The 124,113-nt window shown below is 40.6% G+C and overlaps 3 protein-coding genes and 1 long non-coding RNA gene across 8 annotated transcripts; 3 read left to right on the top strand and 1 right to left on the bottom strand.

The window, feature by feature from the left end:
* Positions 1–16,543: 16,543 nt before the first annotated feature.
* On the bottom strand, positions 16,544–18,624 carry LOC117540529. The gene is made up of 2 exons (XR_004568180.1): positions 18,135–18,624; positions 16,544–16,954 (listed from the first exon to the last, which is right to left on the bottom strand). It is a non-coding gene; the product is annotated as an uncharacterized LOC117540529 (long non-coding RNA).
* Positions 18,625–25,702: 7,078 nt separating this feature from the next.
* On the top strand, positions 25,703–56,213 carry sgpp1 (sphingosine-1-phosphate phosphatase 1). The gene is made up of 3 exons (XM_034207259.1): positions 25,703–26,548; positions 40,861–40,950; positions 51,479–56,213. The coding sequence occupies exons 1-3, from the start codon at positions 25,703–25,705 to the stop codon at positions 52,028–52,030; spliced, it is 1,488 nt and encodes a 495-aa protein (XP_034063150.1). The 3' UTR covers positions 52,031–56,213.
* Positions 56,214–58,400: 2,187 nt separating this feature from the next.
* wdr89 (WD repeat domain 89) lies at positions 58,401–62,100 on the top strand. Its single transcript, XM_034207254.1, is given in 4 exon segments — positions 58,401–58,586; positions 59,492–60,004; positions 60,344–60,835; positions 60,837–62,100. Coding segments are annotated over 3 exon segments (1,137 nt in total). The 5' UTR covers positions 58,401–58,586; positions 59,492–59,512; the 3' UTR covers positions 60,990–62,100.
* A 1,446-nt stretch (positions 62,101–63,546) lies between these two features.
* LOC117540535 (serine/threonine-protein phosphatase 2A 56 kDa regulatory subunit epsilon isoform) lies at positions 63,547–113,541 on the top strand. 5 transcript variants are annotated; one of them, XM_034207273.1, is made up of 14 exons: positions 63,547–63,956; positions 73,834–73,997; positions 97,540–97,736; positions 99,870–99,971; positions 101,018–101,110; positions 101,273–101,403; positions 102,052–102,111; positions 103,070–103,178; positions 108,025–108,078; positions 108,350–108,400; positions 108,491–108,610; positions 109,055–109,182; positions 109,958–110,059; positions 110,642–113,324. In XM_034207273.1, the coding sequence occupies exons 2-14, from the start codon at positions 73,838–73,840 to the stop codon at positions 110,739–110,741; spliced, it is 1,407 nt and encodes a 468-aa protein (XP_034063164.1). In that variant the 5' UTR covers positions 63,547–63,956; positions 73,834–73,837; the 3' UTR covers positions 110,742–113,324. The 5 variants fall into 5 exon arrangements, with proteins under 5 accessions (XP_034063164.1, XP_034063163.1, XP_034063162.1 ...); XM_034207272.1 differs by having other exon boundaries at positions 73,831–73,997; XM_034207271.1 differs by having other exon boundaries at positions 63,547–64,119.
* The last annotated feature ends 10,572 nt before the right edge of the window (positions 113,542–124,113 follow it).

Here is a 124,113-nt window from a genome sequence, read left to right as displayed (position 1 = left end):
AATCTCTAACATTTTCGAATATATTTTATTGCCAAAGGAATGCAATGAAAATGTTGAAGGAAAACAAACTTGTGTTTATCAGACAAACAATAATTACTGAGGATAATTATAATACTCGTCATTGTGTGCTGTTTGCTCGGGGTTGTAAGATTCTTTGTCTCTGTAAAACATGATTGGGTAATATTGGTAACATCATATTTATTTACTTTCCTCCATCCTACTCCAATAGTATTGTAGCTCTAGAAAGGCATACTCCAGCCTTCAGTGAAGTTATGTTTTAGGTTCTCAAAGCCAAGTAGAAATTGAGCTTGTTAAAGAGATGAGTCGACCAGGAGAGATTATATTATTTTGGGAGAAAATGTATCTTGAAAATAAATGCCAACTGCCAAATCAAAAGCTCCACGATTTATTTAAAAATGGACAATGGTGAGAAATAACGGAAACATTCATTAAAAGGTGTGATTCACAGCTATTTACATCTTAACTATGAAGTGCTTGAGAGAAATATGATACAGTAACTAGGTAAAACTGTCACAGCTTTCTAGCTTCTATTTCAAGAAAATAATTTAAACTTGTAGATACATATGGCAAATCAATCAAACAGTGTTGTCTGCATCTCAGTTCACAAACCTTTAAAATACATTAATTAATATTAATGTATTAAATAAATACATTATAAAACAGTCACTCTAATGGTTAAACTACAGATTGTTTGTATTGCATTGCTTCCACTCAAATTTGAGTATAATTGAAATGTTTTCTTAAATATAGTTTTCCTTTTTCATGTTCAAAACATACCATTTAAAACACACTTTTCGAGAATATTTGAAAAAGAAAAAAAATGTGCACAAATAAAAATCAAACAAAGTCTTTCGTACAGTTAATGAACCTGGATAAAATGCCAGAATAATACGATAATGCACATGTTTTTTATGATATTTTCCAGCAGTGTGTACTATTGCGGGAAATAATCTGGAGCATGATATAAGCATGTTATATTATGAATATACATCATTAATACTTTTTGAGTAAAAGAAAAATCAGAAACAAACAAAATCATGTTTGCTAAATGTTTATTTATTTATTCAAGATGTCATTCAAAGTAATATTCCCTTCTTGTTTCCTGAGCACAGATGTGGAGCTTTGAGGAGCTTCCCGATCCCACCAGCACGGAAGAAGAAGAAGAAGATGTAACAACTTCATCTGTGCTGGACGGGCTGGGGAGCTCCTCTTCCTCTTGGCTGGTGGGTGGAGCGGGGGTTGTTGGGGGCTGGGGTGAAGGGCATGGAGGTCCTTACTGTACTCACAGGGTCTGGCACTAAGCTGAGAGCGGGCTGCTGTGGTGCTGGGTCTTTCCGGGATCATCGGTTGGTGACCCACTCTCAGCAGCCAAAAACACAAACAGGAGTCCTGCCCTGTGAGACAGAAACACAAATAATAATTACTCAAATATGCAAGCTGTTAAATGTAACCTCCAATGATGGAAAAATGTGATAAAGCTCCTATAATAAATACAATCCTTGTGAGGAGATCACTTACTAAGCCCCAAAACACGACCCCCGCTCTTCATCAGTTGTCATCCTTTCTTTTGGTCGGGTCTGCAGTACTCATCCTCTTCCTCTGAACATCCTGGACGTTGAGTTTCAGTCTTCCACGGAGTTGCTTCTTGTAGGGAGGTTGATGCAGCGTGTGTAATGCTGGAGACCTGTTCGAAATCCTGAAAGAGACTTGGAGACTTTTCGTGACGTTAGTAGTCACTGCTTTAGCACTATATGTTGCACCTAGAAAAAACTGAGCATTACTTGAGTAAATGTGCTTGAATTAGTTTAACCACTGTCTTAAACTATGTACTTACCTGTCTTGTAAAGCCATCTATACTTTAAAAAGAAAGAACACACAACCATACCATGTTATCTTACCTCTGGTATCAGCATCGACCATCATCACATTTGATCCAAAAGTAAAAACGATATATAAAATTGAGTAATGTATGTATAAAAGCCCTGGTGATTTGACCTATCATCCAAGCAATACGTGTTTGAAGCTGTCTGGGGCTTCATCAGTCCTGCTAGAGCCTCGAGGCAAAGGATTTCAGATCCTGTAGCAGGAGGTCCAGAGGGATAGGTAGGAGAACATTTCTGGCACCACGCCTTCCAAATACTTGCAGGTGGGAGCTGCTGGACGAGAGTGGAGAGACGTCCGATGTCTGCATCACCATCGTTTACAACGTCCTCTTCCTCTTACCTCTGGTATTAGTATTGACCATTATCAAATAATATAAAAAAGACAGTAATATATAATATAAAACCCAATGCAAGTTTTGACCTATCACAAAACCAGCAAGACGTGTCAGCTGAGGGAGGGGGGGGGGGGGGGGGGGGGGGGGTAGCTGGTATGAACATCGGCCATCAACAATTATTATCCAAAAGAAAATAAAGTCAAAATGAAAATGTACATATTAATAAAATAAAGCCTATCGCCAACCCAGAAAGATGTATTTGAAGCTGCCTGGGGCTTCATCTGTCTTGCCAGACGCAAAGGTTTTCAAATCCTTCAGGGAGCCTGTGGTCCTCTGGACGGTATCTCTTGTCCATGGGGGGCCAGGGGCCTGAGGAGGAGGGTGTCAAGTCCCTAAAGTCCTCTTCCCTGATCCTCTTGGTGGAGAGGCCGACGCCTGAGGTGGGGGTTGGCGATTCCTCTTGCCTATTCCTCTTGGTGGAGAGGCCGAGGCCTGAGGTGGTGGTTGGCGAGTCCCTAAAGTCCTCTTGCCTGTTCCTCTTGGTAGAGAGGCCAAGGCCTGAGGTGGTGGTTGGCGAGTCCCTAAAGTCCTCTTGCCTGTTCCTCTTGGTAGAGAGGCCGAGGCCTGAGGTGGTGGTTGGCGAGTACCTAAAGTCCTCTTGCCTGTTCCTCTTGGTAGAGAGGCCGAGGCCTGAGGTGGTGGTTGACGAGTCCCTAAAGTCCTCTTGCCTGTTCCTCTTGGTAGAGAGGCCGACGCCTGAGGTGGGGGTTGGTGAGTCCTCTTGCCTGTTCCTCTTGGTAGAGAGGCCGACGCCTGAGGTGGTGGTTGGCGAGTCCCTAAAGTCCTCTTCCCAGCAAGCCTCTTCCCAGGTCCTCTTGGTGGAGAGGCCTGATGTCGATGGAGGGGCTGAGGATGGAGCTGCTTCAGGACGTTCCACTTGCGGCTCAGGATCCTCCGGAGGGGCAACGCCAAAAGGGCGAAATGTCTGCCAAAAAGTCACGGGTGGGCGCTGCTGGACAGAAAGGGGCACCATGGGGCAGCATAGGCATAAGGTGGAGGGTGCCGAGTCCCTTGAGTCATCTTCCCTGATCCTCTTGGTAGAGAAGCCAGGGCCCGATGTGGAGAGTGCAGAGTCGCTGGAGTCATCTTCCCTGATCCTCTTCGTGGAGGAGACGAGGCCTGGTGTTGTTGAAGAGAAAGCTCCTGACCTTGGAGGGGCTGAGGGTGGAGCTTCTTCAGGATGTAAGGACGCAGAAACCTCCAGAGGGGAAACACCCAAAGGGAATGAGCAGGGATGTCCAGGGGGGTAACTTGGAGTGAAGTTCTGACGCAATGCCTCCCAAAAATGTACCGGTTGGAATTGCTGGGTGAGTGAGGAGAGACGTCTGATATCCACATTACCGTCCTCACCGTCCTCACCGTCCTCACCGTCCTCACCGTCCTCACCGTCATCACCGTCATCACCGTCATCACCGTCATCACCGTCATCACCGTCATCACCGTCATCACCGTCATCACCGTCATCACAGTCATCACCGTCATCACCGTCATCACTGTCATCACTGTCGTCACCGTCGTCACCGACGACGACGACGGTGACGATGACGACGGTGACGATGACGACGGTGACGACGACGGTGACGACGACGGTGACGACGACGGTGACGACGATGACGACGACGTTGATGATGTCGTCACCGTCCTCACTGTAATCACTGTCCTCACTGTAATCACTGTCATCACTGTCATCACTGTCATCACTGTAATCACTGTCCTCACTGTCCTCACTGTCCTCACTGTCATCACTGTCATCACTGTAATCACTGTCTTCACTGTCCTCACTGTCTTCACTGTCCTCACTGTCCTCACTGTCATTACCGTCTTCACTGTCCTCACTGTCATCACTGTAATCACTGTCCTCACTGTCCTCACTGTCATTACCGTCTTCACTGTCCTCACTGTAATCACTGTCCTCACCGTCCTCACTGTCCTCACTGTCATCACTGTCCTCACTGTCATCACTGTAATCACTGTCCTCACTGTCCTCACTGTCATCACTGTCCTCACTGTCATCACTGTAATCACTGTCCTCACTGTCATCACTGTCATCAGAATATTCTTCAGTGTCCGCTTCCTCCTCTTCGTCTTCTTCCTCGGAGGATCCGTATCCAGAATCTTCGGATGTCCAGTCTTCCTCCTCATCCTCTTCATCCTCCTCTTCCTCATCAGGAGCGTTGTAGACAGGGACATTACCTTCATCGCCTGCAGGACGCTCCATGACGGAGTTCTCAGAGCTTGGTGGGGGGCGGGAATTCAGAGTGTAAGTGTAGTCCTCAGCCCTGCATGCCTCTTCCCAGGTCCTCTTGGTGGAGAAGCCGAGGCCTGATGTCGATGGAGGGGCTGAGGATGGAGCTGCTTCTGGACGTTCCACTTGTGGCGCAGAATCATCCGGAGGGGCAACACCAAAAGGGCGAAATGTCTGCCAAAAACCCACAGGTGGGCGCTGCGTGACAAGAAGGGGCACCATGGGGTAGCAGAGGCCTAAGGTGAAGGGTGCCGAGTCGCTGGAGTCATCTTCCCTGATCCTCTTCGTGGAGAAGACGAGGCCTGCTGTTGTTGGAGTGAACACTCCTGACCTTGGAGGGGCTGAGGGTGGAGCTTCTTCAGGACGTTCCAGTTGCGGTGAAGAAACCTCCAGAGGGGCAACACCCAAAAGGAAGGAACAGGGATGTCCAGGAGGGAAGCTTGGAATGAAGTTCTGACGCAATGCCTCCCAAACATTTACCGGCGGGAATTGCTGGCTGAGAGGCGAGCGACATGCGATATCGGCATAACCGTCATCACTGTCATTACAATAATCTTCAGTGTCCTCTTTCTCCTCTTCATCTTCTTCCTCGGAGGACAAGGACTCACTGTCATTACAATAATCTTCAGTGTCCTCTTTCTCCTCTTCATCTTCTTCCTCGGAGGACAAGGACTCACTGTCATTACAATAATCTTCAGTGTCTTCCCCCTCATGCTCTTCCTCCTCCTCTTCCAAATCCTCTTCCTCCTCTTCTTCCAACAGTCCATGACATCCACCTAAAAAAACAAACTCACCTTCATCCTCGACAGCGTTCCTGACCTCACCTACCTCTTTCTCATCAGGAATGTTGTAGACAGGGAGATTACCTTCATCGCCTGCAGGACGATCCATGATGAAGTTCTCAGAGCCTGGGGGGGAATTCAGAGTGTAAGGATTTCTAGTCAAAGGTAATATTTTGAATAGTTTAATCACTTATTGGAAAGAAATGGCACATGCATAACCTAGCCTATAACTTTAATTTAAAAGACATGACAGGAGAACCTGCGGTGAGAATAACACTGGGGATCATAAATTATATTATTTTTCTGATAAACAGTGATGACAATTAAAATACTAATTTGGATTTTTGTTATTGGCAATATTATTTTCGTTATTTTTACATCTCTAAACTGTTTTTTTTTTGTAAAAATGAATGAAGTGCATGTAAACAGCGCTCTATATGTGTCGGACAAGTATAAAGGAGAAGCTTGCTCTCCGCATTTTACGCACAGATTCTTCGCAGCAGCAAAGCCTTCTTTAAACCAAAATGCAACATTACAAAAAATTTGCAAACAAATAAATGCTGACCGTGGGGAATGCAAGACCCGGATCCCGAGAAAAAACTGAGTAGGCGTGTGGACAAACTATAATTGTTTCCAAAAAACAGCGTGCATTCATTTATAATATAGGCTATGCATTCATATCCATTGCGCAGAGTAACTGCTATAATCTAAAATGACCAGAGTAGTTTTCAGACTTTTCTTTAGTTTATAAATCATTATTTTCCTATAGCCTAGGCCTAGTTTATAGTTAGTCAGCTTGGACGCAGAACGCGCACACATCTTCCTCCCCTCAAAAACTAAACAAGAAAAGCAATTTCAATATTTAATGTTAAAAGGAAAGTTGAATTAATATGATAGGCTACATTAGAAGGAGTAGCCATTTACAATAAATAAAGCTTCAACAACAATCAGAACGACACTCAGGGAGGCAGCCGCACAGAAGAACGTGCCCTGCAGGGAATTGTGCATCGTTGCCATGGTGCATAACTTGGCCCTAATTTTTTGCATTCTATGAAATTAGGCCCAGTCGCCATTTTGTTTTTGTAATGTTTTGGTCGTTTTTCGACGATATCTTGCAATTAAATAACAAATAACTGTGTTTTAAAATCACTACACTCTTTATAAATACATTAAACACCTCTAGTGCTAAAAAAAAAGCAGGTCTTATCCACAAATATGAATTTTAAACTGAAAAGACGTGAGTGAGTTTCTGCTTTCTCCAAATTGCATTTTGAGCAAAATAAATCCCAACATTCTATGAACTTTTCACCTTTAAACTAAACCAATCGCATTAATTTCCACACATAAACAGCTTTGTATGATTTTAAGGGGATATATGAACAATTAAAAGGCTTAAAATATGTTTTGTAAACGTCTCTTTTTTTTTTTTTACTTTGAGTGTAGTTTCCCAACACGGCCTATTGCCAGCGGCAGGTGCTGCTCCTCCTCTGGGGGCCGAGGGTCTTGTTCAGCGTCTCCGGGTTTCCACAGCAGATTTGATAGTATTGTTTTTCAGAAGTTTTGTTTTCCAGCAGGTTGAATCTCAAAGAGTTTTCTCTCCACAGGTGAGTTTTGCAAAAGGTGTGCTCTGGTCAGAGTCCAAGTGCAAAGTGAGATCAGAGCGGTCAGCAGCTGCAGCCCCAACGTTCGGTTTCCATGACTATGACGCACGTACGTGAGCTAGAGAGGCCTTTTACCAAATCTCATAGTTGTTAAATATTGATTGTTAAATTAAAAGCTACTAGGATTTATTTTGTCCATGTAGCAGTAACTTTCAGTGCAGTACTTTATTTTCCTTGTAATAGTAGCCGACAGTAGCTTCATCCCGTGTTTTATTTTTCTCTCGTTATGTTGCTCCTTTTTGTTTGTTTCTACCGCTTTCGTTAATTTTGGAAACGAATCAAATCTCTAATAATCTCAGTTTGTGTGGGATTGCCTTTTTTTTTTTCTGAATATTTCACTTTACCAACCCGTTTCTGCAGTACAACACATCTGAAGTTGAATTGAACAGATGATGTAGGCCTAAATACAATAGGCTATGTTTCGTATGATGTGCAATATATATATATTATTCTTTTATTAATCTCTAGCTTCATTATACATTTCTTAAAATGACTAGTCATGCTGGTTTAACTAAACTAACGGGTTACTCTCAGTAAATCCATGGGAGGTAAAACACAAAGGAAACTATTGCAGGAATAACCTACCTGTAATTTGAGACATACAACGTAACTAAGTACTTTTACTCTACCTACAGATTAAAAGTACTTGTATTTTACTTAGGTGCATAATATTTCGTACAAAAAACATAATATTGTATTCTGCACACTTGTCCCCCTGCATTATGTTATTTGATGCCATAGCCCATGGATTCACCTCAGCCATCAAAAAATGATGTATTACTGCCATCTATTGAGCATTTACTGACATTTCAAGCCAACATGAGAAGTTCTTAAAACGACCCTGCTGAACGTGCTAAAGTGAGATTTTTCTTTATAATTTGCTGGTCATGCTAATTCGCTGTTTAATTCAACAAAAGATAATCTCTAACATTTTCGAATATATTTTATTGCCAAAGGAATGCAATGAAAATGTTGAAGGAAAACAAACTTGTGTTTATCAGACAAACAATAATTACTGAGGATAATTATAATACTCGTCATTGTGTGCTGTTTGCTCGGGGTTGTAAGATTATTTGTCTCTGTAAGACTAAGACATGATTGGGTAATATTGGTAACATTATATGTATTTACTTTCCTTCATCCGCTACCCAAATAGTATTGTAGCTCTAGAAAGGCATACTCCAGCCTTCAGTGAAGTTATGTTTTAGGTTCTCAAAGCCAAGTAGAAATTGAGCTTGTTAAAGAGATGAGTCGACCAGGAGAGATTATATTATTTTGGGAGAAAATGTATCTTGAAAATAAATGCCAACTGCCAAATCAAAAGCTCCACGATTTATTTAAAAATGGACAATGGTGAGAAATAACGGAAACATTCATTAAAAGGTGTGATTCACAACTGTTTACATCTTAACTATGAAGTGCTTGAGAGAAATATGATACAGTAACTAGGTAAAACTGTCACAGCTTTCTAGCTTCTATTTCAAGAAAATAATTTAAACTTGAAGATACATATGGCAAATCAATCAAACAGTATTGTCTGCATCTCAGTTCACAAACCTTTAAAATACATTAATTAATATTAATGTATTAAATAAATACATTATAAAACAGTCACTCTAATGGTTAAACTACAGATTGTTTGTATTGCATTGCTTCCACTCAAATTTGAGTATAATTGAAATGTTTTCTTAAATATAGTTTTCCTTTTTCATGTTCAAAACATACCATTTAAAACACACTTTTCCAGAATATTTGAAAAAGAAAAAAATGTGCACAAATAAAAATCAAACAAAGTCTTTTGTACAGTTAATGAACCTGGATAAAATGCCAGAATAATACGATAATGCACATGTTTTTTATGATATTTTCCAGCAGTGTGTACTATTGCGGGAAATAATCTGGAGCATGATATAAGCATGTTATATTATGAATATACATCATTAATACTTTTTGAGTAAAAGAAAAATCAGAAACAAACAAAATCATGTTTGCTAAATGTTTATTTATTTATTCAAGATGTCATTCAAAGTCATATTCCCTTCTTGTTTCCTGAGCACAGATGTGGAGCTTTGAGGAGCTTCCCGATCCCACCAGCACGGAAGAAGAAGAAGAAGATGTAACAACTTCATCTGTGCTGGACGGGCTGGGGAGCTCCTCTTCCTCTTGGCTGGTGGGTGGAGCGGGGGTTGTTGGGGGCTGGGGTGAAGGGCATGGAGGTCCTTACTGTACTCACAGGGTCTGGCACTAAGCTGAGAGCGGGCTGCTGTGGTGCTGGGTCTTTCCGGGATCATCGGTTGGTGACCCACTCTCAGCAGCCAAAAACACAAACAGGAGTCCTGCCCTGTGAGACAGAAACACAAATAATAATTACTCAAATATGCAAGCTGTTAAATGTAACCTCCAATGATGGAAAAATGTGATAAAGCTCCTATAATAAATACAATCCTTGTGAGGAGATCACTTACTAAGCCCCAAAACACGACCCCCGCTCTTCATCAGTTGTCATCCTTTCTTTTGGTCGGGTCTGCAGTACTCATCCTCTTCCTCTGAACATCCTGGACGTTGAGTTTCAGTCTTCCACGGAGTTGTTTCTTGTAGGGAGGTTGATGCAGCGTGTGTAATGCTGGAGACCTGTTCGAAATCCTGAAAGAGACTTGGAGACTTTTCGTGACGTTAGTAGTCACTGCTTTAGCACTATATGTTGCACCTAGAAAAAACTGAGCATGACTTGAGTAAATGTGCTTGAATTAGTTTAACCACTGTCTTAAACTATGTACTTACCTGTCTTGTAAAGCCATCTATACTTTAAAAAGAAAGAACACACAACCATACCATGTTATCTTACCTCTGGTATCAGCATCGACCATCATCACATTTGATCCAAAAGTAAAAACGATATATAAAATTGAGTAATGTATGTATAAAAGCCCTGGTGATTTGACCTATCATCCAAGCAATACGTGTTTGAAGCTGTCTGGGGCTTCATCAGTCCTGCTAGAGCCTTGAGGCAAAGGATTTCAGATCCTGTAGCAGGAGGTCCAGAAGGATAGGTAGGAGAACATTTCTGGCACCACGCCTTCCAAATACTTGCAGGTGGGAGCTGCTGGACGAGAGGGGAGAGACGTCCGATGTCGGCATCACCATCATTTACAACGTCCTCTTCCTCTTACCTCTGGTATTAGTATTGACCATTATCAAATAATATAAAAAAGACAGTAATATAGAATATAAAACCCAATGCAAGTTTTGACCTATCACAAAACCAGCAAGACGTGTCAGCTGAGGGAGGGGGGGGGGGGGGGGGGGTAGCTGGTATGAACATCGGCCATCAACAATTATTATCCAAAAGAAAATAAAGTCAAAATGAAAATGTACATATTAATAAAATAAAGCCTATCGCCAACCCAGAAAGATGTATTTGAAGCTGCCTGGGGCTTCATCTGTCTTGCCAGACGCAAAGGTTTTCAAATCCTTCAGGGAGCCTGTGGTCCTCTGGACGGTATCTCTTGTCCATGGGGGGCCAGGGGCCTGAGGAGGAGGGTGTCAAGTCCCTAAAGTCCTCTTCCCTGATCCTCTTGGTGGAGAGGCCGACGCCTGAGGTGGGGGTTGGCGATTCCTCTTGCCTATTCCTCTTGGTGGAGAGGACGAGGCCTGAGGTGGTGGTTGGCGAGTCCCTAAAGTCCTCTTGCCTGTTCCTCTTGGTAGAGAGGCCAAGGCCTGAGGTGGTGGTTGGCGAGTCCCTAAAGTCCTCTTGCCTGTTCCTCTTGGTAGAGAGGCCGAGGCCTGAGGTGGTGGTTGGCGAGTCCCTAAAGTCCTCTTGCCTGTTCCTCTTGGTAGAGAGGCCGAGGCCTGAGGTGGTGGTTGGCGAGTACCTAAAGTCCTCTTGCCTGTTCCTCTTGGTAGAGAGGCCGAGGCCTGAGGTGGTGGTTGGCGAGTCCCTAAAGTCCTCTTGCCTGTTCCTCTTGGTAGAGAGGCCGACGCCTGAGGTGGGGGTTGGCGAGTCCTCTTGCCTGTTCCTCTTGGTAGAGAGGCCGACGCCTGAGGTGGTGGTTGGCGAGTCCCTAAAGTCCTCTTCCCAGCAAGCCTCTTCCCAGGTCCTCTTGGTGGAGAGGCCTGATGTCGATGGAGGGGCTGAGGATGGAGCTGCTTCAGGACGTTCCACTTGCGGCTCAGGATCCTCCGGAGGGGCAACGCCAAAAGGGTGAAATGTCTGCCAAAAAGTCACGGGTGGGCGCTGCTGGACAGAAAGGGGCACCATGGGGCAGCATAGGCATAAGGTGGAGGGTACCGAGTCCCTTGAGTCATCTTCCCTGATCCTCTTGGTAGAGAAGCCAGGGCCCGATGTGGAGAGTGCAGAGTCGCTGGAGTCATCTTCCCTGATCCTCTTCGTGGAGGAGACGAGGCCTGGTGTTGTTGAAGAGAAAGCTCCTGACCTTGGAGGGGCTGAGGGTGGAGCTTCTTCAGGATGTAAGGACGCAGAAACCTCCAGAGGGGCAACACCCAAAGGGAATGAGCAGGGATGTCCAGGGGGGTAACTTGGAGTGAAGTTCTGACGCAATGCCTCCCAAAAATGTACCGGTTGGAATTGCTGGGTGAGTGAGGAGAGACGTCTGATATCCACATTACCGTCATCACTGTAATCACCGTCCTCACCGTCCTCACTGTCATCACTGTAATCACCGTCATCACCGTCATCACCGTCATCACCGTCATCACCGTCATCACCGTCATCACCGTCATCACTGTCGTCACCGTCGTCACCGACGACGACGGTGACGACGACGACGGTGACGATGACGGTGACGACGACGGTGATGGTGTCGACGATGACGACGACGACGATGACGACGACGACGGTGACGACGTCGATGATGTCGTCACCGTCCTCACTGTCATCACTGTAATCACTGTCATCACTGTCCTCACTGTAATCACTGTCTTCACTGTCCTCACTGTCCTCACTGTCATCACTGTAATCACTGTCATCACTGTCCTCACCGTCCTCACTGTCATCACTGTCCTCACTGTCATCACTGTAATCACTGTCATCACTGTCATCACTGTCCTCACTGTCTTCACTGTCCTCACTGTCCTCACTGTCATTACCGTCTTCACTGTCTTCACTGTAATCACTGTCTTCACTGTCCTCACCGTCCTCACTGTCATCACTGTAATCACTGTCATCACTGTCCTCACTGTAATCACTGTCTTCACTGTCCTCACTGTCCTCACCGTCCTCACTGTCATCACTGTAATCACTGTCATCACTGTCCTCACCATCCTCACTGTCATCACTGTCCTCACTGTCCTCACTGTCATCACTGTAATCACTGTCTTCACTGTAATCACTGTCTTCACTGTCCTCACTGTCCTCACTGTCATTACCGTCTTCACTGTCTTCACTGTAATCACTGTCTTCACTGTCCTCACTGTCCTCACTGTCATTACCGTCTTCACTGTCTTCACTGTCCTCACTGTCATCACTGTCATCACTGTCATCACTGTAATCACTGTCCTCACTGTCATCACTGTAATCACTGTCCTCACTGTCATCAGAATATTCTTCAGTGTCCGCTTCCTCCTCTTCGTCTTCTTCCTCGGAGGACAAGGGCCCGTATCCAGAATCTTCGGATGTCCAGTCTTCCTCTTCATCCTCTTCATCCTCCTCTTCCTCATCAGGAGCGTTGTTGACAGGGAGATTACCTTCATCGCCTGCAGGACGCTCCATGACGGAGTTCTCAGAGCTTGGTGGGGGGCGGGAATTCAGAGTGTAAGTGTAGTCCTCAGCCCTGCACGCCTCTTCCCAGGTCCTCTTGGTGGAGAAGCCGAGGCCTGATGTCGATGGAGGGGCTGAGGATGGAGCTGCTTCTGGACGTTCCACTTGTGGCGCAGAATCATCCGGAGGGGCAACACCAAAAGGGCGAAATGTCTGCCAAAAACCCACAGGTGGGCGCTGCGTGACAAGAAGGGGCACCATGGGGTAGCAGAGGCCTAAGGTGGAGGGTGCCGAGTCGCTGGAGTCATCTTCCCTGATCCTCTTCGTGGAGAAGACGAGGCCTGCTGTTGTTGGAGTGAACACTCCTGACCTTGGAGGGGCTGAGGGTGGAGCTTCTTCAGGACGTTCCTGTTGCGGTGAAGAAACCTCCAGAGGGGCAACACCCAAAAGGAAGGAACAGGGATGTCCAGGAGGGAAGCTTGGAATGAAGTTCTGACGCAATGCCTCCCAAACATTTAGCGGCGGGAATTGCTGGCTGAGAGGCGAGAGACATGCGATATCGGCATAACCGTCATCACTGTCATTACAATAATCTTCAGTGTCCTCTTTCTCCTCTTCATCTTCTTCCTCAGAGGACAAGGACTCACTGTCATTACAATAATCTTCAGTGTCCTCTTTCTCCTCTTCATCTTCTTCCTCGGAGGACAAGGACTCACTGTCATTACAATAATCTTCAGTGTCTTCCCCCTCATCCTCTTCCTCCTCCTCTTCCAAATCCTCTTCCTCCTCTTCTTCCAACAGTCCATGACATCCACCTAAAAAAACAAACTCACCTTCATCCTCGACAGTGTTCCTGACCTCACCTACCTCTTCCTCATCAGGAATGTTGTAGACAGGGAGATTACCTTCATCGCCTGCAGGACAATCCATGATGAAGTTCTCAGAGCCTGGGGGGGAATTCAGAGTGTAAGGATTTCTAGTCAAAGGTAATATTTGGAATAGTTTAATCACTTATTGGAAAGAAATGGCACATGCATAACCTAGCCTATAACTTTAATTTAAAAGACATGACAGGAGAACCTGCGGTGAGAATAACACTGGGGATCATAAATTATATTATTTTTCTGATAAACAGTGATGACAATTAAAATACTAATTTGGATTTTTGTTATTGGCAATATTATTTTCGTTATTTTTACATCTCTAAACTGTTTTTTTTTTTTGTAAAACTGAATGAAGTGCATGTAAACAGCGCTCTATATGTGTCGGACAAGTATAAAGGAGAAGCTTGCTCTCCGCATTTTACGCACAGATTCTTCCGCAGCAGCAAAGCCTTCTTTAAACCAAAATGCAACATTACAAAAAATGTGCAAACAAATAAATGCTGACCGTGGGGAATGCAAGACCCGGATCCCGAGAAAAAACTGAGTAGGCGTGTGGACAAACTATAATTGGTTCCAAAAAACAGCGTGCATTCATTTATAATATAGGCTATGCATTCATATCCATTGCGCAGAGTAACTGCTATAATCTAAAATGACCAGAGTAGTTTTCAGACTTTTCTTTAGTTTATAAATCATTATTTTCCTATAGCCTAGGCCTAGTTTATAGTTAGTCAGCTTGGACGCAGAACGCGCACACATCTTCCTCCCCTCAAAAACTAAACAAGAAAAGCAATTTCAATATTTAATGTTAAAAGGAAAGTTGAATTAATATGATAGGCTACATTAGAAGGAGTAGCCATTTACAATAAATAAAGCTTCAACAATCAGAACGACACTCAGGGAGGCAGCCGCACAGAAGAACGTGCCCTGCAGGGAATTGTGCATCGTTGCCATGGTGCATAACTTGGCCCTAATTTTTTGCATTCTATGAAATTAGGCCCAGTCGCCATTTTGTTTTTGTAATGTTTTGGTCGTTTTTCGACGATATCTTGCAATTAAATAAAAAATAACTGTGTTTTAAAATCACTACACTCTTTATAAATACATTAAACACCTCTAGTGTTAAAAAAAAGCAGGTCTTATCCACAAATATGAATTTTAAACTGAAAAGACGTGAGTGAGTTTCTGCTTTCTCCAAATTGCATTTTGAGCAAAATAAATCCCAACATTCTATGAACTTTTCACCTTTAAACTAAACCAATCGCATTAATTTCCACACATAAACAGCTTTGTATGGTTTTAAGGGGATATATGAACAATTAAAAGGCTTAAAATATGTTTTGTAAACGTCTCTTTTTTTTTTTTTACTTTGAGTGTAGTTTCCCAACACGGCCTATTGCCAGCGGCAGGTGCTGCTCCTCCTCTGGGGGCCGGGGGTCTTGTTCAGCGTCTCCGGGTTTCCACAGCAGATTTGATAGTATTGTTTTTCAGAAGTTTTGTTTTCCAGCAGGTTGAATCTCAAAGAGTTTTCTCTCCACAGGTGAGTTTTGCAAAAGGTGTGCTCTGGTCAGAGTCCAAGTGCAAAGTGAGATCAGAGCGGTCAGCAGCTGCAGCCCCAACGTTCGGTTTCCATGACTATGACGCACGTACGTGAGCTAGAGAGGCCTTTTACCAAATCTCATAGTTGTTAAATATTGATTGTTAAATTAAAAGCTACTAGGATTTATTTTGTCCATGTAGCAGTAACTTTCAGTGCAGTACTTTATTTTCCTTGTAATAGTAGCCTAGCCGACAGCAGCTTCATCCCGTGTTTTATTTTTCTCTCTATGTTGCTCCTTTTTGTTTGTTTCTACCGCTTTCGTTAATTTTGGAAACGAATCAAATCTCTAATAATCTCAGTTTGTGTGGGATTGCCTTTTTTTTCTTCTGAATATTTCACTTAGGCTACTTACCAACCCGTTTCTGCAGTACAACACATCTGAAGTTGAATTGAACAGATGATTTAGGCCTAAATACAATAGGCTATGTTTCGTATGATGTGCAATATATATATTATTCTTTTATTAATCTCTAGCTTCATTATACATTTCTTAAAATGACTAGTCATGCTGGTTTAACCAAGCTGCTTAACGGGTTACTCTCAGTAAATCAATGGGAGGTAAAACACAAAGGAAACTATTGCAGGAATAACCTACCTGTAATTTGAGACATAGCCTACAACGTAACTAAGTACTTTTACTCTACCTACAGATTAAAAGTACTTGTATTTTACTTAGGTGCATAATATTTCGTACAAAAAACATTATATTGTATTCTGCACACTTGTCCCCCTGCATTATGTTCTTTGATGCCATAGCCCATGGATTCACCTCAGCCATCAAAAAATGATGTATTACTGCCATCTATTGAGCATTTACTGACATTTCAAGCCAACATGAGAAGTTCTTAAAACGACCCTGCTGAACGTGCTAAAGTGAGATTTTTCTTTATAATTTGCTGGTCATGCTAATTCGCTGTTTAATTCAACAAAAGATAATCTCTAACATTTTCGAATATATTTTATTGCCAAAGGAATGCAATGAAAATGTTGAAGGAAAACAAACTTGTGTTTATCAGACAAACAATAATTACTGAGGATAATTATAATACTCGTCATTGTGTGCTGTTTGCTCGGGGTTGTAAGATTATTTGTCTCTGTAAGACATGATTGGGTAATATTGGTAACATTATATGTATTTACTTTCCTTCATCCGCTACCCAAATAGTATTGTAGCTCTAAAAAGGCATACTCCAGCCTTCAGTGAAGTTATGTTTTAGGTTCTCAAAGCCAAGTAGAAATTGAGCTTGTTAAAGAGATGAGTCGACCAGGAGAGATTATATTATTTTGGGAGAAAATGTATCTTGAAAATGTGCAGCATCTCAACAAGCCTAAAAATAAATGCCAACTGCCAAATCAAAAGCTCCACGATTTATTTAAAAATGGATAATGGTGAGAATGTAAAAAGTAATGCACATAGCAAAAATCACACATCACCCATAGTGTAAAATTAATGAATTCCTGGAGTAATAATAGCAGCCATTGCAGAATGATTGGCCACATGTGGATGACTTCATTGATTAAACATAATGCCAGTCAGCCTGGACCCCAAGGTAAAGTTGGAGAAGCTGCTCCAGTCCGGCTTCCAGATTTCCGTTGCCAATCCAGATAACTTGTTGTGATATGGAGTGAAGGCAAGGAGCTTTGGTGAGGCTTCAAACTCAAACTGGAGATTAGGGGTGTGAGGTCTCTAGCTGTTCATAGGACGTGTTACTTCAACATCTTAGTAGCAATTATTTGTTCTTCCCCCAAACCTTTCAACACAATGACCTGAAAAGGGTGGAGAAAATGAAATCAGGGGACTTACATAACTTGCAAATCTAAATACTCTTTAGCTAAACAAAATAAAAAGTGAAACCTTGTTAATATGAAGCGAATGTACTAACTATTATTTGAAAAAGTAATAAATGAGATAAAAAAAATTAAAACAAAAAGACATTTCGGCCACCTCGGTTTTATGTCAAATTAACATGTAGTTTTGGTGAAAATGACTTTGTTAATTGACACAATAACGGAAACATGAATTAAAAGGTGTGATTCTCAACTTTTTACATCTTAACTATGAAGTGGCTGAGAGAAAAATGATACAGTAACTAAGTAAAACTGTTACAGCTTTCTAGCTTATTTCAAGAAAATAATTTAAACTTGAAGATACATGGCAAATCAATCAAACAGTGTTGTCTCTGCATCTCAGTTCACAAACCTTTAAAATACCATGAAAAAAGTCATTATCAGACTAATGAAAAGCTACACCACAAAGCTGAGAATTGACAGGGACAGCTCTGAGATACTGCTAAAGTTTAATTTAATATAATTGAAAATAGCACATTTCTGGACATTTACTAAATATATATATATATAAATCAATAATGTATTGTTTTTGTTATGGAAATAATTATCATAAGACGCCAATTTGTAACATACAGGACAAACCTCGATGTCTGTTTACCTTCTTTAAGGACACAGGCGGCTTAGCCAATAATGTTATTGTTCCCATTCTGTGACCGGTCAATACTGGGATACAGATGGTCTGTGTTGTGGGTACACTGGGACACTTCCTTCTCTGTATTTGTGGACTCCAAGGTAAAATCTTCGAGGTCATAAGTGTCCGAAGCAAGTAGCTCTGTGTTCCCACACTGTTTAGGCTATCTCCTCAAATATGTTGTTTACTCTCTGCGAAACCAGTTAGATGGGCTGGCAAGAGAGAGGCTCTCCAGAATTGACGTGGCAACTCTACCGTGGAGTCAGAACCTCTGACTCTTGGATTTGTGATGTGAATACTCTGGTACCAACTCCAAATAAATCACAGTGGTTTGACATCAAAGCTCCGACTCTTCCCGTGTCTCCTTCCTGAGTCGGTGACTCCACTGCATGCTACACAGAAGTTTCCTCTACAGTTTTTCACAGAGTTCAGCCACTACTAGTATAAATAATGCCAAGAAAAACGTACATAGAATTTATCGTCATTATCAAACTTCGCTTTGATTTCTTTGCCCAAATCATTGTCCGGTAGTTTGAGGTTATCTTTTGCTGCTCCGCCATCATCCATAAATCCCACAAAACCAGATTGGTCATCAATTTGAAGCAGCTAAATGGGCCATCAGGAAAAGAGTAAAAACAGTCTACTGTTAAAAAATTACGATTTTAGATGATGTAATTTTTTTTCCTGAGATATCATATATAACCAGTTAGGAGGGTGGCAAAGGCAACACATAAACAGAATGATAAGTTGAGGACACATAACACTTAGCGGATGTGACTGGGCCTTGTTAGTTGTCCAAACAGAGCAAAAACTTGTGTTCTAATCTGGAGTAAAATACTCTTGACGGAGGTTCATCAGGACGCAAAAGTTAGTGTGAACAATCAATTGGGAGTCTGACCAAACGCTGTGTGTGAGATAACTTATATCACAATAGACCCATTTTGATAAGACATTTGGGAGAATAGACAGACAGACAGACAGACAGACAGACAGACAGACAGACAGACAGACAGACAGACAGACAGACAGACAGACAGATAGACAGACAGATAGATAGACAGATAGATAGATAGATAGATAGATAGATAGATAGATTGATGTGCATCTGGACCCGGTAACGACATTACCTATTGACGCAGCAACCACTGTAAGTTATATTCTTGTTTAATTAGACTTCTCTGTTTCATTTATTCGACTCTGTATAAATTGTTATTGTAGCTTTAACGGCTAAATCGCGTTTGAGAGATTTTAAATCTCAGATCTGCTCAGGCGAAACCTGCTTTACAGGTCTCAGCACTCAAGCCTGCATTAATATAGGCACGGCCAGTCTACTGTCGCCCATCAGCTGTAGATAGTTAACTAATTAGAGGGCCGTGGCCCTACAGCTGTGTGAACTGAGCAATCGCGTCCATTTTTGGGTAGCTCTTTCCTGGAGCGTCAGCTTCAGCGTCAGACAGCCGAAGACTGACAAAGATATTGGAGTCCTGCGGGAATAAGACTGACAAAGACATTGGAGTCCTGCGGGAGTCACGAGGGAGGCAAAGAGGAGGCAAATCCTACTCTGATTGTGCTGGTGTCTTATTTATCTTTTCTTTAGTTTTCTAGCCCCGCATGCTATAATCATATGTATTTTCTCCATTCCTGTTCATGTGTCTTCTCGCAATTATCACTGGCCCCGTGTATCTCCTAATCGATATAACCGGCCTGCTCTCGTCTATCCCACGTGCTCCACTGAGATCCAACATCTAGTTTCAGGTGGCCTGTGGAACTGCCAGTCAGCTGTTCCTAAGGCTGACTTCATCTCTGGCTACGCCTCCCTGCAGTCTCTGGATTTCCTTGCTCTCACTGAGACCTGGATTACTCCATCCAACACATCCACCCCAGCAGCTCTCTCCACTGCATATTCCTTCTCCCATACACCCAGACCCACTGGCAGAGGAGGTGGCACTGGTCTCCTGCTATCTCCCAAATGGAGCTTTTCCCTCTTCAAGCTACCTAACTTCACTCCTTCCACCTTTGAATTCCATGCCGTCACAGTAACCCATCCTATACAGTTAACCATTGTTGTTCTCTACCGTCCACCAGGCGCCTTGGGGGACTTCTTGGAGGAATTAGATAATCTCCTCTCACTCATCCCTGAAACTGGCCCTCCCGCTGTACTTCTCGGAGACTTCAACCTCCAGACGGGGAAGATAGACGAACTAACATCCCTGTTAACCGCCTTTGCTTTCTCACTGTCTCCGTCCCCACCGACTCATAAAGCTGGCAATGTCCTTGATCTCATATTCTCAAGGAACTGCTCTACTTCTAACCTCTCTGTAAACCCGCTCCACACATCCGATCACTTCTTCATTTCATTCTCTCTATCCCTTTCCGAACATAACAAACTAATCTCTTCCCATCCTGCACTTGTCCGCCGTAACCTTCGCTCCCTCTCCCCCCCTACCTTTGCCTCGTCGGTGCTCTCAGCCCTCCCTTCCTCTGATTCGTTCCATCTCCTGCCTCCAAACTCTGCTGCAGAAACTCTCCTCTCTACTCTCTCATCCACTCTGGACTCGCTCTGTCCTCTCACATCTCGGCAGGCTCGTCAGTCCCCTCCTGCTCCCTGGCTAAATGATGCACTGTGTGCTAATAGAACCGTCCTTAGGGCAGCAGAGCGGAAACGGTGGAAATCCAAACACCGTGACGACCTCCTAACCTATCAAGCTCTCCTCTCCTCTTTCTCTGCTTCGATCTCTCAGGCAAAAAGCACTTTCTTTCAAGATAAGATCCAATCTTCCTATTCCAATCCTAAAAAACTATTTTCCATCTTCTCCACCCTCTTGGACCCTCCAAAAGCTCCTCCCCCCTCCTCACTTCTGTCAAGCGACTTTGTTACCCACTTTGAAAAAAAGGTTGATGATATTCGCTCTTCTTTTTCTGACTCACCTTTATTCACCGCTGGGTCACCAGACCCTCCTTCCACCAACACACTTACCTCCTTTTCCCCTCTCTCTCCAAGTGAGGTTCTTACCCTCATTACTTCTGCCCGCCCTACCACCTGTCCTCTGGACCCTATCCCTTCAAACCTCCTTCAGACTATCGCTCCTGATATTCTACCGTTTCTCACCCATTTCATCAACACTTCTCTAACTTCTGGTCACTTTCCAAACAGTCTCAAGGAGGCAAGAGTAAACCCTCTCCTAAAGAAACCCACTCTCAACCCGTCTGATGTTATAAACTACAGGCCTGTCTCTCTCCTCCCGTTCCTGTCTAAAACACTTGAACGCGCTGTCTTTAAACAACTCTCCTGTTATCTCAATCAGAACAACCTTCTGGATCCGCACCAGTCTGGTTTCAAGGCAGGTCACTCCACAGAAACTGCTCTCATTGCTGTCACGGAGGAACTGCACACTGCCAAAACTGCATCCCTCTCCTCTGTCATCATCCTATTGGACCTGTCTGCCGCATTCGACACGGTGAATCATCAGATCCTCCTTCGCACTCTCCAAAAACTTGGAGTTTCAGGCTCTGCACTTTCCCTCCTCACCTCATACCTGAAAGACCGTACCTACAGGGTGACTTGGAGAGGGTCTGAGTCCGACCCTTGTCAATTAACTACGGTTGTCCCTCAGGGCTCTGTTCTTGGTCCCCTCCTCTTCTCCGTGTACATAAACTCGCTCGGATCAGTCATTAGCCCGCATGGTTTTTCTTACCACTGCTACGCTGATGACACCCAATTAATTCTGTCCTTTCCCCGCTCAGAGACCCAGGTCGTTGCACGCATCTCTGCTTGTCTAGCTGACATCTCTCAGTGGATGTCTGCTCACCACCTCAAGCTCAACCTTGACAAGACTGAGCTGCTCTTCCTCCCGGGAAAAGATTGTCCCACTCTTGACCTAACAATCAACATCGGCACCTCAGTTGTTTCCCCGACTCAGACTGCAAGGAATCTGGGTGTGACCCTAGATAACAACCTGTCCTTCACTGCAAACATCGCTGCTACAACCCGTTGCTGCAGATACACGCTTTACAACATCAGGAAGATACGTCCCCAGCTGACTCAGAAAGCGACTCAGGTTCTGGTCCAGGCTCTCGTCATCTCACGCCTAGACTACTGCAACTCCCTCCTGGCTGGTCTACCTGCATGTGCCATCCGACCTCTGCAGCTCATCCAGAATGCAGCGGCTCGTCTGGTCTTCAACCTTCCTAAATTCTCCCACACCACTCCGCTCCTCCGCTCGCTTCACTGGCTTCCGGTAACTGCTAGAATCCACTTCAAGACACTGGTACTTGCTTACCATGCAGCGAATGGATCTGGCCCTTCCTACATCCAGGACATGGTTAAACCGTACACCCCAGCGCGTGCACTACGCTCTGCATCAGCCAAACGACTCGTTGCGCCCTCGCTGCGAGGGGGACCCAAGTTCCCATCGGCGAAAACACGTGGGTTTGCTGTCCTGGCTCCAAGATGGTGGAATGAGCTCCCCATTGACATCAGGACGGCAGATAGCTTGCACATCTTCTGGCGCAAACTGAAAACTCATCTCTTTCGACTCCACTTCGAGCGTTAGAACTACTAACGAAGCACTTTTATACTAATAAAGGACTGGCTTATCTAAAGCCAGTTGAGTAGCACTTGAAATGTTTGGCTATATGAAACCTGATGTACTTATATGATTCTGTTTTCTTCAAGGTTGTGTCTTCCTGGTCGAATGTACTTATTGTAAGTCGCTTTGGATAAAAGCGTCAGCTAAATGCAATGTAATGTAATGTAATGGATGGATGGATGGATCTGAATCTGGTGTATGCCAAGAACGTTTACATGGTACATACATGACCATTGTCCTGTACATATTTCACAAAATGTGCCAGTGTCTGCACATTATGGGATATGGCATTGAGGGATTGAACACAAAGAAAAGATTAATCAAATCTATTCTAAAATTTACAAGCACCAAATGAAGGGACTTCAGACCAGATGAAATGTGCTTGTGTCGTTTTAGTCAGACAGGAACTGCTGCATTCTGCACAATCTCTAGCTTAATTATACCTTTCTTAAGATGACCCGTCAGGCTGCCTAAACTAAGCTGCTTAAGTACTTTTACTCTAGTACTGCTACGTACAGATTAAAAGTACTTGTATTTTACTTAGGTGCATAGATATGTTGTACACAAAACATTGTATTGTATTCTGCACACTTGTCCCCCTGCATTATGTTCTTTGATGCCATAGCCCATATGATGCATTACTGACATCTATTGAGCATCTACATTTCAAGCCAGCATAGATGAGAAGTTCTTAAAATGACCCTGCTGAACGTGCAAAAGTGAGAGACTTGAAACAGGCTGTTGATGTTGTCTAATGGATTTGTATTGTTATTGTTGCTCATGTGAACCGTGATTGTATTCAGGGATTTGCAGACTGCAGGCCACTATTTTTTGACACACCTTGGCTAAGTTGCGGGAACATAAGTGCTGAATGCTCATGTCAGCTTTGTATGCTACCATGTGATTTATGAATTCTTGTTTGTAACATTCCCTGCTGGACTGTGTGAATTGTTTCAAGATCTTTTCTGAGTGCTGTTCCCACTGCCCGTGGGAAGACTGTTTCTCTGTCCTGTGTTTTGCATCACTCTGCTTCCCTCTGCTGGTGAAATAATTCAGTTTATGGCTCTTTCTAGTTAGTTAAAAGTTATTATGGTACTTTAAAATCAACATGTAGGATTTAGAAGCATTATACAAAGATTAAATGAAGTTTAATGGAGGCTTGTGTACAACAAATATAAATTAAATACAGATAGAATAGCCTACAGAGTAGTATAATATGTCTAGTATAAAAGTATTTGTTAGGAGAAGTTGTAATTGCCACCAGATACTGAGCTACAGCATTGTAATGTGTAACTTTTTGTATTAAAGGTTTATATAGTGCTTATAGAGCTACATTGTTTTTTTTAATTAAGTTTTCAGAATAAAAGGGGAACAAGTCCTTTCCTTTCTTTTAGTTAAGAAGTGAAAGAAGTTGTGTGGTTTAATAAAATAAAAATGGCTTCTTGGTTCTTTTCAGCTTAGTGCCTAATTTACTGCACCCAAATAATTGTTCATATTGATTTTCAGCACTATTGTCGTTTAAAGCTGAATTTCAGAGTGCAGAATGCCTTTACTTTGATATTACATTTAACTTTTTCTAACTGTTAGTCCTGGTTGTAACAGCAGCTGCTGTTGATATTGATACAGAAACTGAGTTTGTCTAAATTGTCATGTTATTTGGCACAAATTCCTTTGTTAAGCTGACTACTCTCCTGTATGACAAAGATGATTATTGATTCATCCTTCTTTAATTTCTCTGTCTGTGTTCTGAGTTTTCAGTCCTGGAGTCTCACTTGGTTTAAAAATGTACAACATGATAACAATCACTGGCCTACTATAGAAAAACAACAAGAGCAACAAACATACAACTATTTAAGAGAAGCATGCTATTTTAAAACAATAATTTATATTTTGATAAAAATGCATATTCCATATTTGAGATAAACTATTTAGAAAAAGGGCCAGCAAACAGTTTTTTCAGGTGATTGATTAGCAAATAAAGTGTGTAAGCTGAGAATGTCTTTATGGTTGTAATGTATCTTTACGTAGCAAAACATACCCAATACATGCATTTACACACTATCTTTCTATCTAAAGCTCAAACTAATATTGTTTTTATTTAGTGTTTAATTGTTAATGTTTGATTTTTTTGCATTCATTTCTAAGGTAAAGTGTAAATTGTGCCACAAATTAATAGGCTACACAGAAAGCGCGGTCACGTTACGTGGTGAGGTTTCGAGCACGTACATTTTGCGTGCGCGCCAAAACCAATGTTGCCTTCAGGTGCTCCTACAAAGCTCAAACTTTAGAGGCCAAGATGCCAAATGAAGTATCTAGATTAAAAACAATTCCCCAAGGAATGACATAATAATTTGAATGTATAAATCATTCTTAATAGTAAGATATTTTTGACATTACTTTAATGTTTACATTGTGTTGTTCTTCTCATTCATGCAGATGAAGTGGTCTGCAATTCATTTTGAATATATATTTTTTCATTTGAATACAGTTGTTATTCAGGGTTAACATACTAAGAGCAGGAGTCCAATCTCTCCAATGCACCCCACCTCTAAAATATGTTTCTGTTAATCTATTCAGTTAATTGTCAGATTATATTTGTTGTAAATTAAATGTTACAACATTGAGGTCTAAATATAAAATAGTCGAGTATAAAGACTTGGGTTTTAGGCTTATATTCTTATTATTCAATGAAATATTTCGAGATAATGAGATATGAGATAATTTAGTTTAGGATTGTTTTAATTGATTAATGTATGTAATAGTATATGGGTGTATTATAATTTGTTAAACAAAGAAAGGTTCGAAATATCAAGGTAAGGTAAATATCCAAAAGAAGAAGAAAATATTCAATAGCAGGCTTCTTATTCAATATAAAAAAACAAAATTAGGCATGTAAAAGAAGAATACTAAGATATTAAAAAGTACACAATAAGTTAGAATGAGGTATAAAATATAACAATCATTTACAAAAAAACAACAACAAAAAGAGGTAATTGTGGTAGACAGAGGTACAGTACTTTATTGATGCAATTAAAAGGTTAACCTATAAACCTCTCAAATTCCCAGGAAGAAAATTGAAATTGGACATTTCCGACAGCACCAGAAGGCACCAGTAAAACGCGCGTTCCCGTATAACTGTCAGGCTGCAGGTCAGGAACCACTCAGATAGCGGGTCATTGGACGCATCCGGACGCTGTTGAATAAGAACCGACCCGTTCGGTGTGTCCGTTATCGTATCAACGAATCAATTAATTACTTTTTCTTTCATTTAAACTACTAGTTGTGGTTTACAAACGGTCCGGGGTTCTCCTTCCATGATGCACGGGTAAGCTAGCTAACGTTAGCCACGGAGCTAACGTCCATGGTCCAGTGTCTGTGCGGGGAGAAAGTAGCGGAGTCTGCGTTCCTTTTTTTAGGGTGGCTGGGGGCGAGTAATTGGGAGTAAACATGGAGAAAAGTAATCGTTTTGTAGAGCTGTACTATTATCTCCAAGACCCCCATCTTGTCGCTCGATTTCAGCGCTTTTGTGGGGTACACGGGACGTTTTCGAAGACCGTCTCTAGCAAGGAAGCAGACCGGACTCAGTCGCACAACAACGGGGCTTGCCATCGTCCCATCACTGGGGGAAATGAGAGTGAAAACATGGCCGGTTTCGGAGGAGCTGGGGAAGGAGAAACAGCAGGACTGGGTGTTCGGAAGAGGGTGAAAAACAGAGGGGAGGAAAGTGAAAATCCTGCCCAGAATGGAGCATCTGTGTCTGCAACAGACTCCGGGGGAGAAACGGTTGCTGTCTGCAATAACGGTCGTAGTCTCCAATGCGCTACAACCATAAGTCACAGCGCTGCACAGCATGTATTTTCAGCGGCAAACGAAGAGAGGGAGACGGGGAAAGATAGTGACGACCCCCTATCTAGCAGCACGGTAAAACCCCTCCGTAAAAACTCTCTAACAGGCGACGTGGGTCAGGAGTTCCTCATCGGGAACCGGTTCCTGTACTACATGTTCACCTTCGCAACCGAGATGGGTAACGAGCTGTTCTACATCATCTTCTTCCCCTTCGTTATGTGGAACATGGACGCCTTAGTGAGCAGGAGGCTGATCATGGTGTGGGTCTGGGTCATGTACCTGGGTCAGTGCACCAAGGATGTGATCGGCTGGTCCCGACCCGCCTCACCACCTGTGGTCAAGGTGGAGATGTTTTACAACTCTGAGTACAGCATGCCGTCCACACACGCCATGTCGGGCACTGCCATCCCCTTCTCCCTGTTCTTCATGACCTACTGCCGGTGGGAGGTACAGTAAATCAATTTTTGATGTGTGTAAAGAGTTATATAATGTGTCAAATGTGAAGGGCGTCTGCAGCAGAGAAGGGGAAGTGTATAGGAACTGATTCTTCCAAAGAAGAAATTTGGCGAAAGTTCCTCATGTGATGTTTCACCATTTCTCTTTATTTGCATATACAGAAACACGAGCGACATAAATACTGCAATCATCTCTACACAGTCACACTTCGTCAGTAAGTGTAGTTCAATGATAGAGCAGCAGAAGAGGCTAGTACCTTAATCATACTTGCATAAAAACACAATAACTAAATTGTCCCATTGGCACTGTTCTAGAAATACACAACAGACAAAACGTTTTTTAGAAATATCCCTCTAAATATATAGTTAGGTCACAGATTAAAGAGTTTAGTCAAGACAAAAGAGGATATAATGAAAAGTACAAACACCACTTGGCACATATTTATTTCAAAAGCATCTAACTACAGTCTCCAAAAGTAAATACAATTGAAACAACATCTCTAAAACAGTTTTACCAGTAACTGGCAATCTGGAAAACAAAAATATTTTGTAAACATAACCCACATTTAAATTGTTGTATTAACCACATTTAAACGAAATACAACACAAAAATTCAGCATATTAGTCTCTTAGTCATTTAAATCCGGAAGTGAGTTAGCATTTTACCACTACCGGTTCCCTCGTCTCAGAGTCAATGGGACTTCTCCATAGGATGTTGGAAAATAGCTCGAAATAAAGTCTGTGGTTGACACACATTTTAAGAGACGGATCACGTTTTGTTCTACAACATTAAATACATCAGCAGTGACCCCACTGGTGATTTTTGAAGAGTTTACGTGTCTGAAAAACGATGGTTGTTGTGTGGCTGAATAGGACGACAGAAGTTGTCGAGGACGTTGTACGTCATTACACCGAACACGTAAACACTCCCGCTAAGTTTGTTTGCCCTGTTCTGCTTGAAAGCAAATACCTGCCTCCTGCAAACTGTTAAAACAAACGCTTCAACTTGTACAATTTTGAATCTGTATGTTTGAATATCGATCTTAAGTTGGCGTGACGTTGAAATTGTGCAACCCTGCTGCACTCGGCTGTAGTTCGGTTATAGCATAAAGTTAGCATTTTGCTTCTGGCGATTAGATTTATGATTATAAAAGTAGGGTAGACATGTGGATATTATCCGGCTGAACAAAACGTGCTGCTCAAACAGGTTCGTTTTCCACAGAGCTTATTTCGAGCTATTTTCCAAAATCTTATAGAGAAATCCCATTGCTTTGTTGTCGAGGGAACCCATGCGCAGCTTATTTCTGGGTAAATACATCATCCCTGCACCACTCTATACTCCCCACATTGCTAGAAGGAAATTGCGTTTCCTCACTGCCTTGCTTAAGGACACAGTAATTTAATTTGGTAATTTGAGCTCAAAACTCGTGTTCAACTTGTACAAATGGACCCCCTGCAATGCTACAACAACACAAGAACACATCTGGTGGCAACTCGTGATACAGGATCACTGAGAGCTTGCCCTCTGAATCACATCATTAAGAATTAATGTGTGGTCGGCCGAGCGGATACAGTGACAGGAGGTAATGGCCTTGGCGGCTGCTCAGATGTGAACATATTTGTTGACTCTTATTGAGTCTTAAATAGTGGTGCACGATAATTATCGGCCCGATAATTATCGGTCCGATATTAGGAATTATGACGTCATCCCGATAAACCCGATAACAGTATTAATAACCCCGATAATATACAATATATTTTTTGGGTAAAAAAAAAGAAAAAATACTGCGGTGTGGGTGGATTGGGATGAGGGGCGCTTGTTTTTCACTCGGCTCCTCCCGTTTTGCCAGTACTGTGGTATTAGTGGTTTAGGAAGAGGGGAGTTCTTCACAAATCCAGCGCTCCCTAACTCATGCCTGGCTGTGACGTAAATGGTGTGCGGCCGTGAAGCCAGGACAGTAAACAAACATGTCGCCGGTAGTATGGGACTATTTCAAAGTTTCAGAGTTAGATAGTTCGCTTGCTATTTGTATTAACAAATGCAATGCAGAAGTTCCACGAGGAGGGAAAAAGGCAACGAGCTATAATACTTCCAACCTGATTTGTCACCTGAAACATCGCCATCGCTACGATGGTGTGTTAAAAGCGTACGAAGACGCCTGCGCTGCTAAACTAGCGGCGAATCCAAAGCCAGCTGCAAAGGCACCGGGGCTTTTACCTATCGACGAGGCTTTTGAAAAAGGCAAGAAGTTTGCCAGAGACGACCCCAGGGCTAAAACGATCTCTAACTTCATTATAGAAATGATGGCGCTTGACGAGAGTCAAAACTGTTCTTGGCTTTGTTTTGTTCATAGTAGTAATGCTCATGTCATTTGCTCACTACTAGTCTTTTTTTTACCACCAGGTGTGCAAAAACTACAGGTACATTTAATATATATTATATTATTATCGGTATCGGTCTTGAGAAGCAGGAAGTTATCGGTATCGGTTTCAAAAAACCAATATCGTGCATCCCTAGTCTTAAATGCTTGTAGAACAGCGACATCAAGCTCATTGTTGGTACAACGAGACTAAAAGCCAAACTATGACGCCAAAATGCTAATTACAAAGAAGGAAAGCATGTTTTTATGTAAACAAATGTAGAGACCGGATAAACAGAGATTTTAACAATTTTAATTATAAAGTAAATTAATCAAGTCATATTTTAGATTTTTTGTTTTAACGTTAATTGGTCCTAGCTTCTCAAATGTAAATACTTAGTGTTTTTATTATAGAATAAGATCATAAATAGACATAAAGGTAAAAACAAAGACAACAACATTGAACTATTATGTACAGATATAATGTGCCTGTTGCATTATGGATATGAGTATACATACACATTGTACTTGGATTGATATTTAAAAAGCACACTAATTATATTTTGTAGTTTTTGTCAGTCAATCAAGCCATTTGGGTTGTCGTGGTGGATATTGTTTACTACTTTCTGACATTTTATAGGAGAACAAATATTATTTAGCCAAATGTTGATGCCATTTTGCCTGAATGTTGTGGTGGCATTAAGCATGTTAACAGCTCAGAAAGTAATGCTTATCCTTCTAACATGTGTGGCTACAAATTAAAACAAACGTTCACCTCTTCCTCAACTTTGGCCAGGTTCATAAAACCTTATTGAAATTTCCCAAAGCATTGAAACAACACACAGTCAGGAGTTTTTTGTTTTAACAGGCCCTTCTCTGTTGTTCTTTTCTTAATCTCCTCCTATTCACTCAGGAGGGACAACACTCCATTGTCTGTACAAGCCAACAGAAAGTCTGTTTAGTTCACCTCCATTGTCTCACTGTGCATCCACTGTGAGGACACGTTCAACAAACTGCAGGAAGCCCATTTGACTTTCATAGAACTGAAGGACGAGGAAAACTATTCGTGGATGCTTATCACGCACCTCAAACTTTATGTCAGATTTATGGAACATTAAGTTGATTTATCGTTATGGCAGGAAATGAATCATTAAATATAGTTTGAGTCATTTTTGAGAAAAACACACCATATATTTGCTAGTTTCACCCACTTAAATATCATCTTTTTTTCTATTTATCATTATAAATACAACATTGAGTTTATTAGACAAATGAAATACTTGAATCCGTCATCTTGTGCTCTGGGAAATGTTAATGAACACTTATACAGACAAACAAATTGATTAGAATTAGTATATTTGTCACAACAGCATACAAAACAGTAATTCTAAACATGTATTCCTATAATGCTCTGTCATACTCTCTCAAATGCATGGCTTTCAGCAGTAATTATTCTATTGTGTTGGGGGGGGAAAGCCCACAGTTTTAAAAGGAAAACTGTGGGTGATCCATGTATTGTATAGTTTGAATCACACCAGGCGAGAGTAAGGGTGAGATTGATTTACGACCCTCTGCCTCCCCATGTGTCTGCCATAGCAGGAGATAAGAGAGTCAAACTCTGACCTCCAAGTGTGGGGATTCAAGATAAGACTGAAATAGTGTCTGTATATCTCTCCTTTCTGCCAACAGCTCTTTCTCTACTCGTCAGACACCGTGTATGACATTTGAGCTAAACTCCAAATAATCTGTTCATGTCATTGTTGAACACCAAACAATCTATATTCAAAGTCTGACCATTCAAACTGCTGACCTTATTGTGTGGAACATCAGTAACAGCCTGACGCATTTACTCTCACATGTTTAGCTTTACCCTCACTAGAATTAAGAAAATATGACCTACAATATGACGATTACCTCAACGAACACTGACAGAACTGAACGTCTGGGTTTTTCTCATGATTTGTGTACTTGGTCTTCTTTGCGAATAATTTCACAGATTGTTCCTTTAAAGTGCCAACACTGATTACATATTGGTTGATAGTCCAATACGTATAGTTTTGGACCACACATCAGTTCATAGTTTTTAACAAAAATAAAAGCCTACTAAACAAATTCTAGCTTTGTGTTTTTCTTACATTGACGAGACTTAAACATTATAATTTCAATGGTTCAAATGTACTGTGAAGAACATTGACATTCATTTTTTTCCCCATAATCTTCCTTCTTTATAGAGTGCCACAGTGACGCATCCTAAAACCCGGAAGTAAGTTAGCATTTTACCACTTCCGGTTCCTTCGACAAAAACCAATGCAATTTCTCCATAGGATTTTGGAAAATAGCTCGAAATATATATATATATATATATATTTTTTTTATAATTTTCTAATCATAAATCGAATCGATAGATTTATGATTCAAAATTATAAAAGTAGGGTAGACATGTGGATATTATCCGGCTGAACAAAACGTGATCTGTCTCTTCAATGTGTGTCAACCACAGACCTTATTTCGAGCTATTTTCCAAAATCCTATGGAGAAATTGCGTTGCTTTTTTGTCGAAGGAACCGGAAGGAGTTTACTTCCGGGTTTTAGGACGCGTCACTGTGGCCCTTTATTAGGGATGGGTACCGAGCCCCGGTATTAAACGGGCCCCGGGGCTGAATTATTAAAGACCGTGGTACCGTTAAGCTCTGACGTTAGCGGTCTTTTTATCGGTACTGGAGGCATGTACAAAATATATGTCATGTGTATTATTGCTACACAAACATTATATTGCAGTTTTAGTGTCGCCAACTCCGTTTCTAATACGCAAAAAGACTGCAAAATGCGTCTGATTATTTTTAGTATTTTTGATCTCTCTCCCCCGCCTGCTTGCGAGGGGGCGGGGCAGTTTACACACACGCTCTGCTAGATGCAGCAACACACACACACACACGGAGGAGATGGCGGAGAGAACGCGCTCCGAGGTGTGGTTAAACTTTACCCGTCTCAATACTCGTTGCCTAAAGTGCAATAAGAGTTTAGCATGTAAGGGCGGTAACACGAGCAATTTGTCTAAACATCTTGCAAAAGTGCACCACATTCAGACGGAGAAATGCACCGGGTTCGACCGTCTTTCTAGCAGCTCTGCAGCCCCATCCACGAGTAACGTTTCCACGTCAGGTGTTATGTATGCTAGCAGCAACACAAAGAGTTAACTAAATTATACTAACATGGGTTAATGATTAGAGGTAACTGAGTTATTTATTTTGTTAAAGTTTCAGCTATTCTGTTTACAGTTCTGTCATCAGGTTATTTAATACGATTTGTTAAAACGTTGTTTCTTTTGATGTGAAATATTATGTATTTAATTTAAATAAAAAGCAATGTTAATTTTGTTCACAATTTGTTTAGTTAGTTTATCTTATTTTTTTCCTCCAAAAGAACCGATAAAAGTACCGTTAAAAGACCGGACCGATAAGCGGTATCGATAAAAGTAGTAGTACCGTTAAAACCTTAACGATCCCTACACTCTATAAGGTGTTGTTGTCCAATTTGTTTGTCGTCGTTGACGTCACTTTCCCACTGTCTTACTTAGCTGAAGAACCTGAGAAGACGTTTGTGTTTGGCAGTGCACACCAGCAGACAGACTTGACTAAGCTTGTTCATGAATCATTATGAAGCTTATATAGGAATTATTGTCGGATTCATCAATGGCTTCTTATTTATCCAGAAATCACCCAAAGTTCTAGCGTGGTTCCCATGGAAAGAAATCGCCAAGTGATTTAGTCAATGTTAGACAATGCCACTTGGTGAACATTAGGTATTAGAAGTATTTTCTACTGCTCTTACTAGCTGTTGCATACTATCAATCTCCACCTTGTCTTGAGCACATTTGAACTCCATGCCAACACATGGCGTTTGGTACTAACATGTCAGAGGATGGAGGTGATGTTTCCCTGTATTTCTGGGGTTTAGTTTACCAAGGAATATAATAGATTATCTGTGCTTTGGATAAAAGCGTCAGCTAAATGTAATGTAATGTGCAAAGTATTTCGGGCATCCATATCACAAAATTGCTAACTTGAACCAAGAGTAATTGATTGCAGATTGCTGGGTTTGTCCTTAACTCCCCTCCTGCTTGCCGTAGCTGTTCTGTAAGCTGCTGTATCGCCGCTCAGCTGACTTGTCTCAGCAGAGCAGGAATGTTTGGATTTGGATTTGGTCCTCCTCCCATCGCACCACCCTCCTCCAGCTCATACAGTAACAAGAGCCAGATGTCCCTCTCTATGGAATAAACTAGTAAGATGGAAATTAAAGGCAGCAACGAGGGACACAACAGAAAAGAGCAGTTCAAGGAGAAGACAGTAGAGATTAGAAGAAATGAGACAATAGTCAGAATCAGAATATCTTTATTCGTCCCACACAGCGCAAATTACAAGAGATGGAGAGAAGAGGGGATTAAGACAGAAAAGTGAGGAAGAAAGAAAAACTACATTAAAGGACAAAGAGATGGAGATAAGAGGAGAGGATGGAGAGCAGATTAGATCAGCATAAAAATGGGACAAATATGAAAAAGAGATACGAGATTATAAGAGTTACTGGACGGAAAAGGATTATAAATCCTCGTGATGTCCTCCAGTAGATCCAGAGCAGTTAACATTATGGTAAACAGGCTTTGTGTGAGACTTCCTCCCTTGAGCGGGAACATTAGGTGGGAACATTACATATTTTTCCTGAACGCAATGACCATAACAGTATAGCGTTTCCTAACTCCAAACACGAGGTTTACAATGTGTTTTTCAATGGGGAGTATCAAACTCAAATCTCTTCTGTTGCATTCAAAAGGAGTTGCGTTACCGAAGAGTGAGGCACTTTTGCTTGACAGTTTAGAAGAGGCCTTCTGCATAATTATTACTTATACTTTTGACTATTCAATTACATTTATGCTAGTAATATTTCTCTACATTTACATGAAAAGGGTACTTTTCCTTATAACGTAGTAGGACTGTCACATTTCTATTCTAAATCAATATGTATCACTCAAATTAAACATATCTTATAAATAAATAAAGTTATTAGGGACTTTCAACACAAGACGTATACTCACAACTTAAGGTTTGTGCGTAACCCCAACAAATTGACATCTTGCCAGTGTTGAACGCCAAACACAGCGCACCCCGGGAGTCAATACAGTCAATAAGCATAGTGCAGCAAACCACAACCACACGAAAAACAACAACAACAACAACCAGCTGGCTGCGTCCAACATAGCTTTACAGCTATTTCACAGACTTAAAGACGGCTGTTTCTCTGCCAATACCTTCCTCTGACATGACCTCATTTTGGAAACAGGCCTCAGTTTATAATTGACGCTTTGAATGGACGCCTGGTGTTTAGAGAGACAGCTGTAGAGAGGGTCTCAGAGGAATCTTCTTACTGTAACTAGACAATAACACATTGGAGGCACTGTGAGTTTATCATCTTACTTGCAGAGTTTTGATATAAAATAGGTGAAATGTAACTGCTACATTATTTGAGAGAATATGATAATTAAGCTCTTGTTATTTATTTGTCACAAAGTAAAATCTATCTAATATTATAGGATTTCAATTATTTGACACAATGTAGGTTTAAAAGGAATATGATTTGTAATTTTCAGTAAACCATTTAATACTGAGTTAATGCTTTCTTGATCAATGCATTATTACATTTCACCAATTATTTTGTCTTATGTGTTTATGGAACATATGAAGTCTTAAATATTATCCGTATTTGCAGCTACTAGCTGTTAGTACTCTTGAGTTCCTTATCCTATTCAATAAGCACCCAGCTCCATTCATCTGATGAGTCATTTCCCCTGAAGGCTGGAGGTGTGGGAGTCCCAGTGTTGCTTTGGGATTTGTCATTCTGGTGTGTGAGGAAATCTGAGCTCTCTCAGCAACAATGAGGAGAACAAAAGGCTTTTAACAAGTTTGCAAACCTCAGCAGCTTTCATCTGTCGTCTCGTTCTCCCTCAACTGTCACTCGTTTTCTTTTTTTCTTTCTGGCTGCATTTATACGGCAAACCTGCATGCTGGTGCTCATATCCAGCTTTATTTTAGTCCGTGACCATAAATTAATAAACCGATTAGTCCATGGATAGATCATTTTTATTATCAGGAAACTATTTTGATTTTGTGAATAATATTTGTATAATTATTCAGGCCTTAATTCCAATTGTAAGTGTTTTGAGAGCCTGAAAGATGATATCTTCTGGTTTTGGACTGTCGAACAGAGAAAGCATGAAAGTCACCCAAAGCTGCGAGACGTTATCACAAGCCGACTACTGACAAAATAATACATTGAGGCAGAAATGTAAAAATGTTTCTGTTATGAACATAATCTAGTTAGAGCCTTGGTGTGAATCCTTGAGGTCTAACCATAGACTGTATATATAAATGGACGTAGTGTCCGTGACGTCACCCATAGGATTCTGCAGAGTTGCCGTGAAGCCCTTAGTAGGCGGAGTCGGCCACTAACGGCTCGACTGTGACGTCAGAGTCTAATCCCGCCTTTTCCAAATAAGGGCAAAGAGGCGGAGCCGAGGCGGGACCTGCTGCCTCCGAACTGGAAGTAAACAGAGCTAGCTCAGGCTAAGAAGCTAAGCTAACATGAAATACATGCATACCAAGTTACTGCTAACAGTGTAATTCCCCTATATAAACGTTACATTCATAATCAAATGAGACAATCTGCAAGAGAATTAGCTATATTTTGTTATTCTTAATGCTGGGATGGGAACGATTAATCGAATATTCGAAATGATTCAGGTGTTCGAATAATTATTCATGTATGAGTCATGAATATTTTTATTTTTTTTATTTTTTAATAAAAAAATTTTTGGGAGTGATGCCTAAGTTGATTACATATTATCAAATTGAATAATTCAATGTATATATATATATACACGACTGTGCCATAGCTAAATGTGTTAGGTGACGTCTAAAGGTGTGTTTTGCTCCGCTCACCGGTCCCTCACAGCGGGCAGAGCTGCAGGTGCTGATCTCTCTCTCTCTCTCGTGTCCGGTTATACTTCACCATAGCCGCGGGAAGTCATTTTGCTCAGGGGGTGCTGCCAAAAGTGGGGAGGGAGCCGCTTAAAAAAAAAAAAAAAAGGCGGTGCCGGGCCGGGCCCAGTTGTCAGCGATACGAGCCGCATACATTGTTTGTTAAAGGCGAGACACGGCAGGCAAAAACATAGTTTTTCATGCACTGGTCAATTTTGAGATGTTGTGCTATTTTGATTCCATAACATGTTTTCTTTCAGGCTTTTGGAAAGAAAACGTACAAAATACACATTTAAGTGTTCATTTTACTATAGTTGGTCTATTTGCGTCTGTATATTTCTCCTAAATTCACCAAAAGTTAGCATTATAAAGTACTGCGACCGCTGTTTGCACAATGTCATCGTTGGAAAGCTCCGTCTCTCCTGCACAATCTCATCGGATCCAAATATGGTCATTTCCTTTGTATCAGCAACCAATCGTGAAAGTACAAAAGGCTCTTAAACCAAGAAACAAAATCTCATTGGCTGGTGTCAACTTCTGACAACGTGATTCGTTCAGATGCGTCACGTGATGTGCTAAAACACTTCCTGGTTAGCTTTCCGCTAGAAATTTAAATCTCAAAATGGCAAAAGAACGGCGAAAAAAACGTTCACAGAGAAGACGACAACAATTGTCACTTGCACGAAGCAAGGTTATACAAAAAACAAATGACCCCGAACATGAAATACCTTCACGGAGTGCGTCGATGCGCAAGCTGTCATCCAAAGAACAGGAGGGTTTAGCTAGCGCCTCACTGCAATCTTTAAAGGTCGTTTTCTCAAAATGAGTTTTTTCTCCTACTCTGAGTTCGAAATGTCCACTTCAGTTGCACTTACATACACCAAACCTTCCAGTTATATTCTTATCAATATTATGAAGGCTTTTACAGAAGGGTTTGTTCATATATCATTCATAGCCTGAATTATATAAGATGTTATACCTAGAAACATGGCGAAAATTGATATTTTAGGGCTGTTGACAGTATTTTCTGATTTATGGAGTGATAAAAAGAGATATCCAAAATCCCTTCAGTAAAAGCCTTAGATGCTAATATGACTACAAAATGAAACGAGAATTTTGAACCTGGCTTTATCCAAAGTTCAGATTTCGGTTCCTGAAATGTGTTAAACTATGCGCAAATTTAATGAGATAATGGCACATTTGCATATTCAGAAAACTTGTAATATAAGAAACAATTGCCTTATTGTAGGTAATTAACTGGAGAAATTACCCTATTCACCTGGGGTGTCTCGCCTTAACTTTAATAAACCATTATAGACCTTAGCAACAGCTGCACATGCCCACATGCTAACTATGGGTCTTACAAACCTACATAACATTACAAATAGTCAGAAAATATTATTTACAATATTAATAAAACTATGAATTCAATTTTAACTGATTGACAAGGCAAAACACTGCACAGCGGCAGCAGCATTAAAGGAAAAATATCGTCTTACCTTGTGTTGGGGCTTCACAAAACTCCAAATGTAGCCTGGGGTGGCACTAATGAAGACCCTCATTAGAGCAGATACATCCACATTGTCCAAAATGTTACTATGGACATGCATTAAAGTCAGATGTCAGTCTCTTCTGTGTCATATTACTCTAGTTGTAGAGGTGGTGGGCTGAGGAGTAGCTGGTGGTCCACTCTTTTTATTGGGTTGTTTGTTGGAGAAAAAAATCCAAAATCCTTTTTTGCGCCATTCTAGAAAGTTGTCACTCTGCAGTGTGTGTGTCGCGTCAATTACGTCACTCTCCCACGACCTACGACCTAGATGACTCGGATTTTATTTATTTGGAAAATAAATTCAAGCCACCTGATATATACAAATATATACTATGACTATTATATGCTACTGTATACAGCTAATTTTATTTTAAGTAAAATCATAACTATTTTATGTAGTTTAATCATTTTTATTTAGGTGGTCACTCAGTTTTTCAAATGTACACCACCCGCCAACAGGGGGTGCTGCAGCACCCCCAGCACCCCTACTTCCCGCGGCTATGTACTTCACTCGCGTTTATGTCCAAATCCATCAGATCTAGCTAGATCTAGCTAATGGTATGGCTGCTGCCCCTCCCTACACGCAGATCACGCAGACTCAAACCTCATTTTAGGCCCAAATGTGGCGCAAATGAGCTCCGCAGCCGTTGCGAGGTTCCGGCGCTAACAGTTCATGAGCGTGCTCCCCCGCCCCCTGTCAACACTCGCGACACATGAGTGGCCAGCCTAAACAACAATAAGCGCTGCTTGGCAACTGTGTGTGGCGGCAAAGTGCATAGACATTTTGACAGGAGGATTTAGGTTTGCCGCTATTCAACATATTTTACCAGTCATAGTCCGGTAATTATTTACACTCTAAGAAGAGTCCTACACAACAGACATGGCGTCAAAAAGGAGTAATGTGTGGAAATATTTCGACCAGGTTAGTGAGTGCGGTGTAGAGGTCAAACTATGCAAAATTAAACTTATATATACATGCTATACCTTGCTATACCCGCAACCTCCGTTCCAGCTGAGAGGGTCTTCTCTACAGCTGGCCTGATTGTGAATCGCCTCCACACATGAAAGCTGAGTGTAGGCTTATAGCTGTCAAATTGTGATCACCAGTTCAATACATTTGACAAATTCGACATGGTTTCTATACTTATTTGAACATGTATTTCTAAAAAATTATTGAAAAAAAATTGGGTAAAAAAAAGATTCTGAAAAAAAATGTTTTACCCAATTTTTTTTGTATAGGATATGTACATTTCGGTTAACCGGTTAATCGTTTTTTGGGGGGTCGAATATTCGAATATACATTTGCTTTCAAATTCCCATCCCTACTTGTCATTCACACGTTGAGAAAAGACGGACTCCACCGCCCGGACCTAACGTAGCCGCAGTGGGCTAGCTCCGGGACGCCGGCTGGAGCTAGCCCCCTGCGGCTCCGTTAGCTCCGGTGGCCACCACTGGGATAATTGGGTCCCCTATTAACATTTGCTCCCGTTTAGCATTATGGGCGTCATAGCCATAGACTATAAAAGTCTTACCCAAGGCTGAATGTTTATGTATGCATAAAGGGTTACGTCCTTAGCTGGCTAATAAGTAACAAGCTAAGCTACCAAGCACACAAACACCTGCGAACGGGGTTAACATGTATAATATTATCATTTTAGACTTCTTGGAAGTTCTGTTAGTATATTCAAGCGCACAGCACGACATTTTAATTGTCTGGTATTTGTAACAATATTCCCTAAAAGGCACAATCACCACGAACACGGCTAAAGCTAAAGGGTCAAGTACAGTACTATGACTAACTAACGTTGTAGCCTCTATGGTTGTAGCCTAGCAGAGTGGACAAGTTGCTGTTAGCTGACAGTGAGGCATGTACGTGTCCATCAACGTGACCACGGCCTAATTTATGCAAAAACGTTAAGACCTAATATAAATAAAAGGGTCGTGTTAGAAAACAATTCACTCACAGATTCATAATCATGAAGGTGGAATCTAACTATATCGATAATAATATTTATTGCATCCATGGGTAGAAACTAGGGATGCACGATAACTATCGGTCCGATATTAGGAATTATGACGTCATCCCGATAAACCCGATACCAGTATTAATAGCCCCGATAATATACAATATATTTTTTGGGTAAAAAAAAAGAAAAAAATACTGCGGTGTGGGTGGATTGGGATGAGGGGCGCTTGTTTTTCACTCGGCTCCTCCCGTTTTGCCAGTACTGTGGTATTAGTGGTTTAGGAAGAGGGGAGTTCTTCACAAATCCAGCGCTCCCTAACTCGTGAAGCCAGGACAGTAAACAAACATGTCGTCGGTGGTATGGGCGTTGGAGCTATGTGCAACTCAAGGCATATGCTCGAACCGGAGCTGCCTGGACGCTGCAATCATGTTGCGCACTATCCGTGCTGAGTGTGCTGACTTTTCGTACAATGTCCCACTGTCTGGCTTCCTGCATAAAGTCAAGTGCTCGGCGCAGTTGTGGCGAAATGTTGCTCCTCTGTTTTCATTTAAACAGCTCCGTATATCCGTTAGCGCAGCTAGCTAGCGCCAGATGCTAACAACAACAATGCACGTAAGGTCTCTCTCGCTCGCTCGAGCCACACATACACACACCCTCCCGGTCCTCCAGATGGCCAGTCGGTGTCTGCCGGTGAGCGTGGAAGTGTGGTCTGCCACAAGCGGGCGACAGGAGCGGGGCTGTCAGCATCAGCTTGTAGATGGTATTTTAAACTCGATGCGCTCTGAAACTACGGGGCGGCCGAGGAAAAAAAATACACATGCGTTAATCGCGTTAAAATAATTAGTGGCGTAATTTTTTTTTTTGTTATCGGTCTTGAGAAGCAGGAAGTTATCGGTTTCGGTATCGGTTTCAAAAAACCAATATCGTGCATCCCTAGTAGATAGTAACATGTTTTTTTCTGCTGTAAAGTTGGGCATTTTAACATGGGGGTCTATGGAAATTGCTCCTTTCTGCAGCCAGTCCCTAGCGGCCCATGTATGAACTGCAGTGTGTGGCACTTCCGTATTGGCTTCCCGGCTGTTCCCCAGAGTTTGCCGCTTGGGTCTAACACATTTGTTGAACAGAGTTTTTCTTAAAAGTTGGAAACCTGAATTGGGTCATCGATGCTTGAAAGTAACTTTGAAATACATTTTTTTACTGATGGTAAATCAAAAGCAATTTAAAAAAAAAAAAAAAATACACCACTTACTGTTTTCCTATGGTATTTAACTAACATGTTATGGACTATTAATCATGTAAAAATTGTTTTTCATTTTGTTTGTTATAAACCTGCCTAAGCAGTTTGATCTCCAAGGTGGGTTTTTATTGTGTTTAAAAAGTGTCTCCTTTCACCTCCACAGTACCCGTTCTCACTGGGCTTCATCCTGGCTCTCTGCTGGTGTCTGCTGGTCTGTGTCAGCCGAATCTACATGGGAATGCACTCGGTCCTGGTATGTCCACGCGCACACACACACACATACATACATACATACATACATACATACATACACACACACACACATAGTGTTGGCCGTGCCGCCTGCAGTGCCAGATTGTCGTCATTCTGTCCGTCCAAACACGATAGCTGACACGTGGGAAACAGTATCCGCGCTCCAGAGCAGAGCTGGCGGCTCTGATGTCAGCAACACAATCACCTGTGTAACCGTAGAAGCACAACACGCATAACAAGCACACACAATAACAACACAAGTCTGAAATAACTGTATGCAACTGTTTTCCATGCTAGTTAAACAGGTTTATAAAAAGGTTGGAGAGAGACCTTTCATTGGCCATGATGCCACCCTAACCCAGACCACGCCCATCTTCAAACTTAACCTTTATTTTTGTCTCAACCTCAAGTGTGTAGTTTCGTAACTGCATATTTGCTTTAACTCTGACATCATGTATCCACAGACAGGTATTTTAACACCTGGCAAAAAGTCAGAACTGGTTGTTATTCTAGTTATTGGTTAGAGTAGTTACTGATCAGTTTATATTGCATGCAACACTTAAACTGATAGTGTATTCACTCTCTGTTCCTGTCTTTGAACATAGTGGGACAATTTAGAATCCACTTTTGGGATGTGGATCAGTTCATGTGTCAATTTCCCAACCCAAAGTCAATTCAGTTGATATTTTATTTTTAGCTATTGAACCTCATCACTTGAAGAAGACAATAAGAATCCGATTATTGTGTCATCAAAATGTATTTGAATTTTTCTATTAGTTTATTGTATACACCAAGGCACATTTCTAGTTATGAACCTACTTGGCATTAAACGTTATTCTGATTATGAACAATAATCCTTAGAGCATTATGGTTTATTAGATGATGAATAAGGTAAATAGCACTAGTCACAGCGTTTTCAAAATATTTTAAAGAGACTAAGGTAGGTGACCTCAAACCCTCTGGGGGGGTCCTTGGGCAAAGGAAACAAGGAAATGTTGTACAGTGTTATATTTAATACATAAACCTGGTGTACGCTAAGAGAAAAGTTAGATCTATGAAGAACTTTGTATTCCTGTAAAGAATTAATCATAAACACGTTGGCTTTTACACACACACACACACGATAGCTGACACACACACGATAGTTCCCACGCAACCCTCTCTCTAAGCCGCGATGAACGGGAGATTTTTAAAAAAAATATTTTTAAAAATAAATGTATTGGATCTCAGGCCAGAATCGAACCTGGGTCCTCGCGGGCGGTAGTGGATTATTACAGCCGGAGACTCGCAACGGCGGTGGACTTTCACAGCACCGCTGCACCGGATCTGCCAGAGCCTCGCAACGGTGGGTGTTTGCGGATGCGGTACCGGCGCAGCGGCGCTGTGAAAGTCCACGGCCCACCTATTCAAGAGACAGCGGCCCACCAACGGCAGCGGCCCAACGGGAAAAGTCCCGAATCTCCCGATGGCGAATCCAAGCCTGCTCACACACACACAACTGAAACCAAAGTCAGGAACAGGTGGGGCTTGAAAAGGCCCACCTGTTCAAAGTGGGGAATGCCAGAAAAAGTTTGAGAACCACTGCTCTAAGCCAAGAGCCTCAGCTAATGTAATACAGTCTGTAACAAGGTGTTAAACAGAAAAACTGTTCCTCTTCACCTGATGAATGAAAAAAACATGTACATCATCAACATCTAAGAGTTGTAACAAGATGTAAAACACATTTTCCAGTAGAGTGGCTCTTTAAAATGTCCTATTTAAAAAAAAAAAAAATAAATAAATAAATAAAAAAATATCAGTCCTAACTCCTGTGTTATTTGTGTGTTGCAACAAGCTGGCAGGGTGTGAAGCAGGAAATCATTCCACCCATTGATTACAAGCTTCAGACAGAATCTGAACCAACATGCTCGGGCCCGTATGCGTCTCCGTTCAGTGCAGATGTAAGTGATTAAGACAATAAACGGTAGCATCTCTCACTTATTACTGGTGAAACATTGACAAATATTCATGCTTGCAAAAACTTGCTCCTACGTCTTTAATCTGCTGCTCTCACCATTATGTTACACCACTGTGGGTGTGTTAACTCTAAGTGCCCTCAAGTATTACAATATCTTTCAAGTCTGGGTTGCACACCACTCATGGGGTGTGAGACACTGAATGGGTTGCCAAGAGACCCCCCCCCCCCAAAAAAAAGGCAATAAATAGATACAAATGTCTGCAGGGAATCTGAGTGTGCTCGCTTCAGTCCATAGTACAGAGCCGAGAGCCTACTTAAAAAAGGGCTTTCTTCTCTATTTACAAGCTGGCTCTGGTGAGAGTTTACCCTCTGGACATCTGCCAAACACAACCAGTGTAAAATATTATATATTATAATTAAACTAGAAATTGCTTTGCTGAAACTAGTATTTTATCAAACAAACTCTTGTGAATTAAAGGCAAACCAACATGGGGATATAAAAGTACAAATACACAACTGGGTTTCGGTCAAAAGAAGTCAGTATATTTGTGAAATGTGTGGCATTAGTTAGAGCTAGGGTTGCTAATGTATTTTTAGAAAATATATTTGAGGAAATACTCTTGCATCACGACTGAAATAAAACAATCAAATTCTCTGATATGTGTATTTATTATTATTATACTTTAAGTATCTGGTATATGTAGACTTGGCACGACTGTAATAACTCTGTCCATCCAATTCATTTGTACAACTTGACTTTCTAGAAAGATTTTTAGACTTTTGAAACTAGTGCGGCTTGAGTTGAGTTGGAACATTTGTGCTGGGTATTTCTGTTGGATAATAAAAGCAAATCTGGATTATCTTGGTTAACTCGGTTATTATTAATTATGTTTAAGTACTTAAAGTGGATAAATAGTCTGTTTGGTGTAAATAATTATCTGGGACATGATGTAATTCCCGGTGCGCTGTTGGGCTATGGCTGTCTGTTGCTTTGGTAACGGTCTCCGTGGTGTCTGCTGTGTCAGAGGGATTGATGGCTGGCGGTGTGGGAAAAGCAGACGTTACAGTGTGCTGGCCGTCCTCCCAGACAAACTTTAGAAGGTAGAAGGGCTTTTTGTGGCCGCCCCGGTTGGTGTCGCGGCTCAGACCTCCACCTCAGGAACCACGAGCACATCTGCCGCCTCTCACTGCTTCACACACTCAACATAACATCTGTAACTAAGTCAGCAGCAAACATATTCCTGTTGTCCTCTTGGTTAAACAAGACCTAGAAAATATATTTAGGACGATTCATTAATTCAGCAGTATTTAGATTTACAGTGAGCAAATTATAGGACACAATCCTGAGTCCTGCTTTTACGCCTCATTGATCCAGGGTTTAACCAAAGAGCAGTTCATCCCAGCACTAACAGTAGCACAACTGTCTGTGACATCAGAGAGTCCCAGGGAGTTCATTAATGTGATGACCAGCGTCTTCATAATCTTAATAAATTGCATTTAAGAGCAATATTACTTTTGCATGTCAGGTGTTTGTAGTAGTTGTCTAAACCCTAACCCTAACCCACAGTAAATGTGTTCCATATTCATAGAAAAACAGGAAAATATGGCTTCCTTGGATTCAAAGATTCTCTGTTTTGCACTATTTTTCAGAGGAAGTTCCTGTAACCTGACTGTTAATGTTGTAAATACCGTTCTAGTTTTTACAAATATTGATTAAAACATTTGAAGTAGGTTTTGTCGCTTAATTTGACTTCCTAATCAACTACTACTTTTTTCACCTCTGGTGGTCAATCTGCAGAAGTCTTTTTGTGAACAAACTGCATCAGAGGATGTAACACTGTCTAATCACAACAAATCTACCACACCACAGGGCATTGTTGTTCTGTTTACTAACAGCAGGGAACCGTTTAACCATCAGTTTCCTTTTACTATTTCTTCCTGTTACAGTTTGTATTCCACATGTCCCCGGTTTCTTACTTTCCCTCCCTTTCCTTCTCCCCCTGTTCCCGCATGAAAACAAAATAATGAATGTGAGCACTTGTGGTACAGTCAGGATCAAATCCTCCGTCTGTACCCCACCAACTCCTGCTGCTCTTCTTCATGTTCATTTCTCCTTCATGCTCAATCTCATAAGGATGGGAATAATGTCTGTAACCATAAAAGCCTTTGTAATTCAGCCCAGACTTGCATTTTAAACGGACTTTCCACCAGTAACAAGCTGTCGGGTAATCTAAATAATCCCTTAATGTCTAATCTCCCTTTTAAGCAAGCTCTAAGAAACCATATTTTCTGAGATATTCAAACCACAGCTGATATTTATTATCCCAGCATGACATCATGAGGAAACAAATCTCTGTAATTCAGACATATTTGGGTTGTCTGCTAGACTTGGAAGTATTTACATATATCTCTATAATGGTGTCATGGATATATGGAGTTGTGTGGTAGGCTACAACATTAGCCAAACATTTATTTTTACATTTGTGTCTCCCTTAAAAGCATGCTAAATTGTCTGTTGGCAGTTCCTGTTTGCTGTGTTCTATTGACGTATAGACGGCAATTACTTTGATACTAAAGTGATTTAGAAACATTATGATTCACAGGCAGGGTTAGGGTTAGACAGTCTTTCCTGTTATGTCTATGCTGATTTGTTGTTTATTTGCAATGGACGCCTGTGTCGTAAGAGAGTTAAAATCCACCAAAAAAGAGGTGTATAATTCAACTGCAAGGGGTTAAGATCACAAGTCACCAGACAGCAGCTTTATGTTTTCATTACCCCGCCACATGAACTGGATTGGTTTCAACAATGATCTCAGAAACCCAACATTTGGGTCCAGACCTCCGAACTGAAGTAACATGAGAAGGTTTTAAATGTGCAGGTCACCATGCACAGAGCCCATAACACAGCCTGATGTCTGTTCTGGAGGCTCATGGGAACTGTTTTGTTTCAGGGAGTGGAGCTCCGCATGGTGAGCCATTAGCGGTCTGCTCTGCCAGGTCTGCATGGCTCTTAATGTGTTCTGGAAATCATCACACCCAATGCAACTACATCCTACTGCTTTGTTCTGCTACTGATGATGTTTTTGTGACATTTACAGTACAAACCTTTCACCAGACGGCTCAACTATCACTCAAATGCTAGGTGTTTAAACACGTTTTAAAGGCATCATTTTTAACCCTTAGTTCTGTGTTTGTTTGGTGAACACGGCATCAACCGGACACTAGATCATCTTTTCACAGTTCTCCTCATGTCGTGTTAAATAGTTTGGATAGGTTTCAGAAAACAACATTGTGCATTTATTCCAAAGTTTAGACTTTACAGATGTTAGCCGTAAGCTAGCTAGCGACCAATGCACATTCTGTTTCTGTTTCTTGTTTCGAGTTCAGCCTCTTTCTGATTATTTTCTCTTGACTCACTCTTTTTCCCTCTGGTTTCTGTACATTTACTGAAGCAGATTCATTAAGCCCTCAGGTATGGTATCCTAACAGCTTTTGTGATTCCTCCCGCGTTAGGATAGAGGACAGAAAGGATAGAGCAGTGCTTCTCAAAGTGTGGTCCGTGAGTATATTGGTAAAATTTCACATTTGAAATAAATACATTTATTTAAGTTTTTCGCACTCTCGCGGGAATATCTCCGCAATGGAACGAGCTTAAGTTTCACTTTCAATTGCATGATATAGCCCAGATAAGCACCTTCATCACACATGTTGCCAATTGTTTGTACAATTTTCAGGCGATTTGTAAAAAATGATGTGTTTTTGGATATTTGTGGAGTTAGGTGGTCCGCGAGTGTTTTTTTATTGGTTAAGTGATCCTTGGTATGAAAAAGTTTGAGAAACACTGGGATAGAGGATGTTTTAAGGTCCACAGATTAAGCCTGCTCTGAGGCAAATGTGTTTTTTGAGATTTTGTGCTGTATAACATACAAGTTTACAAATACAATACGATGAAAGTATTAGTCAATTAATAAGTCACCTGATGTTGATAATACTTTGTTTTAATGATAAGCAGAAGATTATGTAAGTTATCCAAAACAGGTGCCCTTATTGAACTTTTACAATCTTTATGAATTTTGGATCCATTAAGCCATTATAGGGTTCAGGTGGACAGCAGACAGGAGTCTAATTTAGGGTTATCACTAGCTCTAGTTCCACCCATGCTGACATAATACACTCATATTTTCATTCATTATGTAAAGCACTTAAGATAAAAGCATCTATCAAATAGCATGAACCTTGTGGACATTTTTACTTCAGTCAGCTCATATATATATATATATATATATATATATATATATATATATATATATATATATATATATATATATATATATATATATATATATATATTAGGGGTGTAACGGTTCACAAACATTTCGGTTCGGTACGTACCTCGGTTTTTTGGTCACGGTTCGGTTCGGTACGTTTTCGGTACAGCAGAATTTTTTTTCACAGAACAAAACATATATATATATATTTTTTTGTATTATTATTAAACTGTGAATAATGTATTCACTCAAATAAATACAAAATATAATAAAATAAACATTAAGGTGCAGCATTTCGATGAACTGAAATAATCTGTATTTGAACTTTACTGTAGGCTACTAGTACTCACAAAACATAAACTATTAGTTTTGGGTTTTTAATTATTATTAAACTGAATATTCACTCAAATAAATACAAAATATAATAAAATGAACATTAAGGTGCAGCTTTTCGATGAACTGAAATAATCTGTATTTGAACTGTACTGTACTAGCACCTAAGCAGCCAGTTTGACATTAGGACTTGCTTGTCATTGTATTTTCATGTTTTTTTAAAGAAAGATGAACCTGTCCACATTGCTTGCCGAAAGGGCAGATCTGCTGGCACTAACAATGTCTCCTGCTGTGGAGAACACCTGTCGCTAGGGACAGAGGTAGCAGATACAGCCAGGTAGCGCTTTGCTAACATGGCAACATAAGGATATTTGGCGTTTGTAATAGCTTTGGCTCGGTCTGAACTTTCTGCGAGTGGTGGAGGCTTAAATGCTAGTGGGAGTTGGGTTTGGCACTTCATTCCTTTTTTCTTTTGGTACCGGTGATATTGACGTTCGGGTGATGCCTTTTCAAGAGTGTGCAAGTTTGATGTATTGCCAGCCGCGTAACCAATTTTAGTTGAACAATGCCGACAAACAAGCTTTGGTTCGGTCCACCTGTCTTTGTCCTTCACCTTGTACGTAACATGCGAAACCAAAATGTACCCAAAAACCGGAGACTTCAATTGATGCTGGATGATTTCGAGCTCAACTTTTATCTGCGTTCGCATTTCATTTTCGACGTTCCTCAAATTACTGACTAAATTTTGAACGCATCCTCTGACCAGCTCTTCATAGTATGCCTCTCAATCCCCCCCAATGAAACCTGACTTGCTCGCTCTACTCACTATCATAAAGGAGGAGGAAGCAGACAGATAAACGTTTACAGCGGCAGCGGTAGGGTTGCAAAGGGGCGGAAACTTTCCATGGGAAGTTAAGTTGGGGAATTTTGGAAATATGCGATGCAAAATTAAACAAAAAACATGACATTTCAACAGATTATTATTTATTTTTTTATTTAAGTAGAACAGAAGAAGTTTTAATTATTTTATTGAACAATTATTTGTTTAATTGAAGAACGAAAACAGGAATGTTGAGTTAAATATTACTCATCCCCCCCAACCCCACTCATTAAAAAAATTAACAAAAATGCACCCCCATCCAAAAATCCCCACAAAGTCCCATTCTAAATGTAAAGATGTGGCTTCATTTGTCTTGTCCTTTGGGCTCAAAAGTGTGATCCAGTCTTCTCGAAATCATCTGTGCATGTGATGGAGGAATGCACAGTGCTTGTAAGGGGGTGTGGTCTCAATAGCCATGCAGTAAGCAGTGTGCTATGGCATGGATATTCAAGTGTACTTGAATGGCATCTGTTTGTTTTAGTCAAGATTATGCTAAAATATACTTTCCCCAACTATATTTAAGTTCCCTATGAAGAGCCAACCTTCAATTTTGAAAATTCCCAGTTTATTCCCTTTAATTCCCTTTAATTCCCATGGAAAGTTTCCATCTGTGAAAATTCCTGGAATTTTACAACCCTAGGCAGCGGTAAGGGGGATAAATCACATCCAAGCTTTCGATTGTCGGACAGTAAAACGTGTCCTTGTACAGTCAGGCTGCCGGGACGTGGGTTCCTGCTGAGCTCTGAGGCCCTCGTAGTTCAGAGCTGGTTAATGACTGACTGAGATCAGGGCTTATCTGTAACACAACGTGTAGTTAAGCAGCCAAATAGATATTTAAACTGTAGCAGGACCTTGGTCTCCGTCCAGTGCTGCCGTTAAAGTGCGCTAACATGCCAGGCAGCACTGGAAATGTTCCAGCGTTTGGCCAGTGGATTGAGGCTGGTGTACATTTACAGCAACACTCATTGATTTCTTACCCTGGGAAAGGTAGACACTGCTGTCCGCCTGCTAAGCGACTTTTAAATTGACACTCTGCACTTTCTGTGCACAATAAAACTGGAGAGTATTTGCATTGGCATGTTATTATATCTACACTCCAAAATATTACATTTTTCTACAATAAAATAGAGAAATTCAGAAATACTCATACTGATTACAACAAGGTACTAAGACATTCTGCAACAATTACTTCTACCATTTCTAACCTGTTAAGATCTGTTAGTTCTGAATTATTAACAATATAACAATCTTGGTAGCAGACTTTTATACTCGGTTTGTTTTCAGATTTTTGTAGGAAACTGTATGTATGTACAAATAACAGCACCTCATTGTCTCGTTGACAACATTTGAATTTTCTGAATCACCAGTGAGGGTTTTTTAGTTCAGCAGGAAGTCTGTTGTATGTCTGAGCGGTTAAATCCTCAGTTAGCGGTTAAATGCTCAACATTGGAGCAGGAAGCCAACTGTCAGTTTGCTGCTCAATAAAAAAACGACCGTAATGAACTTTGTGTTTGAGTCCGCAGTTCATGGACACGTAAAGCTCGCTGACTTCTGCTTCCTCTTTTCAACTTCTTTTATCCATCAACAGAAAATATAGTATAATTAATGTGTACATTCTTTTGCTCTCTCGAGTCATAATCTCTTTAGGAGGACCAAAATGTTCAAATGTCTTTTCCTATAAAATGTATTCCCAATCAAACAATTCTTGTCAATAGACTTGTGCGTAAGAACACTATTTTAAAAATAAATATTTTGCGAGCCTATGTTTGTTGGGGCAACGTAAACACTGAATTTCCTTCAGCCTTATGCCTAACGATTGTCAGATTTAAATAAAAACATATTGCAAACAAGCCAAAAAATTCAACATGTAGTCCAATATGAAAAACATACACAACACGCACGAAAAAAAACAAAAAATAAACCTTGTTATCCCCAATGTCCAACTTGAACCAACCATACCGTCATCATGAAAAGCAATAACCTTTTTTTATATTACTTTTTAATTTAACACCTTCGTATACTACGAAGCAGGATTTTCGCTTAGCCGGCTAACTTCTGGGAAAACTCGGGGTTTCCGGTCCTACGACGCTGGTTATCTTTTTAGCAGGCTAGATCTCCATGGTAACTTATGCTGTGCGGCTAACGGTTAGGTTGCAGGCTAAGAGCTCAACTCAGTGAAAGCACTGCCTGCTGACCAATCAGAGCTCAGTGTGCGGAGTTTAAAGCGATCAAGTCATATTACAGGAGAAAGGAAATACAGAAAAGCTGCCGTCGCAGGAAAGACGGCCGGCAAAAATCACCGACTGTGTGAACGTGAACATTAATAGAATATCACCTCCATTTTCAGAGCAATCTGACTATTATAACATTAGCGTTAAGAAAGCTTACTTAAATATCTGCCACAACATAAGTAACCGGATCAGAGTAACATTAAGTACAGTCCGCGGCATATCACATCATAATGTATCATATATTTCCTTATCTGAGTCAGCTGAGCCGTATCTGGCCGTGCAACACTCACAGTATCACATACTGTATGCAGAAGTATTATTTTAAGCAACACATTAAGTTGACGAAACACTCGAGACAAATGTAATTAAAGTCAGATCCACTCGTGTTTTAGACGGGGCAGTGATATCATAAACCTGTTAATGTACGCATTCAAACACTTTTTCTTTTGCCAGCTGTATTCACCTTGCAGGTGCAGACTATGTGGCTTTTATCCTGGATAAAGTGTTTAAGTCATGGATGTTTAAAGTTTAATGTCTTCATATTTGTCTAATTATATAGTTGACTTTTCATTCAGGAAGTATGACGCTGCGCTGTCAGTACGCTTCTCCATGTTTGTGATTGGTCGAATGCTCCAAATACCACCCCTTTCATGTGAACGCGCACCTAACTAGATAGGACATGGCTGGCTTGAGCGATCCACTTGATAACCCGCGTCGTAGGACCGTTTAGCGAGAGCGCGTATGTTTTGGATTAGGCCAACCGGCTAACTCAAACATATCCAGGTTAGGTTGAACCAGCTTCGTAGTACAGGCCTCTGCATTAGACTAAATACCTATTTTTCTGTTTATTTTTCCTCCAGGACGTCATAGTGGGCGTCCTGTACAGCATCCTGATCCTGCTCTTCTTCCTGCCGCTGCTGGACCTGATCGATGGCTTCAACCTGTCGCACCGCTACGCCCCGCTCATCATCGTCTGCTTCCACCTGGGCCTCGCCCTCTTCTCCTTCACCCTGGACACCTGGAGCACCTCGCGGGGCGACACCGCTCAGATCCTGGGCACGGGGGCCGGCGTGGCCCTGGCCTCGCACGTCAACTACCACCTGGGTCTGCTGCCCGACCCCACCCCGGAGCAGCTCCCCTACACCATGCCCCCCCTCAGCGCTGGCCTGGTGGGCCTGTCCGTGCTGCGGCTCGTCCTGGGCGTGCTGGTGCTGATGGCCATGCGGGCGCTGATGAAGGCCCTCACCCTCCCGCTGGTGTGCCGGCTGTTCGGGGTGCCCAGCACGGACATGAGGAAGGCCCGGCAGCACATGGAGGTGGAGCTGCCGTACCGCTACATCGTGTACGGGACGGTGGGCTTCGGCGTGGGCTTCCTGGTCCCGCTGCTCTTCAGCTACCTCCATCTCTCCTGATTGGATGCGCTGGTTGGAAAACAGTGAAGTTACAGTCATCTAATGCTGTTCACATCCAGAACCCCTCTTTAAGTTCTCTGGGTTGGATCTAAGGGGAATTAAAGCCTAAAATCTGATCTGGGTGTTTTCAGTTTTCCTAATGTTGGGATCAGCAAGCATGAGCCGGGAAAACTGGTACATTTTAACGATTCTGAGACCAGTGATATCTTTCAGATCTGTTCTTTTAGATTTATTTAAAATGAATATAAATGGCGCCTCCAGATCCCGGGTCAAACCGGGTCGGAGCCAAACAACCACTCCTCCTCCTCCAGCAGATGAATTCATATTAGATCAGATTCTAAAGACTACAGACACCACTGATGGCTACTGATAAATAACCTGTGTCTTACTATTTACAATTTTTATGAATGCATTTATTTTTATTGAGATTTCCGACAAAGAACCACACAAGTACATTTTTGGAAGACTGACATTTGTACTGCATTTAGCTGCAACGTGTCAGTGCCTTCAGGTGTACTGGAAGGCAGAGTTTAACGACTTCACACTGAAATATACCAAATGCTGTCTGAAAAGGGTTTAGAAACTCACCTCAAGCCTCTTCAACAAGTACCCAACACAGCTAATGGTACAAGGCTGCAGTTTCATCGTTTTATCTGTAAAATGAAAGAAGAAATGATGATAAATGGTATTGTTAAAACTCACCAAAAGAGCAACACCCAAAATATTCAGTTGAAATCCTAAAAAACAAACGCAGCAAATCCTCACATTTAGAGGATCTGCATCAGTGAATATTTTGAGTTCTTGAGGGAAAAGATTGATTGATTATTTAAATGTTTTTCATTCAGTGTTTAAACTTTGTGTGGTTCTTTGTCACAAAGCTTATCAATCATTCATACACTTTCTTTTTTTACATCTCAAAGCAATATGATTTTATACTTCCATATTCCTGTATCAGAGTTTATCCTGATCCCCCCCCCCCCCCCCCCCCCCCACCTGTGGAGTTGACACCTGTGTTTTAAATGTGTTAAACTTTTAGTGTTAGACTAAAACAAATCGACGTGTGTCAGGAATCCAAATTGGATCATTTTGTAGGTGTTTAATTGCATGTGTATAGTTGTTCTAAAGGGCTCTCCCCACTTTCTCTCGTTGTCTCTTTGTTCAGGGGAATTATCGTCTGTTCTGAGGTTGATATTTTGTTCCTTGCTGGAGAAAAGCATTTTATGATCCAGAAGGAAGTGACACTTTGTTTGGGAAATGTACAGAGAAGTTTAAAATAGTTTTTTATACGGGATGACAGGAACTGGACTCTGCTTATTTTTCTTTCCTCTAACACTGTAAACTGATGGCCCTCCACTTCCTGTGCAGAGAGAGTCTGTCGGCAGGAGGAGAGATAGCGCTGATCTCAGGAGGGAAGACGCGTGGATCGCTGACAGCGAGGTCAGGCAACAAATGCATATCCTGCACAATACAGATGTATAGCTTTTCTCAGCTAAACCATTCAGATTTTAGAAGAGAGAGAGAATTAGAAAATATACACAAAATAATATTTCAATTGTGGATCTCATTAGAAATCTCTCAAAATGATCATAGTAGCTGAGAGAATGCATACAATCTTAAAATAACCTGCCTTTTTTTCCTCATTTATTTCTGACTGTTGTTCAAATCTCGATTTAACTTACAGTGCGAGAAGGTTTTTACTATTATTAAGGAACAAGTCAAAAAAGCAGACATTTCTAAATGTGTACTTCACTTCTTCTAGTCCAGCTTGTCAAATCTTTTTAGTTGATTCTAAAATGTTTGTGTCCATGATCGCAGCATTGACCGAAATAACTGCCTGCAGCCCTAAACAAGATGGATGCGTGATAGATTTTCACGTACGATAAAACATGCGTTGAAACGTTTTTTATGGGATAAAACTTGCTGTGAGAACCGTTTTTTCTCAGCGTCTACACAGACTTTCTCTCCTCCTGTCGACCTCTCGCACAACAACTGAGTCACAGAAATAAAGAAAGACCACTAAAACTGCTTCAGTGGAAATCCACTCATCTGTGGACACATCTGAACTGTTCCCCCTGTGCCTATTTTATATATAAATAAGAAGATGATTATCATGAACTGGGAGGAAACGCCCAGTTAAACAGGTGTAACTGCAAACCACTGTGCTTCTCTTCAGCAGAACATCTTTCAGAAACACCAGGGATGTTTCCAGATGTCAGCCTCACACATTTCCCAGTGCAGAAAGACTGAACCTCTGCACAGATTCACACATTCCTCCTCGTGTTGCTCCACTGCAGCGGCTGTGGGTGAAGTGCCTTGCTCGAGGGCACTTTTAGAGGCAGAGTGCTGAAGACCAACAGAGATCAAGAGTCTTATTGGCAGCGACTTGTATGTTGTTTGTACGGTACTGTCATTGTATAAATGCACTGTTCCCAGAATGCACTGTGTCCCCCCTGAGCCAGGCAGGCGGAGGAAGCTGGTCCTAAATGTTCATATTAGGCCAGAGTTTGTTATCTTATTAGAAAACTGTTAACGCTTTGTGAGGATTTAAAGCAGGGTTCAGGTCTTTAACTGCAGTCAGATATTAGTGTTGTCTTTTAATTTTGTAATACATCTATTTATGATTTGGTTTCAAAAAAATTCAAAATTCAGATAACTGATAACTCTCACACAGGAACTCAAACTAATTGGTTATCAAAAGAATAGTTTTAACTCAATAATACATCAGTAAGAATAATCCAATAATGATTCAACATAAACCACCAGGAGTACTTTTAATTTGGAAACTTCAGGAATATTGTTTCGAAAATACTTCTTGCTGTCTGTTCAAAACTAATGCAGGTAACACACAATTACTGATTACTTGCAAACTACTTACTACTATACTACTTACTAGTAAACAAATAATTTTGACCAGATTACATTTGAATAATCTGATCGTATCCTGAACAACATATTTAAAAGCATCAGTTTTAAACCTGACATTTCTCTTGTAAGCAAATAGAAAGCTTTGGACCTGCTTCCCCTTTAGCCCGGCTGTGATTGGTCGATTCACTTCCTGTTTCCTTGCCTTGTGCACGAACATATTTCTGTTTGTTGGTGTGTTTTTGTCTGAATGTGGTTTCCTCTCTGAACCAGTGAAACAGGAAGTTTCATCAACAAAACAGACAACCCCTTAAACCTGAGGTTGAGTTACATTTGTTCAGTCTCACATGCCCTCCTTTCTGACAATAGATATTAAACCTGTTATTATTCATCCTTTGATACACATGAAGGTTCAATATGAGAGTGTCTGTGTTTCTGCAAAGTGTGGATAACATGGAATTCAAACATGATCATTTAGAGGTTTTGGAAGAGTTTAGTTAAAATCTACATATTTTGTCTTGTGGTGTTTAAGATGACAAGTTACGCAAAAGTGAATTATTGACCTGAAATTATCATTTTCAACCACAACTGGGACACTGTAGATATATTTAGTAAACTGCCATAATCAGAAGAAGCTTTGAACGTGTTGGTGTGTGTTTACATCTTGGCAGCCGGACATTTCCTCTGCACAGTGTTGTTTTTATGGAAGATTTGATTTAATCTGTGGTGACTTTTTTTTGTTATAGAAAGCGCTGGCATCTGATAAAGTAAAAAAAAAAAAAAGATTAAATAAGTGGGAAAGATTCTGTGTTTACAGTCCTCAGAAAACCCCAGATTTAATAAATTTTTATTACAAATTCATAATGAACCCCAACATTTTTGTGGCATCTTTTATGTCCAAATGTCTTCTTTCTAAAACCCAAGCTCTGCTCTGAAAAACATGAACATATTTTTGTCTTCTTTCTTCCTCAAAGACTGGATCTCAGAGAGTTTTTATACAGAAAATATTTCTCACGTTGACCAAATATACAGAGGGGTTGATCTGGGTAGCTCCAGCTGCTCCTCGCTTCCCTTTAGTGCCTTGATTGTTCAGAAAAATGTTATGCTATGTGTTAAAATTCATTTGTTTTGAATTACCTTTCATCCTGTCCTATCGTGTTGCCTTTTGCACTTTGTAGCTGCGTTAATGTGGAAGAAATGACTGAAGCATTTTCCCACACTGTCGTTCATTTGTCACTGCCTTTTTTCAAATGTAAGTGAGTCACTGTCGTTCAAAGCTTTGTGTCAATGTTAAATAAATTCAAGAAGATATTGAACTTTTGCTGTTTGTATTTGAATTTATTGACTGTTTTCATGAGAAACATGGGTGAAACAGTCACTGAGTTTTGGCCGCTGTATAACACAGTTGGTAGAGCTGCAGGCCCATATGGTTCGGTCCACTGTTTACTTTTCATATTATTAATACAACAAATACATCCAAAAATGAATCTAACGGTGCTTTGGCTCCCACCACCAACGGTCTCCGGTATAAACAATTACACCAGGTGCCCAACGATGCCTTCAAAATAATACATAAAGAACAAGTTTAACTAACTTCAATAATAATACACTTGGACAGAAAGAAAATACATGTTTTACTATTAAATAATATAAAGCAGTATATCGCTCCAACAGCTAATATGTTTGTACTTTCACTTAAGTAAGGTCTGAATGCAAGACTTGTACTTATAGTTTGTCTGCTATGGTGTCACTTTTTTAACTGAATACCTCTGTTTTAGAAGTTACTTCAAAGTGTTCATGTTTTTTGTCTTACAAACAGACAACATTACATTACATTGCATTTAGCTGACGCTTTTATCCAAAGCGACTTACAATAAGTACATTCGACCAGGAAGACACAACCTTGAAGAAAACAGAATCATATAAGTACATCAGGTTTCATAGAGCCAAACATTTCAAGTGCTACTCAACTGGCTTTAGATAAGCCAGTCCTTTATTAGTATAAAAGTGCTTCGTTAATAGTTCTAATGCTCGAAGTGGAGTCGAAAGAGATGAGTTTTCAGTTTGCGCCGGAAGATGTGCAAGCTATCTGCTGTCCTGATGTCAATGGGGAGCTCATTCCACCATCCTGGAGCCAGGACAGCAAACCCACGTGTTTTCGCCGATGGGAACTTGGGTCCCCCTCGCAGCGAGGGCGCAGCGAGTCGTTTGGCTGATGCAGAGCGTAGTGCACGCGCTGGGGTGTACGGTTTAACCATGTCCTGGATGTACGAAGGGCCAGATCCATTCGCAGCATGGTAAGCAAGTACCAGTGTCTTGAAGTGGATTCTAGCAGTTACCGGACAACAAACTCATGCTTTTTATCTCAGTCCATGGGTGCCCTCCTCTAATGTGTGACATTAGATTATTTTTGAGGGTTTTTAACGTTGCTTCTCCAGTGTTTACTTTACTGCTGCTGCAGAGCTGCACCTCATCCACAGATGGTGGTGAAGTGGTGGTGTGTCACAGGACTCCAGCCGCTGCCCTGAACATAAAGACATTTATCTTGGTGCTTTCCTTAATTTGTTATGTCATATTCTCATTATCTCTCTGTGTACACTTATCTGTGCAATGCTGACTTTGACTCCTAATGCTGTTGCTATGAGACGCCCCTACAGGAATTATTAATGGTTTATGTTCTTCTTCTGCTACTCCCCCTCCTCCTTTTTCTTTTTGTTCTTTGTCTTTATTGTTTTTTCTACAATATTTTAGTTAGTCTGTTATAATTATATCTTTGTTCAACACTTGCATACAGTAGATAAGATCAAATGTCACCTTTTCTTTTTTTCCACAGAAAGGTTATTACTTTTTTTTTAAAAGTCGGTTCAAGGTCTAACTGCTGTTTAAACCTTTTTTAAGTTCTAAGTAGATATGCAAACATGTTTAGGCTTCAGCATGAGGACAGTGCAAACTAGATAAAGAATAATTGTATTACACAAAGTATACTAAACAAGTCATATTTCTCTTATATCAAGGGTCACATTTAAAGCAGACAGAAGGTTAAAGTATTTTTTGTTTAATTTGTCTAATTTATCCAATGTATTTATTAAGTGTCACAAACTGCAAGTTGCTGCTGCCACCTGCTGGACTCGTAAAAGTAAATGTACAATCTCGTGCTCGCAGAAAATGGAAATAAAATGTTAGAGCAAGAGGCATCGATTCAGATTGTTTGTATATTATGAATTATTTATTATTATCTTTGAATTGATTAATTAATATAGTCTGAGAATTGTGTAATGTGACAAAGTTGTCAGTATAGTATTTTAGTACTTCTTATCTTATCTATTTAAAAAATAGATAAATTGAATAATATTTGGTTAAACAGAAAGTCTTCGTGGTCCCATTATTTATTATTACACCTTTTTGGATTATATTTTTCGCTAACGCTAACCGCTCCCAGATCAGCGGAACCTTTTATCGGGGTAGGGTTCTGACCTATAGTTCCGACACGGCCGTTAATATTGTGACACAACCTATTTCCTCCATGCTTGTTATAACCTAAAGGCGCTGACCTAAAGTAGCGTGATTTAAATATCATTTTATTTTGACCGGTTTTTCTTTAAAACATTATTTAAAAATGCTTTATAATAACCTCGAGTGAATTGCGGTGTTTTCTCCCAAATGGCGAGGGACGAGTCCAAGTAAACAACAACGTGTATGGTTCTTTTTTACTTTAGTTGTGGTGTAGGTAGGTTTAAAATAGCACTTTATTACACATAACAACACATAACTTAGAAAGTCCAATAACTGATCCAAACGGTGATTGTGGTTTTAATCCCTCCAGGTTTTAGGAAACCAACAAACTCAATTCAAAAATATATATTTATCTGTATGGTTCTTTATTTAGTGGCAAATATCATTATTACATAAATACAATTCATGCCTTGCTATTTTTTATTTTAACGTGCCTTATTCGGCACAGGTAATATCCACCAAACGCCACATTATTTTCTATAAATTGCGGTGGGAGAGGTGTTAAATGGTGTTAAATATGAACCTTCTTTCTAACCTTTATTGTTATTTTTATTGTATGCCGAATTGCTAAACGGTCTCCTATGATTAATACAACAACACAAGTGATACTAATGTGCACGTAAACAAGACAAATAAGCGAGGACACATTCATTGATAAGAAACTTGAATTGAGTTTTGCTATTAAGAGTGAGGACACCATACAATTCAATAAATATATGTTAAAGAGGTTACAAGTATCAACACATGATAAAAACACAAATCGGGGAAAGATTGAAGAGACAATCAAAATGGACACATGATGGGGGCAGGACATATTTAAATATGATAAAAATAAATAGGGTTTTCTTAACTGGACTTGAAAGTGAATCGCCATCAATCATACTTATTTTATCCAAAAGTATATTATTTAAACTGTCTGCTCTAAAGTTTGCCATTGCAAAGTGTCAAGAGCACTGCATTTTGGGAAAGTTGAGTATGTCCAGTAAGATCACGTGTAGTCCTCAGAAAATTATTTTTGGGGAAACAAAAAATAAGAACTACAGTGAGTATAGGCTGATTTGAACAATGTGTTTCCTTCCTGTTCAGTGTGTTTGAATCTTGGCTGCCATGGAGGGTCTGGAGGAGAAGCTCAAAGGTTTGTCCCTCGCCCGGCGGTCTCTCCCAGAGGAGCCCACCTACCTGCTGGATGTGGCCCTGCAGCCGGCCGGCCTACTGGCTGTTTCCTGCTCCAACTTTACCATCCACCTCCACAACAAGGACACTCTGAGCCTGGTGGGTCAGTATCAAGGCCACAGCGGCCCGCTTTGTGGGGTCGTTTTCTCCCACACCTCCCCTGACTCCCTGTACTCTGGTTCTGCTGATGGGACGGTCCGGGGGTGGGACGTCCGCCGCCCCGGGTCAGAAGCGGTTCAGGTGTTTAAAAGCGGCCCGTCACACAACTACTGTAGCTTCGACTTGAACTGCAGCGACACGCTCCTGTGTGCCGGCACCGAGCAGGTGAACGATGAAGACAGCTTCCTGGTTTTTTGGGACGTCAGGAAACCAGGCGGCAAGCTCCTCGGAGTGTATTCTGAGTCGCACAGTGATGACATCACACAGGTAATTCTTGCCTATAACTCTAAACAACTATTTGCCTCTGGCCAGCAGAGAACTCACCTCTCTATGGTGTTCTTGAGTTATGATGAAATTGGAATCTGTATGAATATAAAAACCCAATAAATCTTCTGTAAGTAGCACTTACAAAGAATTTGGCTTGAAGTGAAGCTAATGAAGTAGTACTTCATCTGGTTGGGTTTATAGATAGAAATGTAACTGCAGGATTCTTGCTTTTGAGTTTCTTTCTTGATGGTTAAATGCACTTATTGTAAGTCGCTTTGTATAAAAGCGTCAGCTAAATGAAATGTAATGTAATATATCTTACCTTATCTTATCTTTAAGGTGTGCTTCCACCCTCGAGAGAAGGACCGGCTGGCGTCAGGTTCCACAGACGGCCTAGTGAATGTGTTCGACCTTAGCCGGGGGGGTGAGGACGAGGCGCTGCTGGCCACCTGTAACAGCGACTCGTCCGCGGGCTCGGTGTGTTGGTCCGGAGCCGAGTTCACCCAGCTGCTGTGCCTCAGCCACGACGAGGGACTTCACCTGTGGGATCTGGGGCAGCTAGACACCGACGAGCCCCTCACCATCTTCAGCACCTCCGACGCCCGCGGCCTGCCTCTGCTCGCAGACGGGGGGGGCGTGGATTACCTGGTGGGGTGCCGGTGGCTGCAGGAGGCCCAGAGGCTGCTGGTGGTTGGAGGGAAGAACAGCGGGGATCTCCACCTGATGGAGTGTGACCATGCAGGGCTTCGTCTGCTGAGGACCCTCGAGGGGGGTCACTCTTCTACGGTGCGCTGCTTCCTGTGGGACGCGGCGGGGGAGGCTTTGTTCACTGGGGGGGGAGGACGCTCAGTTGCTGCTGTGGAAACCAGGAGGGGAGGAGCTCACGTTGGGGAAAAGGACATCCAAGAAGAGCGAATCAGCTTTGAGACTCAAATCAAGGCCGCATAAAAAACATGGCTACCAGAGAGAAAAGAAGGGAGCGTAGCGAAAATTCTGAATCTCACTGACTTTACTCCTCTGCCAGATTACAGACTGAATGTCAATGCAAAGGGAAAATATGGTCTTCCAATTTATGAACTAACCCAATAGATTTTTTCGCAATTGCATACTGACATGACTGCATACTACATACTCAATTTGTATGTACTTCATTCTGGGCTCTATATTTATCTTTAAGTGCCATTAGATCAAGACTGTTCAAACTGAAGTAAACTCAGGCAATATGCTTTCTCTGCACGACATGACTGTATAAAACATTTCAGATCAAAACTACCGTTGAATTAACATTGTTAAACATCAATGTGAATCAACATTACCTCTCCCACTCTATTCAATATTTTCCAGTGTTATATCAAGGAAAATTGAAATATTTGCAGATTCTTAAATATGTTTATACAGTACATCATATATAATGATAATTATTTGTACTGAAATCTCACTTGCCATAATTATTTTATCTAAACGTTATTCAAATAGTCTTCTCTAAAGTTTGCAATCGGACAGTCTTTAGAGCCGCAGTGCATTTAGGGAATTTGTCCACTGAGTATGCTCAGGTCTTATACTCATAAATTCTTGCAATCTACTTCACGGATAGGCTTTTATTACATGCACAAAATCCACTTACTTTGCAGTCTGAAAACACTCCACATCATTTTGACGTCACACCATCTTAGTATGAATAGTATGTTAGTATGCAGTTTTGTGATGTCCAAAGTCAATAGCACATACCAATCCTAAACAGGTTTGGAGTATGAATATGTTCACGCTGGAAAAACCAAACTAAGACTCAAAGAGTTAATTAAAAAGAATATTTTCCTTCCATGGAGCATACAAAGGTAACAGAATAACAACTCGGAGCCAAACCACAAAGCTCTTGGAAAATGAAAAAAACAAAATAAAAAACAATTTTATATTGGTTAACTTTGTCCGATTTGTTACTTGCCAAACCATTTATACACATCTTGCATACTACATGTAACAGCTCTTGAATACTATCTGAAAAAACAATATACTGTGAATCTTAATATAGTGTACACAGCTGAGGTTTCTCTAATATTCTCTAATAAGTTTTAAATAAAGATTGTTCAAAAGTGTTATACTGTCCATTAAAGTGTAATTTTGTTGTTGTAATATTCCAACTTTAAAGCCCCTTCAGAACGAACTGTTGTTCCTGCATCACATCCTGAAAGTCACCGGAGCCGCTCAGCAGGATCGCGCTGAGGGAGCAGCTTCACTCTCAAATAGCAACGAGTGGAATAACATGATTGGCAGTGCGAGTGTGTTTGTGTGTGCGTGTGTGTGTGAGGCTTGGGAAGCAACATCTTTACTCACATTAAGCACAAGAGTTTTGGGGAAATGTATGAAAAATGTGTTTATTTATCACATTTAACACCCAGTTGTAATAAAACAAAACACATTATGAGAGTCATGACTCAAAATAACTTTTAAAGAAAATCCTATTAGGCGAGAAATCCATTATTTATTATTATCTCAAATAAATGTGCAATTATTTGAGCAGTAATACTTAAACTGGGTTAGTCTTTTCAAGTATCATTAAGGCAGTTAGCTTTTTTTTATGATACCGTTATCACTTATTTTACAGTAACATTTCTAGAAACCAATCTTCAGTTGTACAAATAGCTGCAGCTGTAAAAATGTATTATACTGGAACTATACCTGCTTTTATGGCTGACACTGTAAGTAAACTGGTATAATATATCACAAATATATATCTTATTTGGAGAAAAAAATGGCAGTCTCAACTGCAAGTTAAAAAACGGTCTTGTTCTTGACAATAAGATTCAGCATAAAATAAACACTCTTGATTTTAGACCAGAATTACCATATTATCCTTTACATTTATGTTTACGTTTTTTCTCTGAATATTAATTTTCAGACCTCCCCTGGCTCAGTATCTTTTTTTTAAACCTACATTGACTCCAATTGCTGTTAATATAAGTATAAAGTAGAAGTTCAAATATAAATAGGCCTACTGTAGTAAAGTACAAGTAAGTAAGGGAACACCTTGCCCACCCTTTACCCCCCCCCCCCCCCCCCCCCTTTTGAGTTCGCCCACGGACATGCCCTAGCATTGGCTATATTCATATGGACAGTATATGTTTAAGTTATGTAACACGTTTCCTGCTAACATATCCCTCTCTAATCTAGGGGCTTGTACAGAAATCCACCCATCCTTAACACAGCGCTGCAACGTGCTGGACATATAATAAACCATCAATAAAGCCTGGTCGTCAAAGTGCGGGTAAAAAAGTGTAGAAGCAAAGGGCTGGGCCTCGGACAGGTTTAGCCTCATTCCTACACGCTGTGTGTTGGAGACTCCACACAAACACACTTTGCGTTCAGCCCATGGTTCAGCCCCGATATCTCTTTCCTTGTCCCTTCTCCTCTACCTAACCATCAGATGCAGACGCTTGCACTTTGAACGACATTGCCTCTCGTCCAATCACAGCGCTTGACATTGCTCTGGGCAGCCAATCGGCCTCGTACGTCGACGTTTAACCCGTCAAGCACGCTACTGTGCGGCTCTGTTATGTGCCATGGTCTAACCCAGCCAGTGTTGACAATAGGGTGAACAAGAAACAGCCCCGATTCATAAACGAGCTAAAGGATAAAACACCACAAATCCAGGGGTTTGGGGAAGACAAGCAATTGAATCAGTAACAGGAATGTAATTGCGTAATCGTTTTTTATACAGCCGTGTTTTGTTATTAATGGGAGTTTGAGGATTATTCCGTTGGAAGGAAAAAGGGTACTCGTGGGTTTGGCTGTTTTCAGGCCAGATTTTCCTGCTGTTTTGCCCGCTGCTGCTGCTTGGGGGGAAAGGCTGTTTTTGCACCGTGCTGGAGGTAGCCTGTTAGCCCCGATATATTTCAAAACATAGGATAAACTCCTCCACCGCCGTCTCCGTTGCAAACCCCACAAGAGGATCAAGGTAAAGTACTACGATTGGAGAGCTAACAGCCAGTCGGTCGGCTGCAGCTTGTCGGGACTCGGGACGGTGTGTGTTTCCCCGGTCTGTCACTTAGCATTAGCACTGCTCCCCCTCCCCCTGTATTTACATCTGGGATGATGGGTGATCGCCCAAGTCCGCCCAGGTAATGTTATTTTATTAGCATTCATGTAAATATTTAGATTTGATCTAAATGTTGTGTTTTTGTAAGATGCACTGGAAGCTAGTTGGTGGCTAGCAAGCTAAAGGCTACAACTTGAGCTAACCCGCGATAGCCGTAGAGCTAACGTTAGCTAGCTATCTTAACATTCATTTTTTCTTTAATACAACTGGAGAGCTTTGATACTACGATGAATCGTGTCAATGTCAGTCATATTTAATTGATTGGTGTGCTCTGAGGAGACAACTAGCTAACGTTGGAAGCGTTACATTGAGACGCTTTGTAACGGTTAATCGGGAAGCTATCGTTGCTAGCTAGCTAGCTGGCTAACGTTGGTGAGGTTATCGCGCTGTCAAGTTTTGAATAATATGCTGCTTTGCTGCTGCCAGGCCCAACATGGCCAAGCTAACGACACTCCTTCTAAAAAATATACTTTTGAACATACATGTGTAGCTGATAAAGGTGGTCGAGAAAGTATTTAGATCTGTTACATAAGTTAACGTACAAATACCACAATGTAACAATAATCTGTTACCAGTAGAAGTCATTCATTGGAAATGTTAATTCATTTAACCAGAGGTGGATGAAGTACTCAGAACGTGTACTTGAGTACAAATATAAGTACCACAGTGTAGGAGTACTGTTACAAGTTAAAGTCCTGCATTGGAAACTATACTTTGTTTAACCAGAGGAGGTTCAAGTACTCAGAACTAACAGAGTGTAGAAATATTTTGTTACAAGTAAAAGTCCTTAATTGGAAACCTTACTTTATTTAGCCAGAGGTGGAAGAAGTACTCAACTTGTGTACTTAAGTAACAATAGAAGTACCAGAGTATAGGAATACTCTTGTACAAGTAAAAGTCCTGCATTCAGAATGTTAGTCAAGTACAAAAGTATTAGCATCAAAATATACTTAAAGTACTCATTATGCAGATTGGCCCATTTCAGAATAATATGTATTATATGTTTTGATTATAATTATTGATGCATTAATAAGTAAATCAAAGCTAGTAAAGGTGTAGCTAGTTTTAGCTTACTCCAGGTGCCGTGTAACTGAAGTCTTATTTAATTGTTGATTATATTTCACATCCTTAATCCAAGTCTGCAAAGTAACTAAAAGTACTACACAAATGTAGTGAAGTAAAATAACATGATTTCCCTCTGAATTGTAGTGGGGCAGAAGAACAGAGTAGCAAATCATTTAAATGCCTCAGAATTGTACTTAAGTACAGTACTTTACATGCCTGCATTTAACATATGTTATTATCAGGAAAACTTTACTTTGAGTAATTCAAGTAGCAAAAGGTCCCGGCTATCTCTATGCTTATTTATATGATATTATTCAACTGATAATAGATGTTATATTATTATCTCCCATGCAATAATGTAAAGCAGAGATTTTACTATTATCGTTAATTGGGAGGGGGTTTAATTTGGATTATTCTCTCCTTTTTTTAATTGATCAATTGTGTGGTTTATAAAAACTAAACTTACTTCAAATAGTAAGGTTTGTTTTGTCTAATCAACAGTATAAACCCTGAATAAATAAAAAAGACATTTAAACACATTCAAAAGAAATTCAAATCAACCAAGATTTAATATAAGAGCAGATCATTTAAACCATTTTCTAAAAAGTTGCTCTTATACTGAAACCATTCATATGTGTTCTGTGCAAAAACTAGAGCTGTATATGTAGTAAAGTACAATATTTCCCTTTGAGTTGCAGTGAAAGGAAAGATCAAGTTTAAATGGATATTATCCTGATTGTTATTTGTCATAGGTGGTAGGTTAGAGGCTGATCCTTCTGAGGTTAGGAAGCAGTGGGAAGGTTGGCCTGATGTTCAAATCCTGATGTTAAATGAACTCATGGGTTGAAGGAAAAGCCCCGTCAATCTGGCCTGAGACAAGTTTAGATTTCATGTCAAGTGAAGCCAACTGTCAAATGTGTGGCGATAATCCGAGATTAACTTTGACTGGTTTTGCACTAAGATAGTGTGTCTCTCAAACTCTGAATATGCCACTGGTCTGTCATGTTTTATTTCTACAGGCTACCATTGTTTCAATGTTTAGTGTGTGTACGAGCAGTCGGAGAGATCAACACCACTAATGACACCGTAGTGACATGGATGATGAGAGGTAGAAACAGGCATGGTGACGAGTGAGAGCTCCAGAAAGCAAAAGATGAGGGGTTAGAATCAGTGGTAGATATTCAGGTGTTTTACTCTAGTAAACTAAGCATTCCTACAGTACAGAAACACCAGGTGAGAAGTAAAAGTCCTGCATTCAAACTATATATTTGAAGTACCAAAAGTAAAAGCAGAATGGCCTATCACACAATAATTAGATTGTATTTGTTGATGCATTTATGATTCAATCACATGAATGCTTTTGCTAGTAAAGGTAGGGATAATTTAACAAATGTATATGATGCTCTGCTAGCTTGTGGATTTGTATCCAATTGTAACTAGGGATGGGTATCGTTTTAAATTGATCGATTCCGATTCCGGTTCTGCTTATCGATTCCGGTTCTTATCGATTCCCCGTTTCGATTCCAAAATTGTAAAAGAAAGAGGTCAAACGTTTAGATAACAAAAATATCTTTATTTTTTTAAGCTTTAACTGACATTTTTATAAATAAAAAAATATACATGCAATACAAATGTATTGCACAATAGCTGTGCTTTATTATAACTGAGCTATGCCTGTGGCAAGCTATTAACAGGCATTACACTGTGCCTTGTCTTTTTATTTTTTTAGTGTAGTGGAGCATCACTTTAGAGCGTTTACCGCGACCCATCTTTGGTGTTATGAAGTGACTGAACTCGTGAACTGTCTACGGGAGGGCGGGGGCAGCCTCGCTGCAGGGCAACTGTGGACCTCAGTCGCCGCAACTTACATGATGCCGTTTTTAAAAATGAAGGGCGGTGCCGGCCGTCAGCGTACCGAGCCGGTCGTCAACGGCCCGCTGACGACCGGCCGTTCTGTGATTCTTCAGAACACACAGATGGCCAGTCCTCCCTTACCCTGGCCGTATTCCACCGGGTCACCGCGGCATAGACGGACTTGCGGCGTAGACGGACCCGGTGGAATACAGGGTCTACCCATGGGTCTACCGTGTTTAGGAACCGTTAAGCAGAACCGAAATTGTGTATTTTGTATGGGTACCCGGTACCCGACATTTTCTTATCGGTTCTCATCTGGAACCGAGTTTCGGTTCCCAACCCTAATTGTAACCTATGATAATACCACGTACTGTATTGGTTGAGTTGTATATTGGATCTAAAATGACAAAGGTAGTGGTGTAAACATTTATTCGTTTTTCCTCTGAAACTACTAAAGTAGGAGGAAATAGAAATATTAAAGGAAGGTGAAATATCTCAAAATCAAAGTATACTTAATTGTTACTTTAGCTTTTATTTCCACTTGGCCTTTGTCCTGTTGGTTAGCAATCAATGACCGCAGCATGCCAAAGGCCAGGTGCGGCATTATATGTGATATTTGCAATCCCAGTGTGTGTTTTTTGTGTGTAGGCGTAACCTTAATTTGGATACTGTCACGATGTTTCATCTTCAAGGTTTTTATATGTCACATTGTGTTGAGGGGCAGGTCCAGCCGCTGCTCAGATAGCTTAACATCCAAAGTCTCCTGTGTTTATGATGACGCTGATGTGTAGTTACTGCCTCCTTCTTATCAGTTCTGTATGGCTTCGTATTTATGCGTACGTCTGAAAGTTGCTGAGTTCATTTGTTCTCGACTGTGTGAACAGTGTAATTATCCGCTCAATGAATCATACCAATCAGATGGGCCATCACATTGCAGCATTCAGTCAGAATGGCTACAGAACGCACTACGAAGAAGTGAGTAGTAGAACGATTTGAAATAGTACATCTGTGATAAATACTGATCTTATTAGGGCTAGAATCACTTATCTACTTAACCGACAACTCTAGGAAATTGTGAATTGAAATAATAATGTGATACGCATGAAACTTGCGTCTTGCTCTTTTAGTCAGATATGGCTGCTTGTTGGTGTTACGTTTTTGGCTTAAACTTAATACATTGATCTAAGGACATTTTCTGTAGTTGTCATGACTAAAGCTTCCCTTTTTGAAATTTCAGATATGCTCAGTTATCTGCGCAACATTTTTTAGGGTGACTAGAGGAATAGGTCTTTTCCTGTAAGTTAGTTATTTAAAACGTTATCACCTTTATATGGGCAATGGCGTCCGCGCACATATTACAACAATAACCGAGTAGGACGCAGCTCTTTTAACTCGATTTGAGAGTTTGTTCTTATTTATATGAATATTTTTGATGTTTTTGCTATTTTTCCTGACATTTTCTCCTTTTTATTTAATAAGGAATACAATTGGGATAGTAAACAATTTGTGGCTAACAACTTTCTCTGGGAACGGGTGATTGTTAGATGCCGGAACAAATTTGACATTTCCTTAAAGTGTCTCAGTAGATGTGGTTATGGGAATCATTATATGACACTAGGAAATATCATGAATGTTGTGCCATAGCTTAAATATTGTCACATTGAAGTTAAAGGTTGCATTTGACTATTTCTTGAACTGATTTCACTGTTTTAGTAAATCAGGAGTGAATGCCATCATTAGATTGTTTTTCATTACAGTTTAGAGGTATTGCAAGAACAACTCATTCATACGCAGACTAGTGTGTTTGCTCACCTCCTGGGCTGTTTTGAATGTTAACCACAGACGAGAGATCCTTGAGGCTTCCTCGTGCCAGCCTGCTTTAGATCTCCCATGTGTGTGTTCCTGTTTGTTCCCTCACTTCAGCTCTGCCTTGCCGTTGCCTATTTGTTGACTTCCTGTCGAACAGCAGCTACCTCCCTCCTCTTCCTCCCTTTCTGTTTCTCCCTGTTGTTGGCTGTGCCCCTCCTCTCTCCTTCCTCCTTGTTCTTTAATCCCACCCTCCCTGAGCCTGTTTGGATGTCATCTGGGCTCTTATGTAAGAGGCATGGGAGGGGAACGGCTTTGTGCTCGGTTGCCATACGCTTGACCAGCCGCTGTAGTCTCGCTGTCCCTCGTATGTTGGAGTGTTTATCGCTATTAGCTGTCTACTCAGACAGAGGCAGACATTAAGTGACTGATGGTTGTACACGGGGATTTCAGTGCCCCTTTGCACAGGTAAGCTCGAGTCTGTACATTAAGATATTTCAGAGGCTGTGGTGGCATTCACCAGGTGGCAAAAGCATTGACAGCTCTTGAAGTGTTTCATCGTTGCCATTGGTGATGTAGCTAGGAGTTGCTGACTGATGGGGATGTACAACTTCACCGTTGCATCCCAAATTGCGGCTGAGTGTGTTTGATCAGAGCTGAATGAAGCTGACTGGCTGTATTAAATCATCCTTGGAAGAGATGTGAAGTTGTATTTGGGTGCAGTGTGAGGGTAGTATTTATATCTTTTTTAAAAGTCATTGTATTTGCAGCCCTTAATCACATATGGCTCTACAATCTTTACATCATATGCACGTTTTTCTACTTAATTACGATTTTAAAATATGCTACTTTTTTTTTTTACCGTGCCTTTGTCTTTTTTATATATATATATATATACTCTTTTCCTTGTGTTGCATTTGCTGCTGTATCGCTGTAGATTCTCCTGCTGTGGGACAAATAAAGGATCTCTTATTCTAAAACTAGTGCTGGAACCAACAATAACTTTCTACATTAATTTAATCGGCTGATCATTTTGTTAGATAAATGAATTGCTTTGTCTAAAACATGTCATAACACAGAGAAAATTGTATCCCCGAATATGTTAAAATGTATTTGTATGTCTCACCAAAAGTCAAAAATACAAAGTTATTTACTTAACAATGGAGTTGGAGGAGCTGCAACCAACCACAGCCGTATGCTGTTATTGCTCAGAAAACTACTAAAACAAATATTGAAATTGGTTCATTTTCTGGCAAACAACTAATTAATTATCAAGCAAATAGTTTCCGCTCTGTCACAACCTCTATTCTCACACCGTCAGTTTGAATTAGGAAAGCTCCATCAGAGAACTCCCCTGTAGCCCGTGAGAGAAACTGTCCTGGGATAGTTGCTGGTAGCTACTGCTATACGCCATCAGTGGATTTGACTCTTTCTAGCAATATAAACCGGTGTCAAAGTGTGTGTACATTAGAGTCACCCCCTCTACGCCTTTATCTACAGATAATCTCAGACTGAAGGTGATTTTCTGAAGGCTGCGTTACGCTTTGAAAGGTCTTTGCGAGGCTGAACAGGTGTCGAGGTGTCAGGTTGCAGTTTGTTGTAGGGTTTTCGCTCGGGCAGGAGATGCTGTTGGAAACACTTTGTATGGCATTTGAATGAAGCCCTGTGCCAAACTTTGAAAGGCAAATTGTTATTATTGTTGTTTATGACCACACAGCAGGATCCACAGATGAATGGTGTGCTACCAGCCAGTGATAGGACAGATCAGTGTTCAGCTGGAGGTGTTCTGCCACCCTGGTGATGCCCAACAGACGGCTCGGAGCAACAGCTGTGCGGTTATTAAGGAAAAGACAATGAGCTGTGTTGACACGTGACAAATTGGTTTTTGTCATATGCAAGTGTGTGTCTGTAGGGTGTGGTAGGGTTTCGCTGAGCTCTAGTGAAACGAAATGTATGTCATTATGACAGGTTACATTTTTAAGACTGGCTAAAGATTTAACCAAAGATTTCTTTATTGATCATTCAAATATCAGATAACATGGTGAAGAATACTTTACAAAAGTTCCTGGAGCCAAATGGTGACAGGTTTTAAGTTGTTGTCTTGTAAAAATATGCAAAGATATTTAATATAAAATGATAAAAATCTATTGCTAACTTTTTATAAAGAGCTAACAATTAGCATTTATTGCTTGATATGTGATTTGAGTGACTAATTGATTACCAGAATCATCTGCAATTGATGTGATTTATTGCCTTACTTCACCTAAACATAAAATACGTTCCTAATTACATTTAGTTTGATTTATATTTAAGAGTAATATTAGACTCCAGTTCATGTTTTAGTCAGGCTATGGTTTATCCATTATCTAACTACATTAGTTGTGTCACAGCAATGAAGTGAATCAGCGTCACAGCAATGTCTGGGAAAAGACAACTTTGTTATAAGTTAGGAAAGTAGGGCACATTGTACAAATTGTGTCGTTGGGGAAACCCTGAGTCGGGCCTCGATATGGGTCTGCTAAAGAATAAAAGGTCAGTTGTTTGAGGGCTGTCCCAATAGTTTGAAGCTTCTTTCATAGGGTTGACATTTAAATTCGTACAACATTTGGATGCTGCCCCTCTCTTTTTCCTTTTTGCACGTCTAGTAACTTTGTTTTAACTCGGCTTATCTGCTATTTCAGTTTAGATTTCTCTAATATTACACACAAACATATTTATTTAAACTTCTTATGAATTGGGCTCTAACCACATGCAGATGCTACTCAACAATCATTTATCACTTGAAAACTGCAGTAAACATGATGACAGAGTGGTGTGTGTCTCTCCTCTCTCCTTTCCTCTCTCTCTCTCGTATCTACACTCCCCTCTCTCTCGCTCTCTCTCTCTCTATCTCTCTCTCTCTCTCTCTCTCTCTCTCTCTTCTCTCTCTCTCTCTCTCTCTCTCTCTCTCTCTCTCTCTCTCTCTCTCGCTCTCTCTCGCTCTCTCTCTCTCCTCTCTCTCTCTCTCTCTCTCTCTCTGTGTATATATACGGGGCCTGCAGGACATACTGTACGACTGCCTGTGTGACTTTGACAGAGCATTAGAGATGCAGCCAGCGCAGAGTACGGCCTGCAGCGTCTCATTCACGTCTTATTACATAACTGCTTCTGCTAGAGTTGTAATTCATTTCTCCCTAAAGCCTTCATGTCATCCAGCTGAGTTTGTGTGGCCTGCATCAGGACATCAGTGTCTTCACTGTTGCTTAGGTCCTAGCTCATGTGGAAGTCAGAGTAAAGGACACAGAGTATTGTTTTAAGTCCAAGACGTTAGGTATAATATCTCAACTATTTGATGAATTTCCATCAAATAGTTTCTTGTTCATCAGCAGATCAAATCCTAAACCCTGGACTTTTTCTCTTGTGCTTTCAAAATGCAATATGTATCTAACTTATCTGATCATGATGAGCTCGCCTAGTAACTAGCATTCATCAAATTAAAGAATTGATAGTATCTGCACGCAATGTTGAAGCAGCGTTTAAATGCACCTTTTACATTTGAAATAGACTAAAACACAATTACAGGAATCACTAAATGGATACATAGAAAATATTTGAATATGTTGGAAGGAATCCAGTCAATAATGTATCTGAATAGCTTGCAACATGTTATTGTGTGACTTTATCATATCCAATGTAAGTCTGATCAGGTTGCATATTGACATGCTCGCCCTACTGTGTTTAAAACAATGTCATTTAAACCTCCAGCACACAGTCTGGCTTACTGCTGCTCTAACGGGTGTTTGTGATGTATCAGGTAGATGAACACGCGTTAGAACAGCCACCGATATGTACATGGATACTACGTTGACGAATTATAATCCAATCAGAATACTCCGAAACTGTCAGCGTCACAGCCGTTGACTTTGGCTCTCATTATTACCAGACGGTTCCTCATACCCTCAGGAACAATCTTTATTTTACTTACTGAGGTTTTTCTAATGGGTGTGGTTCAGGAAAGTACTTAAGCATTAGTTTGGAGTGACAAGTGTGACTTCTGCTGATGGTTGTCTATGTTAGAAGTTTTTTTTAGACTATATTGGCAGCAAACACCCAGCAGTGGACGTTTCCTCAGCTTCCTCCCTCTGTGGTGACGGCCAAGGCTCCATTGTTGTGGGTAGACTGGTGTTTCTGGTGTGTTGGTCCGTTGGCATGTAAGAAGGAAAGGCAGTGTGTCTGCGCACCAGGCCTCTTCGGAGGGGTTCAAAGTGGGCCGTTGTGTCTGCACTCGTTTGTTGTGACGCCAAAAAGGGAAGGTGGACTGACACAGAATAGAAAAAAGTCAGTGAGGATGTTTTTAAGTTTTTATGAGCTCACTATCGTAAAAAAGTTATTGTAGGAGAGCTGCATGATAATGTCAAAAAAATGATATTTGGTGATTCAAAGCGACACTGATCGTTTATGTAAACATGGATCCTCAAAGTCAATCAGAAGTAACTATATAATACATAAGACAATGTGAAATATTTTAAAGTAACATTTGAAACGTTTTTTCACGTGATTGTCTTAATAGTCTGTGGTCACAAATAGCATGTCATAGACATTTCTTATGTTTAAATACAAATGTCTATGATAAAAAAGAACCCATGTGATACATCATTTTATCATAACGTGTTTTAACATTTTATCAAATAATTTCCCAATTTATTCCTTTATAGATTCAATTAGTAAGTGTTTAATATTTAACACATTGGGGCTCCATACACTCAGAGGCTCTTTAAAAAATATTCAATCTCAACAGAAGGCAACTTAACAACACTTTCATAATAGATTGCCTTATTTTTCACAGGAATACTGATTAATGTATTGGTATTTAATATGCTATAATTTCTATTAAGAAATCCACTGTTGTGTTTCTATTCTGCTAAACTTTCAAATCTGTGTTAATCACTCTGCCCTCAGTTCGCTGAGCGCTCTCAACTCATTAATGATTGTATTAACCACCCCCCCCCCCCCTGTATGTTTCCCCCAGCAGGGCTATGTCCTCGGCAGCCACCACATCTCCTCCATCTGCCGACAAAGTGGACGGATTTTCACGGAAGTCTGTCAGGAAGGCCAAGCAGAAGCGGTCGCAGAGCTCGTCCCAGTTCCGCTCTCAGGGCAAACCCATAGAGCTCACGCCCTTGCCACTGCTCAAGGGTAAGAGGGGAGGAGGGTGTGTGTGTGTGTGTGTGTGTGAGCTGATGGTGTCCCAGCCAAACAATAACATTGAGTTAACCCTGAATATTATGAACTTGTACGGATGATACAAAATAAGCTTGTGATTCAGTCCGATGTAGATCACTTTCCAGACGGTTTTAACTTGTGACTTCTCCATTTAAAAAAACAAAAGTTAACATGAATGACAACCTGAACTAGTTGGACGGTCCATCATGTAGCCTAATCTTAAACTTGACTTTGCCCCTAGACCGACCGACAGCCGTGGTTTCATCGTGGGTGCAGACCTGAATTGCGGGTCCAATGTTCTGTGTTTTTTTTAACAACAGTAATACAGTATCCCTGAAATTCAGACTTACGGCCCGTCCACACACAGGCATGAAAAAAATCTTTCAAAGCTTCGCCCATTCACTTGAATGGGGTGACGTAGAAGATTTTGAATCTTCGCCGAACTGCATTGTGGGGAGCGGAGCATGGCTTTGCAAGCATCCTGAGCATCAAAAGTTGAGCAATGTTCAACTTTTGATGCTCCCGATGCTTTCGAAGCTGGCATCAGCCAATCAAATCCCGTTTATGCAAATCCCGCCAGTACAAGCGCTAGCCAATCAAACCGCGTGCAAGCTGGGAGAGCCAGACCGCAGTTCATTTCCTCATATTCCAAACGAGAAATTACGGTAGCAAATCACCCGGTTCTTTCCGACCAGACTATTTACCGGGATACAAACCGGAGGAACCAGGCATGGAGGGAGGTGGCAGAGACAGTGGGTGAAACTGGTAGGTTTTCGTCTGTTTGGGAAGTTTATATCCAGTTTACTTCGTTTTAACATTGCTATTGCTTTGTATGTCGGGGGCGGGAGATTCATGTGATTGGTTGTTGGTCGCGTTGCTCGCAAAAAATCGCCAAGCTTCAGACACGCCCAGCATCAAGATTTTTTCAAGCTTTTTTTCATGCCTGTGTGTGGACGGGCCGTTCCCTTTTCTGGTGTCTATGAAGACTTATTGATGGTAAATCATTAAAGTCTTGTCTGCACAATGTGAGTATGAAAGGGCCCGCCTTATCTTAAAGTGAAAATGGGTCAATAGATACCATATTTTAATGTTTGCCTAGTCGTGTTGAGACTCGGCTGTCAATCAGCATCACCTTCATCGGCCTTTCTTTGAACATGTACACTACAAGATGCCATCGTACATTCCTGAACCCAGAAGTTCTTGTGAAACTTGTGCTGTGGTGACCAGAGCTGCTAAACCTGCCTGTAATTGTCCTGCCATGCTGGTTTTAAGCATCTAGCTCGGTGTGTGTTGGTGTGCATGTTATCTACATGACTGGTAAGTCATGATGGTGATCACACAGGGCGGGTCAGGGCTGATGTCTGTGTTTGTCAATGATGAAAAGACATCTTCTTCAACCTTCGTGTACCATGAATGTTTATTTTTCCTGGAATATCTTTATATCTTTCAATCACCACCAAACACACTATGAAAAATATCCAACCTTTTTAGCTTGTGCTCCGGTATTTTAATTGGAGCAGTTATTTTCATTCCTTATCAAATGTTTAATACAGTTCGTAAAACTACTAAATAGTTAAATTGATTGATTTAAATATATATATTTTTTCTCCATTCTGTTTTATATACATTTTCTGGAAATTGTATTTTGATTCAAGCCGATGTTGTCATCAGAAATGCTGTCCAATCAAGTGCTGGATCGGTACAATTCAATACAAAATCTTAAGAAACAGAACATTGGAAATGTTCTTTATCAAAATAGTGCTTCAATACAGTTTATATAACTAAACATTGGATGCTTTCCTAAAATAAAGTGCTCTAAATCTAGCTGGTAGTGTCAAGTGAGTGACATGGTGCTATATTGTCTTTGAGGAATGCTAGTGTATTACTACACGGAGGAGTGTATTGATTGTGTACACATCACACTGCAGGCCAAAGTGAATTGGGCGATGTGTGGTATGCATTTGGGCGAAGCATTACACAATGAGACATCCCATTCACGTTTCACACAGCAGTGGTGTGGCTCCATGTTGACAGCAGGAATGCTGCCACACAGAAACCAGACACATCTGTCACCTGTCAGTTTAAATGGAAAACCACTTCCTGGTTCTTTCTCAGGTCGGGATTATAATGAGCCCAGAAGGTAACCCTGAGGTGTGAGCTCTCTGTGTTTGTGTGCATGTAGGGCTGTGACATAATCAATCATCTGAAACTCCTTTTCACATAACAAGAGACTGAGACAAAACTAGTTAAGTGAGTTGTAATAATAATAGATTTAATTTGTTAGCGCTTTGACAGGTGCTCAAAGACGCTTTACATATATAGTGAATAGAAAATAAAATAGAGGAACAACAAATAAATATATAGTTAAAGTCAAATAATACAAAAACAATCACACAGATTGAAGAGGTGAGTTATAGTGTGTCTGTTGGTGTGTGTGTGTTCATGCTCCACTTATACTTACTTCCACTATGTCAACATGTACATGCTGTAGGTACACAGCAGAACACCGAACCTGTCCCCCACCAACATGCAAAGACAGTGGAATACACACAAGAATACCCAAACAACAGCAGGCCTGTTTGAATAGCTTAAAGTGAGAATGTTCATTGAGATGTCTCAGTTCCCTTTTCTGAAACCCAGGATGAAATTCTGAACATTTCATTTAAACTGCATCCTTACATATTTAACAACATTCACACCAGTTTTTTACCTCGTTATACCTTTTACGAGCTTTGGAAAACAATTGTGATTTCCCTTGTGTGGATTTGCTAATTCTGACTCATCTCTCCTGTTAAAACTGATAGTTCTATTTTAGCCAATTTCTGCATAAAATGTCTTTTTTAAATACATTTTTTGCCTTTGTATTGTCACAAGCTGTGAACATTTTGTTGAGAATTTCGACTGGCAAAGAGTTGAAAACCTCCAATTTAATGGCTGCCTATATATCAAAAATACGCACTTGGATGTAGTTGTGTATTTATACAGTGAGCATGCCAGCTATATTTGCCATCCGTGTTAAACGGACAGAATGTTCTTTCACTTCTTGTCTGAGTTTATTTTAGTTTGTGTTTTATAGTCGTACTGTGTTTATCTTCGCCCGAGCCGGCACATGGTTCGGTCCTTTTCAGCACCTCGCCGCTTCAGCTTCACGCGTTCACTTAACATTCACACAGCTCCGCACATTTCTCACCTCCTCAGTACAATCACAGTCTGCTGCTTCTGACCACAGAGCAGCTCCACTGGAACCTTTGCTTTCCAGACATGTTACTGGTTTCATTGCTTGGCATTTTTCCCTCTCTTTTTTTAACCAGAATTGTTTGATTATGCTAATTTCCAGGTTCAGGTATTTTGTCCTTCAACAAAGACATGTCTCCTTGCTCTAATGTTCAAAAAGCTCTTTATTTTTCTCTTACTGCCTGTGCTGCAGCAGCTCTTTTCACGTTGCGTCTGAAACCAGAGCCCAGTCTGCTCTGATTGGTTAGCTGGTCAACTGCTCAGAGATGTCCCGCACCTTAGCCTTGTTGGAGCACTAGCCAATAGAAGCGCGAGTTAGGGCTGCTCGATTATGGAAAAAATCATAATCTCGATTATTTGGGTCAATAATTGTGATTGCGATTTATTAAATGTGATTATTCATTGACTTTGAAAACATCCATTTATTGGAGAAAAAAAATGTGAACAGTATGTTTTTAACAGTTGATTACCCTGAACTTTAAGAATAACTCAACTGGAAAAAAAAAAAAAAAAAATTAAAAAAAGTAATAATAAAAAAATAATCGTTTTATTTCGATTACGTTGTTTTCGTAATCGTTACAAACCATAATCGCGATTAAAATACGATGAATTGAGCAGCCCTAGCGTGAGTGTTACGATGTGATGTCACTATGTTCTGGAAGTAAACAAAGGAGTCCAATGGAGGGCGAGAGAAACTCCCTCGGGAGGAAACTTGGGGATTTTACTATTTTACATACACAACAACCTATATAACACACTACAGGAAAGGGAAAAGCAATTGCCCAAAAAGCATAATAGGGTCTCTTAGATGTGACTTAATGCAAGAACAACATAGGTTGCAGTAAAGGAGTCATGCTGAACATGTAAAGATTGGTGTGTGATTATGAGGAGTTAGAAGCTGTCTGATTGATACGATACGATATACTTTGTTGTCCCTGTAAGGAAATTTGTTCTGGACTCCGTCCTGCAGTTCCGCATACATGTACATATACAAACATAGTGGACATTAAGAGACATACACATATCATCAGTCATACACCGTTTGAACAAACACAATACTCAGATGCACATACTGACAATGGCGACCTATTGCACTACCCTCATGGCCAACATTTGATTTGATGGCACATTTTGAGATTTAAACATTGAGTAATGGCTCACAAAAGTTAAGAGGAACCATATTTTCAGTTGTAGGGTCATTCAGGGACGGTACAGAAAGAGTTAGACTTGTATTGCTCAGCTTGTAGTTTGTGATGTCACTAGAGTGTCTCGTACATTTCCCAGGATTTGGATCAGGATACCTTCCATGTGGTCACAAGACAACCACTCTAACCTTTGAGGCTTCCTTTCACTCCTATATATGTCTGAGTAAGCCAAGTGGAAGAACAAGAATTATTTTGCCCCTCCCGCTTGTCTGTTGTGAACTTTAAGCCACAGACAAACAGTGGACTCACTGTGACGTATGCCAAAAGCCCCGTGTTGAACCAGTAGCAATGAATTGGTAAATTAAATTACCCATTGTAGGAGCCAACCTCATATGACCATAAAAGAGGTGCCTTCAGGAACGCTGGTGTTTTTTAATTATAGGGCTATTCTATCTCTAATCTCTTCACAATATTAAGCTGCCAGAAAGACGTGTATCGGGGGCGATTTATTTTATCAACAGGCCCTGAGGTCTTCCTGATTCTCAACCTATTGGGGGATTTTTTTTTTTACACCAGCGTTCAGTGAAAGAAGTAATGGATGTAAGTATTGCTATTAAAGCTTGCCCTCCAATTCTCTGCAGTGTTTATATTGCTTTTTTAGGACTGTTTGTGTTATTAGTAAGAGATGGAGACACAGAAGGTATTTTTTTTTTATAGAACACTTTAATTGGAATGGTTTGCGGTGTTTGTGAAAAGGGATTTCCTTGTTTCTATTTTTTTATATCTGAAGAGGATATAATCACTCGGTGTAGCAGTGGGGTTGCAAGTGCCATTTTCTTTTTATATTTCCATAACTCGACCCAAACAAACCTGTTCTCTTGCGTGTCCTTTATTTAACCTTTTCTTATTTTAATCATTTTTCCTTTTTCGCTTTCTTAGACAAATCTGCTCGGCTGTGTTCTATTACCATAATCTCTGTCCCGCCTTGATGTACGCAGCAGCAGTAGAGGTGGGCGTATATCCGGACAGCTGTACTCAATGCTGTCGATTTAGCAGACAGCGAAAGCACATCATCACTATGCACAAATCACATTTTCCTCTTCCTCCTCTTCTCCTTTTACTTGAGGGTTAGTCACCGCCTCAGGTCAGACTTCAGCCAGTACCCAGGGAAGCATAGTCTTGGTAAAGCACGGTAGATCCCGCCATTCGCTGTGCAGCTCATTCTTAGACGTTCAGAGGAAGACCAGGAGGGCGCAGTTTCCTCAGGGGGATCCCCGGGCAAAAGGATGACACACGCTGCAGGAATTTTCACAATAGAGCCAGTCATATTTACATTATACTCAAAGCAATGTCCCTGGTTCATCAGATAGTTGCTTACCTCTAAAAAGCTCTGAGACTGCTAAACATGTCAGATTGAGCTGCAGAGGTCTGATTTGTATATCATTTTGGGAAGAAAACCCTGAGGCATTTTCCAATAGGTCTATCTAGAAGTATTGTATGAAAGCTTCTTGGGGAAAATGTAACCTTGGAGTACAGTCACTCCTAGAGACTCTGATGTCATCTGCGGTAAACATGCTCGAACAAGCCAGTCAGCATGATATGTGTTAACAACATTGTTTGTTGTTATGTCTGAAACACATAATATCCAACAAGTCTATAATTAAATAAAAACCCTAGGAGGTATCAGGAACATGTGGTGTTGTGCAGTAAAATGATTGTAATGTATTTGATCTTGGTTGACTAAGAGGTGGCAATCTGTCAGAACGACAGGACAAAGCAGACTAACCTGAATCCACCATATAGCAAGCCCTTCAGAGCCTTATATTGACAGATTCAGTTTATTCCAATTGTTTAGCATGTTTGTACAACTTTGGTTGAACAATATCAGCCCAACATTTTCGTCCAATCAACTCTTTGTCAAGTGTTGCTGTATCTCTCTGGAAAACCACAAAGCTCCTGAATAATACACGTTTTTATCATTTGAGACTCTAAAAGCTCCGTTTTCACATTTGCGCTGGCCATACCGACAGCACTTGTTTGATGTAAAGGCTATGCATCGAAATAACTAGCCAAAATAATATAATAGCCAAAGTGAGTTAAAGGTGGGGTAGGTAAGTTTGAGAAACCGGCTCGAGATACACTTTTTGTTATATTCCATGGAATGCTCTTAACATCCGATAGCAATGAATATCTGAAGTGCTTTGACAAAAAATCCATAAAAAAACGTCATCTGTGGAAGCCGTAGTACTGAAAAAAGCACGACCAATCATTTGAGCCGGCCCGGCTAAAATAACTGGATGGCCTACCTGCCTGTCAGCCTTCCATCTGTGCACAAACTTATCTTGTGCCCTCATTGGTCACGTGCACGTTTGTGTGTGTTGGAGGAGGGGCTCTGTAAGGAAGTGGCAGATTTGTTCCGGCTGTGTATTTTCTAATTCTAGCGCACTCGAGCTGGTTTCTCCAAAATTACCTACCCCACCTTTAAGCCAACAAAAAGTCTCTAAATGCCAAAAAGAAAAAATCTCATTTGGGAGATTCTGGGTTCCAGAGCAGGAAACTAAGTGGATTACCGAACCAAGACGCCAATGGTTTAGGGCAAATAAAACTACTGCTGGTCCCCTCTGCTGTGTTTTAAACTCCAGGATAGTGGTTTTTATTCCCGTAAGTGAAGGCTCTAAACATTTTGTAAGAATTATGCTGTTCTCACCTCTCTTTACTAATTCTGGCAAACTGCCCTAAAGCAAGGCCCTTCATTTCCCAGCACAAGGCTCAGGGTGTATTAAACAGCTTCTGAGTGTAACTGTTAAGCACATACAAATAGCATGAACGCTCATCCAGAGTCTCCTAAATCCATAACAAAAAAATATTGAAAGGATACTTGGAGGCAATACCTGTTGCTGTTGCCTGAGGACCCCAACGGTTCTTTGTGTTTTGTGTTCAAGCATGTGTACATTTGGAAAAGAAAAAAAAAAAAACGTCTCCAATAAACTTTCATGGAAGAAGAGTTGGAAATATTGCCAGCAAAAGTTGGCATAGCATCAAACGCACATCTCATGGCCTACATGAATCCACCTTTCATGTACCATGGTGCGAAAAGAGTCGGCAGGGATATTGTAAATATACTTTATATGATATAATCTCATTTACATGCATGTTACAGTTGCTGCATACTTTAGGCTTCACTAAGTGTTACCATAGAGATGTTCGCTGAAGGAGGTAGAACAAGGAATGCAAGCAGAAAAGAGAGAAAGAGGTGAAGGGACTGGCGGGAAATCTGAACGAGTTGTTTTAATGTTTAATGGAGGAAGAGGAGAGGAAAGAGATGGTTCCTGTGTGACAACAAAACCCAACTCTTCCTCCGTTTGGGAATCTGTCCATCCAATCCTTCTTTTGTTCCCTTTGTCCTCCATATCAGGGTGTTTAAATATCCCCAGAAGCAAAATAACCCTTATTGATTTAGTTAATTTGTGTTAAAAGCACAACGTGGATTGAAATGATTAATCTACTCGAAATGTTACTTTATTCTTTCACAAATATTTAGTATTCCTAAGGCTCTACCTAATCACTGTGATTGGAATTGTCACTGCTGAAGTATTGAAACTTAAAAAACAATCTCTAGGATAGAAACAAAGTAAATAAAATGTAAAAAAATAAGTACATTCTGTAGGCACACATAAAACTACAAAGAAAGAACAAATATATATAAAAAAACAAAACTTTTGACAATCAAAGCATTACAGGAATTAGAAAGGAATTAGAAAGACAAATGCCTTTAATCAATAACTTTTAACTAATCAGTCCTGTTTAATTTACACCCTCCTCGCCTTTGCTTGTTGAGTCTCGCTGTTAAACGGTAATGGTAAATACATAGTCCAACAACGTCCCAGAGGAGAGGATAAAGACTTGTAATTAAAAATCAGGTTTCATGTCCTCTCCCTGAGTGTTTTCCTCCTGGAGGTTTCTCTCCTCTCCTCCCTCAGTGACGTCAACTGCTTTGACGTCTCACAATCGACCTCCTCTTATCAAGGCCGCTGTGGCATAAATGCAGGAAAAACCTTGAAAACACAGCCTGTTAAGAGCACATATTAGTTTTCATAGCAGCAACCTTGGCTAGTGCTGGTCAGATCCTCATGTGGCTGAGCGTGTTGTCTGACTGAATTAGTTCCCTCTCACGTCCACCTTGTGTAGGAGGACTGATCTGTTGCTGACCTCTCTGGGCAGCAGGCTTTTAAAAGAAGCGAGGGGCAGAAAATAGAAAGAAAGCAAGACTGAGTTGTACAATGCTGCACAGCGAACCCTCCCTGTCCCTCTCCTTGCGGCTTCCTCTGGTCTCCATTCGGCCAATGAAGCCCACCGACACGCCACCTCGTCTTCCCTCCCCTCCATGTCCTCCCCTCAGGAGAAACATGATCCATGAAGTGTCTCTTTACATTTTTCCAGCCCCACTCGTTACAAACAAGCCACAAGAAGGAGCGTGGGTCCACTGAACTTCTGCCGTCCACATGTTTGGCTCAAATCCGCTCAGACCACAACGTTCATGACTGTCGTTTTCTACCGTGGGTGCCTAACAGGGAGAGGAAACCTGATTAAGTGAGTGGTGGGATTCATGAATGTGTGTGGTGGGGGGTGGTGGTGCAAACCAGTAAGAACGTGGAGTGTTAAAGTTAGCCTCTGCTGTGAAGGGCTGTCGCTGCTGCCAGCCAGTCAAGCCTGTCATGTGTGTGTGAGGCAGAGGGAAAGGTAGACTTAAAATGGACTGGGAACGGTAACACAAGACGGGTGTTTTGACTGACTGCGAGGAAAATGGAAAGCTCCCAGGTGGAATGAGTACATTTATTTCTGATTCCTAGTGGAGGAATGTGTTTCTTTGTTTGTATTAAAGCTCTGCAAGGGTGGATTCAATCTGGGAATGAGATTCTGAATCTGTTTTTGAATGGGAACCATGTTCAAAGAAGATCCAGGAGTTTATTAAGAAGTTGAAGTTTGCTGCCCAGCTTGCATCAACCTCAGCTATTAAACATGTGCCAACACACGAGTACAAGGTAAACACAGACGACTGATAATCCTTTTTAAATAATCTTTTTTAATAATTTTCCTTTTTGATTAATTGTTAGGTTTATAAAATGATAAATAAAATAGGCTTTCCATATTACACTGTTGGACTTCAGATGTCTTGTTTGGGAACAGACATTTATTGACACTTTTGCTGATAATTGTATTTACCGAGAACCCTTTTATCAAGCTTGTTGCTATATGCAAGTCTGATTTAATTTAAGAACAGACAAATGTTCTGCTAAGAAATGACTATTTTGTCCTTTTGTTGTACTTTGTAATACTTGGCTATGGACACATTTAGTTTCAAACTAAACGGTAGATATTGAGGCCCAGCCCTAATCTAGTACACAGTGTAGAGAACGTTTCCTAGAGACACTTCTTCTTCTCCTCACAGGAACATATTGACTACTGACTCTCGTGTTATGAATGTGCAGCAGCACGAAGGTATGAGAAAGCTCAAGTCTGGTACCTTGTTTGTTTGTGTGTGGGTGTGTGTGTGTTGGGTTACATTAAGTGGTGCTCTTGTTCCTGCTAGGTGAGTCCTGGGAGAGACTATGCTTCTCACCTGGACTCTTGAAGCTGTCTTTGTGTGAACCGTCCGATTCGTTATTCTTGAGCTGATGCTCTTCAAACAGCTTCAATTCAACTTTTGACATGACGAGTCAGCTGACAGGGTTTCGAACCGGTGACCTCTCAGTTATTTCAGGGTCTGTCCAGCCAGTTCCAAACAATGCTCCTCTGCCACTCTGAATTTGAATATGGAACATATTACAATAACATTTAATCGATGGTCTTATCGTCAGACATACAGTGATTGTACGGTTCTTTGAAAAATAATGTTTTTCTTCATATTTCAAGGAATCCAAATTAAACTTCTTACGTAACTTTTTAGACATTATTCAGACAAAATAAATAATTGGACGTCCTTCATTTCTTAAGTGATCTCGTCATTTTGTTCGGCATGTCTTTAATGTATTGGACAGGCACAATGTATATTTTGGATGTAGGGAGAAAGTGAGAAGGGTTCTCATGCAACAATGGTCCCACAGCTGTAATCATATGAGAAATGTGAACGCAAATTAAAGGCAAGATTGTAAAAATACTTATTTTCACGTGTTTCTTAAAAGTCATAACGTCATTTTATACAGTTTGAAAAGAAAGGTCTTCGTATTTTTCATTAATGAAGTACTGATGCCGCTTCCTGCAGTGTTTGCTCTCATTACAAGCTTGCAGGAGTCTTTTTTGTTTGTCTCAGTGAGATACATTTCAGACATTTAGTGTGAAACCTTGTTCCCTTAAAACAGAAGCGAGAGTGACTCCGTAGCCGTGCCATCTGCCATGTTGGCTACAGTAGCTGGGAGCAAAGTTTACCCAAGATGTCTGCATGTGTTAATGATTGACAGCAGCCTGGCGCCTTGCAGGAACGCTTATGTGAGACCTGAGAACATGGAGATGGGGACACGGGTAGATTGTATTTGGGTCATCAACATATATTTTTCCATCGAGCCGTTACCTGAACCAGGCGAGCACATGCATCTAAAGTCTGTGCATGTGTAGGATGTTACTACTGTTTGTGTGCTACTGTCAGTATCCCATCAGTGTGTTCTTGATCTGACTTAATCACAATAACAGGTCTACAGTAGCATCGTATCTTAAATCGACTGCGGTCCAGTTTGAATCAAGAAACCATTACGACATACCTGGACATGAAGTTATCTGATTTATATTGGTTACTGGATGTTCTTCTTTATAGCTCTGACATTTAGTTTCAAAGAGTTAGTGATCACTCTATCAAAAGAAAAGGGATGGCCTTCAATTTTGGATGATCAATGAATCCTTTAAAACAAGACGATATAACTTGTTTAGAGAATAAATAATACTTTCTTCCTCCTGCAAAGTGAAAGTTGAAAGCACAGGTTTTGCTCCCGCCTGTCTACATGTGGTCGGGCCATTAGCTAACAGTGGCTAATGCTAGCTAACTAGAGCCTTGGTGTGTAACGGCCATTACTGAGGTTGCTATTTACCTTCCACTGGTACTACTGATAACCACGGTATGCTCAAAACATTTGTAGCTATCCCTATTTAGTGACCTCGATGGCATGTTACATTTCCTTATTTTATCAAGTGAATATGTATAATGTTTCTCAGATTTATATAATTGTAAACATAATGTATTTGGTTATTTTTGTGTGAAACAAGTCTTTTGAAGACATCCTGTATGGCCCACAAAGCTTGTGATGATGGCAGTTCTGCTATTTTATTGCATTTGATGACTTGGAAGATGGGTTAATGATAACTAAAAGATGAGAGTAATTGCTGCCAACCAGCTCTGTGTTGTACAAATTGCTACAGGTCAGCTTGTTTTTGACTGTTGGCCTTGGTTTCAGTTGTTTCCCTGGAACTGGTGCAGTCTCCTTTCTCTCCTTCGTTCATCTGTTCCAGTCTGCAGGTTTCCTTACTGAGAGTAATTATTTTCACATGTCAATGTACATCTTTGTTCATTGTTTGTTAACCGTCATGCAGTTCCCTTATAGCCTAACGCTGGCTGGTTACTTCTGCCATTTACGCTTCAATAATAATTAAAGTGGGGTTAATATGTGGAGATGATTTTGCTGTAAACGTTTGATTGCAATATTTTCTGCAATCTACAGAAATCCAATGGAAAACGTTCACTTTTATCAAGGGAGGTCTTGGGACGCTGACTTCCGAGTTGGCTTACAAAAATCTGCCCCACAGCACGACTGTTTACCTGCACATTTGCAGTAGGAGTCACATGACCATTCTGACCTCTTTAATGGACTGTTCCTGGTGCTGGACACTGTTTAGCTTCCTCCATGTGATTACATGTGTACAGTCATATGATTGTCAACACAGTGTCATGATAGCTGACCAGTTGGTTGTGTGCCAGCTTCCTCTAGAGGTTTACTTCGACAGCTGATGACGGCCATGTTGCTGGGTCACGTCTGTCTTCCTGTTGGACTAAACAACAGATGTTTTGTCAGTCAGCGTTTATCATCTCTCCTCACTGTAATCCTTTATGTAATGTTTAACCCCAGTAGCAACAGCCGTGACTGCTGGGAAACGCTTCTCTTTGATAGGAAACATGACGCACAGTTTCATTTTGATTCAGATGCCAACGTCTGTATCTATATAGTCTGGCTGGAAACACATTAGCTTGAATGCTTGCAGAAAACAAATGAATCAAAGCGTTAGATCCTTTTGGCACATTACTTACGGCATAAAGTAAATAAGATCCACTAGGTATAATCGGCTGGTGGGGGTATATATGTGGGGGGGGGGGGGAAGTGATATTGTCTAAAAGTGAAACATCAGAAATGTAACCAAATAGTTTTGCATGTTGGCAAAATAAAAAGGGATGAAAGACATGTAGGTATCAAGTTCTAGGCTCATTTGTGTGTTGTCTGTTTGAGGCTTGTATCTGAGAGGTTACACATGTACCTATTTACAGTCTATTGGGAGTATTCTGAGAAGCAGAATCAGAAATACTTTAATAAGCGTGTGGGAGAGAAAATCCCTCTAGAAGAACCTTTTCAGACCATTAACATGCACAAAATTCTAAATTCAAATTCAAAACCTTTATTTATACAGATAAAACCCATTGAGATCATAGACCTCTTTTACAATGGTGACCTGCTTCAATTAGTTCCAAACATTAATACAAACATGACAGAAAACAAAGGACATTATATGATACTACAGTTTGTATACTAGTAGCATTTACAGACACAAAGATGTATAGACAGGAAAAGAAAACCTACAGGAAAGGGAAGAACCTAAAAAGCATATAAGCCTCTTGTTAGAGTGATTTCAGACGACAGTTTAATCTGACGGTATTTTTTTTACGAAATAAGAAAGTGGCAATACTTCCCCTTTAACTTTCCATGAGGCCCTTTTGAATCCTTGTCTACTTCAGTGACCCACAATAGCAGCAGTACGGTTGGTTGTTCTGGCCTGGGTGCAGCTGGAAAGCAGCAACTTTCTCTGGGTGATTAAGGTTAATTAGAAGCCACCAGCAGTGAGGAGAGCAAAGGTCACACCGGCAGCGCCTTGACATTCCTCCATCGATAGCTCTGCATGTCTTCCTGACTATTTCACTAATCTCCTGTCCACCTTAACCTCCACTGTTTATACCTTTTTATGAGGATGACCCCTGACAGTGTGTACATACATAATAACTACAAAGTGACCTTCAGGCAGAAGGGTCGAGTAACCTGCTGAGTCCATCTGTTGGACTCTCTCCCTTTCCCGTAACTCAAGCTTGCTTGCTCGCTCACTCATACACACTCGCTACTTTTATAGACGAGGGGGCTTTCCCATTAACACGAAGTGTGTGTGGACTGTTCTTAAAGAGTGCGTCGCCTGCTCATCGTTCATCTTCCTAGACTTGAATGTGCAGCGCTGTGTAGACCGGTACAACCTAAGAATAGTGGAGCACAGAATAACATGTCATGAGGAACCATTACGTTTAGATGCATCATAATATTGTAAATATGGAAATGTTACTCTATTGAATATATAATACTCACACAGTAATTTCTACTAATTTTATGGAATAATAAGTATAATTTAGGAAATGTATTTTGTGCACTTGTACTGTAGCACTCAACCTACTTTTAATGATTTGTTTTAAGGTAATACACTCCCAATTTTTTGGATAAACATAGCTCTTTGTCCTATGTTTGTGTAGCAGCAGGAAAGACTGCTTGTAGATAGTGTTGCTCTTATTTGTGTTTGTTTTTCTGCGTATTTATGTAGTGTAAGAAGCATTGCCTTACTTACAACAATTTTACACTCTATGTGGTTATTTTTTGTGTTAGAGAAGTTGCATTGGTGAGGTTTTGCAGCAGGTCTGCACTTACTTATGATGACTGGACCGACCCGATGATCTCCCCTATAATCACCGCAGACTAAATCATGTTAAGCTTATTAAACAACATTAAAATCTTTCTTAAAAAAAGACTCGACCCCATGTGAGTCCATAAATCCTGACCCTGCGTTCAGTGGATTGACTCTCTTATGTAATTAACCTTAAAAGGAATTCCTGCGGTGAACCATCCGACTGCTCTCGCTCTGTGTGTCGTTAAGCTTTTTTCCGCCATTAATTAAGGAGCAGCGTCTTCTCTCTTCCTCTGCCAAAGAAGCTCCGATGAGAGTCTCTTCCAAATCGGAGACAGAGCAGAGAGGCAGGAAGGAGAAAGCCAGGGTGAGGCTGAAGCATCAGTGTTTCCACAGTTTCTCATAAAGCATCTCAGAATAGTCCCGTTGATATTAGACCAGTTTGCTTCACGAGAGAGAGAGAGAGAGAGAGAGAGAGAGGGAGGATGCTTGTATAGTTTTCTGAACGGGTGCCAACTCTCCTTTCCCAGAACACAGGAAATCTGCACTATTACTAGGTTTTATATTTAAAGAAAATCTTTTTTTCTGCCAAAATGCAGCAGATGAAATGTTTCTATCCTTATTTCAGTGTTTAAGATTTAGCCTGTTGCCCAATACAATGTTTTTATTAGTGTATTTAAAGTTTTACAACCCTTAAGGGAGGGACAAAGTCAATGTTTAATAAGATATATTAGGTTAGATTGGATTTACTTACATTATCCCTTAATTGATTTGCATCAAGGAAAAAGAGTATTCTTCCATATTAAATAACAAGTTATGCACATGTTATTAAGAATATACGACATTTACAAAAAGAGCACAAAACAGCATTGAGTAGGAGTTGCTGCCACAAACAGTAAATATATGCATGTTAACAGTGAAAGATGTATATCTATCAAATACACAATATAAATATACAGAATAAGTTGCATCACTGTAATAGACCAGCCTACAACTGACACATTGTAAACATAAGATAGTATCTACCTTATACAAGTGTGAAAATAAACAAAACATACATAATAATATACTAAAAGCGGTGACTGGTTCAAATAACTTTTCCAAGAACAACAGAAATCATTTAATATGGATTTTGGCAGCACCATGCATTTTATTGCCGCATTTTTAAAGCATGCACCTAAACCCCTCCAAAATCCTTAAACCAAGCCCAAAAAAGAATCCAATCGCAAACCAAAATGTATTAATATAGACCTAATTATAATCAATTGACCTTGGTCTGCCATATGGACCTGCAAATAAGTGAAGTAAAAGTTACGTTGGACAACTCTTCTTGTCCACTGACACAGTTGCGGTGAACCCGACACTTCACTGGCCACACGGACGTCGACACGCTGCGATGCATCCACAAATAATCCTGAACATGATGGCTGGCTTACGTACAGAGAGGCCGACAGAGCAGATCAACAACTGCCAAACACTCATTACAACCCTGCTTCCATCCGCTGCCCACAGTGGCTGCTGGATTAAAAAAGATCACATTTGTACCAGATAAATGGATTTGAGGATAAAGATGGATGTTATAAGTAAACGCCACCAATGATATGGCTACTTTTGAACAGGAAAGAGCTCTAGTGGTGGTCTTATGACAAATCGGTCTTGCCAGCGTGTTTGAGTGACTTTAAAAAGGAGATCTGAATTTATTCTGAATGAAACATGCGTGAACATTGTCGCAGGTTTCAGGGTTATGTAGCTTGAGATGGTGAGAAGGCCTTGTTATCTGAACATGGTGAGTGATGCATATTCATATTACATCAATTGGCGTTGATTTGGCTAAACGGAAATCAATCTTGGCAACGATTTTGTCCTTTCACTTTGGAGGCATATTCATTTTTTTTTTTTGTCCTTTGCAATTAAATCATATTAAGTTTTGGTGATTTGGAAGAAGGCACTTGTATACTTATTGCCATTCTGCTTTTATGCTTTGCTCTTGGTACAAACATGTAGTAACACAGTATTTTTAAGATGTTGTGACGTAGTTTGACGTTGGCATGCAAAGCCGAGACTAAGACTGTGTTAAACCTGACCAGAAATATACAAATGTTTAACTTCTTAATGTGTCCGATAGGGGTGTAACGGTATCCGTATTCGTCCCGTACCGTCACGGTTCGGACGTCACCGTTCGGCACATGCAGTCACACGGCGAATACGCCTTTTTTTACGAGTGGGGAAAAAAGTCTGTCATTCAGGCCAGTATCCATTACACTATTTATAATCCAGGGGGCGGTATTGCGCCTAAAAGCTGTTTGCCAGCCGCCCTTAAACAACAAATGAAGAACAAGAAGAAACACAACAACAAAACGAACAAAATACAACAAGAAGAAAAGTTAATATGGCGATTTCAGATAACAGACAGGAGCTAGAACCCACCTGCTTCTTTTAAATCAGCTGTGTGGGAACATTTCGGGTTCCCTGTGGACTACAATAACGATGGAGTGTGTGAGTGGTGGATCGGACGAGGACGGTGTGTCGGCGTTGTTAGACAGCGGTGCGGTATGCTAATGAAACACACGCCAAACATGCTAAATCATATCAGAAGGCATCACCCAGATTTGCCAATCACCAGAGCCCGGCAAAAGACAACAGCAGTTCAACAGCTTCTCCCCGCTGTTTTTAAGAAGCCAATAGGCATGAAAGCTGAGACCAAAATAAATAACGGAAGCTTTTGGCTTATTATTTATGATGTAATATTTTCAAGACATTCTTTTTAGTTTTACAGCTTGATGAAACCTTTTTGTTTGACATCAGCCATTATAGATAAGCTGGCCTTCTGAGTGTGAGTGTTACTGTTTGTGGTTTGTTTTTAACTGTTTAATACAGTTAATTATTCAAAATGTCAGAGTTCCTTATTTTTTAAACTGAAACTTGCACTACTGTACAAAAATAAATAACAAACATGGAATTATGCATTTGGGACTTTTTTTTGCTTTTTCTTGTTGTTCCGAACCGTGACCTCCAAACCGAGGTACGAACCGAACCGTGACTTATGTGAACCGTTACACCCCTAGTGTCCGATTATCCTTGATGTGCGGTTTAATCGCTTCTATAGAGGACACAGGAGAATGTTTGATTTATTCCAATGTTTGTATCATGGGAAAAGTTTTAGAGATTGGACTTTGGGTTGTTGAATTTGGAGAAAATATTATCATAATGAGCTTTAAAATGATCAAAAGTGACTTTGTACTGATTTTTTTTTTAAAAGGGTGTGTGTGTGTGTAGTAGCTATTCCACTCCAGGGTTGTTCCATGCTGATGGTAGTTTCTGGGGTATTCTAGGCTACAGACACACACACACACTTATTCTCTCTCATGCTTGAATACAGTCACACACTCTTTCTGTGTCTCTCTCTGTTCCTCTCCCACTTCCATTCTCTCGTCCTGTTCCAAGCCCATTCGCTCTGCTCTGTGTCTCTGTAGAGGGATTACTGTGTCCTGTGTGATTATCTGTCTATTAATAGCTTCCTTTAAGGCCGTTCACATGCTCCTATAGCGGCAGGATCCCGAGGCCCTGGGCTCCGTAACACAAGCCGACCCCAACGCCTGCAGCCAGTAATTACTGAAGCGAACTGTACGCTAACGTAACCACTCACCAGGACCTGACACACAACAAACATGCACATATTCACTGCAATGAAAACTACCATATGAATATATTATCAATATTCTTTTGAAGTGTCTCCTCATCCTTATCTAGTCCTGTGCATACATTGCAGCGCCTTGCAGATTTGCATACTTCCAGTCGAGTGGGTACAACTGTAACGTGTACATATAACATTATATACAGACATTAAAGGGATGTTTTGCAGCTTAGGAAACTTGCAAAATCGCTAAAAAATAATCAGATGTTTCCATATTTAACCGTATGCTTCAGCAGTTTCTTACCTGCTAGATTTTTGACTTGCTTAACTAACTTGTGACCACAATGAACTGAAAGAAGATGAAAGGCACACAATTATTTCCGTTCATCACTACGACAGATCCCTTTCACAAAAATGGATTACAGCAGTGTTAATGCTTGCTTTAGCTTTCATATGATTCACCAAATTCTGCTACTCTTATCCAGGGCAACTGAAAAAAGATGGAGCCGGACTGAATATCTCGCTCAAGGACATGCAGACTTTGCAGCCGCCCTAATATTCTGGTCAGCACTCTTTTTAGGTATTTGGAGCACTGAGTGATCATATCACATGCAGGGCAAAGAGGAACTTGTTTGATCTTGTTGGCGGTTTAAACATGAGGTACATCCTCCTCAGATGGTAGATTATTTTCCTTCCTGATCACACATGATTTAAAGTTCCCCTATTATACTGTTTTTCATCAATATATTATAGGTCTCAGATATATACAAAACATGTCTCTGAAGTGTTTGGCTCCAAATACCAAACAGATCATTGCAGCATCCCATAAACCCCTCTGTTTCAGCCCTGTTTCAAAAGTGCTGATTCTCTGTCCGTTACTTTAGATGAAAAATAAGGAGCCCCTCAGAGATATTTGGTTAAAAAGAACTCAACAATGGTGCTCTAGGAGGAGATTCAGGTGATAAGGTGGGTTGCCTTGGCTGGCTGGTTACACAAGCCAAAAAATCGTTATGAGTGGCCAAAATCTGATCAGCTCATTTTCAGACATTATATAAATGGATCAGGACAAAAAGAGAGAGAATCTTTTTTCCTGAGACTTTCAGAATCTCTTTACACAGAGGGGACACGTGTTGATGTAGAAGAGACATGAACAAGTGGATTTTGCATAATAGGTCCCCTTTAAGGTCTCGGTTGCATTTGAGTTAAATGCATCACCTCTGATTCATGCCTGGGTTTTATGAGAGCATTGAGCTGCTGGTGGTTCATCCCACCTAGTTTTGTGGCTCTGGGATTAAAGCCTGCAGAGGCCAGGACTCCTGCCAGTCAATCAGTGGGTTTGAGTTTGTTAGTGACTGGCCTGGTTGGACTCATTGAGCTGAGCTGCAGCAAGAGGCCAGCAGGTCATAAGTAACTAGTGGCATTTGGATCAAAAGATGATTAGAATAATCACTTAAACTGAGATCTGCCAAGGGTTGTTTTCTAGGACAGGAAACCTGTCGCCGATCCGATCGAGTGGGCGGGGCCTAAATGGAAGATTTAAACATCACTTTAAATCTTCCATTTAAAGTGATGTTTAAACTCAGTTAATGGGGCTCATTCACCGGAGCTTCCACAAACAACAATCAACTTAATTATTACATTCAAATTAAGTACATTATTCAAGTTTACATTCACGTTGGATAATAACACGGGAGAAATGAGCGGAAGCGCTCTCTTTTTCTCTCTCCCTCTCTCCCCCCTCTCTCCCCCTCCTGACAGCCTGTCAGTATCTCATGCAGCTCACTGATCCGGTAATGAGTGACCCGACAGTGAAGAATAAATATATTTATAATAACTAGTTTAGCTTGTTCCAGAGGTAGATAAAATAGCTAAGTGTGTTAGGTCTAACTCTTGTGTGTTTCGCTCCGCTCACCGGTCCGTCACAGCGGGCGGAGCTGCAGGATTTCTGCTTCACACACACGTTGCATACCGCTATTTTACTGTCTTTTTCGGACACCTTAAAATACTGCCAGACCGGTGAAGCCATTTTGGCGAGCTTGTTTTGCCGCACACAGAGAAAAGTGTCATGTATTTTACGTCATGCGATCGGCTCTCGCGATCGGCATGTTTAGAGAGCACCGATCGATCGGTAGAGAGTAAGTATCGGCCGATCTCGATCGGTGACAGATCGATCGGAGCATCCCTAGTTTTAATCCATTCAGTCTGATGAGCTGAACTCAATTTGATCTAGGTAGGATAAAGACTGATGGGACTGGTGGCTAATGTATTTTCTATGGTTTTTTTCTAGAAAATAAGATGTGCTTATGATCCACTGGCTTTTCAAAGATCTGTTAGTCTTACCTGTACAACAACAGCAAACTGTGTTGTACAATTCTTTTTTCTTCTGTGTATTTAGACCTAAAAAAGGAAAAATATAAACAATCTTAATACCTCGAGACACTGTAAAAGTTCAGGAAAATCAACACAAATCTTACCGTCTCAACTGATTTAATTATATATCAACATCTAAAGCAGTAAAAAGTAGAGAAATACTTTTAGGGCTGCACCTAACATTTATTTTTCATTATTCATTTACTATTTTCCCACTAACCAATTGAAAATGAGCTCTATAAGATGTTAGAAAATGGATTCCTAGAGCCTTCAGGCCAAAACAGCATCCCTCTCCTCTGTCATCATCCTGTTGGACCTGTCTGCTGCATTCGACACGGTGAACCATCAGATCCTCCTTCGCACTCTCCAAAAACTTGGAGTTTCAGGCTCTGCACTTTCCCTCCTCACCTCATACCTCAAAGACCGTACCTACAGGGTAACTTGGAGAGGGTCTGAGTCCGACCCTTGTCAATTAACTACAGGGGTCCCTCAGGGTTCTGTTCTTGGTCCCCTCCTCTTCTCCCTGTACACAAACTCGCTCGGATCAGTCATTCGCCCGCATGGTTTTTCATACCACTGCTACGCTGACGACACCCAATTAATTCTGTCCTTTCCCCGCTCAGAGACCCAGGTCGTCGCACGCATCTCTGCTTGTCTAGCTGACATCTCTCAGTGGATGTCTGCTCATCACCTCAAGCTCAACCTTGACAAGACTGAGCTGCTTTTCCTTCCGGGAAAAGATTGTCCCACTCTTGACCTAACAATCAACATCGGCACCTCAGTTGTTTCCCCGACTCAGACTGCAAGGAATCTGGGAGTGACTCTAGATAACAACCTGTCCTTCACTGCAAACATCGCTGCTACAACCCGTTGCTGCAGATACACGCTTTACAACATCAGGAAGATACGTCCCCAGCTGACACAGAAAGCGACTCAGGTTCTGGTCCAGGCTCTCGTCATCTCACGCCTAGACTACTGCAACTCCCTCCTGGCTGGTCTACCTGCATGTGCCATCCGACCTCTGCAGCTCACCCAGAATGCAGCGGCTCGTCTGGTCTTCAACCTTCCTACATTTTCCCACACCACTCCGCTCCTCCGCTCCCAACACTGGCTTCCGGTAAACTGCTAGAATCCACTTCAAGACACTGGTACTTGCTTACCAGGCTGCGAATGGATCTGGCCCTTCGTACATCCAGGACATGGTTAAACCGTACACCCCAGCGCCTGCACTACGCTCTGCATCAGCCAAACGACTCGCTGCACCCTCGCTGCGAGGGGGATCCAAGTTCCCATCAGCAAAAACACGTGGGTTTGCTATCCTGGCTCCAAGATGGTGGAATGAGCTCCCCATTGACATCAGGACGGCAGATAGCTTGCACACCTTCCGGCGCAAACTGAAAACTCATCTCTTTCGACTCCACTTCGAGCGATAGAACTATTAACAAAGCACTTATATACTAATAAAGGACTGGCTTATCTAAAGCCAGTTGAGTAGCACTTGAAATGTTTGGCTCTATGAAACCTGATGTACTTATATGATTCTGTTTTCTTCAAGGTTGTGTCTTCCTGGTCGAATGTACTTATTGTAAGTCGCTTTGGATAAAAGCGTCAGCTAAATGCAATGTAATGTAATAATGTCTATTTAATGAATGCATCAGCTAATCACTCTGCGTGTCATGGAGAGGTGAAAAAGTCATTCCATTGTTTCTCAAAAAGTTTCTCAATGCCGTTTGTGACGGAATTGAAACTGACAAACGAGAACTCTGAAGTGTAATTAGGGAGCACACTTCAGACACACATTCACTCGGTGTACGTTGTGTGTTGAATTCAGAGCAGCTTATCTGTTACATAATAAAGCCCGGTGCTGCTGGGATGGGAACATCAGGTTTGGCGATGAGGGAAGAGAGTCGTGGTCTCGCTGCAGGTCTGAACTCTGAGCGACCCCTGATTCTTCTCCCACCAGGGGACATCCACACAGACTGTGACAGCTCAGCATTGGACACACTCGCTGCTGGATAATGAGGCCGTCTCACTCATCCTTCCTGTACAGAGAGAAGATGAATTAGTAAGGAGCTGATGCAGAGCAAGGAACAGATTTCTACAACTGATGTATGCAGTTGTAGCATCCTTTGTTTTCAGGGCTGCACCATTTTGAAAATTGCCATTATATTGAGTGATATTGCAATCTGATTCACAAAATTGGAGGGAATGATACATTTTGAAACATTATTCACAGTATAAGTGAAAAATGGATTTAAATTATTTTTTTGAGCTGAGGATTTGATCCAAACAAGGGTTTTATTAAGTTTGTGGAATATCTAGGACTCACTGCAATACTTAATTCAGAACAATATTTTGACATTTTTCTTTTACCAAATAAAGCGCATACTGCGATTGAAAATGTAAACTGATTTTGAAGCCCTACTTACTACGGTTTTATTAAAATCCATACACAAAGAAACATCTGTGCGTAATCCACATTTTTGGAAGTTGTATAATCTTTTATATGTATACGGACATTATGTTTTTTTCTTATGGTTACCATCCACATTATATTTATACCAATAAACCCTTTGCCTTGTTGCCACTGGATGTTTGAAATATCTTTCTGAATAGTTGCGAAGCATCTTCAGAACAAGTCAATTAATAGCTTCTTAAAATCATCCTATTCTCTTTCAGAAATATTATTTAGTTAAGCTTGTTATGACCGGCTCGTAGGCCACAACGGAAAGATGCCAAGACGTACACGAGTTTCCAAAAACCACGGCACATTTATTGCGGTTGTTCAGTATAAAGTACAAGATAGAGGGACGAGGGGAGAGGATCGCCGTGTTACTCCTCCTGCGGCCGGCTTGGAGCATGTGACTCCGGGCAGCTGGGCTTAATAGCACCTCGGCTCCGGCCAGGTGTCCGCGATCGCGCTGATTGGCCTCTTCAGCTCCACCCCACCGTAAGACCTGTAACACACCTGAACACAGGCTCTGGGGCCGTCACAAGCTTTAGTTTCTTTAAATGGGTGTTGTTTGGGTGAAGGTCGGATAAACTCTTTTTCTGAGAATGTGCTTATTATTCTCAGCTAGACTTGAATTACTCAGACAGTCACAAGGACGTCCATTGTCTCTGCTTTTACCTCTACTGTCATCCGCAAAGTTTTTTGTATTTAAGAATATCATATTTATTTCGACACTAATCAAATGTTTTTTCTCTTCCTCTCTCTCAGACGTGCCAGCGCCGGAGCAGCCCGAGCTGTTCCTGAAGAAGCTGCAGCAGTGCTGTACTGTCTTTGACTTCATGGACACGCTGTCGGACCTCAAGATGAAGGAGTACAAGCGCTCCACGCTCAACGAGCTGGTGGACTACGTGACCGTCAGCAGGGGCTACCTGACGGAGCAGGCCTACCCCGATGTCGTCAAAATGGTGAGGAGGGATGCACATTCAAAAACTTGTTGTGGTACAGGCATCAAAACCATTGTCTAATCCAGGGTTTTCCCAACCTTAATAATAATACAAGTTATTTATATAGCACTTTTCCTGGTGCTCAAAGCTTATGACCCGTTTATATTTATTTTGTTTTGGTGCTCCTGTTAATGGATTATAGTCGCAACACCTTCAGCTACATGTTAGCCGCATCTCTTCTAGAGATTTGAGGTTTAGCCATATTTTTTTCCCCCTTGTTTGTTTGGGTTACAGCAAAAGTAGACAATGAAAGTTACAGTTTGTCGTAAAACTGTTGAAATATAAGACAATGACAAATACGCAACTAGAAAGACGCGACCAGAGTCGCATAAGTGATGTCATTAACGTTACACATTACACTCGTGTTACTCACCGAAACCTTGTAAAGCCGGTCCCGCATGCTGGCTCTTACGGAACCGACTAACTCCCCTTTTTCGTATGTACAGTTCTCAACATGACCGGACTTGTAGTGATTTTCACCTCTTTTAATACTTTTCGCCTCATTCTGAAAGAAAGAGGTGAAATGTGCCAACGTGACGGCCATCTTGGTGACGTGTGCGAGACGGGAGATGTAGTTCATTGAGCGTTTCACACAAAAAAATATGTTACTTCACAGTTTTACAACACATTTATTTATTTTTGACTTGCAAAATTATCTTTTAAATTGACAAACATCATCTGTGTAATTCGTGGCACAATTCAAACGGGATCGGAAGGGGAGGGACTTCGCCTCTCTATAGCATTTTCCTTTCGACAGAATCTGTTACGACAGGACTTTTATTCTGAAATATTTGCAGGACAGTGTTGTGAGTATGAATTGGTAGAATACCGCTAATATAAAAGACAACCTTGAAGTAGAAAGCAAGGGTTAGCGATATAGAGTCTTAAGTTGTATAACGTCAATGTTTTCCATTGATAGCTCCTGTTATATTGTTGTTGTATTATATAGCCTTCTGTTTTCTGACTGTCCCAAAGTTTCCTGACGATGGGAGGCTCCTGGTATTATTGCCTTCGACATTAACACGAGATGAACCCTTTATATTCAAACAAATAGTTTTATTTTTCTCACAAACTTTCCCCCACATTCCTAAATCTTAAGAAGATGAATTACAGGCTGGTTTTTCATTCATTTGCGGCTGTATGCTTTTAGATAAAAGCCAGACTCACCCACTCATGCAGAGCCGTAAACTCACCGCACTCGAGTCCTGACCCATTTTCCTCCCTCGCTGTCGTGTGACCCTGATCTGCACTCGCACACTTACATCAGCAGCCCAGAATAAAGCAAGAAGCTACACAGAGCTTCAAAGCAGTGCAAGTGTACCAGTGTTGTTGTTGGCTAAACAGACAGTTTTTCATTTGAAATGTAAATATGTGAACGTTACAATATTCCTGAGTCGAACATGTACATTTGTATAGCCTATTTTAGCATTTTGCATCACTTTGGAGAACAGATTAAAATGTAAAATTTAATTATTTAAACTCGGCAATGCATTAAATGATGAAGATGAAGATTCAACTTATTGTCATTACGTAGTACAGGTTCTATGTAACGAAGTGGTTTCTCTGCATTTCACCCATCTTAGTGTTAGGAGCAGTGGGCTGCCATTATGTACGGCGCCCGGGGAGCAGTGTAGGGGACGGTGCCTTGCTCAGGGACACCTCGGTAGCACTTGGTCTTTCCGGGACTTGAACTGGTGACCTTCCAGTTGCCAAGCCAAGTCCCTATCGACTTCGCCACCAAAAAAAGGTGGAACTAAAAATAAAAGAAAGCCTTTTCATGTTGCTAACTAGATTCAGCTAACGTGTGTACATTGGGTGTTTGGTCTACTTGTACCAAATGAACACAGGCAGTACACACACTTCAGAATAAACATTTGCATGAAAATAAGTCGTGCAAAAATTCTCATTGACTTGTATCTGGTTGCAACAGAGAACACAACTTTATATTAATATTGTTGAATAGGAAGATTTAAACGTTGGTTCTCCATAGAGAACATATACAAGAACTTATATACATGTTTTAAATATGGAGCAGTTATAATTGGCTTGTATGTAAGCTGATAATCATGTCCCTCTGTGTTTTTTTTTTACCAGGTGTCTCACAACATATTCCGGACCCTTCCGCCCAGTGACAGTAATGAGTTTGACCCCGAGGAAGACGAGCCCACACTCGAGGCCTCCTGGCCACACTTACAGGTAAACACAGCATCACAAAAGTGTTTGTGTATTCACTTACGCTGAGTTTGGATCTTGTATATTTAATTTGTACACAAAGCAACGACTTAAAGGTACAGTTATGTGCTATTTCTTCCTTTATTATCCATCCACCCAGCATTTGTGGCTGTGGCCCAGTTTGACAGATACTTCCACAGCTTTTGGTCTGTGTACATGCCTGTTGGTACCAAACTTTGCAACCTTACTGCGATCATTTTTAACACCTTGATGTGCCCATCAAAAAAGCCCATAACGTACAAATGTATGACTAGTTTTTAAACCTAACTGACATCAAAGACTGTGATGCTGCAAAAAGTCACTTAAATAAACTGTATTGTCAAGAAAATGTTCTACCATGTATCCAACCCCTAAAACCACATGTCTGTTTGTTTACTGATTGGAAATGAGGACACAGCGTGGTAATTAGTGAGCTTTAGACATATTTAGGGGTCTATTTTAAACAGACAGATCCAGGCTAGCTGTTTCCTTTTGCTTCCAGTCTGTATGCTAAGCCAGGCACAGATTGTTTGCCCAGGACTCCTTTAGAAATTAGATACACATCTTAAGGAGATCCTTCCTTGTGGTTTTCTTAATTTGCCAAATGTTTCCAAAGTCACAAGTAACTTTTTCCCACTTTATCAGCATTTCTTTCTCCACATACAAACATCCTTTTACCTAGCTATAGCCACCTTAGATTCCAACCTTTTGTAACCTTTTTTTGACCTTTCCCTTTAACCCAGTCCAGACCCAGGGTTTACAGGTTTAGTTTGAAGGATTTCCAAAAGGAACATGTCCGACATTAATTGTATTTTCTTCATGGTCTTTTTGTTGTACAGCGGGAAGTGTGACTGTAGTTTGTTTCCGGTGTTATTCAGAGTCGATTGAAGCGAACTTCAAACTCACAATTGACAAATCGGACAAATCTTCCGACACAGCAGCTGATGGAAGAAGTTGCCCATTGACATTTTAGCACTTTTTCTTTTGTTTTCACATCAACCACATTCCTTTCTTCTTCTCCTCCTCTTTAGTTGGTATACGAGTTCTTCATCCGGTTCTTGGAGAGTCAGGAATTCCAGCCCAGCATTGCCAAAAAGTACATAGACCAGAAGTTTGTCCTACAGGTGAGTCCGTCTGTTCAAAATGTCTTCAGTTAATCCGTCTCACTCGTTTCTTCCTCCATGTTTTTTTTCCTCTCTGTCTCTTTTGCTTCGACGTTTTTTTTCTATTCTCTTCCTCTGGGATTATGATTTCTTTATCTGTCTGCGTTCCTTCTCTCCGCGCAGCTCTTGGAGTTGTTTGACAGCGAGGATCCTCGGGAGAGAGACTACCTGAAGACAGTCTTGCATAGAATCTACGGCAAATTCCTGGGTCTGAGGGCTTTTATACGAAAACAGATCAATAATATTTTTCTACGGTGAGTAATTAGTCCGTCGAAAATGTCTTAAACCTTTTTTATCCATTAAATGTTGTTTCCACTCTAATAATCACAGGGTTCTTAGCATCGTGTATCCACTTTTATTTGCCTGTTCCCTTGTAAGTTTCGTATATAAAGTGTATATCTAGTTAAAAAATATGTCAAGCTTCTTCAGACAAGGGATTAAAATGTACTTTCTGGAATTATAGGAATCGTTGCTAAAAAAGGAATAGACAAGACTCAGCTTAATGACAGAAATGTCGCTCAGATTTTATTATATTTTTTTCACATTTGTTAGATGACTAAGCAGCAGAATTGTTTCGGACACAATATTTAAGGTTAGAAAAGGCGAGGACATATTCTATCACTAGCTGGTGCAAAAAGTATTCACAGTGTACTCGGCAATATTGTCAGCTTTATGAATATTAGAAAACATGAATTTGACAAATGTTGTGTGTTTTCAAGTTATTTCTGTGTCCAGCATCGACAGTTAAACAGAAGTCATGTCAAATCATTCTGGTGTTTGTTTTTCTGCCAGCCATTTATAATCTCCATTCAATGTGGTCATTTACAAGTCATCTGGGTTTAGTAGTTGATCTCCTCTCACTTGTCTCCCCTCTCCTGTGCCTCCCCCCTCTCTGGCTGCAGTTTTGTTTATGAGACGGAGCACTTCAACGGGGTGGCTGAGTTGCTGGAGATCCTGGGGAGGTATGTGGAGGCCTCCGACCCTCAAACACACACTTACACACACACCTCTGTTGGCTGATGCTTTGAGACAGAACACACACACCTCAGAGCGCCAGCAGAACTGAGCTCTACTCCGATAACCACCTGTTTTCTTTAGTTGTAATGATATAAGAATGTCTCATTTAAGCATACTCGCTTACTGATCTTCTTCAAGAGACTCCCCAGATAACAAAATACAGATAAGAAATGAAGAGAACTCAAAAGCTGATCCTCTTTTTATGGAGCCAAATGATAGTGTAGATGTGAAGTTCAGGGAAGAGTCAGGAGCAGAGTTTGACTTGTAGATAAGAAATGAATTAATCCTCTCGACTCAACAGTCTTTTTAATCCATACAAAATAAAGACCGGACACACACACACACACACACACACACACACACACACACACAGTTCATCAGATTTATATCAGGATTAGTTGATAAAAACGAATTAAATATTCTTAAATATCGCTAATTTGCTCACAGCTACGTCTGTGTTGTTGAGAACAGGTTAAAACAATTGGTCAACTAGTTTATTTACATATAAAAAAACTACCAATTGCTAATGCCTTTAGCAGTTCTGCTGCTATAAGCTTTACTCCATTTATTTTCTAGCACAAAAGAGGGAAATATTTTATAATTCCATCGAAGAAGGTGCTGTGATTAGCTGATACATTGATTATCAATTGACTGAAAACATGAATAAAGACCTTGAAAACAACATATTTGATCCATACATTTCGAAAGAGTTTTTTTTCTGTGAGCCTGGAGGTTAGAGGAGCCTCATCTCTTTCTTTCTCCTCCAGGCTCCACTGCCTGTATAAACAGTCTCCTTTATTCCTGCTGCTCATTGATCTCCCACTTGCTTTCAAAGCGTCACAATGAGACTCTTTCATGTGTTCATGTTTAATTTATGTTTATTTTTTCTCTCCTCTCCCTCAGTATAATCAATGGTTTCGCTCTGCCACTGAAAGCGGAGCATAAACAGTTTCTGGTCAAAGTGTTGATCCCCCTCCACACCGTCAGGAGTCTGTCCCTTTTCCACGCACAGGTAACACATCTCCACCAATAGGCCACAAAGCAACCGACTGATTTTTCAAAAATAACTTCTTAAAGGTATGTCATTTATTTCAGAAACACTTTTTGTTATATTCCATGGAATGCTCTTAACATCCCGATAGCAATGAATATCTGAAGTGCTTTGACAATAAATACATTAAAAAAATGTCATCTGTGGAAGCCGTAGTACTGTAAAAAGCACGACCAATCGTCTGAGCCGGCCCAGCTAAAATAACTGGATGGCCTACCTGCCTGTCAGCCTTCCATCTGTGCACAAACTTATCTCGTGCCCTCATTGGTCATGTGCACGTTCGTGTGTGTTGGAGGAGGGGCTCTGTAAGGAAGTGGCAGATTTGTTCCGGCTGTGTATTTTCAAATTCTAGCGCACTCGAGCTGGTTTCTCCAAAATTACCTACCCCACCTTTAATGCATAGACTTGAATTAGTTTCACCTTTTTTGATACCTGGTAACTGGAATTACAAAATTGTTAACACAGAGTTGCTAGAGACAATTTACCGTAGTGTCAAACCTACACATGCTGTTTATGTCATGCAGGTGTGTGTGATACCGTGACATGACATAGTTTTAAATATATATATATATACTTGTGCTTTTAAAAATAAACTTAGACACAAGACCTTTTTCATGCAAACTGTAATTACTTTTTATAGAGTGAGTCAATGTATTAAAGGTGGGGTAGGTAAGTTTCAGAAACCGGCTCGAGTGCACTAAAATTTGAAAGTACACAGCCGAAAAGAATCCGCCCCTTCCTTCAGACTTCCTTACAGAGCACCTCCTCCAACACACATGGACGCGCAATGCACGCCCAATGACGGCACGCCCAATGAGGGCACGAGATACATTTGTGCGTGCACGAGATGGAAGGCTGACAGACAGGGCGGCAAAAGTACAACCAATGCGTTTAGCCGGGCTGGCTAAACGGATTGGTTGTACTTTTTACAGTATTACGGCTTCCACAGATGACATTTTTTTATGGGTTTTTTGTCAAAGCACTTAAGATATTCATTGCTATCGGGATGTTAAGAGCATTCCATGGAATATAACAAAAAGTGTATCACGAGCCGGTTTCTGAAACTTACCTACCCCACCTTTAAGTCTTTTAAATTAATCAACTTTCCTAATTGAACATAACTTTTGCCTCCAAGCAGAATATTTTTTGACATGCTAAAAAATTAAACCATTTCTATCTGTTCAAAATAGTTTGGCTTTTGGAATAATTAGGGCCCGAGCACGGAGCGCTAGGACCCAACGGCGTCCTAGCACGAAGTGCGAGGCACCTATTGTTATTGGTGGAATTATTCTTATTCTTATTAGTCGCCATCATTCCTGCTTTTGAGGGCTTTAGGACGCTTAAAAAGTTGTATAATTTTGCACGGACACCCGAACCGGTAAAAATTACAACATTCTGGAGTCAATGGGTTAAGTATTCCAACCTGCTCACTAGCGCCACCTATCAAAATCCCATTTCGGAATACATTTACAAAGTCGCACCGTAACTCCGAATGACCTGACATTTTGCACACATATCTGGGAGGACCTGCTCTACAAATAATCCTCTTGGAACCCTAAGCTCCGCCTACATTTTTTTATTTTAATTGGCATAATTTACATAAACAGTGAAATATTCACTTAAATTTCAATTTTCAGTTTTTCAACACCAAACTTCGTATACAGTATCGGTGGAGGGTCAGACACATTACCCTAGGAGATGAGCATGTCCAAACGATAAATATTTCCGCCATAAAACGTACTCGCAAAAAGGCAGGGCTTAGAAAGAAATGCTCATAACTCATCAACAATGTATCCAAACATCACAGATTTTGGTAAATGGTTCAGTCTGTCTTGGGAAATAGGCACACCAAAGCATTTGGTGGACTATAGGGGGTGCCAAAAACACCACCAATTTATAACTCAAGGGCAGATGGACTAATCTTTTTATTTTATTTTACACATACTCTCGGGGTGACTACGAACTCAGATTTAAAGTGCAGAATGTGGGCGTGGCCTATACATTTTTTTTTAATTGCGATAGCATAAAATGAGCTTCGGACGCAAAACTTGGGACACACTTCAGAGCCCAGGACTTTTTCCAGAATGTAAAAAAAAAAACGTAAGTTTTCTCAAAAACTGCTCACTAGCGCCCCCTATTATGTGGTAGTCACATAGTTTCTCAGAACTTCACGAATTTTGGCACAGACATTCCTCATGGAATTGCGGACATATTTGTACATACATTCCATTAGCCCCGCCCCCCAAAAAGTCGGCCATTTTGAAATATGTCCGTTTTTTATGCATTTTAAGCACGTTCTTGCGAACTCCTCCTAGGGGAATGATCAGAAAAATGTCAATGCAGGACAGGTTTAGCCCCTATCCAATATGATACTTAATTGAGGAGCACTTTTTTGAAAAATTACTCGTGGAGGTCGTAAGCTAACAGCGAATACACCATTTTTGACGATTTACATGGCGCAAATTGCTCCAAACTGCTCGCATATAGTTTTTCCGATATTCACGAAACGCTGTATACACATTACTATTATGATTGCACACATATTTCAAATTGCCTTCCATTAGCCCCGCCCCCCAGGAAGTCGGCCATTTTCAAAAATGTGCGTTTTTCATGCATTTTAAGCACATTTCTACGGACTCCTCCTAGGGGAATGATCGGAACAATTCCAATCCAGGACAGGTTCAGCCCATTTCCAATGTGATGCTAAATTGCGAAGGAATAGTCGATCGCTTAAACGAGGACTTCGTAAGCCAACGGAGAACTTTCCATTTTTGACGATTTACATGTCACAAATTACTCCAAACTACTCGGATATAGTTATTCCGATATTCACGAAACGTTGTATACATATTGCTATTATGATTGCACACATATTTCAACTTGCCTTCCATTAGCCTCGCCCCCCAGAAAGTCAGCCATTTTGAAAAAATTGCCTTTTTCATGCAATTTAAGCACATTCTTGCAAACTCCTCCTAGGCGAATGATCGGAAAAATTCCAATCCAGGACACATTCAGCCCCTATCCAATATGATGCTAAATTGAGAAGAACATTTTTGATAGCTCAATCGTGGAGGTTGTAAGCTAACAGCGAATACACCATTTTTGACGATTTACATGTCCCAAATGACTCCAAACTACTCGCGTATACTTTTTCCAATATTCACGAAACGCTGTATACATAATGCTATTATGATTGCACACATATTTCAAATTGCCTTCCATTAGCCCCGCCCCCCAAGAAGCCGGCCATTTTGAAAGATGTGCGTTTTTCAGCCATTTTAAGCACATTCTTGCGAACTCCTCCTAGGGGAATGATCGGAAAAATTCAAATCCAGGACATGTTCAGCCCCTATCCAATATGATGCTAAATTGAGAAGAACATTTTTGATAGTTCAATTGTGGAGGTCGTAAGCGAACAGCGAATACACCATTTTTGACGATTTACATGTCTCAAATTACTCCAAACTACTCGGATATAGTTATTCCGATATTCACGAAACGCTGTATTCATATTGCTATTATGATTGCACACATATTTCAAATTGCCTTCCATTAGCCCCGCCCCCCAGAAAGTCAGCCATTTTGAAAAATGTGCGTTTTTCATGCATTTTAAGGACATTTCTGCAAACTCCTCATAGGGGAATGATCGGAAAAATTCCAACAACTTCAGCGCATATCCAATGTCATGCTACATTGAGAAGGAATAGTCCTTCGCTCAAACGGGGAGCTCATAGGCTAACGGAGAATGTACCATTTTTGACCAATTATATGTCAGATAAGCTACTGAGACCTGCCTGTCTGCCTGGCACATCAACTCTCACACACACACACACACACACACACACACACACACACACACACACACACACACACACACACACACACCTACTGTTAGTCCAAAAACACCCTTTGCTGGCGGCATATTCATTACAACAGACACCTATACACTCCCTAACCCTACTGTTTATTTGTAGATATCTCCTAAAGCCTACAAATAAAGTGTGAAATGTAGGCCTGTTACATTTATTATTGAGCAATATATATTATACACACTGTTCTGCTTTCTGCACTGACCTCAGCAGCTGTTCTCACTGTAACATCACCTAACATCCAGGGGACATGTGATTAGTGAGTAAACAAACGGTAAAGGGCAGAAAGTCTGATGCACATTTGATCATCTCAAATAACTTATGATCACAACGGGAACAGTTTGCAGAGCTGTGCTTCGTTGACAGAAGTCCAGCCATGCGTCACACCTCTTCTAAACATCACTGTTGGCTGAAATCGTCTCAGGAGAATACTTCAGTGTACCCTCGGTTATAGCTCCTCTAGAGACACTCCTCTCTCCTCTAAATCAGTGTATCCTCGGTTACGGCTCCTCCAGACAGCCTCCTCGATAATCGATCCTCGACGACCCTTTAGAGAAATTTGTTTTTCTTCGAGACGGCGCGCCGACATCCGTTTCCGGGTCGCTGCCGGAGGACCTCGGAGTCTGGGACGCGAAAATTATAGAAATGAGAAACGGCTCATTTCCCAAGACTCGCGCGCGTCTGCTTGACGCCGGGACGACCGGCTGCCCTCCCCGACAGGCACACGGACGCGAGGGCCCGCTCATCACTGCGGGCACAAGTGCGACCGCAGTTTTAATTAAAACTGTTTTCATGCGTCTTTGTATTTGAGCTTGTGCAGGAGTTTGCATTATGTGTTGTGCTTTGTACGAGTTTGCGTTACTCAGTGACTAGTACTGTTGTATGCTAAGCTAAAGGCTAAAGTGTGTCCTCACATGTTGTCTCCTCTCTCCTTGTAGTTGGCGTATTGCATTGTACAGTTCCTAGAGAAAGACCCAACATTAACAGAACCAGTAAGTATCCACCAACAGATAATGACAGCTGTTATTTAACTGTTTTAATAGTCTCTATTATTTATTTTGTGTCTTTGTCAGTTAAAGGTGAACACAATCAATTACTCAATAACTGCCATGGTAGATTTTAACATTACAGCTGGTAATTGAGGTTGATCAGAAATGGGGGAGACAGCGCCTCATTGAGGGGGAAAGGAGAAGTTCAATTAAAGTAAAACAATTATTGTAGAAATAAAAGCTTTTCTAAACTCAGCCTCTTCATCATCCTCAGGTCATCAGAGGCTTACTGAAGTTCTGGCCAAAAACCTGCAGTCAAAAAGAGGTGAGGCCTCTTTAACTTCGTTTCACTTTGAGTGGTGTGTTTTTTCTCTGCGTGTGTGGTAACGTTTCTTTCGTCCGTTGCTGTGTGCAGGTGATGTTTCTAGGAGAGCTGGAGGAGATCCTGGACGTCATCGAGCCCACACAGTTTGTGAAGATCCAGGAGCCGCTCTTCAAACAGATCTCCAGATGTGTGTCCAGCCCACACTTCCAGGTCAGTCAGCATCCTCCGCTGATCAACTGTTAGGATGGAAATGACTATGTGCTTTACTTTCAATGTAGTGTAGAAACAGGCATGTACATAATCTGTTTAGGGATTTGTAAGAGTAGTTAGGAGTGTTTTAATACCGTTTTAAAGTGTCCTTAAAACCTATTTATATAAAGGCATCGCCCTAACTTTTTTTTTTACTGATTATTTTATATATTTTTTTGTATCTATTTGTAAAAAAGAATCCCAATTTTTTTTTTTGTATTTTAAAATACTTTTTTAAGTTTATACATTTCATTATATTATTTTCTGTATCATAACTTAGGGCAGCACCTATACCTTTTAAGGCTTTCGTCTATAACAAACATGTTTGGGAAATGAATGGGAGGACACAAGTAAAAATATTCAGGATTCTCCAGACACTGAGCCAGGTTTGTGTTTTGGTGGCAGGTTGCGGAGCGAGCTCTGTACTACTGGAACAACGAGTACATCATGAGTCTGATCGAAGAGAACTCCAGCGTCATCCTGCCCATCATGTTCGCCAGCCTCTACAGGATCTCCAAAGAGCACTGGAACCCGTGAGTAACGCTTGAAAGGAATCACCCTTTATGTACAAAAATAAGACTGGATTTGATCTTTTTTAAGAAATTAGCCAAATTCTTTAGGTTTAAGATAATTTGAATTGAGCTTTGATTCAATGTTCCCACATCAAGTCATGTGGTGTCTGTGCATTTTTGCTGAGCAGCAGCTCTCCTTTGTTTTTACTGTTTTTCTCATGACCTGAAATTCACACTGAGCAGTTTTTTTTACCACATGACGGCTCGGTTTACTGTAAACGGCAGACAACACAACTTCTGAGTGCATGACCGACTATTTAAAAAAAAATCTTGAATATTAAACGTATTTAAAAAAACATTTGTTAAAACCTGTCTTTTAAAATGCATTTAATGACAACTCTGTATGAAGTCAATATCCTACTATTGATCCAAAACAGCCATTTGAAAGCATACTCGGAGGAAGTCACTCCATAAATAACATGTACTTTACTGCTGGTAGGTTTCTCATGTATTTGAATGGGATCATTTATAATTCTATAAGTTAAAACACTGTTGTTATAAATTGATGAATTGTATTATGCTAATATGTTAAAGACATGTCAATATGTCCAACTTTTCACGTTTTTTTAAGTTGTTGGAAAATCTAAATAATTAACTATAAAATCATATATTCACATTTCAATATAGTAAGAAATGAAACCCACGAATGGATTTGTCTCGTGGACTCTTGATCAAAGTTTTCTAGCCGCTGTAAATCCAGATGTCAGTTGTGAACTCTGCTCCTCTCCTCCTGCAGGGCCATCGTGGCGCTGGTGTACAACGTACTGAAGGCCTTCATGGAGATGAACAGTACCTTATTCGATGAACTCACAGCCACTTACAAGTCGGACCGCCAGCGGTGAGGAGCTCACACTCACATCATCATCATCTCATTTATTAATGTTGTGAAAGTTAATGACACTTGCAGGGAGCTGCTTAACACAACCACAGTGTTACCATCATCATCACACCCTACATATATCAGGACTAATACAAGCTGTGCTTATTAAACAGCAGCCCTAATGAGTGAGTTAGTAACAGCGCTAGAAGTAGGAAAACTAAGAATATAATATCTTACAGGCTTTTTAGTAGATGTAATGAAAAGTATGTCCTGACTACGTAATAATAAAGCTTCAGCGCTCAATCTAAAAGCCAGACAGCGAGGGACGAAGACCTGAGTAAGGCAAAAAAGTTCAACGCTCACCTCATCAGTGTCCTACCGTTTGATATGCTCCATGCTGACTCTCAGAAAAAAAACTTTAAACTGTAATATTATCCACGAAGTTACATTTTTTCCTAAAGATAATGTACCTAAATGGTCACAAATCCCTACATATTTAAATCTCTGAAGAAACCAATGATGTTGGCAGAGATTCAGCAGTTTAAAAACAGGCTCTAGTGTCTCAAACACAAAATAAAACTCCATGTGTTGTTGTTGCAGTGAGAAGAAGAAGGAGAAGGAGCGGGAGGATCTGTGGAAGAAGCTGGAGGACTTGGAGCTGAAGAGGGGCCTTAGGAGCGATGGGATCATCCCAACTTAACGAAGATAGCGCTGCGCTCCCCCCCCTCCCCTCCATCCTTACCCCGACTCCCACCCCCCCAAACCTCTCCACATCAGCCATGTCTGCCCAGAGCTCCGAGAAATCCCCGATACAGGTCTCTGGATCGTCACGGAGAGCCCTCTGGTTTCTTAATTGTTTTTTTGGTATGTTTTTTTTTTCTCCTGTGTTTGTGCGACTTACTTTACAGTAGATTCATCACGTCTGTTTTCATTATTTCAACAGCACTGTAAATACTTTTTTTCCCCTTAAACTGATATTATTGCAAACAGAAAAACAAAACAATAATAATAAAAAAGGAAGAAAAAAATAGTAAATGAGAAAATGACTTGTGTGGGCGGGTGGATTAAACAACATCAAACGTGTGGACTGTAGGACGCGAGAAGAACTCTTGGAAAACATAAAACGACAAAAAAAGAAGATTTTAACTCTTCTTCCCGCCCTGCTTCCATACAGTCCCGTGTTTCATTCTTATTTTCATGGTTCTCCTCTTTGCTTTTCCTCTCGTAGCCTCCGACTTTCTGTTACCTACCCTCCTCCTCCTCTCTAATGGGGCATCTGTCATTTCTGCCCCTGTGTGGGACGTCCGGACTGATAATGGGTTCCCCCTCCTCATTAAGGTTCCTCTCTGGCCCCGCCCTCCTGTCTTCAGGTTCTCCTTCCTGTTTTGAACGGTGAAAAACAACTGAATAAATCACATTTTAAAAAAACAGTAACCGGGACCTTCAGTACACACAGATCTTTGGGTGCGTTTACATGCGTGTTCATGGAAGAGTTCCTTGTTTGGGTATTTCATCTTAATATTGTTTTTTCCATTCTGTAATATAGTATCTACCTTTTTCAGTAGATATTTAATTACTTCAAGAAAAAATGCCGAAAAAGTGGATATTTTCGGAAGTTGGTTTTAAAAAACATTGCCTTATTTACATTTGACTGCTACAGGTACACAAATCATGCAATTTGGACCACAACATCACCTTTGGTTTTCTTGCATTTCCTGTGGCTCCTTCACAATAAAATCACTGCAATCAATCACTTTAATGTGAACTAGCAGCAAGATAAGTTCTGATGCAAGGCGATCAAAAGATGGGGGAAGGCAAGCTATGTTTATTAATATAGCACTGGTATACAAAAAGTGACTGCACTGTAACCAAACTGTATTTGAAAGCTATCAATAAGACAAAAAGGTAGGAGTTGAGGTTTGTGCACTCTTGCCTGCCACTCACAAAGAAAACTCTTTTATTGAATGCAAACAAATAATTTCTGCATCCATGTTTGTTTGAATCACAATTGCGACATTTCCTACACCACCATGTGCAGGATTTCAGGTCTTTTTTTGCTTTTAGTTTGGTGGACGTATCACCTGGTGAACGGCAAACAAAGTCAACAGGAGAGAAGAATGTACATAACGATATGAACTTGAACCAATGAATTCAATAACATTTTTAAGCGAATTTAAGGAACAAAACAAGTGTATTTAATGCAAAGATAATCATTTAAATGTCCCGACTCCATGCCTCTGCGTCACATGACCTTGGATACTTTTCATTTTTAAAGCGGTGTATCCTGTTTTGATGAAATTAGCTCACACCCTGGTTGTTTCAAATCCTGTTTACCACCATTTATATTAGCTTTTTTCATACAGCGTTGTAATCCAGCTTCATATAAATAAGACTATAAAGCGTGTGAACCTGCATGTAAACGCACTACCTCCTACATCCTCCTCCAAAAACAGACTCCTTCTCATCCAGTTGATTTTATATCTCCATCTTATTATTCATTTTTTTCAAATGTACTGTTTCGACCCCTCCCTCCCTCCTTATATCCCTGGTATCAGTCTGGCACTGGTACCCTGCGGCCATAACGGGGACTAATACAAAAACAAAATAAGTCTTCAGAGGAGCGCCAAAAATCTTGCTCCTGTTGTGAAAAGCAGAGCGCCCCTGCCTCCCCTCACTACCCCCCCCCCCCCCCCCCCCCCCCCCCCCCCCAAATCTTCTGCCCACCTGGGGGGCACTGCGTTGACTTCACAGTATTACAACAACAACAAAAGACGACCTTGTACATTGTTATTGAATGCAGTACACTGATAATCTTGTATCTTGTAGTAATTTAGGGAGTATCCAGTATATAAAGAGGTATTTATGATGGTGTCTCACCCCCCCCCACCCCCTTTTATTAGTCTGTTTTTATTTATGTCTCTCACTCCCCCCTCTTCTCTTGGTTTTTATCTCATTTTTTGATGAAGTTTCTTTTGACAATTTGGATTTTATTTATTTTTTGTTGGGGTGGGAGGTTGAGGGTGGGCACAGTAGGCAGGGGCTCAGGGGTCCGAGGGGGGAGGTATGGGGGAGTAGAGAGGGAAGGCACGGAGCAGACTACTTTGTCCTGTTGCAGGGGTCTTAGCTCCTGCCCTCGCAGAATTAATGTGTGCTTTAGAACGGCCCGGAATCTAAAAACTGAAGAAAGAAAAAAAAGATTAAAAAGGGTTGGAGAAATACAAATGTTTAATTATTTTAAAAAATAAAGAGATATTAAATTAAACCTGTTTTGTGATAAAGCCCAGATGCTGGATTGCGTTCTTTAGTGTGTGTGTATGTGTGTGTTAAAAAGTATACAAACATATACTTTTTCAGGTTTTTCATTTGGATTTGAAATGTCAACTAACTGACAACTACTTGAAACAATTTTATTTTTCCCACCTGGATCATTGTATTCAGAGTAAATCACTAGACATGAATTTAATGATGTTGTATAAAATCAGCTCCTAATTTCAAACAGAGCATTAAACGTGTTCACTCGTTTGTTATTTAGTCAAATATAATAGTGATATTTGCAGAATGAAAGGTCAGCCCAACTGGCTGCACATTGGAAAGCCTCGAGATCAGATCTCAAATGAATTTATTCAAAGAGCTTTTTAATTTATTCATCTCGTGCAAACCTTTTTTATTATGCAAATGTTGATTTTGAAAGTCACAGCAAATGTAATTTTAGGATTAAGTTGGAATAAACAACTCAAATGTTCAGTATTTGCACCCATGCAAGTGGTAATATGTATTCATACAAGTACATTTGTTAATATTTTAGAAATGCATATTTAAAGAAAAGCCCCCTCTTATGTTCCCCGTTACGTTTGTCCTTCATCCTCTTCCTGTGAGCTGTGATCCGCAGGTGTGGCCCACTTCAGTTCTGGCCAATGAGAGCAGGAGGAGGCGGGACTTATATACATGACAACAGGTGTACTGATGAGCCCTGCGAGAGCACTGTGTTTTAAATCAAATGTTTTTGAAGTTATTCGTTTTTGGAACATAAAGATTGGTTTAGGAGGAATGGATGAGTGTTTCAGGAAGTTTCTGTGGATGTTTTCCCTTCTGTTTGCTGTCAAATCTGGATTCTAAACCCGACTACAGCTGATTGAAGTCTGCAAGAGGTCAGTGTTTCATTCATTTCACACACTTTCTGGTGTCACATAAATGCATCAAAACTGCAGGAGGACGAAGTATTTTTTTTTCATCATGTGAGCTGGGGCCTATACTACGAAGCTGGTTCAACCTAACCTGGATATGTTTGAGTTAGCCGGTTGGCCTAATCCAAAACATACGCGCTCTCGCTAAACTGTACTACGACGCGGGTTATCAAGTGTATCGTTCAAGCCAGCCGTTTCCTATCTAGTTAGGTGCGCGTTCACATGAAAGGGGTGGTATTTGGAGCATTCGACCAATCACAAACATGGAGAAGCGTACTGACAGCGCAGCGTCATACTTCCTGAATGAAAAGTGAACTTTAATACTAGTCAAAAATGAAGAAGTTAAACTTTAAACATCCATGACTTAAACACTTGATCCAGGATCAAAGCCACAGATCAAGGTGAATACAGCTGGCAAAAGAAAAAGTGTTTGAATGCGTACATTAACAGGTTTATGATATCACTGCCCGTCTAAGACATCATCTGACTTTCATTACATTTGTCTCGAGTGTTTCGTCAACTTAATGTGTTGCTTAAAATAATACTTCTGCATGTGACACTGTGAGTGTTGCACGGCCAGATACGGCTCAGCTGACTCAGATAAGAAAATATATGATACATTATGAAGTGATATGCCGCGGACTGTACTTAATGTTACTCTGATCCGGTTACTTATGTTGTGGCAGATATTTAAGTAAGCTTTCTTAACGCTAATGTTATAATAGTCAGATTGCTCTGAAAATGGAGGTGATATTCTATTCATGTTCACGTTCACACAGTCGGTGATTTTTGCCGGCCGTCTTTCTTGCGACGGCAGCTTTTCTGTATTTCCTTTCTCCTGTACTTGATCGCTTTAAACTCCGCACACTGAGCTCTGATTGGTCAGCAGGCAGTGCTTTCACTGAGTTGAGCTCTTAGCCTGCAACCCAGGGTCGGCTCTAGAACAAATCGAATGGGGGGGCAATCATTTACAAAGGGGGGGTACACACTGCCGTCAACAACCAACACACAAACACCAACGCAACTTCAAAAAACATGCTGTAAACTAAAGTATATTGTTTTTCACACATATTGCAGGGGTGTAGTGCTATTGTATAGCGCACCTATGACTTGTGCATACATACACGGTTGTGGCACGACCACCAAAACAGAAACATATGGACATAGGCCACCATACAAAAAGTGTGCAAATGTATTTAGTATCCTATCCATGTGAACATGTTTTAGGTGGGGGTGGACCTAACGTCCTCTAGGAGGGTCTGGGGGCATGCTCCCCCGGGAAGATTATTTTAAAAATATTGAAGTTAAAAGCATCAATCTGGTGCACTTTGAGAGCAAAATGAAGAGATCTATGGATAGTCTACATCTCTCAGCATCCATATGAAACAGAACTGTACACAGATTTACTTTTTCTTTATGGATATTTTACTAATCACTCCCCTTTTAAACTGTATTATTGTGTTACTGTCCTATAGTATGTCATACCCGTTTTTTATTTATTCTCTTATTCTTTAATAACTATAATGATCGTATAAAGGTGTTCCTCGCAAATACTTGTTTACATAAATGGTGACCAAACCGTTTGAGACCCACTGAGATAACCTACACTAAAGTTAACTATCTAAATACTGAGAGAGTCCTTACCTCACTGAGCTGAGGTTATACGATCCTCTCAGTCTGACAGGAGAGGACTCTCCTCCACCTTGGTGTAGAAACAGCTCTTTATATCCGTTAGCATAGCTAGCTAACCAGATCATGCTAACATCAACATTCCACGTTACCACTTGCGCACTCACAAAATGCGCTCGTGCCACACACACACACACACACACACACAGAGCCGAGCTTGAATGAAACACAGAGACCCAGAAGTAGGCTACTTGTACTGTACTGTATATCATATTATTTTCGATGGCTTTACTGTATAATCAGTGTAACAGATGAACAGATCGCCACCGGGCTTTCATCTAAACACACAGCCACCTAATGATAACAAAACAAAGGTCGAGGGTCATTGGTCAAGCAACACACCAATCAGAGAGCAGCAGTGAGCACAGCTCAGGCTGTGTTTTAAATGTTGTATTATTTATTTCTGACGTATTTCACACAAAAAACCTTTAGTGGAAACGTTTTCACTTTTTTTTTTTTTTTAAACGGCAAAGTGGCAAGGCTTGCCCACCCTGCGTTGGGGGGGCACAGTGACTCATTTGGGGGGGCAGGGCCCGCGAATGACCCCCCATGACGCCGACCCTGCTGCAACCTAACCTGCTCCGGGGCAGGTTAGCCGCACAGCATAAGTTACCATGGAGATCTAGCCTGCTAAAAAGAGAACCAGCTTCGTAGGATCGGAAAGCCGGAGTTTTCCCTGAATTTAGCCGGCTAAGCGAAAATCGTGCTTCGTAGTATACCCCCCTGGTGAGAGGCTTTTATTCCCAGTGAAGTATTGGAAACAATGTTATTTGTTTCGAGGGAGTTGTTCTTAATGTAACCCCTTCAATAAGTATTCAACTCATCACATTCTTAATGATACTGCAGTTAAACCAGTGGTTCTCAAACTTTTTCTGTCATTCCCCACTTTGAACAGGTGGGCCTTTTCAAGCCCCACCTGTTCCTCATCGCTCCAATAAAATGGTAGGCCAAGCTTAAAATTGTCAAATGTATCGTTCTATAACAACCTTTAGTAGGAGGAGAGCTACAGTACTTTCAAAAAATAAAACAAGTCGTGAGCTACTTTTACTCCTCTTTTTTGTTTTTTTGCAGTGTATATATTTAGCACATTTTAACATTATTATATGCTTACCTTTAACCTTTGAGTGCTGTTTGGGTCTGTGGGACCCGTTTTCAGTGTTTACTAAAATAAAATGTATGCAATTTAATTATTTTAACCTGCTTTATTTGGTGGTGGACGTCACATCCTCTGGGTCCGGGGGCATGCACCCCCAGGAAGATTTTTTTTAAATGTTGAAGTTAAATGCATCAATCTGGTGCACTTTGAGCTAGGGCTGCTCAATTAATCGTATTTTAATCGCAATTACGATTTTGGCTTGCAACGATTATGAAAACAACATAATCGAAATAAAACGATTTTATGTTTTTTTTTTTAATAGGTTTTTCAGTTGAATTATACTTAAAGTTCAGGGTAATCAACTGTTAAAAACATACTTTTCAAATTATTTTCTTCAATAAATTGATGTTTTTCAAAGTAAATGGTTAATCGTTTTTAATAATCGTGATATCAATTATTGACCCAAATAATCGAGATTATGATTTTTGCCATAATCGAGCAGCCCTACTTTGAGCCCAACATGAATTGATGGATACAGCTCTCAACACTCAGATGAAAGGGAGCTGTATACTTTTCAATAATCCAAACATCTTTAGAATATGATCACAACAAATCATTTAAACTTGTTTATTCTTATCTTATGTTACCTAGTTAGCATTCTTTCTTTTTATTTATGCATATTTGACTAATCCCTCCCCTTTTAAACTTTTTACTGTCCTATAGTACACATTGGAATGATTTCTTACTTTATTTTTTACAACTTTATTAAATAGATAAACGTGTGCTCTTTCTCTTGCTCACTCGCTCTCTCTCTCTCGCTCCACATTGCTTTTCTTCCCGACTGCAACGCTGTTGTGTGTGTCTGTGAGAGCATTTCACGTGTCTATGAGAGATTTTTTACCAGTGGCGAGCCTGCCTCTGAGGGCCTAAGATATTCTACAAAATAATATTTAAAAACATTAAAACAAATTATATTTTTCTTTATATATTTTTTTAGTCATATTTGTCATTAGTTTTACCAAAAATAACTTGATTAAATTGTATTTAAAATAACATTTCAAAGAAATAAATCATTTGAATCTGCCTATTCAGTTTCTATTTGAATGTGAAGGGTTAAATGAAAGAAGCTCCTGATTGGACGTCCAGCTATGAATTCACAGAGGGCCAGCTATAGTAACTGAACGAGAGAGTAATGTCAAATGACAGTACAATTGACCAATCATATCTTCCCTCTAAATGGGTGGGCTTTATTATCGCGGACTTTATGACAAGTTCCGCCCGCTGTGAAACGTTTCTTGTTTCCATAGCAACAACAACTGTCAACAGCGTAAACTCGCCTTCAAAATAAAAGCATGCATACACTTAAGACAGTGCTTCTCAAAGTGTGGTCCGTGGACCACTGGTGGTCCGTGAGCGCCCCCTAGTGGTCCGTGAGTATATTGGTAACATTTCACATTTGAAATAAATTAATTTATCTAAGTTTTCCGCACTCTCGCGGGAATATCTCCACAATGGAGCGAGCTTAACTTTCGATTGCATTATATAGCCCAGATAAACACCTTCATCACACATGTTGCCACTTGTTTGTACCATTTCCAGGCGATTTGTAAAAAACGATGTGTTTTTGGATATTTGTGGAGTTAGGTGGTCCGCGAGTGTTTTTTTATTGGTTAAGTGGTCCTTGGTATGAAAAAGTTTGAGAAACACTGACTTAAGACATACAACTGCAACGAAAGTAACACACACAATGCAATATCCTTTTCAATTTCAAAGAACACAAATTGGGTTATCTACAGGTGTTGTTTTATGTGGTAGAGGGTCGCTTTCATTGATGAGTTTTGCACCCCGGGCCGTTGTTTTGATATTCCACCAGTGTGGAAAAAAAGAATTTAATTTTTTTTTTTTTTTTAAATACATTTTTTTTTTTCGCGACCCACCTATCACATCTCTGCGCCCCACCAGTGGGGCGCGCCCCACACTTTGAGAATCGCTGAGTTAAACCAATGTTTGGATTTGAGTTAAGTTCCTTCGTAAAATCCCTAATCAACTTTTTTCCAAACCAATATCTGTCATGTTTTATCATTTGAGTTCAAGCTCACGTAGAAATAGAAATAATGATGTAAGTGAATACTTTTATATGAAATAAAAGTAATGGAACTATTAAAATAAAATGTGTAGGAGCATCTCTCATCAGGCAGTACCTCAGTCTGCCACCAGATGTCAGCAAATATCTGCAGATAGAAACCTTAAATAAATGTTCCTAAAAATGATCCTAAAGCCTTTGGTTCAAACCCTTGCTGTGGATAAGATAATGATAAGATACACCCTTTATTAACTATTAGGAACATGCAGTTGTCTTGGCATTAACAGAATACAAGTAAAACATAGTACAGATAAGAGGCAGGTATAATAACAATGGAAAAAGTAGTAAACAAGTAATAATAAGAAAAATAACAACGGTGAAACACTGAGCAGCAGAATGTACATGTGCAAGGCAAGGCAAGTTTATTTATATAGCACTTTTCAACACAAGGCAATTCAAAGTGCTTTACAAAAAATGAAAGACATTAAGAAAATGGCATTTAAAATCAGTCATTAAAAAGAAAAGCTAATAAAATAAACATTAAAAGAAAAATACATGGATAAAAGTTACAGTGCAGTCTAAGATATGAATAGTTCAATTAAAAGCAGCGACAAAAAGAAAAGTCTTCAGCCTGGATTTAAAAGTAGTCAGAGTTGCAGCGGACCTGCAGGTTTCTGGGAGTTTGTTCCAGATATTTGGAGCATAATAACTGAACGCTGCTTTACCATGTTTAGTTCTGACTCTGGGGACAGAAAGCTGACCAGTCCCTGAAGACCTGAGAGATCTGGATGGTTCATAATTTAGCAGGAGGTCAGAAATGTATTTTGGGCCTAAACCATTCAGTGCTTTATAAACCAGCAGCAGTATTTTGAAATCTATTCTTTGACACACAGGAAGCCAGTGTAAAGACTTCAGAACAGGAGTGATGTGATCCACTTTCTTAGTGTTAGTGAGGACTCGAGCAGCGGCGTTCTGAATCAGCTGCAGCTTCCTAATAGATTTTTTAGTGAGACCTGTGAAGACACCATTGCAGTAGTCGAGTCTACTGAAGATAAAAGCATGGACACGTTTTTCCAAATCCTGCTGTGACATTAGTCTTTTAATCCTAGATATATTCTTAAGGTGATAGTAGGCTGATTTAGTAACTGTTTTAATGTGACTGTTGAAACTCAGGTCAGAGTCAATGACTACACCTATATTTCTGGCTTTATCTGTTGTGTACCATTATGAGTGAAGGAAATTATTAATACAAATAAATATACACATAAGTGCAATTGCAAGTCTTGTATAAATACAGTATATGGGGCACATATTTGGACACCCCCTGAATTTAAAATCTGATGTAGTTCACCACTCAGATATACATTGTTGGTATGTCTGCATCCTCTGAGCTCGGCAGCTTTTGGGAGCTGATGGCACTAAAATCTTTTGTATTTTTGTTGCATCTTAAATTAGGTCTTATGTTGGTGTTTCAACACACAGGAGACAGCATAGATTTTAATTAAAAGTGTGTGTGTGGACATTTATCTAATTCAATTCACCTCTGGAGCAGAAAACTCCAGGTGTAATTACTGGAAGCTTCTCAACGCATCAGCGCACATTGGGCCACGAGCTCTTTCTTAAAAAGAAATCCATGACACGCGAAGAGCACTGTCATAATGAATTAGCCCACAGCACAGATAATCCAGCTGATTAACCCCCTACACTACCCACAGATAACTTTTCACTTTGCCATGAGCTGGTCCCTTATCTGCTGAACATTGTGACCCTCTTTAGTTAATGTGTAGTTATCTTTCAAAGGAATATATCCAGATTTAAGAAAGTCTGCCAGAGTGATACACAACATGGTTAGCCTAGCTTAGCAAAAAGACTGGAAGAAATCAAATATTAAATGTTATATATGTAGCATTTTGTTTATACAGCATTTTTAGTACGGTAAATGCTGCGCATGTATTTTCAAAATGTCTCTTCATTTGTATGACGTTTGGCAAATTTGAGGTTTTTATATTTGCATCGTTTTTTGAAACTGCAGACGTATGCACCGTAGAACTGATTGGTTTGTTTTGTCCGAACGTTTTCTCTTTTTTTCTTTCTTTTAAACTTGTACAATCGATAGGTATACGTTACAGGAAGCATTGTTCCCAATAGAAAGCCAAAATGTAAAGAAACCTAACATGAATATTGGAAACGTCATCAGGAAATCTTTGCAGCAAAAGGTACAACGAAATTTGATCTATCGTCAAAAAAAGACTGGACAAGATGGAGAAAATATGCTAAATGCCTTGAAGAGGAATTTATTTTAAAATGTTCTGCAAAAGATTATCTTGGCAATACTCTGCTGAAATGTAACCCTCCCCAAACTTTTAAAGCAAATATACGGAAGAGGATTAGGGCCATATGATAATTTTTTTGGGAGGATTTGAAATAAAAACGTTTTTTTTTTGTTCTGACTTTAATCTCAGAATTCTCACTTTAAAGTCAGAATTTTTCTTTCTCCCAAAAAATATATTTTGTTTTTGGTCTGATAAAAAAAAATCAGAATTCTGAGATTAAAGTCAGAATTCTGATTTTTTTCTCAGAACAAAAACACATTTATTTTTCAAATCCTCCCAAAAAAATGTTTGATGTGGCCCTAATCCTTTTCTATACAAACAGGCCCAACAGGGGTATTTTCACTTATGTTGCTCTTGGATTTATTTGCCCCTAGCTGCAGTACCAGGTATTGGCCTGTAGGGGGAGTCGTGCTGTTTCTCAGCATCACTCCACACTGTGGTCCTCCCAGGATGTCTGCAGTATGATTACATTCAAGGAGTTGAAATATTTATTCTAAGGAGGAACAGTTAGGTACTGTAAGAGAATATTTTAATCTGATCTTGATTATAGAGTTTCTTATCTTTTCTTAGAATCTGTGATATTGCAAACATTCTTTGTATTAAAGTCAAAGCTCCTCTCTGTAAATTGAGGTCACAGGTCAAAAGCTTCTCCCCCTTTCCTGTGGGGGAAGGGTCCCAGCCTGCATGCAGTTTGCGAGACAAACAGATTATTGTCTCACATCTGCTATTGATTAGGTAAAACGCGGGTTTCTGATGGCTCCGCCTCTTCTCATGTTGATGCGTGCTGTGGTTTCTTTGTGTCAGAGATGACTTGGTAGATCACAGGGATGTGTGAAACTAAGAAATCTCCCCGGCTGTATTAAATGTACTTGTAAATAAACTCTCAGTGCTTTGGCTAACGACGATCCAGTCTCCTTCATTCCACCTCAACATTGCAACACAGAAGTTTTCATCACAGGTACTTTGAGTCTTGGATATGGTTATTTAATTCCCTTATTAATAATTAGTACCATTACATCATATTTTTAGACAATGGTTTGTTAACTGAATAAGCAAAGATTTTCTTCTATAGAAACATTGTGCATATATCTCAAGTGATGAGACAGATAGAATTGTAAATTAGTGATGAGCAGCTACTTAAGGTCTCTCTTGTTATGTCATCTAAAACAACAGCACTACACCCTTCAAAAATGTCAAGTTAATCTATTTGTTATGATATTTGTAGTCGTTTGTCTTCACTGTGAACATTAGGGGTCGATATTCCGCATTTGACCGATTATCGGTATCGGCCTTTTTTGTAATCAAATTGCCGATACAACTTTGGCTCTGATGCGGCCGTTTCTCTGGCTGCAGTCACCACTCTGTGTACACAAGCAATGTCCCGCCCACAGCGCTATCTGATAGGCTATTACTGAAGATTTTCTGGGCGGGAGCCAGCCAGAGAGGCGGGACCTTCTCAGATTACAGGCAGGTGCGAAAGAACGCAGACACAGACTGAAGCAAGCAGCAGCGCTGAGCGGCAGAGCCATACATGTGTTAAACCGAAGTTCAATAAACATCCCTATCCCCTATGCTGAAGTTGCAAAAACACCACGATCTATTGATCCAATTCTATCAGTTTCCCAGTTACACAGGGACGCGGGAAGTCAGTCAGAGTTGGGGGTGCGTGCAGCGTCTCGCAGCGGAGTAACTGTGGTGCGGAGGGGGGGCTGCGAGTGGAGCCTCGCAGTTTTTCAGGTTGATATGTGAAGCTCATTAGCTAGCCAACATGTACAGTTAGCAAAATATTAGAAGTGAGGCTCCTAGACTAACGTTAGGTCTACTGTAATAGCCTCACTTTTAATAGTTTGCAAAACATTAGCTAGCACTAGTGTTTTGCAGTTGCTAGCAGCTTATTGGTATTTTATGCTAGATAGACAGATATAATAAATTAAGCATTATTGTTAGTTAAGCATGTCAGCCTGCAGCCCCACTTCTTGTCTCTCTTTCTAACTCATTGCAGATGACTGCACTAAAGAAAAGGGCACAGAGAGGAAACCAGTTGTAAGATTTTTTTAAAGTTAATTAAACATAATATATGCTTAAATGCATTTCAAAGAAGTTGTGTTGGAGTTTGTGTTATTCTACATTTTGACACCAAGATTTTCTGATTTTACTGCAAATGTATATCGGTTCCAAATTTCGGTTATCGGTCTCCTTGATTACTAATAATCGGTATCGGTATCGGCCTTGAAAAAGCCATATCGGTCGATCCCTAGTGAACATACTACACAATATGGAATCGGACATGTACAAAAAATGACATTTAAAAATATGGAAAAAACCGTTTGTGTCTCTAAACAGATTTGAATATTCTTAGCCTTTTGTGACAATACACACCAGGTAAATAAGTGCTGTTGAATTGCATTTTGTTTATTCTGACAGGTATTTCCATTACTAAGGGTTAACAACTCTCAGTATCATACAAATCTCTAAAATAGGATTATTTCCTGATCAATCTGCTGTAAACAGGAATTGTCCTGTTCTAATCATCAATAATAATCTCCGTAAATAAGCTTTCCTGCATTTTTTAAAATGTCATTTCTGTTTTGATAATCCAACAGTGACACCAGACTTGTCGCTGAAGGAGGCACATTGCCTCTGTTATTAAATCTCTCCGAGGCTGAGTCATGTCTTCCTCCGTCACG

This window comes from Gymnodraco acuticeps, unplaced genomic scaffold, assembly GCF_902827175.1.
Source record: "Gymnodraco acuticeps unplaced genomic scaffold, fGymAcu1.1, whole genome shotgun sequence".
In the NCBI taxonomy this organism is placed as follows: domain Eukaryota; kingdom Metazoa; phylum Chordata; class Actinopteri; order Perciformes; family Bathydraconidae; genus Gymnodraco; species Gymnodraco acuticeps.
The sequence above is the reverse complement of the archived record's forward strand: the minus strand, read 5'-3'. Positions and strand labels throughout refer to the sequence as shown.

Excerpts from the sequence above, each read along its gene's own strand:
- sgpp1 (XM_034207259.1), top strand. The coding sequence starts at position 25,703 with ATGGAGAAAAGTAATCGTTTTGTAGAGCTGTACTATTATCTCCAAGAC. Across the intron at positions 26,549-40,860 it reads TGACCTACTGCCGGTGGGAG|TACCCGTTCTCACTGGGCTT; the intron begins GTACAGTAAATC and ends TCACCTCCACAG. Across the intron at positions 40,951-51,478 it reads TGGGAATGCACTCGGTCCTG|GACGTCATAGTGGGCGTCCT; the intron begins GTATGTCCACGC and ends TTTTTCCTCCAG.
- LOC117540535 (XM_034207270.1), top strand. The coding sequence starts at position 64,091 with ATGATGGGTGATCGCCCAAGTCCGCCCAG. Across the intron at positions 73,998-97,539 it reads GCCCTTGCCACTGCTCAAGG|ACGTGCCAGCGCCGGAGCAG; the intron begins GTAAGAGGGGAG and ends CCTCTCTCTCAG. Across the intron at positions 108,079-108,349 it reads ACCCAACATTAACAGAACCA|GTCATCAGAGGCTTACTGAA; the intron begins GTAAGTATCCAC and ends CATCATCCTCAG.